Below are 117189 nucleotides of genomic sequence, written 5' to 3' on the forward strand. Positions count from 1 at the left end.
GAAAATTTTCCAATCCGGTAATGTAACGAGACATAATTTTGTATTATTGTATTGCAAAATCTGGCAAATGGATAAAATAGCATTCACGACTACTCGGGAACAACACGAGCAATTCGATCTGACGAACACTTCAAGGATCCGATGTTAATCTGTTGGCCTATTTAGCGGAGTATCGATTTTGTTGGCTATCTTCAGCAAATTTAAGACTAAGAGAAACGAAAGCAATGAAATTGAAAGACGGATAGATATTCTTGAGTGAATCAGTTATATACTCCGAAAGACTACCGACCGACTATGTCCTGCGCATTTTTATCGAAGTCTAGTCAGGAATATGGGCTGAACCCAGCGAAGCAGCAGCAGACCTTGACTCTTATGGAAATTTTTTGTCAAGTGAAAGAACTCGCCGCCTTCAACAACTACGCGAAGCTATCTATAAATTTGAAACGTCGAATTTTCGGAAGTAACGACGCCCTTTATAGAGGACGAACATATCAATGTAAGTAATTTAAATATTCCAAAAACTTCTTCGCATCCCCAACAGAATTCGGTTGAACTTTGTCTATTGCCAAAATTTTAATCGAATGAAAAGCCCAGCGAAAATTAAAGAAATCCATCAAAAAATAATTTCATCCTCTTTTAATATAATTCTTGGAACAGAAACTAGCTGGTATGAAAGCGTAAGAAGCGAATAAATTTTTGGAAATCAATTTAATGTATTCCGGCATGACCGTAATTTGTCTGTTTGTCAGAAAAAGTCTGAAGGAGGTGTCCTCATAGCCATAAATGCATACTTTCCTTCAGAAGCAACAGATACCACGAAACACACAGAATTTGAACATATATGGGCAAAAGCAGTAATATCAGGAGAAGTACACATATTCTCCACTGTGTATTTTCCACCTGAAAATGCTCACAAAAAATCATTTCAGCAATTTTTTCAAACTGTAGAATCTATTATGTCAAACATGGAACCTGAAGTAAAACTGCATATTTATGGCGACTTCAATCAACGTAACACCAACTTCATCGTAGACATTGAAAACGAATCTATCTTACTCCCAGTCGTAGGCGAAAATGAAACACTTCAATACTTATTTGACAAAATATCAGAATTTGGCCTGCACCAAATCAACCATGTAAACAATAAACAAAATTCATATTTAGACCTCTTATTCACGAACTGCACTGAAGACTTCTGTGTCAATGCATCTTTAACTCCATTGTGGAAAAATGAAGTATTTCACACAGCAATCGAATATTCACTTTTTAATCATCAAAACTCTTCCCCGAATGACTTAGAGTATGAGGAAGTGCCGGAATACCATAAAACCGACTTCGAAGAAATCAAACGTAGACTACGTAGAATAAATTGGCAATAGAATAAACTGTATTGAGTATAGAAGGAAATGTCAACGAAGCAGTGACTAAATTCTATTTAACCCATTATATCCTAGCGTATGAAATTTCATACGCAGAACTATCCATCGTTTAACGCGTATTTACTGTAGAATCTTGGCATCTAACTGCTTTATTATTGCACTAACGGGATATTTACACCTCATATTTCATTATGAAACAAGACTGCTGCCATTTTTTGTAATTTTATTTACATTTTTGAACCGTGTATAGTAGGGGCAAATGGCGGCTGAAAAGTAAGCAATACATTTAATTAGATTTTATTGTTGGAATTCGTTCTAATAATTCCATTATGTGACAAAACGTTCCCACAGGTATAAAAGAAGTGTTGTCTATCAGAAAATCCGAAGAAATATGTGAAACAACTTAAAATTTGTTTTTATTTAATCGTACGAAATTTTTTGCACGAGATATTTTCATTCTCAAAACGATTTTAAGCGGCGATTTTATTTTTCCCATAATCTTTGATGGAATTGAAGATATCACTGCATTTGGGTCACTTTTTGAAACCCCTGGGATATAATGGGTTAATTGTAACGAATTTAATCTCTGGAACAGTACCTGTAAAAAGAAGAAGAAGAACTCATGGCGGTCAACAGCCTGTGTGATTCAACCAACATCTGAAAAATCTAAAAAATAGAAAACAAAAGGCACATAAAATTTACAAGAAAGACAATAGCATAGAGAATCGACAAAATTATTTGGACATTTGTTCCCAACTCGACATAGCCATTAACACTGCACATGAAGAATATAATCGTAAAATCGAGAATGAAATCAAGACTTGTCCAAAGGAATTTCTTCAATTACGTGAAAACGAAATTGAAAAGTAGCAACTTTCCATCTCAAATGCATTTTGACGGACATGTAGGAAATAAATGTACTGAAATTTGCAATTTATTTGGAAAATTCTTTCAAGAAGTGTATACTTCACATTCCGAAACAGACCGCGACTACTTCTCATTTATACCTGAATTTTCAAATGACGTTTTCGTCCACGAACTATCTGAACACTAAATTACCACTGCACTAAAAAAACCTAGACGCATCAAAAGGACCTGGACCTGACGGAATTGCCCCAATATTTTTAAAAAATCTAACAGAAGAACTTACTCTACTATTAAACCGTATTTTCAACATGTTACTGAAAAATGGAACATTCCCAGAAATATGGAAATCATCCTTTTTAGTGCCAATTTTTAAATCTGGCACTAAATCTGACATTCGAAACCATCGAAGGATTGCCAGTATCTCATGCATTCCAAAATTATTTGAAAAACTAGTGAATGACAAAATATTCCAGCAAATCAAATAACAAGCAAACAGCATGCCTTTTATAAAGGCCGCTCAACAACATCAAACCTTTTAGAATTTGTAACATTCACTGTAAATGCATTGGACAATGGCAACCATGTGGAAACTCTCTACACAGACTTCAGTAAAGCATTCGACCGTATCGACATACCTTTATTACTCTTCAAACTGCAAAAAATATGGCATGGAAAATAATCTTTTGAAATGGCTCATTTTAAGTCACCTCACGGAAATTGTAAAGTGACTGCAAGGATCACTCAATCACTGCCCCGGATATTTCGAAAGTGCATTGTGTCGATTGATTGATTGGTTGGCATTTTGAAATCCAAGATGGCGCCATTTTGAAATCCAACATGGCGGCTTCCGGTTACCACAAAACACTTAAAACCACCATCAATATGGGTGTCATTTGGAAGGTATTGATTAGTAGAATGCGAAAATTGACGATTGGCGCCATTTTGAAATCCAAGATAGCGGCTTCCGGTTACCATAAAACACTTAAAACCACCATCAATATGGGTGTCATTTGGAAGGTATTGATCAGTTATAAATTTAGAACTAATCCAAGGCACGCTTATATGGACATGATCGAAAGAAAATGTGAAGAATACTTTGCCTACTGCTAAGTAGTAGGGCGTTGCACCCAAGTCTACCGCATGGTCGTTGATAGAACAGAACTCATCATCATGTTTTTCCGCGGACGCCGGTAAAAAAATCTTCACAGATTATCGCCTAGCACGACCATACGATCTTAATTTGGCTGAAAATATTCGCATAATCGAATAGTCATCAAATTTGATATCTCAGCAAAATGAAATTTTTGTCTATAATGAGATTTCAACAAAAACATATTTGCTGAGATCTTAGCAACAAAAAATGTAAAAAAGCTGAGAATCAACAGAAAACATTAAGTGTGCACGGAGTCATTAGAAATGCATTCTACCTTCGCATTTCCCAGAAAATTTTAACATATTTAACTTGGTTTCGGATTCAATTGTCAATACACGACACATACAAAATCAATTTTGTATAAACTGTAACCATTTTATCATGCTGGTATGTGATAACTGTCTGAAATAGTTTATGGTACAATATTATATGAGAAATATTCGGTTCGTTACTATCCACATGGATCAATTGGTCTTGTTTAACAATTGCCCAAAAATATCTGCTTTCGCTAGACACTATAATTTCTCAGTGGCCTTTAACCATTTTTTTGAAGTAGAATACAGCTAACGTATCAATACAGGGGTTCCCATTCATTTTTTTTTTGCTGAAGTCGATTCCCAGCCATTTCACTTACCAAAGATTGTTGTACCACAGAGAACAGACGTCCATCTTCACCATTCAACTTGTGTAAAAATCCCTAATAGTTCACGAGGTAGTTGGGTTATATTCACCAGGTGCGCTACTGTCGTCATGTTTTTAGTGGCTGAGTTCGACTGAATTGACAGCGGTTATACCCCTACCCAGTCAAATTTGACTGGGACTGGTTAACCAGTCCGGAACCGTTTCGGACATCTGAATTCCTGCTCAAATGTATCAACCGATTGAGTCGGAATCGGTTGTTTTCTTTGAGCAAGATTCTATACTGATTCCATTCAGTATTTCGAACTGGTTCCGGAATAGACGAATAGTTGAGATAAGTTGGTTTGGCGGCGCCAGTGTTTTATCGTATATTAATTCAATTGTTTACACACGTATTATTAATATTTCTGTTCGATCATGAATGTCTGTTTCCTGTGGTTGTACTATCTGAAAGGAAATAGGGGCAAATCCGTAAAATAGACTACTTTAAATAACAAAAATAATGCGGGTTTTGTAAAAGCAGTCATGATTGGTCCATAGCATTTCACCGGCGTGCGAACATATCATACCTCGTAAACACCGCCCAGTAGATGACACTATAAACGTTGGTTAATCGTCTGTAAGAAAAATTCTTCGTTTCGTGTTTTGTAGTCGTTGGGTGCAGAAGTACTAGCAGCCGCAAGCAACAGCTAAGGTGTTAAGAAGCCGCATAATCCCAGCAATATCCATTAGGAATGTGGTGCGTGCAACGCATTGATCTAAATTAGGCTGAGTTTATTTTACTGGGTGGACAGCGTAAACGACTTGATCAAATGGGGCCATTATAATGGCATATAATGCTATTTGAAGTGTCAGATGATTGCAGTATTTTATCTGTTGCCATCAAATGCCTTTTTTCGAGAATCTAAAGTATGTTTCAAAAGTATATGATGCTTGACTCTGTTTAAGTCTCTAACATTACCCATTTGAATATCTTTTGCAGATTTTTGTTGAACTTTAGTTATTCGCGCGTTTCGTTTCAAACCTCTATTAATTACAAGATTGTGTGACGCCAATTTCAATTTTCACCAGAATCATTTACATTTACCGCCATCTTGGATTTCAAAATGGCGCCAATCGTCAATTTTCGCATTCTACCAATCAATACCTTTCAAATGACACCCATATTGATGGTGGTTTTGAGTGTTTTATGGTAACCGGAAGCCGCCATCTTGGATTTAAAAATGGCGCCAATCGTCAATTTTCGCATTCTATTAATCAATACCTTTCAAATGACACCCATATTGATGGTGGTTTTGAGTGTTTTATTGTAACCGGAAGCCGCCATCTTGGATTTCAAAATGGCACCAATCGTCAATTTTCGCATTCTACTAATCAATACCTTTCAAATGACACCCATATTGATGGTGGTTTTAAGTGTTTTATGGTAACCGGAAGCCGCCATCTTGGATTTCAAAATGGCGCCAATCGTCAATTTTCGCATTCTACTAATCAATACCTTTCAAATGACACCCATATTGATGGTGGTTTTGAGTGTTTTATGGTAACCGGAAGCCGCCCTCTTGGATTTCAAAATGGCGCCAATCAATTTTCGCCATTCAAAAACTTCCCAGCTGCCATTGGCCAAAAGAAAAAGTTACCCGAAAATTCTAAAAAAAATCTAAAAATAAACGCAACACTTTTTGGTTCTAGTCACCTAAATTTTTTAGGTGAGAATTTAGTCACTTTTTTCCTTCTCACGGTGACCGTCGTCACTCAAAATGACTCTGGGAATCGCTCTGCCAGGTGACTACAGTCACCTTGGGTGACTATAGTCACCTAGGTGACTGCGGTGATCGCTTTTTTCCCTCTCACCTCACCCAACTAGGTGAGGTGACGGTGAGAATAGGGCCCCAAATTTTATGTACCTAGCCGTCAACTAAGAACTCGTAATTTATTCCAAGAACAATCTTTTAGGACAAACTATGTTAAAAATAGCCCCATCAATAGCATAATGCGTCGTTATAATGAAAATTGTGCAATAATCGACATTTTCATGTCCACAAAACAAATTAAAGTTGAACTTAATCGTATAAATAATGTATAGTATATAAGCAAATATTGTAATACCATTCTATGTAGTCTACATGTGCTTGACGAAAATAAATAAATAACTTAGAACGGAAAACTTGGACTAGGCAGGCTCATACGGACATGATCGAAAAGAAACGTGAAGAGTCCTTTGCCTTCTGCTAAGTAGGAGTTGGGCGTTGCACCCAAGTCTACCGCATGGTAGACTTTGATGAAACATAACTCATCATCATGTTTTACCGCTGACGCCGACAAAAGAGACTTCACAAATCCTTGCCTAGAAAGACCATACGATCATTCTTTTCCCTTTCTGCTCTAGCATCAAGCCGTGACGTATGCATTCAATCGACACTAAGCTATCGGTGCCGTGCCGATCCTATTGTAATTGCATTTGTAAAAATTTTATTCATCTAACATATGTCTCAATGAAATTTCCTAAAACTAGTGTGATTCAATTCGTCTTCTAAATACAGATGCGGTGAGGTTGAAATAAAACAATCGGAGAACTCGTTGAACCTCCGAACCATTGCGATGACAGGACTGTTGGTAGCATAGTCAGTTGGTCTCATTTCAGGAACAAGCATCACTCTTTGGCGAAGAGTACGAGATGGCGCATAGAAATGCATTTGCGCTAGTAGGTCCGGTACGTCGTATTCATCTAGCAGTATTTTGGCCACAAAGAATTTTCGAACAACTGACATAAAAAAAAATACAGTGTCAACAATACACTCTAAACTACCTCTATCAAAATTTTCAAAAGAAAATACCCAATGGGTTATTTTCTACAGCGTTTTTTTCCGTGATGCAATTTGATTTGGACCACCCTTTGTGTGGCTCCAAGCCAGCATCAGACTTCCCAAAAATACACCGCACTCATATAAATATTTTATTACCGGAGTGATAATATAGGTAATAGGTCCGACGCACATCGTGTGCGCTCCCTCTTCATCACATCTTTCACTCTCGCCTCTGGTTCGAGAGCTGATAAGAACGGACACCGGTCTGTGCGTTGCGTGATAACAGAAGACCATCAACCGTTCGCCGTCAGCATTTGGAAAAATTGTTACTATTTATTGCGCATCTTTTCCACGTCGTCGTACAAAACAGTTGGTAGCCTGCATCCGATCAATCAGTCGGTACCAGATCGGTGGCGAGCAACAGTCCGACGACCAAGAAGTAGCAGCAACGATGTCCGAGCAGAAAGTAGCCGAACCAGCCTTCCTACAGCTCAGCGAGCTTGCCTCCAACAGTGTAAGCTCATTTACCCTTGCGCGATTAATTCGGCGAACCCTAATAACATTTCTTTTTCGCTTAATACTCAGAGTGGTGGCCGTGTCCTGTTTGCCACGGACGATTGGTTTGCCCCTGCAGAATGGATGCTGATGGACGCAGAACCGGTGTTTATCCCGGACAAGTATACCCCGTACGGTAAGTGGATGGACGGTTGGGAAACCAGGCGCAAGCGAATAGCAGGCCATGATTGGTGTATCATACGGCTGGCGGCACTCAGCAAGATTAAGGGAATCGTAGTAGACACGGCGCATTTCACGGGCAACTTTGCGCCAAGGTTTTCCGTGCAAGGTGCGCAACTTAGCCCGCTGGTAGAGGAATCGATTCCGGAACGAGGGCGAGAGATGATCGGAACGGCTTGCAGTGAGAAAGATCTAGAAAAAGTTGCTAGCTTGAAAAGTGATGAATGGTCGGAGGTGATCGAAATGACCCCACTTAAGCCGGGGTATAGCACAACTAGCAAGCAATACTTTTTCGTCGATTGCAATGATGCATTCACTCATCTGAGAGTTAATATCTATCCGGATGGGGGAATAGCTCGGTTGCGGGTATTTGGAGAAGTACAACCGGATAACAATTTATTATCCAGTGGAAGCCAACTGGATTTGATTGGAATGCTGAATGGAGGCCAATGTCTCAGCTATTCTAACGCACATTACGGCCATCCGCGAAACTTGATCAAACCGAACCGGGGCATCAACATGGGTGATGGGTGGGAAACCGCTCGAAGACTCGATCGGCCACCGATTCTGAACATCGATAAGCACGGTATTCTGCAAGTACCCGGCTGTGAATGGGCCGTTTTCCGACTGTGCTCCAAGGGAATAGTGGAGAGGGTTGTGGTGGATACAAACCACTTCAAGGGTAACTTTCCGGATACCGTTAAGATCGAGGCCACGTGCCTGGAGCCGAACCGTACACTGCAGTCGGCCCAGTGGCAACCGATGCTGGATAGTACCAAGCTTGCCGCCCACCGGGAGCATGTGTTCGAGGATGAGAGCTTACAGTTCAGAGGACCCTGTAGTCACGTAAGAATCACGATAGCACCGGATGGGGGGATATCGCGGGTTCGGTTGTTCGGTAGGGTTCTGTGACGGGGGAATAACTTTAAGCAAGGTCCACAAAAATACGGTGCAATAAATGAAACTGAAGATAATTTTTGAAATAAACAAAAGGTGTTTTTTGAGATAACCTACTAATTAAAGCATTATCTTTCCATTCGGAGAAATAACATAGAAGATATAATTCGTAGTACACGAAATTCCGCTCACTATGTTATCAGACAATTTGTTTACCAAAGTATCGCCGTCATGTAATTGGCATACTGCGATCCGATTGGTGATCGACGCTAATCGAAACTATCGACCGCAATTCAAAAGATTCCTCTCGTGAAAAACATCAAACGATCCCCATTCATGAACTGCTCTTTGGTTCCGTGAATAATTTATGGCCAATTGCCCTGAACGTGAGATAAGTGTGTACTTTATAGAATGCACGAGTACGTTCCATTGTTTGAGGTAAATAACAAAGTAGTTTATTGCGTAAAACCGGCTACCAGTTGCTTATCAGTCGTCTCCGACTGACACTATTTGCGCATCCAATGCAACGCAAAACTAGCATCCTCATCGTACTGAACAGGTTTCCACCGGATCTACTGTGCGGTTTACAAGAACAAACAATCTGATAAGAAACTAACCGTTCCATGGGGTGAGAGTACAGTATGTCTTGTAAAAATGTGAAAGATCTAAAGGATTCATTTTGACTCCATTGGGAAGCTAGGTTTGTTCCACTACCAGCTTTAGTCACTAGGTGACGTGGTGACTGTGAGAATAGGCCCCGTGATTCGCTAGCAGTCCTTGCTCGGGAATACTTTTCTCTACAACGGTGCTGTTTCACCTTCATCTTATAACAGAATTCGGTTCGACTTGAACAGATCATACCGACCCAAAAAGACGCTTAGCATTTCTAAGAGCCGGGACTGTTGGTTCGAGTTAAATAATCATGAAAACAAGTCCTGAATAATGCCAGTCCCGCACTCCTTTCGTGAATTACTCATACTAATGCACAAGGTCAAAAGAGTCGACAACTAGCATGGTCCACATATCCCCCCACTCATCTTTCACCTTGTAAGTAGAAGCACAACCAACTAGCCATGAAGACAACCGAACCAATACGAATGGACCATGCCAGTCGAAGGCCATAGATCCAGTGCCATTCCTTACACTTCCTGCACAGTTTGAGCTGGAATTATAATATATGTGTTAGTGGATTGTATACTATTCCCCCGAAAATCATTCCCCAGAAAGCCATTCCCCAGAATTCCACTCCCCAGAATATCATCCCCCAGAATATACTATTCCCCAGAAAGTCATTTCCCAGAATGTACCATTCCCCAGAATTCCATACCCCAGAATGCACCATCTCCCAGAAAGTCATTCCCCAGAAAAGTTTTTTTTATTGATTTGATCTTTTCAAACGTACTACTCGTTCCCACTTCCATCGAACGACATTCTTCGATTCGGTCACATTTGAAATGATTTGCATTGTGTTGAAACCGGAAGTTAGGATGACATTATTTATTCCGAATTTAAATAAAGAATAGCTGACTTTCCCGAAAAATCATTTCACAGAAGCTAAAATACCGAAGTGTTTTCCCCAGAAAGAACTATTCTCCAGAAAACCATATCCAGGATGATATAACCATTTCCCAGACATTTTTTTTGAAGTGGGAAATTTTTTTTGATGAAAATCAAAACATTTTTTCAGTATGTTGGCCATATTGCTCCTCTCGAAAAGTGCACTGGTAGCAGCATTAGATAATAGCAATATTTTTACTTTTCTTTTAATGATATAAACATACATATAGGACAAATCGCAAAATTCAGCACAGGTGTTTTTCAGTGCCATTTAACAACAACCATAGAAAGCGGTAGCCCCCTTCCTAAGATCCAAAAGAATGTAACAGTGTTATGTAAGTAAGGTTGTGTGGCGAAACAAATACTTTGTATATTACCTAAGTCAAGGAACTGATGCATGATGCACGATGTTAAGCTGGTATGGATAAGCCGTCGAAAGCGGCGGCTCCTCGCAAAATATCGTTGCACCAATTCGGCCAAAACACTAGCTGATCTAACGCTAGATGTCGACCACCAGAGGGCACGGAAGTTCAATGATGATGTTTTTATTTTCATCTGTCAAAACGCATTGGAAAGTAAATTCTGAATTTTTTAAATTCAATCAATATTATAATTAAACGTTATTTCTTCTAATGAAAAGTAATATTGGTGAAGAAAATATGTTTCCTACCTCTGAAAAATATCCAGATGGTAAATTTCTTGTTACTTCACTCACATTTGTTCTTCCGGTTTCAATTTATACTAAAATGAAATTCAGAGATTGAAATTTCGCTAGAAAACGCGAAGGTGGGCAAAAATCACTGGATTGAAGAGTGTAGTTGTTGGTAGTCGAGGTTATCCACTGATAAGTCCAATTTCTAGATAAACATTTTCCATATCTAAAACAACCAACCTAACCTCAACAATACAAAAATAATTCTGGATCTCAATAATTCGTATCAATGCAAGAAAATGTTTTCATCATCATTTGACTAGTACCGAAAATGAAATCCAGTTGGCGCATCGAGCGAAAAAGTTTCACGTTTGAGAGCCAATACGCGGTTCCAACCATTCATTTACAAATTAGTCTAAACCCTCAACTAATAATATATTCAATTCAAAATGATCGCTAACATTGACGAGTAATTGTTGTCGAGTATTATGTATGTAACTCTGTGGTATAAGTACCATTTGGCGTAAGGTATGAAAATGCTTTCAAATGTATTTAGTCTAACCTATTTGAGTAAATCGAGCAATCGGGTGAATCGTACATTTGCGCACGAAACATTCCCAATACAAAAGAAAGATAAATGCTCTAAAAACCCACGAAACCATGTGTCAAAATATGCATTCATTTCGATTTTAATATGGATTAAAATAAAGCTCCAAAGAAGGAATCAACATATATGTTTGAATAAACCGGGCAGACGAAAAAATCACAAGTTTGCGTGCAAGAGTTGCTTGGCGTACAAATTCAAAGAACTGCTCATGTTTGAAAGAAGGAACCAAGTCCTATGTTCGAGTAAACCGGCTATACGAGAGGATAACAGGTTTGCTTGCGAGAAGCCGCCGCTTTCGACGGCACATCCTCAGCAGCTTAACACCGCATAAGTTCTTTTAATTAGGTATGCGGAAACCTTTGGCTTAACCACAAATAATGAATAAAAACTATAACTTTTCTGGGGAATGGGGCATTCTGGGGAATGACTTTCGGGGGAATGGGGCATTCTGGATAATGGTTTTCTAGGGATTGGTACATTCTGGGAAATGTCTTTCTGGGGAATGGTACATTCTGGGGAAGGGAATTCTGGGGAATGGCTTTCTGGGAAATGGCTTTCGGGGGAATGGTATACAACCGTGTTAGTGCTACTTAGGCTGGATTTTCATAAATTTTCTTTTCATGCTCCCAGAATTTTAAAAAGTACTCCTGGGTGTAATGATGTGTCTCGGCTTTTTATAGCACGCTTGATTACATGAACTTATACGATACTTGCTCACCCCTCCGCTATTCATTGCAGCGTAAACAGAACGGACATTCACATTCAGAGGTTCACATTCCTCTGACAGCGATTTTCCACAGAGAATAGACTTCCATCTTCAGCACTCAACTTATGTAAAAATCCCTAACGTTTTCAAAGGTAGTTGGGATATATCCACCAAATTAGTGGCTGAGTTCGACTAAATTGACAGCGGTTATATCTCTACTCAGTCAAACCATTTCGGAGTTCTGCGTGGATTCAGTATGGATTCCGGCTCAAATACATAAACCGATTGAGCCGGAATCGGTTGTTTCCCTTGAAGCAAATTCCATACTAAATCCATTCCGAAATCCCGGTTCCGAAATGTATTTGACGGATAAGTTGGGATAGGTTGGTGTGGCGGTGTCAGTGCTTTAACGTATATATTCATTCAAAAGTTTACAAAAAAATTTATTAACATATTTGTCGATCATAGATGTCTGTTCTCTGTGGATTTTCTTTTTCAGTAGTACAACACTCGCAAAGCACTACATTTGTATACAACTGAGTCAAAAAACGAATACGACATGTGAGAATACATGTGGATCAATTTTTTCTACAAAACATACAGTAACAAATATATAATAAATAATTGCAACACCTCTACTACATTATTATTATTTTTGTTTTATGCGAATCTTCATGTTTCCACATATTACAAATAAAAACAAAGATACAACACGAAAAAAGGTTTGTTCAATCACATTCAAATTTCATCAACTGATTTTAAATTATGGGAACTATAATGAAACGTTCATGGATACGATTTACTTGGCGGCTTCCAAATCGATGTGGTGCTTACAGTACCTTCATGATGAAGCTCAAACGAGATCCAGAATTGTTTCTCAAATAGTTCCGAATGAGCCCAGAACATTATAAGAAGTTATTGAAACTCGCCCGTCCAAAGCTTGCGAAGGAATGTGTGAGGGCTTAAAGTTCAGGAATTCGTTTGGCACTGGCACTGAGGTATCTCGCTACTGGTGACCCACAAGCATCAATAGCTTTCCAATTTCAAATTGCCACAGCATGTAACGGCATTCGTGCCACAGTGCAAGCTATTTGGGAGATCTTATCACCAACGTATTTGCCGGAAACTACCGTTCAAATGTGGAATAAAATTGGCATTGAATATTTCTAAATGTATCAAGCACCACTTTGTCTCGGGATTATAAATGGTAAACACGTAAAATTTACCACATTATGGAACCTGGATACAACTATTGTTTTATTTGCTGTTATGTGACGCTAATTGTAGATTGCAATCTCAACCCACAAAAACACAGTGAAATTTTAATTTTTTATTTTTCTTTCAAAAATCAAATTCCCCGCTCTATTTTTTCATCACCTCTATCACTTCAGCATATTAATTGCTGCGTCACTTGAATTCTGTTAAAAAATAAGGAAATACAAAACAGATTAAAGTGATATTTCCAAAAGCACCACTTGAGATATCTGACCGTTCATTCGCCTTTTTACACTATACTGCCCACCCCTAAGGGGGCGTCTAGTGTAGTGGGTAAAAAAACTCAACTTCTGTTTTATTCGCTTAATTGTTAGTTTTGAACCTCAAGAATAATCTTCCGCAATCTCGGTGGCTACGCTGAACTTCTTTTGTTTTGAACAGCCATGCGTTCTTTGCGCGTATTTGCTGTAACACCGGCAGATTTCAATCTTTGGGCAACTCTCTCTCGTATCCACGAACAACGCACTCAAAATCACCTAAAGTCCAATCCAAAGGCCTTTTGGAATTATATAAATAATCAAAGGAAGGAGTCAGGTTTACCATCGGTCATGATCCGTGATGCAAAAGAAGCTTCATCTACCAAAGATATTTGCGATTTATTTCGTAAGCAATTCAGCAGTGTTTTTACATACGATAAACTGAACTCTTCAGAAATATCTACTGCTGTTCTAAGAGTTCCATGTGGGCTCCCCATCGGTCAACATCCTCGTATCACTTCTGATGCAGTTATTACTGCATGTAGAAAGCTAAAAAAATCATGTAACGTCGGTCCTGATGGGATCCCAGCGATTGTTCTAAAACAATGTTCTACAAGTCTCGCTACACCCTTATCATGCCTTTTCAACGACTCTCTGCGATCAGGGATTTTTCCTGACTGTTGGAAGCGATCCTTCGTTTTCCCGGTTTTTAAAAAGGGATGTAAACGCGACGTGCGCAATTATCGCGGAATTGCAGCCTTGTGCGCTACATCCAAACTATTCGAGTCAATCGTCCTGGATTTTGTCACTCACAACTGCCGTAACATAATAGCTGAAGAACAACATGGATTTATTCCTAAGCGATCTACCAGTACCAACTTGGTTTCATACACATCATACATAACTCATGCGCTCCAACAAAGACATCAAGTTGACGCGATGTATACAGACCTTACTGCAGCTTTCGACAAGATCAACCACCGTATAGCTGTTGGCAAACTCGAACAGCTGGGTTTTAATGGACCTTTTCTTAATTGGTTACGTTCATACCTATTTGGCCGTCAAATGAGCGTTAAAATTGGAGATACTCTTTCCCTACCATTTGCTGCTACCTCCGGAGTTCCACAGGGCAGCCACCTGGGACCCATAATCTTCCTGTTATACATGAACGATGTCCACCTTTTACTAAAATGTGTCAAGCTTTCCTATGCCGATGACTTCAAGCTATTCACCATCGTAAAATGTCTTGATGATGCAAGACTTCTTCAATGCGATCTAGAAATCTTCGCTAATTGGTGCAGCAACAATCAGATGGTCTTGAATGCATCTAAGTGCTCCGTAATATCCTTTACTCGTAAGCATTCATTAATTATTTTCAATTATGAACTTTATGGCAATAATCTTCGGAGAGATACTTCTGTTAAAGATCTAGGTGTAATTCTTGACTCAAAGTTAACATTTAGAGACCATGTTTCATACGTAACATCAAAGGCTTCCAGAACACTTGGATTTATCTTTCGTACAGCCAAAAATTTCAGAAATGTGCACTGTTTAAAGTCACTCTATTGCTCTCTAGTACGCTCGATATTAGAATATGCATCAGTGGTCTGGGCACCATTCTATCAAAACAGCATCAGCCGAATCGAGTCCGTTCAACGCAAGTTCTTACGATTTGCCTTGCGCCATCTTCCCTGGAATGACCCGATAAATTTGCCCGCATACGAAGACAGATGTAAATTGATCGGTCTAGACCTGCTCAGTTGTCGTCGCAATGTCGCAAAGGCTTTGTTTGTCTCCGATATTATTCAAGGTAATATCGACTGCTCCGCATTACTCCAACAGCTGAACTTCAACATCCATCGTCGTGTTTTGCGATCCCATACTTTTTTCCGCCTTCCTGTTGCTAGAACTAATTATGGTCATAACGAACCCATAGCCTGTATGAGTCGTATGTTTAATCAACTCTCTGATGCCTTCGACTTTAATTTGTCCCGAGCCACCATAAAACAAGTTTTTTGAAGTCATATCCACTGTTTAGTTGCTTTCGTTTATAAAATTTTTGTATTATGTTGTAAGTAGTACTTAAGCCAGTTTCACTTTTCGAGTTTGTGTTAGACATAGTTAATAAGTACTGAACTTACTTGTATGTTCTATCATTGTATATTATTTATATTCTGTGTATTATATAGTAAATAGCTTTTTTGTCATTAGGGTTAGCATATTGCCTGTTGACAATGAAAAGATGAGAAGGTTTTATGCCTACTGGAGAAGAGGCGAAAATGAGCTTCACTCCAGCGGGCTTTTCCCTGCTCCACAAATAAACAATAAACTTATATTGCGTTTTTCTCGAAACCAAAGTTTTCAAGTTGGCGGACGCGAAAACTCAAAAGCTATCCAACGGATTAACTTGTTTTTTTTATGAGAGTGCATAACTGCGTTTCTTTGCACGGTGGATTCGAAGCCACATCTGATGTTGCTCCAATGATTTCCTGCTCTCCATTCAACCACTCCACGAATACGATATAAATTAAAATTTGAAAATTGCCTACTGGTAAAACCGCACACTCTTGTTTTACAGGTGAAACGCCATCCTACTGCTAAAGAGGTGACGCACCATTACTCCAAAATAACCCTCACAATGCAACATATTCGTTTTTGGCGTACGTCTCAACTAGCGGAAGTCATAAACAATAACACAAATTTGGATTATCGAATTGTAAACAATAACAGGAATGCAATTGTGTATGCATTGCTGGTTCCACGAATCTCCCACCAAAATCGATATAAATTTAAATTTATAAATTACCTACTGGTAAACCAACCGTAAACACAGGGCTTTCGACACTAAGAAGGACACACGCGGTTCATTTTTTTTTGTTCCAACAAAAGCGTTCGGTCGGATGCTGCGACGATGAGAAAAGCACCTTCTCCCTTCAGATACATCGCAAGCCAAACTATCTTTCCTTTGTATTATTTCCAAGTGTTATATAACTAGATGTTTTCACAATAATTAAACAAAAAGAAATGCTTGCCACCTACTCTCACCGCTTCCGATGTTAGAAATCAGGAGAGGGAGGGGATGGCTTTGCCAATTATTTTTCCAATAGTTTTCGTTTTTCTCTTCGTCTTCAGTTAATAATGAGTGCAACAAGTTGATGTATAATTGTTCTGCATTTTTTTTTTTGCCTTTGGAGTTGCCTTTCTCGAGAACCCCTTCGACCAAATCCGGTTGTTGTTACTGCTTTTGATTAGGAATTTTCCCGTTTATACTTTCCTGTCACTTGGCATGTTTCGGTTTCCATCAGTTTACTCGCTTAGCTCTAGCCTATTGTTTTAGCAATTATTTTTTGTTATTTTTTCCTAATATTTTTATCTTCTTCTTTCCACCCCGACGTCTTTCTGTCTCACTGTCTATAATTGATACGAATTAATTAATAAAAACTATAGATGATGTAGCTTGCTTTTTGCTGCTGCGTCTGATGATGATTTTTACGAAGATGACGGATGCTGGCTGATGGTCAAATTTAAGTCTAAACTATCAAGTAATCGATAATAATCGCAATCGCTTCGGCTGCTGCTTCCACTTGTTATTATTCATGTTTTACCTTTCAAGACTTTCGGCTGTTTCACGCGTACACGCACGCACATACACGCGGCCACACACTTGCTCTTTCTTCTGTTCGTTGAATACCGCGCGCACTCACGCACACGGTTCACATGCCACAAACAAACGCACCCACACCGGCACTGTTGTTCGCTTGTCTGCTGTTATTAATATTATTATTATTATTACTTCGTTAGATAATTAAGGATAATAGTAATAATATTTGTTTTTGTTTGTTTCATACTTTCCTTTTTCTTTTATTCAGCTGTGTGTGTGTGTTTTGTATTCCTGTGTGTTTCTCTCTAGGTATGGTATATTATAAAAGCTTTCACATTGTTTTGTTGTTTTTAATTTCATAATTATTTCCATTCATTTTTATTCTCTTCATCATTCGGTTGCTGCATTTCTTTATTGAAATGTACCACTTGATTCTTGTAGCTATGTTACGGTTTTTGTTTATCATGAATTCAATCTGTTCCCTCCCTATCTCTCTCTCTCTCTCTCTTCCTCCCCCTTGATTCCTTTCATTCGCTCGTGTTTTCAACCTAAACATTTATAATTGATTTTTACTACTACGCTTACTATTAGCTAAAACTTATCCTGAAATATAAATAGATTATTGGTAGCGGCGACGGCAATGATGTTCTCGAGCGGATGCCAGGCGGTGTGCAGGATCTTCTTGTTGAAATCCAAACAGTCCACGCTGATTTCGTCCTTTTTCCGCTTGCCACCGGTGCACACCTTGCGCGGCTTCAGCACCGTTTTCGGCTTGATGATGTCCCGCGAGGCCTCCAGCGTAACGTCCTTCTTGCTGTTGCGGTCGAACACCCGGAAGAAGTTGTTGTAGCTGCCGGTCATGATCGAGCTGTCGTTGCCGTTCCAGCAGCACTCGAACTTGTCGAAGATGCAGTCGTTCTCGTACAGTGAGCACAGCTTGGTGCGCAGATATTCGTGCACCTGGGGGTGAGATTGAAAAGAAAAAGGTACAATAATCGGATTTTAAATTGTGGGCTAACCACTTACCGGATACGTCTCGATCGGCTTCGTCTCCATGTGCAGATCCCACACCTTAATACTCAGATAATCTCGGGAAATCATGTACCGGCCGGTGTTGCTGAGCTTTACATCACTGATCGAGCTGATAATCTCGCGGAAAAAGCTCTTGTTGGTGATGTCAACGTCCTCCGGTTCCTCGAACAACTTCGCGTGCCGATCGCATAGCGCCGACGAGCGCATATCACATAACCTAATTGTACCCTTGCTGCTCGAGTAGACGAACACGTTGCACTCGGTCGGATGGAACTCGGCCGCCGTGATAACCTCCGTCAGTTCCTCCATGTTGGCCGGTTTGATGTCGACAATGTTGAAGCTCTGATCGGTGATCTCCAGGTGCCACAGATTAAGCCGGAGATCATCCGCCGACAGGTACGTCTCCTGATCCGAGTTAACCGATATCGAGTTGATGTGGTAGGTATGAGCATTGGCAAAGATCCGACGGGGTGATGCCTCCACCATCAGATCCATTGGCTTTATCGATGGCACCCGCAGCGAGCTGATCATCGTCGGATCACGTATGCTGCCGTTGTCCTCCCGCGTGTTGTAACCCTCTACCCGTTTGTCCCGCTCCGACACCTTCCACAGCTTTATCGTCTTGTCGTTGGTCGACAGCAGAAAGTGGGACTGGTTCTTGCGCCGCAGCCATCGGATCTTGTTGATCTTTTCCTCTATTTCTAGCGATTTGAGATAGTCAAACTCGGGCTCGTGTGACTGGAAGGTGGAGTAGACGTTGTATTCGCCGCGCCGCGGTGTAGACGATTTTGAGGCAGGATCTCTCTGTGTGGAATAAATGGGGAAGTAAGAAAGGGAAAATTATTAGCAAATTTCTTAAAAACGTTACGCGAGGAGGCTTTGCTGGTGCGGTACGTCACTAACGGGAGTGGGGGTCATTTGGTGTGATAGACGGTTTGGCATAACGGACATTTGGCATGTTTTTTAACTTCTGAAAAACGCGTCATTTAGCATATCGGACATTTGGCTAAACGGACATTTGCCATAATTTTTTTAACTTCTGGAAAACGATCATTTGGCATATCGGACATTTGGCATAATAAACATCCATTTGGCATAATGGACATTTGCCATAATGTTTTTAACTTCTGGAAACGGTCATTTGGCATATCGGCCTTTGGCCTAACGGACATTTGGCATATTTTTTTAATTTCCGGAAAAGGGTCTTTTGGCATATCGGACATTTGGCAGAATGATTCAAATTTTTGGAAAATGGCGTACGGACATTTGGCATAATGAACATTTGGCATAACGGACATTTGGCATAATTTTTTTAACTTCTAGAAAACGGCCATTTGGCATAACGGACATTTGGCATAATAAAAATTTGGCACAATGAATATTTGCCATATTTTTTTTAACTTCTGGAACACGGTCATTTGGCATAATGAACATTTGGCATAACGAATAATTGGCTTTTTTATTTCTGGCAAACGGACATTTGGCATAATCGACATTTGCCGTATTTTTTATAACTTCTGGAAAACGGTTATTTGGCATATCGAATCTTTGGTCTAACGTACATTTGGCATAATTTCTTTTAATTTCTGGAAAACAGTGGCATAATGGACATTTGCCATAATTTTTTAACTTCTGGAAAACGGTCATTTGGCATATCTGACATTTAGCAGAATGTTTCTAATTTTTGGAAAATCACATAACGAACATTTGGCATAAGGGACATTTAGCATAATTTTTTTAAATTCAAAAAAACGGCCATTTGGCATATCGGACATATGGCATAATAAAAATATTTGCCATAATTTTTTTTTTAACTTCTGGGACACGGTAATTTGGCATAATGAACATTTTGCATAACGAATGTTTGGTTTTTTTTAATTTGTGGCCAATTGGCATAATCGACATTTGTCGTAATTTTTATAACTTCTGAAAAACGCGTCATTTAGCATATCGGACATTTGGCTAAACGGACATTTGCCATAATTTTTTTAACTTCTGGAAAACGATCATTTGGCATATCGGACATTTGGCATAATAAACATCCATTTGGCATAATGGACATTTGCCATAATGTTTTTAACTTCTGGAAACGGTCATTTGGCATATCGGCCTTTGGCCTAACGGACATTTGGCATATTTTTTTAATTTCCGGAAAAGGGTCTTTTGGCATATCGGACATTTGGCAGAATGATTCAAATTTTTGGAAAATGGCGTACGGACATTTGGCATAATGAACATTTGGCATAACGGACATTTGGCATAATTTTTTTAACTTCTAGAAAACGGCCATTTGGCATAACGGACATTTGGCATAATAAAAATTTGGCACAATGAATATTTGCCATATTTTTTTAACTTCTGGAACACGGTCATTTGGCATAATGAACATTTGGCATAACGAATAATTGGCTTTTTTATTTCTGGCAAACGGACATTTGGCATAATCGACATTTGCCGTATTTTTTATAACTTCTGGAAAACGGTTATTTGGCATATCGAATCGTTGGTCTAACGTACATTTGGCATAATTTCTTTTAATTTCTGGAAAACAGTGGCATAATGGACATTTTCCATAATTTTTTTTAACTTCTGAAAAACGGTCTTTTGGCATATCTGACATTTAGCAGAATGTTTCTAATTTTTGGAAAATCACATAACGAACATTTGGCATAAGGGACATTTGGCATAATTTTTTTAAATTCTAAAAAACGGCCATTTGGCATATCGGACATATGGCATAATAAAAATATTTGCCATAATTTTTCTAATTTGGTAATTTGGCATAATGTACATTTTGCATAACGAATGTTTGGTTTTTTTTTAATTTGTGGCCAATTGGCATAATCGACATTTGTCGTAATTTTTATAACTTCTGGAAAACGGTCATTTGGCATATCGAACCTTTGGTCTAACGTACATTTGGCATAATTTCTTTTAATTTCTGGAAAACAGTGGCATAATGGACATTTGCCATAATTTTTTAACTTCTGGAAAACGGTCATTTGGCATATCGGACATTTAGCATATTTTTTACTTCTGAAAAGCGGTCTTTTGGCATATCGAACATTTGGCAGAATGTTTCAATTTTTTGGAAAATCACATAACGAACATTTGGCATAACGGACATTTGGCATAATTTTTTAACTTCTTGAAAACGGTCATTTTACATATCAGACCTTTGGCATAATGTCCATTTGGCATATTGAACATTTGGCATAATGGACATTTGACATAAGTTTCATTAACTTCTGGAAAACGGTCATTTGGCATAACGAACATTTGGCATAAGTTTAGCGTAACGGGCATTTGGTATAATTGTGCTGAGTGATCTCACTCTAGGTCATTTGATATAACAGATGAATGTGTAGTTTATCAGTGTATGACCCATAAGGTTAAAGCTATACTAAGCATTAATAATAATGTGTTGTTTTCCATCCTGATCTTCAATATATTTTGCCTTCTTTTAAATATGAACAGTTTTTAAATTTCATTTTTGAAACCCTTGTTTGTTCATTTTTGCGATTGCGGATTACTTACTTTGTGGTATAGTGTGGATTTTACAGGTTTTTGTTGATGCAGGGACGAAGGGAACGAAGCGGCGCAAAGCCGCTGAGATCTGCCGGGCGAGATGGTCGCCGACCCGCCGTCGGAAGCGTCACCCAAATGTCATTCGACCGAAAGTCATTCACCCGAATGTCACAAACCCGAATAGCAGCATCAAAAGAAGTTTGATGCATAGAAAACAGTTTTGACCACATCTTCGTCATAATCATTGATGCATTCCGCATCATTCCCGTCACCAACTCCGGGTATTGACTGGGATTCCCCGTTGCTGTCGGCTGTGAGCAAAAGTTCACTACGCCGGCTCCGTTATGTTTGAAACAGCATTCGTTAACAGCAGTTTGCCAAAAACTTAAGTGTTCCTTCTTTCAAATATGAGCAGTTTTTGAATTGGTATAGGAAATAGCCCTCGCAAGTAAACTGGTGATCCACTCGTTTGCCCGGTTTACTCAAACTTCGGGATCGATTCCTTATTTCAAACATGAGCAGCTCTTTGAATCTGTATGCAAAATAGCCCTGGCAAGTAAACTGTAGATCCACTCGTTTCTTCGGTTTACTCACACTTAGCGGTTGATTTCTTCTTTTCATGAGCAGTTCTTTGAATCTATATACCAAATATCTCTCATAAGCATACTGTTGATTCATTCAATTGCGCGGCTTACTCTAATTTGGGTGGTTGATTCCTTCTTTCAAATATCGTACTGAAATCGAAATGAATGCAATGTGCAGCTGACAAAAGCTTTTTTTTCGTACCATAAACCCATTGACCCTTATTCGAAACGACCTTTATGCCAAATGTTTTTCAAAGCGTGCAATTAGGCCAATGGTTTTATGCCAAATGGCTAGAGTGACCACACGCCCTGGTTTTGAACTGATTATCCTGGTATCCTGGGATGTCGAGGAAAACGCTTGAATTGTCCTGGTTTTATCCTCCGCAACTAGTACTGCAACGTGAACTCGGAGGTAAGCTATATTTAAGAGCAAAGTTCGAGAAACAAAACCTAAAGTACTGAAATATCCCAATCGTGCGGCGGATAGTCTCTGGCAACCGGCAGATATCCATCAAGATTTATTCAGCCGTCAAATTTATAAAAAACGGCACCGTCAAAATTTTACCGCACAGGTTCACCTCGAAATGTTAAATTACAAAATGGACGGCGGGTAAAAACACGAGGAGACAATTGGATTTAGTTTTAACCCTAGAACGTTGCACTGGGGTACAAATGTACCCCACGCGTTTGATCGCAATTTGCGCAGGTAAAAATGCAAACAAAAGATATGTATAATACGTCTTTTTCTTCGTTTTTTAATGGCGAAAACGGCTGTGTAAGTGAAAGTACGAAATTTGTTGAATCAATGATACATAAATTGGTTTGAACAAAATAAAAAGTGAAAAAATTGCGGCTTTGACTTTTTTCACAAAAATTACCATAGCTTTGCGAATTTTCAACCGATTTAAAAAAAATCAAATGATTCCAAAAGTTGAAAGAATGGTCTTGAAATGGCACAAAATGGAATTTCGATATTTTCGACATTTAGAAAATACTACGAAATAGGGTGGAAATTGAAGTGAAAAAATATTTCTGAACAGTAATACATTGGTAACACGCATCGTCACTGTTAGAGCAGCTATTGTGCGCATATTATTCTTGCGAACCATTGCTTTGAAAAACTATAAAAAATAAACAATAAAACAATAAAAATCAGCAAAAATGAGAACGATTTTTTGTTCCGCTTCAAAATTGAATTAATTAAATGATTAAAAACGATTAAATAATACTAATTATTACTTACGTAGTAAAACAACCAATATTTAAACTGGTATTGTCACGACTCACATTTCCACTGACAGCACGAAACCTAACGAAACACTAACGGTAACTGTACACTGGGGTACAAATGTACCCCACGCCAACTTTGACACCTGCTTCCACGAAGGCTATAAGCAAACCTGCACCTTTTTCTACTCTTACTAGGAACTCTAAACTGAATAATGGTTAGGGTTCCAGGTCGGTAAATGTCGAATTCTCGTTTTCACACAGCTCCAAAGAAGGCGTGGGGTACATTTGTACCCCAGTGCGACGTTCTAGGGTTAAATATCTTTCGAACATCTCTTGCATGTGGAATGTTTCAATCTTGCTTGAAATCTACGAACATGTTTCCAGTTCATAAAAAAAGAAATAAGGGAGACAACGACAACTATCATGGAATAACTTCATTGAGTGCTGTCTTGAGCTGGTGATTATGAAAATACTTAAGCGACAAACCTACTATGTCCAACAGCCTACATAACACAGCTAATATGGAACGTCACGTTCAAACTGATATTACTTACACCCACCTATCTGCCGCTTTTGAGAGAGCAAAATCATGGACAATTACTAAACTGGAGATATTTGGAAATAACGGTAGCGTTTGCTCACAGATCGAAAGACAATGGTTCTCATTGGAGATTGCTATACATTTACTTTTACGTCAGGAATAGCCAAGGGAGGTAACTTGGGACCGTTGATGTTTCTTCTTCACTTCAATGACGTGTATTTTGTGCTAAAGACTCCTTGGTGGTCCTTCACAAACAATTTAAAAATATTTCGTCTCATCCGCTCAATTGCGGATTGCAGATTTCGCGAACAAAAGCTTGAAACCTTCGCTGATTGTGGTGTAGCAAGATGCGAATCCGAGTGAATCAGTTTAAGTTCGGCGGAGCGACATCGATGTCGGACAGCACGCGACTTGATACGAAATGGCGTAACTACATTAAGCGGAGGAGGTAAAAAATATGCCAAATATCTGTTATGGCAAATGAACTCCAGCGCGATCATTTTTTTTTCAAAATTATGACAAATAACCGTTATGCCAAATGTCCGTTATGCTCAATCACTTTATGCCCTTATGTCAAATGACTATACCAAATGACCCCGACCCATCACTAACCAATCACAAACTAGCAGCAGCGGCGTTATGGCTTACGTTTATTACGCTGCATTTGGACCAAGGACAAGGATAATCATTTAATAATTGTCGAGTCTTTTGAAACGCTATCTGCCACGCGATGTCATTTTAGAATGCAAATCGAATTTTATACTTCTGGCCCGGGTTGATTTGAAAGAATCATCCAAACATGAGTTTGTTTGAAAAATATGTTACGAGCTTTCAAAGAAGTAATACTGATTTGTTCTACCTGAAATTCGGCGTCGTTATCCTTATTAAAGCGACCGCCTGAAGCACACTCAAAGTGCACTATGCGACTTCCATAGGGTTAAAAATAGTTTATCAAATCTCTAAATGGTAGCAACGCGATTGTATTCATACTATTCAAATCCTGTTCGGTTAGTCGCCTAGCAATGGACAGTCGGACGCGGTGGTGACCCACTTTCAGTTCTTTGCTTCACATTACACACGGTCACAGCAAAACACGCAAAAGATATGACGCTGCTACAATTAATACACGACCGCGGATTCTCGTAGTGCCACCATGTGATACACCTGAAATGCTGATTGACGTTGTTTGTCGGGATTTTGATTTTCGCAGCTCGCCGCCTACAGAGACGCTGTGTCAGCGACTATCAAATCTGTTAATTAGTTCGTCGAGTTAAGGAAAGTGGATGCTCAAAAAAGCAGTTGGAATGAAAAACACACAAGCGTGAGAAAAAAAAAATGGAAAAAAACCATTCAGGTTCCTTTTCCATTAAATGAATGAAAATTCGTCTCGATGTTAATTGGAAAAAATCATATCTCACAGCGACCGCTTCCAGCATTGTCAGTAAAACACGTGATTGACAGTGGCCGCAGCATACGCCACACTGTCTACTGTTTGGTAGACCGTTCAACCGACCGATTCCCACTCAAATTATCTTTTTTTATTGCCGCTTTTCGTACGGAATACTTAATGTAAACCGGGCTCGAACCAATGCGAAATCAATATGATTTGCAAATTAGCTCATCACCCTCGGTACCAAATTGAAGAATACGAATGTAGATTGATCTAATTTTTACAAATTGCATGTCCAATATCTAAGCAAAACAAACAGTGCTCATCTACGGTACAGAACAGAATTGGACCCCGATCAGCATTTGAATATCGATGCGGTTGTGGATAATTGGGGTTAAACAGATCATGGACTGCGTTTTCGAACAGATAACCGTCGGATAGCATAAGTGCTCGTACCGTCGTCGATGAAAACTTGCTGACCATCTTACCCCACGACACCCCCTCCCCCAATTCGTAACTAGCCTCACTGAGTAAATGCTTGCTTCTGCTCTTCTGTATGGAGTCGAATCGTTTCAGATGCCAATATCCGAAGTGTCCCAACACAAATAGTGTGCGGGTGTAGAGTGTGCAGATATTTACATGTTCATTTATCGCTTCAAAATAAGCACATTCGAGCGAAGTCGATACCCTTCCACCTACAGCCGTTCGCGCGTGTTCGAACATTCCGGATGCTTGTTTATGATATCCTAGTAGACCGGTCGGTCGGTGTGTTTTGATGTGGCATGTTCATATGGTCGGTGTTATGTCAGACTGGACTAAGTGACAAAAGATTGATTTCGAGAAAAATGAGTTTAAAGTTTGAATCGCAGCATCCTTTACATTATGATTGGAAATAAATTTTTGCCATAATTCTTGTTTATTGTTACATATTGCAAATCTGGCAAAAGTCGAATGTAGCTGACGATATTCTTTATCCAGTCCTATCGTTATCTCATTTTTTTATGTTTTGCGACTTAGTCCGGTCTGACTTAACGCCGACCATATGTGAGAAAGAAAACCCATACTAACGGGGACAACGCGCTGAACTCCATTGAATAAATTCACAGAAAACTTAATTGACGTATAGAGATATCACATTGTCATACGCTTTTGGAAAGACCAAGTATGGTCGACTATAATTGAGAAATCTCAGCGTTTAGTGGGTAAGCGAAAGACATTGTATGTGAAATTTTTGCGCTTGACAAAGTTGAAGATTTGGAAGTAAGATTATGTTTATTATGATGTTCGGAGAAATTGGAAGCAAATCTCAATTTCGATATCCATATTGATTGAATTTTTAAACATACTGGAATGGAGGATTTTGCTTAAAGAATTTTTTAGTCTCTTTAGTCTTTAGCATCCTTACATTCAATCTCAATAAATTTGGATTATTTAGGCTACATTTATGGTGGCGTTTAATATAAGGATTTCATACGTGACTGACTAATCAGAGGATTTGAAATTTCGGCGGTGCTGCTTTGTTGATCCCCCTGCACTTGCTCTACAGCTCGGAGAGTATACGCGTAAGCTGCGTCCCAGGTATGTTCATCATGGCACATCTCTTCGTACTTGTACGAACCTAGGGCACTCAAAGACCACTTATTCCGGTGTCTATCGCACATTCACACACTTCGGGCAAAAGAAGCCACAAAGTATACCCAAAGCGATGCAGGTACACCTGGAAGCAGCCATGTCTGTACAAAAAGTGCGTCAGATGGTAGTTCACACCTCTCCATGCTTCCTAGGCATCTACGCCGACATATTTGGAATGAGTCGATAGGTTCATCTTCCTTTCTCCGTGTTGTTCCACTTTAGCTGCGACTTAGCCAATGATTGCGCTCTGCATTTCGTGTATTCCTCCCCTGGTAGCATGCCACACCCTCAGCCAAAGTGATGGAGACCGCTTCCGACGATATCGTTCTGTACGCGCTCTCGACAAGAACAGTCATTAGACGAAAGGTGTTCGTCAGCTTCGTCTGTTTTCCTTTTGATTTCAGCAACCCAGGCTGGAACTCCCATGTTCGGCATGATCCTTGCCCATACGTTAGTTATCCTCGCTGCCTTCTCACATACACAGTCGACATGGGTGTTATAATTTAATTGATCGACGACCATCACACCCAGATGCTTCAGCGCACGCGTACGCATCGATGGAATTGAGTGTCCCCCGACACTGATCACGACAGGCTGTCTTTAACCAGCACCAACTTGACATCAGCCATACAGGTTTCAACGATGACTATCGCCTTTGCCGTCAACATTTCCGCTTCCTTCAGAGTCTTGCTGGTTACGGCCAGGACGACGTTATCTGCACAGCCGATGATCTCAACTCCCCTGAACAGTTCCAGCATTAACACTCCGTTGCACATCATGTTCGTCTCATAGACCAACACTCGGCGTTGGAAGCAACCATTCAGAACGTTGCACATGTAGTCCGGTAGCCGAATTCTACACAGCGCAACGGTACGACTATTTTACTTCGATACTTTATCCGCACTCGCGATGACTGTGCCGGTGGCATCCAACTTCGATATCCCTTTCTTGAATTCGGACCACCTCTGCGATAGACTGTTCTCACATTCAGACTATTCAGCAAGCATATAGGCCGACATGACGCTGGATCTGTCGGTGTTTCACTGGTTTTTGACAGTAATACCCTCTATCCGGAAAGTAACCTTGCTCCGGGTATTTCTGTAGCACTGTTCTGAACATGTCAGGATACGCCACGTTGGACATACCGTCCGGAACGGAGGCATTCTGCGTTTTCAGTCTTTCTGCCATTGTAAGGAGCGCGTCGTTGGAGATAAACACTATTTTCACCGTCTGCATCGACGTAAGTCATAAGCGGCCATGCAATTGCGTTCGTCCACGATAGTTTTCAGTTTGTCAGCGTACATTTCAGCTGGCGTCGTTGGACCCTTTGAGCTTGGTCAACATGACACGGCAAGCGTTGCCCCAGGTATTGGCATATACTTCTCTGCACAGCTCATTGTAGGCGGTGGATTTGCTTAGCATTATTTCGCGTTTTAAAGCGGCTATGCGCTCTTCTCTGACTGCTTCAGAGCTTGCTCTCTGAATGCGTCTTCTGATTTTAAACCAGACAGCTCGGAAGGTGCTGAACCTTTCGTTGAACCAATACGCTTGACGCCGGTAGTTCAACAGCTCTAATTTCCTTGGCATTATTGCGTCAAACGCTAGTGTTTCCAACAGCTCGTCGAATTCGGAATTGGAGCGATGCTGTGCTTTTTTCCACTTTCGGTACAATCAGTCGCAAGCTTCAAAAGCCTTACCAGTAGGGTTCGCTCACTGAGTGGGACTCATTTATGCGCCTAACCACAAAACACTCCTTACTCTTCTTATATCCTTTCCCCCTTGTTTGTTGTGCTTTCATAGCGCTTTTTTATCTCGCGTTTTTCGCTGTTAACTCGGAGCCTTGCTTGATCCATGGAATGAGCCACTTTGACTTTCCCCTTGCTTGCCGTCATTTACATAACTTGAGCCATTCAGCTCCCAATTTTTTCGCGATGCACTCGGGATGTTTCCGATGGTGAACTCATTTTACTCCGACTGAGAGTTTTCCGAAGGCAGAATTTCTCCCCGAAACCAATACTTGTTTTCTTGTGCAATTCAGCTCCCAGTTTTGTTGCTATATTCTCGGGGTGCGCAACAATCGGCATAAAGCACATTAGGCTTAATGGAGGTTGGCATAATTTACAAAAAAAATCGAATAGCTTTTGCTATTGTCATTTATCCGACCTTTATCCTGGCAGACTTTCATCCTCCCATCTAGATCCTGTCAAGATGAGGACCTACTAAGCCTAACTGTTCGCATGTGCTAAACCGTATGGCACACCAGTTTCTTCCACAAGCAGGCGCCGACCGCTAACTAGTCTCACAAGATTCAGATACATTCCATAGAGAATAGTCGAAGGTAAAAAATTAAGAGATAGTAGAGGTTTGGTGTGCTGCAACGAGGCAAGAAAGAGCATAATTATGGTGATTAATAAATAAGGTAATAAGTGAACCATTTCTCAGTATGCTGTTTCCTTGTTCGTAGTTTTCTTTTTGAGCTCGTGTTTGAGCTGTTGTTTTTTCGTCGTTGTAGCCGTTACTTCCTCTTACGTCGCCGAGTGGCAAATATTATAACAAATGAGACAAAAGAAAGAAAAGGTGTGATTAGTATTAGTCATATGAACTTGGTTTAGCGGATCTCGGTGACGTCGCGTTCTCTGGTTTGTCTACTCTTTTAAACTGTTCTCCTGCCAGTGTGTCTGAGTCATCGTTATCTATACTAAACAAATTTCGAATCGAAACCGCTTCTGTTATGTTTCTGTTCTCCTCTTGCGTCTCCTGGGTATGAAGCGGATCAATCAACTTAAAAAAACATGATAAAAGATTGATAGTAGTATTGGCGCTTACCCACAAATGCTTTTTTTCACTGCAATTGCGCCATATTTTTTCTTTATAATTCGATAATCGCTGTTCAAGTTGATATTGGTTGTTGTTATGATGTGAACCATGAAAATATGTTAGGATAGTGACAGCCTAACCTCTACTCTCGGTAACGACTAATCCTCCGAACTGCCCGATATGCTCGAACCGAACACCCATTTGAACCAGTGTGCGTTCAACACAAACAAACCACACCGATTCGAGGAAACGATTCGTCACTTCCAACGGCCACTGCTCGTTACGTGACTGGTCGAGTGAAACAATCCACATGCTACCAGGGGCCCATCCTGCACTCCTTTCCTGAACCAGCCCACATTACCTATGGTCAAAAAAACATGGACAACGAGCAGGACCCATCAAAATGCGCACAACAAAAGTATATTTTCTCTCTCTCTCTACGGCATCGTCATACGGCAATTGTCCATTATGTCGAACGCTTACTATGTCTTTATGCCTAATGACCATTATGACTAAGGTACGTATGCCTACTTTGGTCTTCTCGATATAGTCCCCGGCGGTGGACCTAGCCTACTCAATATTGACTGGGCAGATGCCGAGGATTATCGCTAATTTACACTACAAGGAACTTAAAATATTCTCAGAGGATAACTTTCGCAAATGAAACTCTTTTCAATATATTAGCCACATTTTCGTCGAAAATATTCCTCTTTTCAATACATTTCGTTCCCAAAGCTCTCCCTCCGATACTACGCCACTGATGGAAACCAATTCGTACCACGACGTATTGTAGTGACGATTATTGTATTTAGTGAGATCCCAGAAAATCAATTGTGTATTTACCCTTCTTTGAAACATGAGCTGTTCTCATCAATTTTTACAATGCTGTGATTTCTGCTATTATCAGGCTTATTTATAGGTATAATTCAAAGAAACGACCGAATGGATAGTAGAACAAATGAACATTAAGACGAATGCACATTATACCGAAGACTATGAAACCGATATTTAAATAGAGAGAAGGAAAAAGGAGCTCAAGCGCATCCTGCGGAGATTTCTCAGTTTGAGACAGATTGGCGTAGCTCGATTAGTTGTGGCTCTTTTTGTTTTATTACCTAGAGAATACAATTTTTTTCAGTTCTTTCAAAATTATACTGGATGTGGAGTTTTCATAGCAATACGTATGTTATGAAAATTGTCTTTGTCTACAAATACTATCTACTGGTTGAACTTTGATTTGGGCGAACGAGCTTTAAAACGTACAACATAAAAAGCCCAAGAAGTTCTCCTAGCATAACTGGTCCTTGAAAAAGTCCTATACCTCGTAATGAAGCGAATATTTGAAAAAAGCGTCATTAGACTTTCCGTTAGAAATCGTACCCATTGAACTCTGTCGGACCATATGTGACCATCAACGCTATGAATATTTCGAAAGAACTGACTCAAAGATATTTGGCCACAGCCGAGTACTCAAGAGCTTTGGACCAGATAAGCTTGGGGTTATGGATTCTCATCCAAGGCAGGCAAATTACATTGTTCATGGTAAATTTTTTTTTCTCGCAAATATCGTGTTTATGTCTCCTCGCTTAAGGTTGAGACCGACGGTGTTCTTCACGACGAAAGTTGAACGCTTGCATGAGTATAGTTTCCTGTGTTAGGGACTCACGATTCATGTCATAGAAGATACAGATGCCAACCTCTCTACATAATCCTACCAACTGATTGTTGTAATGTATGTTGTAATTATATAACCGGGCACATGACTTCAAAAGTCGCAAAGTTGGACAAACAAGCGAATCTCGAATTTTTTGCTAGTTTTGTTTTCAAAGAAGATAATCGAATAAAGTTTCTTTAATCAGTTTCTCAATCTGGCAACGAGTATAAACGATACCTCAGCTTATATATAATATAATGGCTCTAGAAAGCGCTGATATCCGTTTTCTGTTAGACAACTTATTCCATAAAACCGTTGATAAATTCGAAATGGCGGCTCATATTAACTGCATCGATTTTTTTTGATTATTTCAAAACTTTCTGTGACAACCAAAATGAGTATCTCTTGAAACGAATATGAAATTGAATATGCAAATATGGCCGATGAGCAAAACTAAGTCTAAACAATAACGATGTTAGTACAGCGGATTATATAAAACAAATTTTGCCGCACCCGCTGATTTCTCAGAGTTGCTTCTGTTTGCCAGTTTCCCTTCTCTAATTTTGATACGTGTTTCCAGTTGACAACTAGGTTCCAGCGTAGCACAATATTTTCTTTAGACATGCGGGAAGCTATATACGGTATACCCACTTTAGTTATATAACACAATGTCCCACACAATATCTCACGAAGTGAAATTATTTTTACCAATTTTTGCATATTCAGTGATTAACTTTGGGCGTTTAGTTTCAATCGGTTGTTCATTCATTTCAAGTAGGGGCACATGTCCCACCGATTCCATCGATTTTAACACCCATCGTGGCAGAACACGTTATCAAGAGCTCACAATTTAATTAACGCCATCCCCCCCACTCTAACGGGGTTTTCAATTTCCCTCTCTATGTCCTTGTGTAATGCTACAATCCGTCAATCATTGCACACTCTCTAGCGTTTCTATATGGCTACCGAAGATTGACAACGTGTTTTTTTTTCTCTCGTCAACTGTTTACCTGAAATATGACAACTCGGCCACCTTTGTCGCCAGTGGCCAGCAGCTCGCCATCGTGGTTGAATTCCACACAGGAGATGATGTCCGCGTCCGTTACATCGTCATCGAGGGCACCCTTTATCTGTGAGAAGCACCAGGATGTATCGCCATTGCCTATGAGGGATGGAATCAGAGAGAAAATAAAATGTTATTAACGCTTCGCTGATCATGTCAATATGAATGTGGAGCTACAGAAGTTAAAACGAAACCTAATATGTAGATTAGCTGACGGCGTGTAAGCGAAACTTGTTTGCCATAACCCCAAATTGATATCTTACATGGGGGTTCGGTTCAGTTATCGCGACAGTTTTTTTTCTGTCTGCGGCTCGATTCACGCGGTGCAGCACCAAAAGTCAAAACGCTTCGGGAACTAGGTGCGAACAGACAGGTCTAGTTGGTCGCACGGAGAAAAACAACATTGATACGATTTTCCACCCAACGTTACCTAAATGCGTAAGTGATGCATGTTGCGCCATTGAGCTTCTAGGTACGAACGAACGAACGATCGACCGTACACGCACAACCGGTGTTTTTGTAGCCCCCCCCCCCCCCCGTAGTGTGACCCCGCTTCACCGCTCTCGGCAACGGTCGATCGTGAAAACAAGTATCGGATGCTGCGCCATCGTACGAGTAGACAAGATAGAAAAGGTTGGAAAAGCATCATTATCAGTGTGTTTACATCGGGCAGTGTTTACCCGTGGTCGCTGGGGTGGTTGTGCGAATTTAATTCTTCTATCGGTTGTAGAGTCAAAAATAAATTAGTCTGATCTTTTATATTCTTATCTTTCATATATTTTTTTTTGGTTTAGTTAGTCTTCAAGTACTCGATCACTCATAAAAGAAAAGATCTTGTTTAGTTTTTGAGTTTTTTTTAAGCTCTGGGCAGCCGGCTACCGAGAGTGACCAATGTTTTCTAAACAAAAGCATTTTGAACTCCAAACAGCCGGCTTCACAGTATGAACTTCTGGAAACCAAAACAAACTACTTTGAGTGTTGTTTAGAATCAGTGACACCAAATTGCCAATTGGATATCATTCAGTCCCGTGAAACAAATGTAAAATCAGACGCAATAAAAACTGTCTGTTGGGTAGCCCCCGGGCGGAAATCCAAAATCTACTTTTGTTATCACGTTTGATTAATCGAGGACTACGCGAAAAATATGCAAAGACACTGCACAAATAGCATCCAAGAAAATTTGATAATAAACTTGTCTTTAAGCAGGAGCACACATCCATCAACCAGTTCTGACGAACTGATCAGAATGGATTACACCAGTCGAAGGCCACAGGGCCAGCATTAACCCGCAATTTCAACTATTGGGAACATAGCCATTCTAAAAAAATACCGCTCCGATCCCTAACTCTTCCAAGGCCCCGTTGATTCCCATAAATGCATTGATCAGAGCTGCAAATTTGCAACAGATTGTTTTGAGCTTGAAGGAGGCACAAATCTCAAATCATGCCCTGCTATGTTCAATGAGCAGTTGTTCGTTTGCATCATGCATTCAAACAGCCAAGCTGCTCAATCATTTTCCATTCATTTTCAATTTCATTGACCCTGTGAATATCTCTCTACTGGGGTATTGACTAGGTGTTTCAGGCAAAGTTTTTCGGAACATACTGCTTACTGTGCATGTATGCTTGAAAACGCAAAACATAACCTAAACTGGCAACTTTGGTTGGTAAATGAAAAAGCATTAAACTCCAGCCAACTTGAAAGTGAATGATTAAGGAAGGTTTTGAATTTGAATCCTGGTTGGGATGGATTGAACGCAAAATGAAAATTTGCATCACTGGCATTGATGACCCGATTTGATGAGCCCAATGTTGTATTGTAGTGGGTACACTGACAATTTATTTTTTCTTTCTTTTAAATAACCCAAAACTGCACCTTAGTACCTATACATAGCATGCACACCTATTTCAATAAATCGAGACTCATTGAAACTACGTAAACCTGGTCCAATTCATTAGGTTGATAAAATTGTGTCTACACTGAATAGTTTTTTTTTAATGACGAGATACGTAATAAAGAAATAATTAAAGATCGCCATTTGGTTCAACCCATGGCACATCAACCATCATCCTACTCAGACCAAACAATGCGTATTTTCCATGCATATCAGTTCCTAGCTGATCATATCAATATTAAAAAAAACTATTATTTTTGCTTCTGCGAAGTTGTGCAAAAAATGATTGTTGAAAAAAAAATGCTGCGAAAAAATGCTGATTTTCGACCAATAAAATTGAAACACTGACATTATGTTTCACTGCTGAATATCTAAAAAGAGTCGCCTAGAAAATGGTAAGTTAGAGTTCATACCAATCGACCCATATTAAAACCTCCACAGTATGATATCCACCATTACTGGCTGCTCCCATCTTCATCGAGCATGGAGAAGGATAAAGGATAGTGTAGACACCTACTTAACGGAAGGACAACGACTCATCAGACTGATCCACAGGTGTCGTGGTGTTGGAGATTTAGCAGGTTATAAGGTCTAGTGTTGGTTGCAAGCGATGCAACCTGTAAAGCATATTTTGTTATCTAGTTGTTTAGTTAGTCTTCGAGTACGTGATCGCTCGAAAAAAAAATATTTTGTCAAGTTTTTCAGTTTTTTAAACTCTGGGTAGCCGGCTACTGAGAGTAACCCATGTTGAACTTCAAACAGTCGGCCGTGAAAATATTGTGTAGTAAAGCTAATCCTATCTGTGTAAATAACCGGATGACTAATTATTGCAAACAGTATTTAGACAGATTTTACTATTTCTCCTCTACAATATATATGTGGGTGGGAAGCTGCAGAATGATAGCACGAAGTACGGACAAATAGTTATGAAGCGCAAAATGTTATATAGAGGCAGATCCAGAATACCGTGATCATTGACACTAAGTATGGTATAAGAATAGAGTCGTTTGCACTCTCTCATTCTGCTGCTATCGGCGGAAAGTTGATAGCACTAGTCGTCGTCGGTCTAAGCGCAACACGAAATCAATATACTTGACCTGCGTGGATGTATGAGATAGGATACTTGTGGGAACTATGTTATCTCATTAATTGACGACCTTTTCTCATGATACAAAATGGTGTTAACAAAAGCCAGTGCATACTGGTTTTCTTTGAAAAGAACTACTGTGCAGCTAATTGCATTCTGTGAGATGTTTTGAACATGAACAGTTCTTTGGAAATATGGTTGGAATTCTACTGACTTTAAACACAATTACGCGATGATTTTTCTTAGCAGTATATCGTCAAATATGAAGCTCATGGCTGTTCTTCCATATACGACATGCGGTACTGGTGGCATTATTGAACGAAATGGGACTCTTTGTCGTCCGAAGCAAAATGAAACATTGTGTGCCCAGAAACTAATGCTGTGAAGGTACGACTACACGATCTGTTTCCAAATACACCCGGGTACCGGGATTTGCAAATGTATGTCGCAATGCCGAGATTTCTTTTCCGTTGCGGATGATTATGGCGAATTTTCTTCTAGGCACTCTGAACGGTGTTTGAGTGGTGAAAATGCGATTGCAATTCCCTATTCCTTTCTTTGTGACACTGCAATCTTGCTTGGCCAATTTTCAGACCACGCTGTGTACTTATGCCAATCAGGATCCACGTGCCAGTGCTGTAATCATAATATAATTGGCTCTAATAGCCCGTTCAACGTGTATAATCTGGTATTTGCAACTGATTAGATACTGTAAGCAACCTGCACAATTCAAAAAACATTGCCAAAAAAACAGTTACCCTTTACCAATGACAATTAAAGAAGAGGAGTGAATGAACTTTAGGATTTACCAGGCGCCGCTGGTAAATAACGTGCAAAGAATTAGATGTTTAGAATTTCATTGGATAGCCATTTTATCATTTATTGTGATGAAATTCTAGTGACCACGAATAAGAAATTCACAATTACACTCAAAAGCTTACTTTTAGAAAATTGTATCCAAATATTTCATCGAGGCTAGTTCCCAAATTTTCTATGATGCTTATACATATACAAATACAAAGTCATATACATATACAAATTGGGAAGGTTTCTTTTTTTTCGAGAGTTGTCCTACTGGAGCTGTAGAGCTAGATTCTCGGAAGGGCTCCCCGTCAGAATCACATATTACAATTTGCATACGAGACAGGCAATGTCGCCCAATAAAACACTGCATTAGGCCAATTGTAGCGGGCCGTGATTCTGAATGTGATATTCATTGTACGGTTTAGGTATGTGCGGGCGTAGGGACTCGCGATCACGTGTATCATCGCGAAGAGCTCGAGCATTTGTAGTTAACGTCTTCGATCGCGTGTGCGTTTGTATGTCTCGTGTGCTAACGTGTGTGTAACTTCGCGTGTACAAATTCTATTTTATACAGAGGCGACGCGTGATTTCACCGTTAACCTGTTCAATGTACCACAAAGGCCCTCAAAACGTCACAATCATCTCTAATTCGACTCCATGAGACGTTTTTAGATCAGCTGAGTATTTCTTGTTTATCTCTTCTGACGTTACTCGAGTGGGTTCGACGTCCGACAAAATCGTCGATTCCATCCAACATCTAAAGAATAGGACCAATGAAAGATGTTCGTCGACGGGTTTTCTGTTCGCAAGAGCTGAGCAAAACAAATTTGTTGTCAGAACACACCGGTGAATTCTCAAACAAACGTCTGGTAGAATGTTTAAAAGAGCAAAAAGCACACTGAGACTTTCGAACGCTTATCACGAATCTGTTACATAAGTCAAACGAATTGTTCCATAAAATACACGAATGTCTTTATAATATTTACGAGCATCCTTCGCAATAAGAACAATTTTTTCTGAAGATTCCCCAACATAAATATGAACCAAAAATTCATATCGCGAATTTATTCGCATATCTGCTAAAAATAGATTAGATGCTTTAATTTCGTGAACTAACTGAAAACATGGCGACTTGATAGACGAAAATTTTCGTAATTTTAAATATTTTATGTACATTGCACGAAATTCATGGTATAAAACGAAACTACAATGAATTTCGTGAGTAGTTATAAATCATGGTATGATATGAATTAACTTGAAATGTAGAATCTTGTGTTCTACACACAAAGAAATATTCGTCCTTCTGTATAATAAAGATTGAAATATTTGTCAACCGGTTTAAAGTCTTCCCTCAACTATTTCAAATGGGATATAAATTTGAATGTTCCTCATGCAATTCATTGAATCTAGAAAGAAAATATTTTTCTCGTGAAATATCGAAGGCATAAGATATTTAACATCAACCCGTTCATTATTCCAATAGAACACGAGATCATTCGAACAATCCCTGGTTTGAGTTTATGTCCATTTTCCACTCTCAGTAGACAAGTTTTCAACAAACAATTTATTTGAGCAAAAGTAGACGGTTCGTTATTATTGTTGAACCAACGAAACACATACGCGCCTAAAACCAATATGCCCCAAGTGCAGGAACATTTGTTCAGGCTACTAAGAAAGCGTTCGACCGACTGTTATGAACATACAGCGCCACGCGCTCAAAAATTATAAATCGTTCTCGCTTGCACACAACTCTAACGCCCATATGGACGCTATAGCAATGCACGCTGGTTCAATATTTGACTTGAACCGGTGAACAAGGAAATAGAAAAAGCCGTCGCCCATGGCACTCTCGCTGCTGTTCCGGCAGTCGCTCATGCAGCTGCTCTATCCAGAGCATGCGGTGAGAGTAGGAGATGCGTGCATGGCTGAGATTGAACCGTTCATGGGCAGAAAGAAATTTTTTGAAATGTACTTGCTTGGTATGCTAGGTTGGTTTTGTCGTTTGGATCAAATTGTCGAACTTCAAGGTTGGGAGATTATTACTTTCATTTAAATTAATTTGAGTGCTGCTGCTATTAAGTTTGACTGAAATGGATTTCGGGTCAGTTTTTGTTTATCTGTGCAATGAACAGGTTGAACGTACCGACGCGTCGCCTCTGATTTTATAACCGTATGCCTTTCGCATATTCGCATGTGTTCTTGGATAATCGCGCACGGACCGTGAGTCTAATACTTTATTTTTTGGTGTACTTCTAAGATGCTAAAATAGTGTGAGAAATTCTATATCACTAGAGTGCCCGCTGATGTCGCCATGGAACGTGTTGTCTAGTGGATATGCGCTTTATTTTTTTTTTTTTGGTCCTACTGAATGTATGGACCTAAGTTATTAGGACAAAGAGTAATGGTTTCCGGACGTGACCGATTCATGAGCGCACGGAAACGGACGTTTGTAGGTTTGTGTTTGAGACAGCGTTTGAAACTTTGCGAGCGCTAAAACGTTCTCCTTATTACCAGGGTGTTATTAAGTTTGCACGATCGCGAACGTAGGTGTGCGTTGTTAATCGCGAAGGGCTTAAGCGTTCGTACGTTAACGTGTCTGTCACGTGTGCTCGCGTTCATGTGACTTCGCGTGTACAAGACTGGATTTTGTAACCGTGTGGCATTTTCTATATACGCGTGCGTTCTTGGATGGTCACGCGGACCTTCATTCTGATAGTTAGTTTTTGGTGTACAATTCACATTCTGACAGGGAGTAAGTTACCTCATATCACTAGAGTCCTCGGTCATGTCGCCATGTAACGTGGTGTCCAGTGGATATGAGAGCTTTCTTTTTTTAATTGATCCAATTGAAGGCATGGACATAGTCTGCTGATATCAAGGATAGAAACATCCGGAAGTGACCGATTCATGATCGTGCGAGTGCGGGAGTTTTTAGGTTCACGCTTGAGACCGCGTTTGAAAATTTATAGGAGCTGAGACATTCACTTTATCACTGGGATGCGATCATGTTTACTAGATCGCCGATGTAGATGCCGGGGATGATAGCGAAGGGCTCAAGCATTTGTATATTAACGTGTTTGTCACGTGTATGTGACTTCGCGTGTATAACTTCGATTTTATAATGACGGATTGTGTATTTTTGTTTGATCGCGCGCGGACCGTGAATCTGAAGCTTAATTTTTAGTGTATGATACAGATAGTAGTCCGTTTCCCCATATCACTTGAGTTCTAGGTCATGTCACCATGGAACGTGTTGTTTAGTGAATATGAGTGTCACTTTTTTGATTGGTTCAACTGAAGGCATTAGTCCAGGCTGGTAAAACTTTCGGACGTGACCGTTTCATGATCGCGCGAGTGGTGGGTTAATGTTTGAGACCGCGTATGGAAGTTTAAAGATGCCACGTTTATTTAATTACCGGGGTGTTTTCATGTAGGCGAAATCGCGGGCGTAAGTATATGTGGATTATTGCAATTGCATGGTCGCGTTTGTGGCCAGTTTTGTGTTATCGCGAAGGCCACGAGCGTTTGTACCTATATGAGTATAGATAGCGTATAGCAGGGATATACTAATAAAAGGAATCATAACATACTGAATAAAGAAAAAAAGATGCAAAGAGCTTGACTAGAAGTGTATAAATTGAACAATACTATTTTGGTATACATAAATAATGGAAAAGCAAACTAATAGATGCACAGAAGAAACAGACCAATTAAGTAGAATAGAAAAACACATGTAACATGCAATCAAACTCGTCTAAATGCAGCAAATGTTGTATATTTATCATTACCGGCAATTGCATGCTGTTAGACTTTCATCATGCTATGCTGGCCGGGAATGGATGACTCACGTGCGTCGGTAAATTTATTTTACCCTAATTTATTCAGCCCGACTTTCCCCAATGAATAGAACTAAATGCTCAGATTGATCACCAGAAGTATTAGCCACTATTCTATCATATACGTCAGTTCTGCATCCATTCCCTGACCCAACTGTCACAAATACTCAGACGAATACATACATAGATACACATACGACTAGCACATAATAGTTGTACACTAGTACGAAAAACAACGATTATCACAAAGCTACAACTAATAGGTTTCTACTTTATTAAATTAATTTAATTATTAAATTAATTTAATTGGTATATGCACGATGACGAAGTCGACCGATAAATGAACACACAATGACTCCCTTCGTGAGCCCCGTCCACGAATACCACCAATAGAACAATATTTGCAAACATGGCACACAGCAAAAGTCAATCTACGTCGATCCGCCAGTCGGCCACGCCACCGCCCATAGACCAGTGGTTTAGCGTTGGTATGCGCTGGTGCGGAGTATGAAAAGACATATAACATAAAAAAGGCGCATAAGCCCTCTCGGTCTCCTCGATGCACCACTATCGAGGCGTGATGCAGTACCCATCTTAAAGCAATTGATGCTTGATGATGTTTGCAATACCGTCAAACCCCTAAACCTTGGGGAGGGATATGCAAATTGGGAAGGTTTCGTGAAAAAAATGCAATATTGATCTCCCTTGAAAATCTTGGTCAGGTCTGCCTAACATTAATGTTTAAATTCAGTCTATCTTTCAGAATGGTCCAACTGACCTCTAAGATAGTGCTTCCGGCAAATTGCAGTTGGCCCGTGATTTGGATTAAAATGATGAGTGTACCCGTTCGGATGTGCGGACTTTGAGATTTCAAGATCGAGCGAGGACGAGCGTGTATATGCATCGGGGAGTTTCATGCTTGTAAGATCTGCGTGGATGATCGCAAAGGGTTCGAGCGTTTCAATGTTAATGTGTTTGATGGGATGAACTTTTGTATGTCCCACCTACACCAAACTAGGCGTATTTATCCAGTATATGCATGTTCACAAATATCAGTTAATTGTAGTTGATATCGACACAAAGCAGATACAGACCCGTTTCCATCAACCCCTTGGTTTATTTTAGGCCGACAAAATGGGAACATCGACAAAATCGGGATATATTTGTTTCTTTGTTTTAAAGAAACCGAAGCTCTTAAAGTATTTTTCTTTAGTTCCTAGACGTAGTCTCAGAACCCTTTGAATGTTTAGGGTTAAATTTTTTCTTAACCTAACGTAAAATTTAAAATAAAGATTGATTTTTTATTTTTGCCAATTTTTTATCTCCAAGATAAGAAAAATATGCCCAAGAAAGGATTTACTCCAGTTTAACTTGATTCGTCTGCTACAGCCCATCAAACATAAAAATCCAAGTGCTGGAAAAATGGGGGGGTACACAAAATTGAATCTATATAAATATATAGAATAATTGATAGGTTGCTTTTTTGGTATTATTATAGATTATTCGGTAGCTTGCTATTTTATATAGATACAAAGAGTAGTCGGTAGCTTCCCAGTTTAGCACCATTAATGGTAACTTAGCCTTATACCCACTGCCTTATCATGGATATGATGTGTCAATTGTTATGGAATATTGCAGTGTGACGTTATGTTATATGTTTAAATGTGTTGAAGACTGCTGTTTTATTCTCACAAAATATATCTAGAACTAAGTAACTATAACACTTGAATGCTTGGTGAAAAATACCCTCGATACAAATTAGTTATAGAATTTGCATTCCGGCTTCGTTTCATCAGAATTCAACATGAACTTAGTGACAAGACTAAGCTAGCGCTGGGTTGACGCCAGGGCCAAAACGGAGGGATTGTGCTCCTTAGCAAAGTGTGATGTTCCGCAAGACATGAGACTGCTGAGACTTAGTAGAAACGCAAATTCCATAACTAATTTAGTGAATGCGGTTTTTAAGCAAATATTCTCATACGCACGGTTTTTTTTGAGAAAATTTTCCAAGTCCTTTTGAATGCAAAAGACTATTTAGGTATGGTTTCGATGAGTGAGTATCCAAGGTCAATGTTTAACACCATTTTGAAATCCAAGATGGCGATTTACGATTTAGCGAAAATCTCTCAAATCTAAAATAATAGGTCGTCACGACTAGGTGCCAAAAGTCGATGTCAGACGCCAATTTGAAATCATAGATAGCGACTTAACTTCCCTCTATACCAGCAATCGTGCTACTTGTCTATCTATTGTTGTATTACCGTGTTTGAACAGCCTTCCGATGTCAGCACTAGGCACTGCTCGTGATTCTTGCGTCTGAACTGTTCTCAATTATGACGCCTAGTATTCGCGTAAAAGCTAAAAGCAGTTCCATTTTTGCAGCCTTTCACAAACGGTTTTTACGGTATCGGTATCATCCGTCAGGCCAATAAGCATGTGAGGAAAATCCATTCCTTTGAACACCGGATCGTATCGTATCGTATCGCACCTTCGTGTGCTATGTTGAGCGAACCAAAAAGTGCTGCTTCAACCCATCTAACGTCACAAACCAGTCAGACTTCTCTCCGGCTTTTTTGATTGGTTCGGTTTGACCCTTTCAATGTCATACGAATTAACTTAAACAGTAATGCCGGAAAGCCGAATATTAGCATTATCTGCCACAGTTCGTATCGTTTCACTTAAACTTACGCTACATTGAAATCCACAACAAATGGTTCACAAGTTGCATTTCAGGAATTTATCGCAAGAAAAACAACTGGTATTGGTATTCGTATGGTGGCCATGCCCACAAATAGTAAATATTTACACCGCTAAGCAATCCGAGCAAAGAAAGGTACCGCGTGCTATTCTTTTTTTTATAATTAATTTATTTAGGCCCAAATGCGGTAGCTCGACGAGGCCGATTGTTTGTTTTTTTACAATAAATATAAAAAAAAAAATTTTTGGTCTCGTTCAGGCGCAGCTTTCTGCTGCGTGTTGAGATCCTTTTACTAGGGGGCGAAATATTGCCAGTGTTGTCCACTGCAAGTTGAGGTTCATTTCGTTTGTCTTTCGCGTTATCGTTCACGTCCATGTCCTCATCCGTACTACTTTCCTGCTGCTCGCAGTCGAATGTTCCAGTTTGTGTTTTACTCTTAAGGGTCGTTTTAGTATGTTCGTTATCGGCATTCGTTTCGTTGTTGTTGCTGCTGGTTGTTGGTGCTTGATCCATAGATGTTGGTTTTGCAGCTGTTAGTGGTTTAGCGTAAGATGGTTGTGTGCTGATTTCAGTTGGATTTGGGTTTTCCTTAACAGTTTCTACGCAAGGTTTTCCGAGGTGCAGCTTCTTCGTGCAGAACTGGCACGTAGGAATTTGCCCTGGGTACGTGACTAGTGATGTTTGATGAATGAGAACATCGTCACTTCCTAACGCTGTGACGGTTATGTATGAGGGAATTGGCTTGGTCACACGCATTCTCACCACACGAACACCGTTAGGGATGCCCGGGAAAAATTCCTCCAAGTCTCATGTGTAACGGAGTCTACTTCTCCGTATTTTTGCAAGCATTTTTTAATCGCGCCGTCAGGGGTACGCGTAGCCAAATCATGGATACGAACTTCTACAGCGCCGTTCTCGATGTATACGGCAATGCTATATTTAACATTGCCGCATTCGGCGGTGTGCTGCATGTTGTTTCGCGAGGCAAATGACTCAGCTTGGTTAATGTTGTTGAACGAAATCAGCACGCAATGTTTGATATGATGCATTTGTAGGGTTTTCACTTCAGCCAGATTGAGTTTCATCTGCACTTTTAATAACTGTTCCACTTCCCGAATGGCTGGTCTTACGGGGCATTTCGAAAAATCAACAGCAACACAGTTCGGCCGTATCTGGGTTGCTTTTTGCTGGGCACCGTCACTCATCACTAAATCGCACAGTAGGTATAGGCTATTGTTATATGGACTGCTTGTGTGATAGGCACCGATTGATTTTTAGGCAGAATTGACTGTTTCACTTGCGCGGGACGATTTTTTGCTTCTGCTCAGGGCGAGATGTGAAGACAAACTGGGTTCTTTTTTTTCTTCATCTGCTTCCTTTTCGTTCGAAAAAATATGACGACCGTCATCACACACACAAAAATGTGTCCCCGGTGTGACCATCCCACCAGACCAAAGGCATTTCTTCTTCCTTCTAGATCACCCCAGATCACGCAGTGGATTGCTTCGTACAGTCCATCACTTCCGACTTTTAGATGTTCGACGAGGATTTCGTCCATTCCAATGTCCTTAAAAATGTTCATCTCCTGAAAAGTCTTTAGTACTTCGTCTAGTGATCTATAACTTGCCCATCATCCCCAATATTTATTATATTTTTTCCCTACAGGTTTGTCTGCTCAATAACAACTCAAATGTGCAGAGACACCACTCAAAGAAAGACTATGATGAATGTTTTCAGATTTGGTTTTAATATAAAAATTTAAGTTATTATGTTGTGAATGGAAGCCTTCATTTACATAGACAACTGACCTTGCTTGCAATTGTAAGTTTGGCTCATTTAAAATAAATAGGATTAGCCGTTCAATGCACGCACGGGACAGACTCGCGACCAGGCAAAGGCCAGCAGTTAGAACCCACTTTCAGCAACAGTTACCTACCGAGCGCAGGCCGGCAAATTGGCGTCAGATTCAACGATAACGATGGTGGTGATAGAGTGTATTAATAGTCGTCGGGTGATTGTTTTTTTTTCGTGTTCATGTTTGTTCAAAAACATCAACTTTTATTGCCAGCAGACCACTTTGCTTCCTTTCCGTTGCTGTCTATGATGCGGCGATTGCGGGGCCAGACAGCGGACGCCGGCCCATTATGACCTCTCTGTCTCTGTCCGTTTTGAGCAGAAGAGAGCAAAGATGATGCAATCGGATGAACGGAAGTCCTGGCTAATTTCGAAAACCCAGTGGACCGGCCCATATCGATGGATCGATGTCGGTGCGGGAACAGAAAAGCGTACGCAGTATCTACATCAATAAACTTTTCAGTTTACTATCAAATATTCACGAGCAATCACTGATTCCATAAATATTGAAACTGAAGTTGAAACCAAAAAAAAAAAATGTGACGAGATCTGCAGTTTTTGGAGACGACACTTTGAGCCTGTATCATAAATTCCTCAAGGTTCGTTCTCTGCATCAACCGACCTGATAAGATACGCTCAACAACGTTGATATTGTATCGCAAAATAATCTCGGGACTCCCATCATGATAAAACGAGAGAGAGAGAGAGAGAGAGAGAGAGAGAGAGGCCACCTTCTGAGGTTTACTTGTTACGCCTTTCAATTGCACACGCTTTCCATTGAAGCCAGCCCCGGACTAGGCTACAAATCAGCCGTGTCAGTGTATCTCAGTTGTAGTAGAAGTAGTAGTAGTAGTATTAATAATGTCTTGCAGATAGTAACTGATAGCGCATGAAGGTGAAGTAGACCTTGTTTCTTATTTTTTTTTGTGTTGAAGCTCGTGCGAAGTAGTTCAACAGCTCAGTTTAAACAAGGGGTGCGCTAGGGTGGTCCATATATGATATGTCGTAGTTTTTCGCTTCGTAACACAGTTTGGTAAAACATTCAAAAACCTTCGTCCCCCATTACATTCCAATCCATCCAATCCATATATTTACGATCAAAACCGTCGAGCAATTCGATCTGTTTTGCCTGAGCAAAACCTTCTGCACCAAGCACTAGTTGTATGGTTAAACAGCAGTGCTGGAACGCGAGACGAAAGGCAATAAAACAACTCAATTATCTATGGAATCGAACCCCCATATACCACTGCTACGAATTCGAAACTATCAACAATAACAAAATTCCTACAACAGTCTTTGGGGTCGCCGAAGAAGGACAGTAGGAGCGGGGGCATGCCATGTCAGTAAGTGAATCTGTTTTCTTCCTCCCACGCCACCTCTGCAAGACCGTAGCTGAATCCAATTCGAACCGCACAGTTCTGACGATTTCATTTAAGGGCCTCGTTTTAAATTTTCTGCACAAAACAGGAGTGAAAGATTTTGCACGGTAATAACTTTCGTTGCGCGAATTGAATTAAAACTCAATATTTACACTAGGTTGGAAAAATAGTCAATAATTTAGTATTCAATTTCAATATATGGTCGGTGTTAGGTCAGACCGGACTAAGTGACAGTGCATCGATTTCGAGAAAAACGCGTTTAAAGTTTGAATCTCAGCATCCTTTACATTATAATTGGAAAATAATTTTTACCTTAATTCTTGTTTATTGTTTCATATTTCAAATCTGGTAAAAGTGGAATGCAGATGAAGAAATTCTTTATCCAGTGCTATCATTAACTCATTTTTTGATGTTTTGCTACTTATTCCGGTCTGACTTACCACCAGGGCTTGGAAATCGAAGCACTGAATAGAAGTAGGCATAGTTCATTCTCTCAAACACTCACGAGTGTATGCATGCTTACCACTGCTCTCAAAACCATCCATCGTGTGTAGTCTGTATTCGGCTATTTTTTACCTTCATGAATGTGTATATATGATGAATATATATTCCTTTGAAGCCATCTGCTGTGCAATGCTTCGCAGGCGCTATTGAGCCATGAAGCAACATCATTCAGAGAATTTTTTTGCCGATAAGAGAGGCCTACTATACAGCTCAGTTCTCTCCCATTTTCATGAGATTACGATGGTCTAGCAGAAAACATCCATCAGATTGTTATTCGCAAGGGGTACATTTCGCAAGCGATTTTATCCCTGATTTTGAACCTGTATGTATAACTTTACTTGGGTAATATCGGGTAATTTTAGGTCGCTGATTACAATTGAAGTCTCAATTGTTATAGTTGTAGTACGGGGAGGAATGAGATAGGACTTAAAGTATGCTTTTTCTGGCGATTCAGAGTGCTAAGATGTTCAGTCAATTTACATATTTTAATGCAACATTTATGCAATATGTTCATTAATTTTCATTGCAAATTATTTCAAATTGAGCAAGTGACCGTGGATCTCCGAGAGCGTTTTAAAAACAAAATTGTTTCATGGTGTACATTATAACGGAGCAATATCTATTGAACCAATCGGACGGTTGTCGGTGATATTGAAAATGTAACTTTTTTCAAGAGCGTACAATTCGCCAATGAATTTTAATCTATCAAATCCCGAATTTTCCACTTTGACTAATAAGCTTTGGTAAGCAATCTTTAGGTTAGATATATCTTATTCGATTAATAACCAAAATCATTTAATAAATTTCAGTGGGTGCTGGATCATTAGGCCGAAAGCCGGTAGGCCGAAAGTCGTTCGGCCGAATGCCATTAGGCTGAAGTGGTCACTAGGCCGAAAGGTACCATTCATAAATTACGTAACGCAAAAATTGCCCAGAATTGACTCCCCCCATGTAACAAATTGTCATTTTCTCCATCCCCCTTCCCATATTATGCAACAAATATCCAGAAAAAAAAATTTTTTTTTTCTTCGGTGAGCACATGTTACGTAACGATCTAGCTACGTAATTTATGAATGGCCCCAAAGCCATTTGGCCGAACTATTCATTAGGCCGAATGGACCATTAGGCCGAATGGGCAATTACGCCGAATGGTTCATTAGGCCGAATTAGGTCATTATACCGAACTGGAAACATTCTATGAAAGGTGATTAATTTAGGAATCATATCCTGCCGGAAAATACTTTAATTAGAGGTCTGCCCTTCCTTGACCATGAAGTACAATATATGCTCGTTTTGTGTAATATACATGTTCATGGCAGAAATAAGAAATAGTACCCTTTTCTTATGAAAATAATATTTTTCTTATTGATTTCATTTTTCATACTTGTTTTATGATATTACGTAAGAAAGGACAAACCCTCCCTCCCCCTTAGATAAGAATTCGTAAGATATTTTGAAACTCCCCCTCCCTCCATATTCCCTTACGTAATTAGTGTATGGCCCCTTGTTTGCAATTTCTAGACAAAATGACAAACCTTCATTAAGGACGTGGCCGGCGTCGGTATTGATCAGCATGCAGGGATCAATATAGATTGTACAATGTGGCTCATCATGTTATTCCCAAGCATGTTGTTCCAATGAACATTTTGCAACCAAATTTGGTTCTGGCCAATAACGGAGTAGCAACTACGGGTGATCTCTTATGCTTATGCTTAAAATGACAAACCTTTCATTATGCCAGATTTTAAAAATTGAGTTAGATTTTCCCAAATTTAACAAAAAACGATTGATGCATGTTCTATGAAGACTAAAATGTATGTCAAATTATTTACTTTTGGCTTTACTACCAAGAATCTTTATAGATTAGCTTCGCAACTTTTGGAAAACAAATCAAAACTGAAACTGCTCTAACATAACTCAATCTCTCCGAGCACCAAATCTAAAAAAGCTGAATCCCTCTGGTACAAAGATTCGCCATCTCTAACGTTTGTTTACCATTTATCTGACAGTGTAATTTCAATCGACAATTCAACTATCTAGGATTGAATCGTATAGCCATTAAAACCTTTCTAGATTCTCAAGCTCTTTGCACGAACTCTCTCAACGTACAAAATAATTCATTTATTCAACTTTAAAATAAATTAAATAATTTTTTTTTGAAAAGAATCCTATGAATTTGTTTGTTCGTGGATATAAAGCATAATTTAAGCTATATTTTACATATTTTTTTCTGCGCATCTGGTTCAAATGCTAGAACAGATTATGTTACACAATGAATGTTTACAGTGACCCGTTTTTATCAGCCAGCCCCCTGGTGTACGTTATGGGGAAATTGACAAAATCGGTACATATTTTTTCTTCCTTTTTAATAGCCCAAAGCTGTTAAAATATTTTTTCTTTAGTCCCTAAACATGGTCTCATTATCCTTTCTTATTATTTAGTAGGAATTTCCTAAAGGGAGTTTCCCTGCGCAAAATTTAAAAAAAAATGTTTTTGTTTTTGCCTATTTTGTATATTTATGATAAAAAAAAGTGCTCGAAAGGATTTACTCGGATTTGACTTGGTTCGTTTGCTAAAGTCCATCAAATGCCTTTTCATTAGGCTGACAAAGTCGGGAGTAAATTGGGGTTTGGTAAAATTGGGTTTTCATTGTATTGGTAATTCAAATAACGCATTACATATTTTCTCTAAATAATATAAACTCATTATTTGAAAAAAATCTCGCCGATCCGTAGGGGAACCCGGGGCTATTCGGACTTACCTAATCAAATCGTCCTTTCAGGTGGATTAGTTTGAAACCTCAGCTACATTTCGGAGCCAAAAAATTGATTTGTACCACTCCATGGCAGCGCTAGGCGACGATTTGCAAAACTGTACGTTTTTTCCATCCTTTTACGATGTAGGATTAATTCGGACCTCCCTAGGAGGCAATGCAGACCATCATTTTTTAATTTTGTTTGTAATGGAATCATGTTGACTTATATATCTTTATTGGAGAAACTCCTTAAAAAGCAAAAAAAAAAATGTGTTAAAAAGTTGCTGCCGATTTGAGCATTGTGCATTATCTTTGCTGTGGCGTGCAATCGAGTGCGCCGATGCGAGCCATTGAAGCTTCGTACGCTCATCTAGCATAAAAGTGGTAAGCGTTTTGAAAATATCTGCGTTTTCACCCAAAACAAAAATCATTTCATAAAATAGGAACTTTGAGCTTTCCATAACACATGTTATTTTTTCACTTTTATTTGATACTTTAATCACGATTTTGCCATTAATTTTTGTTTTGAGCATAGCAAAAAAATTAAACATGTATCTCCTTACTAAAAAAAACTGTAGAATGTAAAAATTAATGTTTCAAAATGGCGCTTCCACGAATATCTACGACAGTCAAAAAATCTTACCATTTTTCTGAGAAATCGAGAGGGACTCAACAACCCCCACGTTCTTAATGGCACCGGCACCAGGTTCCTTTATTCATTATATTTTCTACAAATGCCCTATGCAAGATTTCGGATCGAAAGCGTGATGGCGAGCGCACGATGGCCTTTGCACTTAGCGGGGAGGCAGGTGTAAATGTGGCATCTGAGTTCGTAAACGGTTTGTCTATGCGCGGGTAATGCCACCAATGCCGAAGGTCCAATGCTTCTACCGCTTCGTGTAACGCCCGGACGCGACAAAATACTGCTCTTGTACGTAAATGATAAGTACCTATATGACGAACGCTTTTCATTCCCGTATTTTCACCAGTCAAAGTGGTACAAAAATGTTTGCTTCATCCCGTGTAGTAAGGCGTGAAGCAGCATGCCTCATTCTCATTATAAACTAACGATAATGAAGCATTCGTCGTATACCAGTTCAACGTGCAAGTGTATTCATGAAGAGTGTCATCGGACAGCGCAGATTCGATGCAAGAGAGACGCAACTTTTCAGTTTTGAGAACGCTTATTTCGTCATGCATCTGTTTTGGGGAAGGCATGGGTTTCCTCTCGCCGGGAGGGTAAGTTCATTCAAGTACTCAGCTTTCTCACGTTTAGCTGTTTGCGTCAGGCATAGGTTCTCATTTACGCATGAGAATGAGTGTTCTCGTGCAAGAGGGAAATCGCTATATTCATTCATTTGAAGCTTCACAATCCAAGCCCTGCTTACCACCGACCATATGTGCGTACGACTTGCATAAATAGAAAAAAAAAATGAGGCGGGCATAGCGTAGTTGGTAAATTTGCTACCTTGAACGCAGTTCACATGGGTCCAACTCCCAACTCTGCTCATATGGTTAGATTTTTCTGATGATTTTTTTTCATCCCGCAAAAAGAGACGAATGTGTTAAATTAAAATTGAAAATAAAAACCTGTTTTAATCCACCTAGAGGTGCAATTGTGCCTTTCTCATTTCTCCAAACTATGATTTAGTAGCTGGTTCGTACAATATAACATTATGGAAATGTCTTTCATTCTTATTACACTTGGTAAGTATATATAAGAGCACCTTTTTGCATTCATCGCGGTATCGGTTTGAATCGGAGTTTTCTATGTGATCGCACTCCACAACCCGTAACTCCGGAACCGGAAGTCGGATGGAGATGGAATTTAATATCGGTTTCCGGGGACGCAACACCTTTCATTTGAGACTAAGTTGATCAAATCGGTCTAGCCATTTTCGAGAAACCAATATAACCGTTATTCTGAATTTGGATGCTTCCGGATCCGTCGATAGTGGCCAGTGTGGCCAAAGAGACTTTGAATGACTGTTGATGGCTTAGATCTACAAATTTCACCTTTTTACATTCATCGCAGAATTCGTTAGAATCGGGATTTGCGGCGTGATCGTACGTATCACCCTGTAATTCAGGAACCAGAACTCGGATCCACACAAAATTCAACAGCAGCTGATGGACCTTTCATTTAAAATCAAGTTTGTCAAAATCAGTTCAGAAAATTCCGAGAAACCGATGTGGACAAATCAACAAATTTTGTTTTGTAACCATACTCTTCGGGAGGGTCGTAGCGTAGTATATTGGAACTAAGCTATCGATGCCTCATGGCGTGGCAGAGGAGTGAAAGGGTGAGCATCCAAGTCAGTCTCACACTGCATGTTAAGGGTGAGCATAAAAGTCAGCCTCACAGGTTGGTAGAGGCTAGCACAAAAGTCGGCCTAGCAAGGAATGAAAAAGGTGAGCACAAAAGTCAGCCTCGCATGGTATGTCAGAAGTGGGGCCTAAGAAAAATGTCCCACATGGGATGCCAGAGGGAGTGACAAAGGTACAATAGAGTGGCACGATTGAGAGTGAATCAGGTGATAGGGTGAGCACCCAAGTCAGCCTCACATGGTATGGGTAGGGCGAGCACAAAAGTAAGCCTAGCAAGGAATAAGTAAGGTGAGCACACAAGTCAGCCTCGCATGGAACGTAAAAGGTGAGCACAAAAGTCAGCCTCATGTGGGAGTGTTTGAGAGTGAATCAAAGTGTGATTGAGAGAGCACCCAAGTAAGCCTCATACAGGATGTATGATCGCGTGAGTGAGAGTGAATGAGTACAATTAGTACAGCCATCCCCCCAGAAGTAATACCGAGAGGTAGTTCCTGGGAGGAATGATGGCGGAGCCCAATGGAGTTTAGTCGGTATTAATGGCTGGTCACCATTCGAGTCCGACACGCCCCCAGTGCACCCCGTGTGGTAGATTGGACCCTACCGTTAGCACGTGTACTGGGCTAGGACATAAAGGTCTTCTCCATTGTAAAAAAAAAAAAAAAACACACATACATACACACAGATATTTTGCGATCTCGGCGAACTGAGTCGAATGTTATGAGTCGGTTAGAAAGTCGGTTTTTGGAGCAATTGCATAACCTTTCTATATGAGAAAGGCAAAAGAATAATATTTAGCTTAATCAGCATGAGTTCAATAGTATTTTCATGTGATTATATTTTGAAATGATGGTGGAATGGGTTTGAAAGTGGAGGGAATGGGGGGTTAGTAGAGTGGGAGTGGAGGATGCGTCAGAAATCCTTCATCTTATTTCGGTATACGGGATGGATGCAGGAAATGCGGGCGTGAGGGTGGTCCAAGGGGAGGGGAGTGATGAAGGATGGAGGTGTAAGGGCAAGACGGAGGGGGGGAGGGGGGCGGCGACGCAATACTCAACTGCATATTTTGTCTTCCATTTGAGACTTGGTTTGAGAAAATCGGTTCAGTCATCACCGAAGAACCGATTTGACTTTAATTGTGGAATATGCCCGGAATTCCGGACTTCCGGAATCGTCGATAGTAGGCAATATATTCAAAGAATGTTTGATTGGCAATCAGTGATCTAGATCTGCGATTAGAAGTTATTTGGTGACCATTTCAATAGTTTTTAGCCTCTGAGGTATTACGATTGTACCGATTTATATGGGAAATTCCAGTGTATCCTTACTAACACCCCTGTAACTCCGGAAGCAAGAGTCAGAACCGAATGAAATTCAGCAGCAGTCAATGGCATTACTGTATCTTTCATTTGAAATCAAGTTTGTAAAAATCGGTAGAGAATTCGTTGGGGAATGGGTGTGATATTAGCTTAGGAACTTGGCGAGTTCCCCGGGGGCGTCATGACCTGTCATAGGTGGCCAATTTGGTCAAAGCTGCTTTGATTGATCATTAGTGATCCAGACCCGCAAACTAGAGTAATGTTACATCAATTTTAATATGTTTTACATCATTTGAACATTATGGTGGTACCAGTTTATATGGGAATTTGCTGTGTGACCGCACTCTTCAACCCGTAACTCCGGAACCGGAAGTCGGATCAACTAAAAATTCAATAGCAGCTTATGGGAGCGTTATACCTTTCAGATGAAACTAAGTTTGCGAAAATCGGTTCAGCCATCTCTGAGAAAATTGTGAGTTTAAATGACACACGCACACATACACACACACACACACACACACACACACATACATACACACACACAGACATTTGCCGATCTCGACGAACTGAATCGAATGGTGTATGACACTCGGCCCTCCGGGCCTCGGTTAAAAAGTCGATTTTTACAGTGATTGCATAGCCTTTCTTTATATGAGAAAGGCAAAAAGATTAAAATATATTTACTGAGAACAGAACCTTTTCATTACTGTCTCAAAACATCTACCGAAGACCGATAACGTTACTGGTGATAGTAGAAATGAATAAAAACTGATTTTTGGATCCACGGATTTTTTGGTTTAGAACTATAGCTCTCAAATGATAAAAATATATTTGAATCTTTTGATTTTTGTTTGTGTTCGGACGCCAGTACCACGGTCCAGAGCACAGAAAAAAATCCGTTCATAAACTCATGAACAAAAGGTTACGATCTCGTGAACTGAAAGATTAACGAAAACCGTGACCAAGTTCCCGAAATTATGAATAATAAAGGGCGAACACGAAATTATTGCGACACCGAAAATGTCATGCCAATTTTCTTATAATGTTTAAAATCAAATTAAAATTTTAGGGTAGTTTTATACATATATTTACTTCAAAATTCAAAAGAAAAGATAATCGAGTCTTGAGTGTAAAATTGAACGCATTTTCGCTTGACGCCCTCCATCAAAGTCTTTACAGTGGCATCCGGTACCAGTTTCTCAGTTTTTTCCATTTTCTTAACATGTCCTTCTCGTCTTTGACTGTCTTCTTGCTCTTCCGAAGTTCCCGCTTCATCATTGCCCAGTACTGCTCCACCGGGCGCAGTTTCGGACAGTTTGGCGGATTCATGTCCTGTGGAACAAAATGGACAGAATTGGTCTCATACCACTCCAGGACACTTTTAGAATAGTGGCATGATGCCAAATCTGGCCAAAATAGCGGAGCTTCGTCGTGCTGCTGCAAGAACGGCAAAAGGCGCTTCTCGAGGCACTCAGATTTGTAGATCTCGCCATTTACTGTGCCCTTTGTCACGAAAGGCTCACTCCTCAGTCCGCAAGAGCAGATGGCCTGCCAAATGAGATATTTGGAGGACAACTTCGACATTTTCTTCTTCTTAAATTTGTCGTCCACATAGAACTTGCTCTTGCCGGTGAAAAACTCCAACCCCGGTATTTGCTTAAAATCGGCTTTTATATACGTTTCGTCGTCCATCACACAGCAGCCATATTTTGTCAGCATCTTCTCGTAGAGCTTCCGTGCCCGAGTTTTAGTCGTCGATTGTTGCCGCTCATCGCGGTTTGGGAATTTCTGTACCTTGTATGTATGTAATCCAGCTCTCTTCTTTGCATTCTGGACGTAGCTCTGCGACATGCCGATCTTTTTAGCCAAATCACGGCTTTGCTTTAATCAAGCCGTGTGGTGTCCGGCGGGCTGAAATCTTTTTGCACTATTTCAACCAAGAATAGAACCTCTGGGAACTGCTCCCATGTCGTAAGAGGCGACTAACAACATGCTAGGAGTTCCTAGGCCGAGGTTTTGTTCCGTACCGAAGACTTAATCTGGACGGACCTTAAGGTTTTCCATATTACCCTCTTTCCAGTCTGTATTTAGTGAATCACTGACATATACCTTTTCTGATTCGCCTTTCTTGATTGTGTACCAACGTTTTAAGTTTCTTCTGGCGGTTGTATATTAGCCGTAAATGACGAAATCTAATTCTACACTAAGTAACAGAATATATTAATATACCGGCACTTCCACGCCAAGGTTTAACTTCCAAAGCTTTGGCTTAAAAACCGTTTTTAAAAAATGGAAACTTTCATGCAGGAAATTTATTGAATTGGCCTAAGATGGAGCTGTCGAATTTCACAAAAAGCTTTTTATGTTGCAAGTGATCTGTAGTTGTGTTAAATTAGGTATTTTTCTATTATATTTGGAACCGTCTACCGACAAATCTACATTTACGAATACCTCCAAAAGTGACTTCTTGAGGTTTCATGAAGGCCTGACACTAGCTTTATGATACTTTTGCTTTTCTAAACAGTAATAAAAATCTCAACATTCAAGAACTTCACTTTGTCAGAAAATGTAGGGCCATCGGAAGCTAAAACTTCGTAAAATCGCACTCCTGGTCCTTTTTTCAGTGCAGTACTCTACGTCACTCGTTCAAATTTGCACCGCTCTTATGGTAGTCGGTATTTGCTAGTATTACTGTTCTCCCATCCATTCTGGTAGTCAAACGGTGGGATAGCAAAATTCTTACAAGTTTCCTATCTCATGCCTCCACGCGATTCTAAGTCTATTGATGACATTTGGTCCTTAGACCGCAGAATGAGAGGGTGCGAACAGAATGAGAGGGTGCGAACAGATCTAGTCGAGAAAACATTGCCGTAAAAATGAATAGTTGATCGGAAATTAGCCCCAATACGACTAATCTGACTAGTATCTATGAACACGGCTCAATACGTATTGAAAATTCGCCGCGTCTGTTTTTATGAACCTAATTTAAAGCTCCGTTATTGCTAACAAGCCCGTGCATCAGATTAACAATCCTTTATATTTCCCTTCAGTGTTCGGTATTATCGCTCGTATACTTGTATTCCACAAACAATCCGATATGGAAAATAAGAAATACTTTCCTTGATTTATAACATCTCGCGCTATTTTTGCCAGTATAATATGCTGTCACTTGGTAGTTTTCAAGCCAATAAATATATCGTAGAGAAGAAGTAGCGAGTTCTGTCCAAATACTGTTGCAATAAATAGTGATCCGGCCCATTACGCAGATAAGATTAGCTTTTCCAGGCAATACTCCCACGATCGGCTGTGTGGAGTTCAAATTGTTTTTGTTTAGGGAACATAGTATACTCTCGGTAGCCGGCTGCCCAGAGTTTAAAAATAACCAAAAACTAAACAAGATCATCTCTTTTTCGAGTGATCGTGCACTCGAAGACTAACTAAACAACTACCTAATAAAATATGCTTTACAGGTCGCATCGTTTGCTTGGAGCGAATCCTAGACCTGATACCCTTCCAAACCACCAACTCCGCGACACCTATGGAAGAGTCTGATGAATCGTCGTCCTTCCGTTAAGTAGGTGGAGCATCAACACTTCCTGTCTACCTTATCCTTTATCCTTCCCCGTGAACGATGGAGATGGGGGCGGCCGGCAATGATGGCTATCATGCTGTTGAGGTTTTAATATGGGTCGGATTGGTATGAATTCCTACTTACCACTTCCTAAGCAACTCTTATTAGATAATCAGCAGTCAAACATGATGAAGTCAGTGTGCAATCCGCCAAAATCATCGTCACAACGCAACGCAACGCAACGCAACGCAAATCACGGCTTTGCTTTAATCATCCGCTTCACCTTTCCCTCCGTCTTTTTGTTCTCCGGTCCCGGTTTTCTTCCAGCTCCTTTGCCGTGGTCCAACGTCAACCGCTCCTACAACCGCCTCAACACTCTGGAGACGGTTGAATGGTGAATGTTCAACATTTTTCCCAACTGCCGGTGCGACAGGTCAGGAAATTCCAGGTGTTTGGAAAGAATTTGTTCTCTCGACTCGCGTTGGTTCACCTCCATTTTCGTTGAATCGAAAAACACGACTTCGAGTTGGGAGCATGTAAACAATACACATCAATGAGAAAGTGTGCAAAATTTGGTTGATTTTTACCCAATGGTAAAAAAAGTTATGCCCTGTTGAATGTGTCGCAATAATTTCGTGTTCGCCCTTTAAACCTCGTATTCATGAAACTCTGAGTTTTCAAAAAGCTAGTTCATTCCGAATATATTAGAATGTTTGGTTGGGTTACCGTTGTTGTTCCCTGCGCATTTTTGGTTTTTGTTGTCATTCTTGTTCATGATTTGGGAATACACAGCCGACAGTCAAACGTTGTTCATAATTTCAAAAGCTTAATCGCGATTCTTGTGATTTCCCTTCACGTTACCCTGCTATTTTATTCATGAGTTTTCTATCGGATTTTTCTGTCAGACTAGCGGGATTTAAGTTAATGATTTCAGGATCTTAGCCGCAATTCTAGTAATTTTTGTTCACGTTATCGTGATATTTTAATCATGAGTAGAGTGAATCCGTTCATGATTTCAGGATCTTAGTTACGATTTTCGTAATTTCTGTTCATGTTATCGTTATATTTTATTTGTTTTGATATTTTATTTTAGAGCTTACTTTCAAAGAGTAATGTAACTAATGTTCATGATATCAGCAACTTAATCACGGTATTCATAAATTCTCTTCGCCTTATCGTGATCTATTATTTTTTGGTTACTATCGGTTTTTTTACTCAGAATAACGTGACAATATGAACTGGATCATAAAAATGTGACTGATTCTCAATATCTTGCGCTGTGAACTATAGCACGCACACTATTTGGGGTTTTCTGTCCAGACGTCACAATGAACCTCATTAAATGAATAACGATGTTCGACTCGAGCAAACTCTCATGGGTTCAAACACCATACAATCCCATAAAAATACTATGAACATAGTCCGCGCCAAATTTTACAACCATCAAAATACCATGAAATGGTCTCATAAACCCATAAATACATCAGAATATGGTTTTTAAAATGGATCCCTCGGGACCATGGTGATGATGTTTTAACGGGTTAAACCCATTCCAAACACTATTAAAACACCATGCAGTGAGGATGAGTTTGGACCATGATAATGGGGATATTATGGGCTTTTCGTTTGCTCGGGGAGGTCCTAATAGTCTTTTTTTTTTTTTTTTTTTTCGAGAGTTGTCCTACTGGAGCTGTAGAGCTAGGTTCTCGGAAGGGCTCCCCGTCAGAATCACATACTACAATTTGCAGACGAGACAGGCAATGTCGCCCAATAAAACACTGCAATAGGCCAATTGTAGCGGGCCGTGATTCTGAATGTGATATTCATTGTACGGTTCAGGCATGTGCGGGCGTAGGGACTCGGAATCGCGTGTATCATCGCGAAGGGCTCGAACATTTGTACGTTAATGTGCTCGATCGCGTGTGCGTTTGTATGTCGCGTGTGCTAACGTGTAACTTCGCGTGCATAAATTCTATTTCATAACCGTGTGCCTTTCGCATATTCGCGTGTGTTCTAGAATGATCGCGCGCGGACCGTGAATCTGATACTTAATTTTTTGTGTACGGTTCAGATTCCAGAAGGAAGTGGGTTCTTCCATATCATTAGAGATCCCAATCATGTCGTCGTAGAACGCGTGGTCTAGTGGATATGAGCTTTATTTTTTTTTTGATTGGTCCAACTGAATGTATGGACCTAAATTGCTAGAATATAGGTTAAAGATTTCCGGACGTGATCGATTCATGATCGCGCATTTGCGGGTTGGCGTTTGAGATCGCGTTTGTAACTTCGTAAGTACTAAAACGTTCACACAATTGCCGCAGTGTTATCAAGTTTACGCGATCGCGGGCATAGGTGTGCGTAGATGATCGCGAAGGGCTTAAGCGTTCGTATGTTGACGTGTTTGTCCCGTGTGCTCGCGTGTATGTGCCTTCGCGTGTATAAATTCGATTTTGAAACCCTGCGGCGATTTATATATTCGCGGACCGTCATTCTGATCTTTAGTTTTCGGTGTACGGATCACTTTCTGACAGGGAGAGAGTTACCCCATATCACTAGAGTTTCCGGTCATGTCGTCATGGAACGTTTTGTCTAGTGGATATGGTAGTTATTTTTCAATTTTATTATTTTTTTAATAATTAACAAGGACCTAGATTGTTTGTACCGAGGATAGATACTTCCGAACGATCCCGATTCATGATGGCGCGAGCGCGGGAGTTTGTAGGTTGACACTTGAGATCGTGTTGGTAAGTTTATGAGTGCTGAGATTTTCACCTTATCACCGGGGTGTAATCATGTTTGCGAGTTCGTAGGTTGCTTGGAAAATCGCGAGGGGCTCTAACGTTTGTGCGCTGACGTGATTTTGTAACGTGTGTTCTTGAATGGTTGCGCGAACCGTGAGTCTGATATTAAATTTTCAGTGCGCGGTTTGAATTCTGGCAGAGAGTGGGATCGTTTATATCGATAGGGTTCCCGGTCATGTCGCCATGAGACGTGTTGTCTAATAGGTATGGGCGTATTTTCTTAATTGGTCCAGCTGAAGGCATGGACCTAGGCTTCTAGGATCAAGGATAGACTTTCGGACGTGACCGATTCGTAATCGCGTGCACGATGGCATTTTTGTAGGTTCCCGCTGAGACCGCATTTGAGAATGTGTGAGTGTTAAGACGTTCACTATCACCATCGTTGTTGATTCAGCTGAAGGCGGGTGTAGAATGGCAGTATAGGACTCGAAAAGAAGAAATAAAAGACAATATATGAGAGACGTAATAGATTAGATAGGTACAAGATACAGCTGAAGTTATGATCATCACATGAGACATACATTAGTACTTCAAACACTACTAATACTTGAATAGCCAATCACCACACATAGCACATCCTTTCTCAATTATCTATTTGTTACTGGTTGATTGTTGGTTATGAGCTGGTGAATAGAGGAAAGGTATAGAACAGACAAAAGGCTCATATCAGCCCTCCCGGCCTCCCCGACACACCACTATCGAGGCGTATTGTAATCAACATCTTGAAGCGGGCTTCTTATATAAATCAAATCCTCAGTAGTCATAATGTTTGGTGGAATATTAACATGAGAACTAATTAACCTCTAGTAGTAGAACTTGGTGCAAAAAAAAATATAAAGAGCGAAGGTCCTTATATTTAGATAACTCTATTGAATATATTGTGGCTTGATGATGTTTACAATACCGTCAATCCCATCAACCTGCGAGAGGGTAGTTTGGCGGATTCATGTCCTTTGTAACAAAATGGACAGAATTGGTCTCATACCACTCCAGGACATTTTTAGAATAGTGGCATGATGCCAAATCTGGCCAAAATAGCGGAGCTTCGTCGTGCTGCTGCAAGAACGGCAGAAGGCGCTTCTCGAGGCACTCAGATTTGTAGATCTCGCCATTTACTGTGCCCTTTGTCACGAAAGGCTCACTCCTCAGTCCGCTATAGCAGATGGCCTGCCAAATGAGATGTTTGGAGGCGAACTTCGACATTTTCTTCTTCTTAAATTTGTCGTCCACATGGAACTAGCTCTTGCCGGTGAAAAACTCCAACCCCGGTATTTGCTTAAAATCGGCTTTTATATACGTTTCGTCGTCCATCACACAGCAGCCATATTTTGTCAGCATCTTCTCGTAGAGCTTCCGTGCCCGAGTTTTAGCCGTCGATTGTTGCCGCTCATCGCGGTTTGGGAAGTTCTGTACCTTGTATATATGTAGTCCAGCTCTCTTCTTTGCATTCTGGACGTAGCTCTGCGACATGCCGATCCTTTTAGCCAAATCACGGCTTGAGACGTTGGGATTTGCTTGAATCATCCGCTTCACCTTTCCTTCCGTCTTTTTGTTCTCCGGTCCCGGTTTTCTTCCAGCTCCTTTGCCGTGGTCCAACGTCAACCGCTCCTGGAACCGCTTAAACACTCTGGAGACGGTTGAATGGTGAATGTTCAACATTTTTCCCAACTGCCGGTGCGACAGGTCAGGAAATTCCAGGTGTTTGGAAAGAATTTGTTCTCTCGACTCGCGTTGGTTCACCTCCATTTTCGTTGAATCGAAAAACACGACTTCGAGTTTGAGAGCATGTAAACAATACACATCAATGAGAAAGTGTGCAAAATTTGGTTGATTTTTACCCAATGGTAAAAAAGTTATGCCCTGTTGAATGTGTCGCAATAATTTCGTGTTCGCCCTTTAAACCTCGTATTCATGAAACTCTGAGTTTTCAAAAAGCTAGTTCATTCCGAATATATTAGAATGTTTGGTTGGGTTACCGTTGTTGTTCCCTGGGCATCTTTAGTTTTTGTTGTCATTCTTGTTCATGATTTGGGAATACACAGCCGACAGTCAAACGTTGTTCATAATTTCAAAAGCTTAATCGCGATTCTTGTGTTTTTCCATCACGTTACCCTGCTATTTTATTCATGAGTTTTCTATCGGATTTTTCTGTCAGACTAGCGGGATTTAAGTTAATGATTTCAGGATCTTAGCCGCAATTCTAGTAATTTTTGTTCACGTTATCGTGATATTTTAATCATGAGTAGAGTGAATCCGTTCATGATTTCAGGATCTTAGTTACGATTTTAGATATTTTTGTCAGTAGTTGCGTGATTTGTGATCATGATTTCAGGATCTTAGTTACGATTTTCGTAATTTCTGTTCATGTTATCGTTATATTTTATTCGTTTTGATATTTTATTTTAGAGCTTACTTTCAAAGAGTAATGTAACTAATGTTCATGATATCAGCAACTTTATCACGGTATTCATGAATTCTCTTCGCCTTATCGTGATCTATTATTTTTTGGTTACTATCGGTTTTTTTACTCAGAATAACGTGACAATATGAACTGGATCATAAAAATGTGATTCTCAATATCTTGTGCTGTGAACTATAGCACGCACACTATTTGGGGTTTTCTGTCCAGACGTCACAATGAACCTCATTAAATGAATAACGATGTTCGACTCGAGCAAATTCTCATGGGTTCAAACACCATACAATCCCATAAAAATACTATGAACATAGTCCGCGCCAAATTTTACAACCATCAAAATACCATGAAATGGTCTCATAAACCCATAAATACATCAGAATATGGTTTTTAAAATGGATCCCTCGGGACCATGGTGATGATGTTTTAACGGGTTAAACCCATTCCAAACACTATTAAAACACCATGCAGTGAGGATGAGTTTGGACCATGATAATGGGGATATTATGGGCTTTTCGTTTGCTCGGGGAGGTCCTAATAGTCTTTTTTATAACAAAAATGATAACACGAATAATACTCCAAATTTGGTGAGAGTTCACGTAAAAGTTTCATTACCATGTTGCATGAAATTGTAAATGATTAGGGATATCTTCTAAATATCACCAACACGTCAAATAGATTGCAAATCATGTACTAGGAAGTTCACCAGTTCACCAAAACATGAAGATTTTATGGTTTCGTGAGCTTTTTCACGAAAACAAATGAGCACGGATAATTGTGATTAATTTGTTAGGAATCATAAACCAGTTCACGGATACATGAATATTTTATGATCTCATGAACTTTTTCACGAAAACGAATGGTAAGTTGTGACTATTATACTAGGTATCATGAATTAGTTCACAAATACATGAATAATATTGTCATTAATTGACCTATTTTACGAGCACGGATATTGGATCGCGTCTAAAATTTTAGAGATCATGAATTAGTTCACGGGGATTGAATGGATTCATTGATAAAATTCTTAAGTTCGTGAAATAGTTCACGAGAACGCAACCAGAATGTTTTGATTTTGTGAATTAATGTTCCTATATCTGTGAAAAACATCATGAGTCAACCTGTGATTTTATGAATAATGTTCATGAAGTTGTGAACTAGCTCGCGTACTAAAAATCGAATTAGAAATAGGTTAGCGGAAACCGTGACTGAAGTTTACAAAACAAAAACAAACATTTTCACTAATAAAAGCGTTAAGCGGGCGTTACTGAAGGGAATTGAACATAATTATAAAACACATGATTTTTGTTCATGGTTCAGTTTTCATAATTTTCATGGCACTTTATTCGCGATTTTGAGGACTATTTTTTCCATGTAGTGCCATCAGGTTTTTCTTTTTTCAAATAAACTAGAATATTTGTTTTAAAAAAGCTGGCAAAACTGAATTTTTAAACATAAAAATAAAAATCCTTTACGTTATGAAAAATGTATTAATAGTTAAAAGGATAATGCGTCCTATTCCGTCACCTCACCTCACTTGCCATTGCAACACTCACGAAAATGTATTCCGAGAACAACTTTAGGTAATGTGGCTGTTGGGTGACCGTCATCACCCAGTCAACACTCAGAATCGCTGGTCATATAACAGATAATGTAAAGCAACAGCCAGAATCATTCCTAAAGTGTAATTGTGATTTTTCTGATTCAAAACGGCGACTGCCGGTTGTGTGTGTATACATTCCACTGACCGGCAGCGCTTTTACAGAAGAAATTTCTTTGCAGCTTTTCACTGACCTATTTGGTTTATCTAAAGATGTTGGCATTTTTGGCCCTGGCGATGAAAGGTGATAGTTCTATTATGCATCCAACGACCCATTTCAAGAATGCCTGATTTTACACGTACTTTCTGATATCGCCTTAATTTATAATAAAGCCCGCACGAATAGTCACGTGAGAATTGGATGCGTGCAGTATTGTTTGTTTCTGGCTTACATTTGGTTCAAGTAAAATATTGCGTATCGTCGCGAAGGACTCGAACGTTTGTACGTTAACGTGTTCGATCGCGTGTGCTATCGTGTCGTAACTTCGCATGCATAAATTTTATTTTATAACCGCGTGTCTTCCGCATATTCGCGCGTGTGTTCTTCGACAATCGCGCGCGGACCGTGAATCTGATATTTCATTTTCGGTTAACAGAGTTCCCGGTCATGTCTCCATGGAGCGTGCTGTCTAGTGTATATTAGCTTAAATTTTTGATTGGTCCAACGAAATGTATGGACCTAGGTTGCTAGGACGGAGGGTAATGAATTTCGGACGTGACCGATTCATGATCGCGCGAACATGGACGTTTGGAGGTTCGCGTTTGAAACTTCGTAATTGTTGCAGTATTTTGATGCCCACCTTCATTCCGATCAAATTCTCATGAGCTCAGATACCGTAAACCAAATTTCACAACCCTCAAAATACGATAAAATGCGATGTTAGCAGTACTATTATAACGAGCTATGATGTGATAAACAAAACCTTTTTCTCACATTACGGTGTTTGAGCTCGCGGACAATCGCCTTTTGTGATTTTCCAGCTAAATATAAAGCAATCACACTATTTCTTTTGAATTCCATCGCTGATCACTTTTTCTTTCTTTCACTTTTGGTAAAATGTTTTTGTACGCTTGCTAACAATACTTCGAACTATCATTGAGTCAATATGGCTAGCTGATGCCAGTGTGACAACTGTGCGAATGGTCTGAAGTTGGTTACACTTCGAGTGTCGAACCCTGTATATTGCATTTGATGTTTTTATTTAAAAAAAATGGTTAAAACTCAAAAATAGCTTAAAATGGCCATTATTGGAACTTTTGCACCGTTGTGCTGATTATTACAAACGAAGTTTGCGTGAAAAAAGCTTAAATAACTACAATTTAATGTAATGAACAACAGATAAAACTTTTTTGATATAGTTTATCGAAATAAAGAATTGTTAATTCAAAGGAACTGTGACGGTTGCAGAACAAATGCCCGTGTTCGCACGATCATCTCTCGCTCACACCGTGAAGTATCTACTCTAGATCCTAGATCTAATAAAAAAATAATGTTAATGTCCGCTAGACAACACGCTCCATGTCGACATGACCTTGAACTCTGGTGATATGGGGTAGCTCGCTCTCTTCTAGAATCTGAACCGCACACCGAAAATTAAGTATGCTATTCACGGTCCGCACGATCATTCAAGAGCACACGCCAATATGCAAATAGTCACCCATCTACAATATTTAATTGAAATTAAAATCGAATACGTTTACATACAAATGCACGAGCCTTTTGCGATGATACACGTGATCGGGAAGTCCCTACGCCGGCACATCTTAATCGTACACTCAATGTCACGTTCAGAATCACAGCCCGCTGCACAGTGGCTCGACTTAGAGCAAAAGGTGGACTAAAGTCAAAACGTTGTCCTATCAGTTGAAGTAGGACGGTTTTATGTAATTTTGGCACGTACAATTCGTTTTTGATATCAAAACACATTAAAAATAAACATTTACTGTTTATTAGGGTGACTCAATTTTTTTTTTTGTCGAGGCGATTCATAAATTATTTTAAAAGAAACTGTTGTGCACTAAATTCGTTTTTGATATTTAAACACGTCAATAAGAAATTCTCACTCGTTAGGGTGGCTCAAAAATAAATATTTTGATGTAATCGTTCATAAAACTGTTGAATGGTAATGATCATGTGCTGAATTTGTTTCTAATATTAAAACCTATTAAAAAATCCCATCTCATTGGGATGGCTCAGAATAATTATTTTGTCGTAGCATTTAATATTTGTTACTAGTTATGTTTGTACATTGCATTTCTTTTTGATATTAAACTATATTAGAAAACAGGGAGGCTAAAAATAACTATTTTGTCGTTAGGGTTCTTAATTTTTTGTTAATATTGGTACGCCGCATTTATGTTTTATATTCAAGAGTTAATTTCCATTTCATTAGGGTGCTTTAAAATGATTGTTATATCTTTATGTTTCAAATAAGATGATTTTGAATAACTTTGGAACGTTGAATTTATTTTTGACTTAAACTAATTTTTTAGAAAACTTCACTAATCAGTAGTTTCATTCACGCATTATTTTGTTTTCGTCATGGTTCGATTTTTTTTTCAACGTGAAAGCTTCAAATAGATTTTTTGGCTGCAGGAATTGAGTAAATATTTTATGATAAAGTATTTCGGGGCTACCGTAAGTCTTCTCGCATCCACTAGAAAAGTATTGAAATGATTATGGCTTAATATCACATCACATCACATGTGTTTTATCAAACAGTGTTTTTCACTTGGGTTATTTTGAGATACTTAGCCGATTTATCTACAAAAGGTTGGGCAAACGAGAATTTATACATTTACAATTTTGTTTAGTAATACATTTATTCATATATTTAAAAATTTATTTTCAGCTTCATGAAATGGATACTATCGACATCTAAGTAACTAATCTTTCCACTCGGCTCCCCATTTGTGCTCCTGTAAAAACTTCATGGATCATCCTCTCAATATTATTTGAAAGCTGTGCATGTCTTTATATCATTATTCTAGCTTAAAAATAATTATTTAAATCAATAAGTACCACGCGTCTCCATCTGCAGTTTTTTTAAATTTTGATTGCTTATCGCAAGTTTTCGCAAAATTACCATGGGCTCATATGAAAGAGAAAATTAAAAGCTTTCGAATGAGTATAGTGCGATAGCGGGCATTCGCGGGCGTCGTAGTTGTTATAGCATGGGAAGTTCGTACTTTGTTAATTATCACGACAAACAGCCTTTTGCATAATGAATAAACAAGCTAGTAACTCATTTGTGGTAATTTTACGATGTAATTTAATCAAACGAATAATTTTGCTGAAGCAACCTATGCCATACGAACAACTGTTTCTTCAAAAAAGTAAAATAATCAGATAAAATCCCTGTGAGCAAATTATGCCAAAAGCCTTGGAGTAAAGCCCTTCTACTGGCTGTGAAAAATACATTTTTTATCCAAATAGCCTAAATTCTTGCCAAAATGTCTCCGACACATAAGCCTATATAAGAAAAATATTAATGAACATATCGCGTGACCTTCATATCTGGACTTAAGTCCGGGCTCGTCCCACTGTGCGCTGCACAGTGGGACGAGCCCGGACTTAAGTCCAGATATGAAGGTCACGCGATATGTTCATTAATATTTTTCTTATATAGGCTTATGTGTCGGAGACATTTTGGCAAGAATTTAGGCTATTTGGATAAAAAATGTATTTTTCACAGCCAGTAGAAGGGCTTTACTCCAAGGCTTTTGGCATAATTTGCTCACAGGGATTTTATCTGATTATTTTACTTTTTTGAAGAAACAGTTGTTCGTATGGCATAGGTTGCTTCAGCAAAATTATTCGTTTGATTAAATTACATCGTAAAATTACCACAAATGAGTTACTAGCTTGTTTATTCATTATGCAAAAGGCTGTTTGTCGTGATAATTAACAAAGTACGAACTTCCCATGCTATAACAACTACGACGCCCGCGAATGCCCGCTATCGCACTATACTCATTCGAAAGCTTTTAATTTTCTCTTTCATATGAGCCCATGGTAATTTTGCGAAAACTTGCGATAAGCAATCAAAATTTAAAAAAACTGCAGATGGAGACGCGTGGTACTTATTGATTTAAATAATTATTTTTAAGCTAGAATAATGATATAAAGACATGCACAGCTTTCAAATAATATTGAGAGGATGATCCATGAAGTTTTTACAGGAGCACAAATGGGGAGCCGAGTGGAAAGATTAGTTACTTAGATGTCGATAGTATCCATTTCATGAAGCTGAAAATAAATTTTTAAATATATGAATAAATGTATTACTAAACAAAATTGTAAATGTATAAATTCTCGTTTGCCCAACCTTTTGTAGATAAATCGGCTAAGTATCTCAAAATAACCCAAGTGAAAAACACTGTTTGATAAAACACATGTGATGTGATGTGATATTAAGCCATAATCATTTCAATACTTTTCTAGTGGATGCGAGAAGACTTACGGTAGCCCCGAAATACTTTATCATAAAATATTTACTCAATTCCTGCAGCCAAAAAATCTATTTGAAGCTTTCACGTTGAAAAAAAAATCGAACCATGACGAAAACAAAATAATGCGTGAATGAAACTACTGATTAGTGAAGTTTTCTAAAAAATTAGTTTAAGTCAAAAATAAATTCAACGTTCCAAAGTTATTCAAAATCATCTTATTTGAAACATAAAGATATAACAATCATTTTAAAGCACCCTAATGAAATGGAAATTAACTCTTGAATATAAAACATAAATGCGGCGTACCAATATTAACAAAAAATTAAGAACCCTAACGACAAAATAGTTATTTTTAGCCTCCCTGTTTTCTAATATAGTTTAATATCAAAAAGAAATGCAATGTACAAACATAACTAGTAACAAATATTAAATGCTACGACAAAATAATTATTCTGAGCCATCCCAATGAGATGGGATTTTTTAATAGGTTTTAATATTAGAAACAAATTCAGCACATGATCATTACCATTCAACAGTTTTATGAACGATTACATCAAAATATTTATTTTTGAGCCACCCTAACGAGTGAGAATTTCTTATTGACGTGTTTAAATATCAAAAACGAATTTAGTGCACAACAGTTTCTTTTAAAATAATTTATGAATCGCCTCGACAAAAAAAAAATTGAGTCACCCTAATAAACAGTAAATGTTTATTTTTAATGTGTTTTGATATCAAAAACGAATTGTACGTGCCAAAATTACATAAAACCGTCCTACTTCAACTGATAGGACAACGTTTTGACTTTAGTCCACCTTTTGCTCTAAGTCGAGCCACTGTGCGCTGCAGCACTCTAAGTCAATTTATCAAAGAAATTGTGTGGCATCCTGACTAATGAGATAAATAAGGGCTCGTCTACCCTATAAGCATTATTTTCACTTAAATCAATTACTTTTAATCCTTTAAGCTCAAGACCTTCAGCAATTTTTTTCATTACCGACTTTTCTAAAACATTTGTGAAGACACCAATTTTCTATCTCGTAAATATAAATGTCTTTTAGTTCGTTTGTAGTAAGCCATGCCTGATTCTAATTTCCATCAAATTGTGGAAAATATTCATACGAACAGCTACTCCAAATGTATTCCATGGTGTGGCTTCTAGCAAAATAAGTTCACGTTTTTGGACTTTCTAACCACTATGCAGCGGTGCCACAAGTGTTTCTCAAATGAACTAGAATATTAATTTTCTTAGATACCTGGAAAAAACTCAATTTTCAAACATGACAATAAAAACTTTTCTTCGTTTGAAAATGTGTAGATATTCAAAACGGATAAGGGGCCTTAAATTTACCGTCAACTCACCTCACATGCCAGCCCAACTCTCACGAAAAGTTATTCCGAGCACTACTTTACGTGAGGTGACGATTGGGAAACCCAGGTGACTCCTCATTGATGAGAGATGATAAGTTTCGGTTACCACACCACACTGAAAACCTTCGTCGTATGAGAGGTTTTCTGGGCCAGCATGGTCAGTAGATAACGGAAATTGATGATTGACACCATTTTGAAATCCGAAATCCCAACTATCATTAATGTGAGTGTCGTACATTCACACATTTTGTAACGAATAACATTCTAGCGACCTTATTGGCTTGGATTTAAAACTCAGTATTAAGGCTCATTTTCGGTTAATTCTAAATGTTCTTTTGTTGCTTCTGTGGGCAACTAGGGCAAATGATGGCGGCTAATGAGTTTCATACATCCATAAACTGACGGACAAGACTATGATGTCTTGAACACAGGACGCAGTACCAAGACCATCATTAAAATGATGAGTTCTGCGTTTAAAATATGCTTTCTCCGGTTGCCAGACGAATACCTGTAATTATTGCGCGTGACCATAATTGTCTAATTGTTTTAATGTGGTTGTGTGTACGTTAGAGGTATGTATTTTAGCGTTTAGTGACCGTGATTCTGAATATGATATTGGGTGTACGGTTCAGATGCGCGAGCGAAGGGCATAGCGGAAGCGCGTATCATCGCAAAGAGCACGAGTGTTTGTATGTTAACATTTTCGATCCCTTATGCTTTGTATGTCGCGTGAGTGTTTTAATGTCGCAGGTGCTAGTGTGTATGTAATTTCTCGAAGATAAATTCGATTTTATAACCGTGTGGCCATGCACGTATTCGTGTGTATTCTTGAATGATCGCGCGGATTGTGAACCTGATACTTGATTTTAAGAGTGCGGTCCAGATACTAAGATAGTGAGTTCCCCCATATAACTAGAGCTCCCGGACATGTCATCATGGAACGTGTTGTGTAGTAGATTGAGCGAACTTTTTTTGTTGATCCAACTAAAGGAATGAATCTAGTATGCTGCTAGAATCGAGGGTAGGGAATTTTGAACGTGACCGATTTATGATTGCGCAAACACGGACGATTGTGGGTGCATGCTTGAGTCCGCGTTTGTAAATTTATAAGTGCTAAGTCGTTCACGTGGTTACCGAAATGTTGGCGAGATCGCCGTTGATGATCGCAGTTACAATGTTGACGTTTGTGACCAGGTTGGTATTATCGCGAAGGCCACGAGCGTTTGTACGTTTGGAATGAATGTTTGTTAGTGTATATTGTACGCAATTGACTGTGTTAGTGAGTGTTGGTATGAATCTAATTTACGGTTTATCAAAATAAGAAAAATAACATGATGATAAAAAAGATGCAAAGATATGAGCTCGCCTAGGATATTGGAATCCAAACTTCCCGAATGAATCGATCCGAATGCTTGAATTCAATTGAATACAGGAAAAAAAGTAACCAACGAACCCTCGGAAAGATAAAATTGCATGCAAGACAATAAATTACCCGCTGTTTCATCATATATGCCATTTCTAGATCCATTTCCTGACTCAGCGGTTACAATATAATGACTTCGACAAATCAAACACACCGTCCCGCACCAGCTCGCATCTTGCATATACAGATAAACATTGTACTTGCGTATAACAATTGTACATTAACATGATCTTGAGCTTGTGCGACCACCATTATCGATCTGGACTAGCTGAATTTGCACAGAGAATCGGTAGAAAATTATGCTTGGGAGTAACGAAGCATCCTTCAATGTGCAACTCCTGGTAATCCCAAAATGTTTATTGTTCAATATTGCTTTTAGATGTTTGAAATCTCTAGGCTTCTGGCCACCTGGATACGGTCCAAATAGAATTTCGCCCAAATTGCAGTACCTTCTCTAGCTCATCATATCAACATTGAACAAGCAATTTAAAAAATAAGGTTTGTTCAGTTGCTTATCAGATTTGCACCACTAGGACGAACTTGGCCCTATACCCACTGCTCTATCATTGATGCGATGTTATATGACATAGAAGTGATTCAGCCAGGCATTTGCAGTTACGTGCAGACGACGAATGTCAACGTTCTCTCAAAACAAAAATTTATCACGATTTTTATTCGATTATTTTACGGGCGACAGCTAATCAGAAAGTCATATTGAAAGCCAAAAAATTCACGGAAAACGGATACCAAAACAAAACAAAACAAAAACAACAAAATGTACACAAAAGGCAAGGTAAAGATTTATGTCTTGAGCGATGAAAAATTTCGCTTTCATTATAAGCGAACAAATTAACGAACAGTTTTGTGTTAGATGTAGATCACTAATTGAACAAGAAATTTTCCTCATCTTTTATCATTCCAAGATCTGTGCCCGTAGTAGATGGCCATACAAAAAAAAAGTTGCAACAACGCGTTGAGCACACGTGTGTTGCTGTATGAAACCCCCAATGGCGAAAGAGGAAATTACTAGTTTCACATACCATTCCTACGTTGGCAGTTCCTTTTCTAGCGACTGGACGACTACCAAGTTAAAAAGTGAGATTCCGGATCAAGTAGGAATATGTGGTATTGACATGGTTTATTATCATCTGGTAAATCCACTCAGCGCTGTTTCGGACCGAGGCGACTTTTGTGTGCTGTTAGCCAAACGTATTAACATTTACACATAATCCAGCTGACCTTAGTACAAACAGTACCTTGCTTAGGCAACATCCTACTCTCGTGGCTATCGACCAATTCAGAACCTATCCAGAGATCTAATTGCCGTAATCCTAATTTTCAGCATCATCACACATCGCTTTTTGGCAAAGCCAATTTCGTTCATATTTTATTGTCCACTGCCAACCAGCTGCTATTATATGCTCTGTCGTCCTGCTTCTGTCACGACTCGGTGCTTATGCGTTATTTTTAAATCCGACCAGGCAGGCTTTTGCATACCGTTCCCCATAGCACCGGCCGGTCACTGAAGAGAGAAAGGGGCAAAAGTGTAAGTGTACAATAATAAACGGTCATAATCCTTGCTTTACCCATTCCGGACTTTTGCCCAAAAGACTCATCAAGAGACTAGCACTGCGGTTGGCACCCTATCAATTGTCGCTTTACGGGCTAAAGTTTCGTCAGGATTACGCAGCGAAGATAACTATTTATGGGAGATTGAGGTTTGTTTAAGAACGATTGTGTCCGATTGTTCGGCTTTTCGAAAATTGCTTCTGTACGGCAAAGTGTAATTTTCTCTTCCCTTTGGCCCACATCCATTCTACTGTAATTAAGAAAAGTTATATATGGTTTTCGATTGATTGACACCGATGTAGTGGAGTGCACTGGTTTTGTACTTTCTAGCAGAAATGCCAATGGAACATACCCAGTTTTCTGCACTTCTGCTAGAAAGAGCACAAACGGTGCAGTTTCAGTGCACTCCACTACACCGGTGTCAATCAATGGAAAATCCTAATAGTTATGGCATTGCCACAGTAGATATCGTAGATTTAAGGACCACTTTCGCGTTGATTGCTCCGCGACTAAACCCCAATTCAATTTCGTTGTCTTTCTATCGAATCAAATTAGACTTGTTCCCTGTAGGGAACCATGTCAATCGATATAGAAACCGGCTGAACGAAATCTGTCAAAACCTAACCAAGTACACATCAGTCAAACGGACCAATTTTTCTCGCCCCTCTACCAGTAGGATAATAAAATTTATGTTCCTTTGCGATTACTCACCGGCCATGTCAAATCGCGTCGCAACCACTACCAGAGCGTTCCTTCATACAAGAACAACAAAAACAAAACTCCTAAACGGTAGCGAGACCGGTCGGTGTGATAGGAGGCGGCGACAATTCTGCGTTACCGACTTCCCGAATATTTTTCACGCTGCTTCACCGATCGTTTTGTTTGGTTTTTTTATTCAACTGCCTTTCCTTCAGCTGCTTCCGACCGACACTTGAGCAAAATTTCCTTTGTTGATGTTATTAGAATGCTTATCTAACGCACCAACACCACTCCGCTGCTCTGACGGGAGCGGGTGAAAAACGCACTAACCCCAGGGGCAAAATCTGCAAACGATTCGCGATTCTTCACTACTACACACTTCCGTTCTTCACGTACGAAAGACCAGACTCTTTTTCTTTGTTTTTGTTTTCTTTTTCTGGATGGGAAACGAAACGTCACACGATAGCGTTATTTTATGCTGCTGCTGCTAATGTTGTCGCATTCGTACGCACACCTGCGCAAGATCGATCAGTGCAATCTCGCGCGAAGGGGATTGCGTTTCTCGCTCTTGCACAGATCTCGGTTCCGATGCCGTTTCTTTCTCTAAAAAATTGATGGTGGTGGTTCGCAATGTGTGTGTACTATTATTCAGCAAAACAGAACGGAAAAAGTGGTTGATTCAGCGGTAGCAGGGCTGCCAGATTTATTGTTAAAAATGAAAACTAAGGCCGAATGTTAAATATCCTAATTTTTTTATATCGAATTAAAAATTTGCTACACTTAGTTATTACAGTTTAACAAGTTTGATGATGACTACTGTTTAAATTTAAATGGACACTAATAGCATTTTCATTTTTTCCTCGTGCTACACCGGTGTAGTGCAAAAAGATAGATTACACCCACGTTTGAATGAGCACCAATTACGAATTTGTAATGCAGAATCAAAAATGAAAATGCCATGAGGTAAAGTTCACAAATCAGTCAAATAAAATTATTTAAATGTTCGCTTTTATAAAAAAAAACAAAAATTTATACCACAGCTAGGAATAACATATTTTAAATTTGATGACGAAACTAATATTTAAATGCCAAATTAGTTTTAAGAAACATGCACTTTTCAATTTATTTCATTTCGCCATTTCAAGGCCATTAAAAACGCGCATCTGATAGCACGGTCCACTACTACGAACCCACACCACCACCGGATTGCCATTTCATTTCCCCGCCTCAATCTATCTCCTTTACACAACAGAGTGAGAAGAGGAGTAACAAGAAAAAGCAACACCACCACCGAAATTCGCACTTTTCATGGACCGAAATGAGGAAAGCGATGTTTTCCTCGCTTCTCGGAACAACACCGGTTCGACGCCGAAACCAAAAACGGTTCACTTAGAACTCCCGTATACTGTTCGGCATCGAATTAAAACTAATAAAAAATCGAACAAATTTGCCAGCCTTCAACCACACGGCGCTTACTCTTCTTCCTGCACTTCTTAGCACTCGCACGATTCTGCCTCGGTGAGGAGCGCTTCAGCTGCAGCACATTTTTTTTTTCCTTGGAACTTCAAAACGAGAAAAACGCGTTATTCCCTGCGACCAGTGAGGATAGTTTAACTAACCGAACTATCAAGCCAGTCAAACACACGCGACCAGCAAACACTATTCGCGTATTTTTCGCCTGGTATCACTTAATTCATGCCCAATCAAAATCGGAGAAGAAAAAAACGAAAAGACGACGACCGACGGCGACGACGATTACCGCAATTTTTGCCTACTAATGACTGCTGCTGGATGGAGGACGACGATTCATGCTGCTGCTGTTTCTCGCACCACACTCTGCTCACAAACACTACACCAGCTGCCACCATCAGCGACGACGTCGGTCGCTTTTCGGTGCGAAAATGCGCGACGCGGGATGACAGACGCTCGCGACTGCAGCGCCGCCACGGGATTCACAGCGGATGGTGAGAGAACTATGTAGCCCGCAGCTCGCTTTCGACGAATCGCAGTGACAGCGCATGTTTTTTGTTACGGTGTCTAATTTAGACGTGTTTTGAATGGTCAGGTAATGGCGAGGGGTGCATTGATATCAAATTAGACGTCAGAACGAGAAGAAACGGGGCCATTAAACCTAATACAAACGTAAGCATCAAACTATAATTATCACTAAAACAGAACCATTTAAAAAAAGATTTATAATTTACCAAGGTATTTGTGCAACGTATCCATAAAATTGAATCAATAGAGAAAATTTTAAGACAGAATTCGCCAACTGTTTTTTTCTTCTCAGTAGAAAATTTCATCTTCTTTCGAACCCTGTAGAAAGTAACACAACACTGTAGCATTATGTTGGTTTTATCCAGCACTTAATTTGTTTAGATGGAACCAAGTTCACAATTACTCGAATTAAATTGCCTCAGGCTATATAAAAGAGTTTAAACTATTTTTTATGTGGTTTTCGAAATATTTTGAAACGAAACCTTGAGAAAACGCCAAACAAGGACTGTTAACATGTTACGAAAAGGCTAACGTTGTGGCAGGGATACCAGGTATTTCAAACTTCACATTTCATAAAAAAATATTTTCATTTGTCTTCAACGGCCAGGATTCTGAATCGGTTATTGATTTTGAGCCAGAATTTTACCAGATATCAGTCAGACATCTGAACAAATTTGTCTTTAGAATGAAAAACACCAAAGAGAATAGGGAAAGAGACGAATAGTGTGAAGCCAAAAATACCTTATTGAGCAGACCAATCGTGCAATGTAAATAAACATTACTCATGCCTGAGTTGGAGGAGATAAGTATTGAACTTCTATCAAAAAAGAAATTTGAATTTTCGTCAGAATTTAGTTCAATCGTGATTGTAAGGTGCATTCTAGAGTATATGTATGAGTAAAAATAAGCTTTAAAATTATTTCATCTCTTTGTTTCGAAATGCACATCGTTTGATAAACAAATCCATCGATCGACATACGGTTTGTTTTCAAAATATAATAGGAGTCATTTAAAGTGCTGCCTGTAGAAGCGGTTGCCAAAATTCTAGTGTTGAAATCATCATAAAGGGAGTGTTGCCGTTTTGACTGATTTTCACTCTTCGTCTCTTTCACTATTCTCTTTGAAAAACACGTCTTCACATTTCAAATGTCTTCAAAATGAAGACAAATCTTCAAATCTGGCATCTCGGCGTTCCCTCTCAGAACGGTTGGTTTCAAAATCGTCCAATGAAGGACTTCGTTGGATCCGTGTTGAACGATTTTGAAACAATTTTTTGGACGTCTCAGTGGGTTGTGGTATCCTACAACGATTAAATCGTTTGGTTACATTTTCGAAGGAAATAAATTTGAAATCGTTCTGAAATCAACCAAAATACGCTGTGTTACAAGCGTTACTTTCCGAGCCCCAGCTCGACCGGAATGACATTTGGTGCGTAAACAGCCAAGTAAACAAAGGGCTGATCAACAGTTATTGTTCTTTAGAAAACCTATGAACAGCTGATCAGCCAGGTAAACAAAGAGCGCACCAAATGTCATTCCGGTCGAGCACGGGCTCGGAAAGTACCGCTGTGTAACGCAGCGTGTACTGGTTCATTTTAAGAGTTGGAAAATTGATGTATGTAATAAAGAAAATTTTGTTCTTCATTACACGACTATTCACGGTCTGTTTATTCCTTTAGCATAAGCAGACCGTGAATAGTCTTTAGGTCGGACACTGAGCAACATTTCAACTAAATACTAGACTATCCCGAACCTCACAATAATAGCGGAGAAAAAAACATCTATAACCAAAAAACTAGTTACTCACCCGCATTACTGCTACTGATAAACTGCTTCTTGGTCCCATTGACCGCCGTGTTGATCATGTAGCCAATCTTGGTAAAACTGGACTGGCGCAATACGGGCCGTGGTGGAATTGGTGGCGGTGAGTTCGGACCGTACGGTGGGCTTGATCCCCCGCTGAAGTATTCGGGACTGCCACCGCCTCCTCCTGGTATACTTATTGGATTGGAGGGAACCGTCGTCGAACGACCCCATCGTCCCAGCGAGGGAGCGTTTTGTCTTATGCTAGTTTGAACTTTGGCTGTGGGTCGAAAGGAAAGAGATTGAATTTACTTGTCTTTTAACGCATGCTTATGACCAACTTTGAATAGATAATAGAATTAGGTCAATACTGCCTATAGAATTATTAAACCCAATATGTAAACTACCGATTTTGTGCAATGCAGTCGACTAGCGTTGATTGCCACCAGTTTCTAAACTGATCGCAATGATAAGAAACGTACTTCAAGTGTAGTGTTTTGCCATGCTTTTTTATTAAATCAGGCCACATTATTTGATGTGATGTATATAAAACACATGGAAAATACACCCTATTCGTTGCATGAATTAACCACAGAGAGCATACGTCCATCTTAAACGTTTAAGTCGTGCCAAAATTGTCTATTGAAAGATAATAGGGAATGGGATTTCCAGGAGTATTCGAGATAATGTATTTTCTGGTGCTGACTTAATATCTCATTGGGAAATCACTGTTGAGTTTGGCTAAATTGACAGTTAGTCACACAGATTGAAAAATGGCCGACATTGTTATATCTATATACACATTTGAAAAGGTAAAGGACAACCTTATTAGCCCTCGAGCAATTGCGCTGCTGTACTTTGTACAACCCTTTTGGGATTTTTCATTACCATTTAGTTGCAAAGACATTTATCAATGCCAAATTCCAATGTATTCCTCAGAAATCATGTTTTGGACAAGATACATTGATTTTGGTGCACTGATATACCTCAAGTGGAACAATACAATCTGAAATTGTTTGATAAAACCAGACCAATAGAACGCGCGATGTGGGAAGTTCGACCAGACAATATTCTGTTCAAAATATCTCGTGATCTCGATCATCCTTCGGCAAACTTGTTCAGAAGATCAAGAGCTATTCAATGGAAGATAAAATAGTTTGGAATAAAATTTTGCCACTAGATGACGCCTGTGAGCATGTTATTTTTTCAGTTTACTGAATCTCAAGATCTAGATTTTTTAGAAAGTCAGTATCTTTGACGAAGTTGCTAAGCAAATCGAAATCTATGAGGTGGTATAACGGCTGCATCAGAAAACTAACGTTAGCCGGCGCTAGTGAGCATGTCAGTTGTTCAACCTAATGAATCTTAATTTCCTGATTTTTGGCGAGTCAGTGCATTCGGCAAAGTTGCTCACCAGATCAAAACCTTCGAGGTGGTATATCTAATAATATGGGATTCTTCCAATAGGAGGCGCTAGTAAACTTGAGCATCTAATTTTTTCTACTGTATCTCAGTTTTCTGACTCTTTGCAATGGTGAATGTCACCAAGGGAAAGAATAAATTGATGATTATCCGAAAATAAGTTCACTAAACTGTCAGATGACTTTCCTCTTACTCAACTAAACCAATATTTTCATTTATGATTTTGGAATATGTACGCAAAGAAATTAACCCTTAAATGCGCAATGTTGTTTTAAAACAACATTGTGAAAACCATCTCAAAATTATCATAGTGACGTATTAAAACTGTAGGACAATTTTCAGAAAATTTGACAAAAATTGCTTTGCGCCTTTAAGGGTTAAGATTTGGAAGTAGTAAAACTCCTGTGTACTATTTCTGTAACACCAATCAACCACTCACGATGGTAATCGGTAAAAGAGGCTTCTTATAGCACGCACACAAATAATGATACAACCTTCCTAAATACAGAAAAATGCTAAACAAAAACAATTCTTCATCAATTTGTTCAACTTACTGATTTGATTCGAAAATCCTATAGCTCACTTATGATATGAATTATACTGGCATACTGTGGTAAAGACACTTCACGTCTAAATAGTTGCAATCTTGAGATTCAAAAATCATGAAAATGCATGCCTACTAGCGCTACCTAGTGGCAGAATCCTAAACTATTCAGTGTATCGCTTCGGTAGGTAGAATTCGTCATGTTCATTCACCCATCCGAAAGGCCATTATATATTGCCCAAGTATGCAGAAGAAAGTAGTGCTCCAAATGATCGGATCACGAAGTATTCTAAAGACTATCTGTGTTGTACAAAGTACAACGCGCGAGAGCTCGTGCTATAAAATTTGGGGCGAGTACCGGAGGGTTAAGCGGGCCTAACACGTTCAACATTTTTGTCAATACCAGTATTGACGATATTGTTACAATATTTCAGTCCCGTTTGAAATCCACATCGTGAATACAACTTTTTTCCATTACACGTACAATACTTTTGTCAATACGCTCTCTAGTATTGACAAAAATATTGAACGTGTAGAGAAATAATCTGCTAATCTTTATCTTGAACCGTTTTTAGCAGAGTGTATGTAAGGAGAGTGAAGACAACTGTCATGATTATTTGTCAGTGATATTCCAAACTAACAAACGAGTGTCATTCCAATCCATGAGACGTTTCTGATCAGCTGATTATTTCTTGTTTACTTATTCTGACGTTACTCCGAGGGGTGCGACGTCCGACAATATCGTTGATTCGATCCAACATCAAACGCATCGGACTAACAAAAGTTGGTTGTCGGACTAGTTTTTCTGTTCGCAGGAGTAGACTTGTTGACAGAACCCACCGCTGAATTGTCAAACAAACGTCTAATGGATTGCCTAATAGTTTTGGCCACATTTTTGACAGTTAACCCAACAAAAGGATAGGGTTTAGGGAGGTTGAATGGAAGGTGTGGTCTTATTACTTCAATCAAATAAAATAATATTCATTTATAATATCACGCACAAAAATAAAAACAAAAAAGCTAGACTACGTGTCGTTAACGTTAGCTGCACCGGAAATGATCAAACACGCACTTGGCTAAATGTCCTAAATATCAAAAAACACTCGGGGGAAATCCGGACCCAATTTTGTGTACGACTGAATATGTATTTTTCCATGTGCGTTTGCATATGCAACAAACCGAAAATGTGCACGCGAAAACTAGGTGCCGCATGCGTCGATTTTGAGATCAGAACTAAGTCAAAGCGGGCAAAGTGTTTTATGATTAATTAACTCAGCATTTCGCATTGGGGGCAGAGCCAAGTCGTATAATTAAGATAAATGATAATTATCACTCAATGCCCACAGAGTTGAGCACCTGTACTGCCGCTCGTCTAGCCGCTAGCAGCTAGGTTCTGACGCGAGCGCACGCACTATAAGTGGCAGTAATTTTGCGATTACTTCCGAAGGGGCAACCCTGCCATGTTCTAATGTTAGCATATACAATTTAGAAGCGTTTCCAGATATGCGCTTGATCAGTTCAAGTGCTGCTGTAAATTATTTCTGACAACAAAGGTTTGCGACGAGATAATATTTTGTCTGAGGACGCGAAACGGATGCATCTAGCAGGCGTGTGTTATTTACAAATACTGCAACTGCTGCACACTGGATCGGTCCGATAATAATCCAGTTCAAACCCGGAGAAATTGGAAGGATTCCCGATTGTTTTTATACTTTTTGCCAGTTGTTCCAAAGCTATCGATACACCTGCAAAAGACCTAATCATTGAGTCGAATCGACGCTAAAATTTGAAGGTAAATAAACCATTTGTTCGGGGTATTTCGAGGTTTTAGAGGAGCGCTACTGTGTACGAATGCATAGATTTCTCTTATATCAACAACGTTATTAATAAAAGGTAACATTGTTTCAAAAATTTACATTTTTTTCGTGAAAAACTTTCACTGAGATGATAACATCTGTGGCTAAAACTATTGTCAAGTAAGACCGATAGCGTCAAACAAGGATTTGTTTACCTTTCCGTAGAACATCAATTAAAAATTGCTTTAAAGTTTCTGAGATCGGAACCATATATTGCTAAATTTAGAAAGTTGAGTTGAAATTTTACTCTGCATTTAATCACCCAATCGTGTCTAAAATGATTATCAACATGAAAGCATAAAGGAAATATTATCTAGAGACCCCACAGTTTTCATTTCACAAAGAAATATCGGTGACACCATAAGCGCTATCTATCGGTAAATGGGTGTGCAAATGAGCCCGTAAGGCGAACGAAGTCTCTGTTCTTTTCAGAAATGTGTAGTTTCAAAATGTGTAGCGTCGGCATGGTTACCTTTTCGGTTTGTTATTTTTCATTTCGGCATCGTAAACACATGTTATGTTTTGAACTTTCAATATCGCTTGATAAGAGAAGTGGAATTTTTACCGCGGTGTCTCGATACTCATCATTTGTGTAAAGTACATATTCTCCATTGCTCACGTGAACGAGAAAACGTAGTCCAATTCTAGCTGTACATATATCAGTTTAATTATCCAAAATTGCTTACCATCAACGGGCTTGCTCATGCTAAGGTAATGTAAAACGTCCAAAACGCCGATCTTACGTACTGTTTGCTTAAGAAATGCTGATTTAATATCAGGATATTATTTTCAGGTAGTTTAAAGCAATTGTACAGGACATTGAAAAGGCTGGTGCGGCGGTTTTACTGATAGTAATTCTTCGAGTCATTTCGGTACCATTCGACAAGGTTTCGAATAGTTGAAAAAATCAATTTTAGTTATATTCAAATACTTTAATAAGTTGAACATGGAGATGGTGACGCATTTATATGATAAATCGCAGTAGAGTGAATTTATAAACCAACCAACATTACAATTTATCTTAATGTAAACCCTGGTCTGATGATATCGAGAAAAGGCGATCAGAAATATTTTTGATGTCCATAGAATCATTGAACTGGTCTTGTAATTGTGCTGTATGTACGAGTATCAAGACTATGATGTGTCTTCACAACCAATTCAGCGCTCGACTCGTATCTACCAAAGATGACAGTAAATTAATGTATTTGCAAATGATTTCAAATATCTTGGAATTTATTAAAGTTATTTATTTATTTGTCTTCAAATGATTTTGTTATTGTACGAACATTTAATACGACATTCGAACTTCAAGGAAAAGGCCTGCAACAAATTTTGAAATAAATGAAACCAATGGAAATGCTAGAGACTGCGACCGTACGTTCTCCTTTAAAAGCTCTATTTTTATCAGGCTGTAGTTCCTGATTATTATTGAAATGTTTAGCTTTTTAGATTTTTCATTTTTCTTAGATTTTTTCTTTGTGTCACTACTAGCTTGGAAACCGCTGTTAATTTGTCCGAGTTTGCAGGAAATGAGCATGTTTAAATACTTATCAGTTATAAGTATTGCACACGGGACACAGAGAACATCCATGATTAGTATATTGTCTGCTTCAATTTCATCCGCTTCATGACACACTGAATCTGTGGATACTTCCACATTTGGATATTTGAAAAGGGCTTGAATGATATCAATGAGTTCTTCTTTGACTCCGACAGTATCTAGTGCAAGTAATTCTTCGAAATTGTGTTCAAATATTTTGCACACGGCTTGAAAATATTTGAAAATTTCTTTGTTTTTATTCGTACTCGATCGTTATAACGTTTAAAATCAGCCAAAGCGGAATGGGAAGAGGAAATGTTTTCGTTGCTGCTGGTTACCCTTTGAAGACAAACGCTGTGTTTTAATTTGCTGCAAGCCCATCCGGTTGTCCAGTGTATGCTTGATAACTGATTTGTATCAAATATATCTTCTTCTACGTTGACCATTTCCTTGTCAGATTGCACGAGTAAATATTTTTTCCCGCACAATCTTTAACTTGCGAATATCGTCATTTGCCAGAATATATTTGCTTATATCTGGCTCTACATTTCCGATTCTTTTAGGTGCAAGAAGTTGGTTAATCACTATCGATTTATAGGCTGACGCGAATTCCGAGCAATCGGGGTGATTATTGTTCCCGTTTCACCAACGAATGATTGAAAAAAACCTGTTTAAATCCACCTAGAGGTGCAATTGTGCCTTTCTCATTTCTCCAAACTATGATTTAATAGCTGGTTCGTACAATATAACTTTATGGAAATGTCTTTCATTCTTATTACACTTGGTAAGTATATATAAGAGCACCTTTTTGCATTCATCGCGGTATCGGTTTGAATCGGAGTTTTCTATGTGATCGACCTCCACAACCCGTAACTCCGGTGCTGGAAGTCGGATGGAGATGGAATTTAATATCAGTTTCTGGGGACGCAACACCTTTCATTTGAGACTAAGTTGAGCAAATCTAGCCATTTTCGAGAAACCAATATAACCGTTATTCTGACTTTGGATGCTTCCGGATCCGTCGATGGTGGCCAGTGTGGCTAAAGAGACTTTGAATGACTGTTGGGGACCTAGATCTACAAATTCAACAGTTGTGTTTACATTTTGGAAAAAAAATCATCTTTTTACATTCATCGCAGAATTCGTTAGAATCGGGATTTGCTGCGTGATCGTACGTATCACCCTGTAATTCAGGAACCAGAACTCGGATCCACACAAAATTCAACAGCAGCTGATGGACCTTTCATTGAAAATTAAGTTTGTCAAAATCGGTTCAGAAAATTCCGAGAAACCGATTTGGAAAAATCAACAAATTTTGTTTTGTAACCATACTCTTCAACTCGTAATTCGGAACAAGATGTCGGTTGAAGATGAAATTCAATGGCAACCTATGGGAATATTATACCTTTCATTTGAATCTTAGTTTGTAAAAATCGGTTCAGCCATCTCCAAGAAACCGATGTGGACATTTTGTTAACAAATCCGCACATACACACACATACATACACACATACACATACACACATACATACATACACACATACATACACACAGATATTTTGCGATCTCGGCGAACTAAGTCGAATGTTATATGAGACTCGGCCCTCCGGGCCTCGGTTAGAAAGTCGGGTTTTGGAGCAATTGCATAACCTTTCTATATAAGAAAGGCAAAAGAATAATATTTAATTAGCTTAATAAGCATGAGTTCAATGTTATCTTCATGTGATTATAATTTGCAAAGGTTGGTGGAATGCGTTTGAACGTGTAGGGAATGGGGGTTTAGTAGAGTGGGTGTGGAGGATGCGTCAGAAATCCTTCATCTTATTTCGGTATACGGGGTGGATGAAGGAAATCCGGGCGTGAGGGTGATCCAAGAAGAGGGGAGTAATGAAGGAGGGAGGTGTAAGGGCAAGGTGGGGAGGGGGGGGGGAAGGGGTGGCTACGCAATACTCAACTGCATATTTTGCCTTCCATTTGAGACTTGGTTTGAGAAAATCGGTTCAGTCATCACCGATGAACCGATGTGACTTTAATTGTGTAATATGCCCGGAATTCCAGACTTCCGGAATCGTCGATAGTGGACAATATATTCAAAGAATGTTTGATTGGCAATCAGTGATCTAGATCTACGATTAGAAGTAATTTGGTGACCATTTCAATAGTTTTTAGCCTCTGAGGTATTACGATTGTACCGATTTATATGGGAAATTCCAGTGTATCCTTACAAACACCCCTGTAACTCCGGAAGCAAGAGTCAGAACCGAATGAAATTCAGCAGCAGTCAATGGCATTACTGTATCTTTCATTTGAAAATTAAGTTCGTAAAAATCGGTAGAGAATTCGTTGTGGAATGGGTGTGATATTAGCTTAGGAACTTGGCGGGTTCCCCGAGGGCGTCATGAACCGTCATAGGTGGCCAATGTGGTCAAAGCTGCTTTGATTGATCATTAGTGATCCAGACCCGCAAACTAGAGTAATGTTACATCAATTTTAATATGTTTTACATCATTTGAACATTATGGTGGTACCAGTTTATATGGGAATTTGCTGTGTGACCGCACTCTTCAACCCGTAACTCCGGAACCGGAAGTCGGATCAACTAAAAATTCAATAGCAGCTTATGGGAGCGTTATACCTTTCAGATGAAACTAAGTTTGCAAAAATCGGTTCAGCCATCTCTGAGAAAATTGTGTGAGTTTAAATGACACACACACATACACACACACACATACACACACACACACACACATACATACACACACACAGACATTTGCCGATCTCGACGAACTGAATCGAATGGTGTATGATACTCGGCCCTCCGGGCCTCGGTTAAAAAGTCGATTTTTACAGTGATTGCATAGCCTTTCTTTATATGAGAAAGGCAAAAATGTTCGAGACAATCTTGAGAAAGATTTCTGATTCTTAAAAATTTGAACTTATGGATTGTACTAAGCTCAACCCACAGTTCTCTTAATGCTGATATATACATGAGCCAGCCTTGAACAAAATAGGGTTGTCTTGAATGTTTAATCAATCTCTTGAATTCACTTTCCTGTTAAAAAATTAATTGTTAATTTAAAAAAAAAAAAACTCATATTTACAAAATATTATGTTTGGGCATATCAACTGCGGTATTTTAATCAGCTACTGTAGATACTTGTGCTGGATTTGTACGAACCCTATTGAAAACCTATAGTTCGGGCTATCAATTTAGCTCTAAACTCGTTTTTGACTATATTGATTCAGACCTAAAGTAGCAGATTAATCAGTAGACACAAAACATGCAGGTTGAGACATTTGGCACATATCGCGCAATTTGAAGCGATATTACAACATAAAATTTAACAAAAAAAAAAGATTTTAATGTGCAAACATATATATTCAAAAGTTTGTGTTCAAGATTTGAAGTTGAAGCTCGAAGAAATACGAAAGTTGCAGAACTTTAAACGATGTTTGCGATAACTAATTAGGACTCTCTCTTCATAAACTATAGGGAAATTGCTTTTGAGTATTAGCGACGTTTTATATAGAAAGCTAAAAACGCTACTGACGGATTGTGTATGAGAGAATGCAGTTTTTGTGAAAAGTGAAGCCGATTGTAGAATGTAATTTAAATGTATTTTTTGATTAGTGTGTAAATTTTTATAGAGTATATAACGCCGTTTAAAGTTCACTCAATATATCTTACTTGCGTGATGTTTGTACATTCTTGATGGACAAAGTAAAGTGCTTGCAATTTTTGTTCGATTTTGTTTAAGAAATTCCACTGAGCAGAGTTTGATGTAATTGCACGTTTGAATTCCTACAAAATAATTGAACATATTTGAACATAAATTATGGCAATTCCATCCATTACCTTTTTCTCGTACAAACTCAATGAATTTGCTAAATCGAATAGTTGGTCAAAATCCTCACAAAATTCGGCCGTATTCAAAGCCTCTTCTGGTAATTTACCAGTACGAACATAATCCTTCAGCCCAGCTGTCACGGAGTGACTGAGCGTTTGGGCTGCTAATCCTACGTTCATTTCAGTAAATTGGGCTAGTCTAATATGTTCGTATTTCAATCCTGGGACTGCTCGTGGAACATTTTTCACGTCTTCCCAATACAGATCCACGATATGTTTAACAGAGCAGTTTTCCATTCCATACTGCGTTGTGCTTCAGTAGATTATTTCTACATGATTTGTGAAGATGAAGTGCGTCATACATGCAATAAATTTTATTCGTTCTATGATCGCTATTCTCAAGGACCTGTGAAATGATCAAATCAAAATATGGTTTCTTCTCTGTAATGCCAAACTCTTTCGTGAAAAGCGCTCTATTAGTCGAATTTTGATCACATGTTATAACTTTTGGGATAAATCCAGTTTTGAAAATCAGTGAAATAGCCTCATCAACGATTCTTTTCAATTCGGCTGATGTGAGATTGTTGCAGAAAAAATATCCTATAGCCTGCTTAAAACCACTTTTAAGTGTCTTTATCATCAATGTTAAAGACGATTTCGCTCTAGTTTTGACATTTAGCGTCTTCTGACCAGGTATTTTGGTTGGAAACCCGGTGAAATAATCTGGCTTAGCATTGGGAATATAGCCAACTCGTTCGGTTATAGCCATCTCATCCAAGAATAGCGTTACCAATTTTTCGTCTTCTGGTAGGACAGATGATTTGATTTTAAGAAGCTCTAATACCGTCAAAGAAAATCCTTGCCTAATATCAATTTTTGATAGCCATCTTTGGATTGTGCTTAGTCCTGGGAAAGCAAAAAATTTCCGCATGTGCCTGTAAGCTTTAGTTGAACAGTACTGAAGAACTAGCGCCATATTCTTCATTGCTTCCGAGTATCTCGCCCCACGACACTATCTGTTTTTATTCCGCTGTAATTCAACTAATATTAAGTCGTTCAATGAACTCATCATATTCCCTGTTACTTTTTTCAAAACTGTCAGTTCTTCGCGAAGCTTTCTCATAGCTATTTTCTTCCTGCTCATATTTTGTTTTTGCTTTCGTAGTTCCGCCTTCATTTTCACATTTTCCTCGGTTAGCTCAAGGAGTTTCCCCGCCATGTACACATACCGCGCAGGATTAAAGGGGTAGTCGTGTTCGTTCTTTATCTGCTGTGTTGCTGAACTAGTTCCTTGTCTTTTAGCGTGGATTTCCAGTACAGCATCAGCCTGCACTGCTGAATCATCGATCGTTATTTCACCTGCAACTTCCATCTCGTCCCCATTGAACATAATGGGCTCAGTTTCCATCGGTGTGTCTCGAACACAGGTATTCACCACAGAATAATCTATATGAATGGAAGGAACTGCCGATTCTTTCAATCTATCACAAAGTTTAGGATATATTAATATAGTCATAGTGTAAATTGCATTTTGTGTTCAAACTCTTGGTTTCTATTCATCGAATTTTTGTAATCTTTCTCTGTGAAATGAGCAGAGCACACGTAGTCCTCCGGGGTGAAATGTGTTACACCACACAACGTTTTCCATAACGCGATATTCCGTGTTCTGCAGAACCAAATCCTTGTAAATCGGGAAAACAATAAATACAAATTATACCTATTTTTCAGCAACACTATGGAAAGATATCGATGAGGGGCCGGATGTAACGCTACTACAATTACGCACTGCGCATCGTCTGTAAACCATTGTGGAAACAACAACCGAAAATATTTTCGTTTTGATTTCAGATTGTCAACTTCTTCAACAGACACGAAAATAATTGTAGTAGGCGCGTGTTTTGTTGGACGTTGGAAACGTTTATTGTGAAATGCGCACGGTATGTCATGCGTAGTACACCCAAACGCCGCAGTCACAAAAGGATTGCGCTGATATAATGTAATTACCAATTCCCCACAGTGGGGTCTCTAGATAATATTTACTTTATGATGAAAGATATCAGTCACTGTTCTATAAATACATGTGCGCATTATTAAAGACAACAGCACATGTGACGGTGACCTAAACTGATTTGTTTACTGATTTGTGCCACGTCCGAAATCCGCACAAATGGCGGCCAATTTGCGCAAACGGTGCATTCGCGTCCGCTCGGAACTTGTTTATTTCAACCAAACTGGTCTCCTGTTTCGCACCGAACACCAATCGACGCTAGACGTTTGATTGACTTGACAATATTGGCAGATATAGATACAGTTTGTTGGATGCGATCAGTGAGCAAATTTGTCTGGCGAGTGATTGGTTTCCTTCACCTCAGCACAGCCTTTCCGATTCAAAGCCGCTCAAGTAAAATAAACTATTTATAAAGTTAATATCTTATACTTACACTTCATCGAACGCTCCGACACTGATGGCGGTTTGTTTGTACCATAAATTATTAATCATCTACTCCTAATATGACCCCAGTCAGCCGCCGTGAAAACAGATTCACGCGCGCATCAACATTCAGACCGAGATCGCGCGAATCGTTTACATGCTGTCCGCCGTCGCTGTGGTGCAGTACTCGGAGATATATGGAAATGTGCAATGTTTCTAGGTTATGTACAACTTTACAGCAAACCGTTGATCGCAGAGGATGACAGTCACGGTGCCGTCGCCGCCACCGCCGTCACGCTGTTTCGAAACGTGTTGTCCTACTGCAACGGCCGGTTGTACTACAGGGCTGGCCGTTGGCCTTATTTTTGCAATTTCTCCTCGAGTGCAACGCTGATGGCCGCCGTGCACACGGTTGTACTTGTTGTCGGTACCGTGCAATGAATGCATGCGATGTAGTTGTCAATCGAGGCGCTCGGTGCGAGTTGTCCCTTGTGATGATTGCTGCTGTTGGTTGACCGGGGAGGGGCCTGAGGATTAGAACGGGTGCGGGAATAGAGTTAATATGTTTTGAGACTTACATAGTTAGCACACAGATCAGGGTGAATTGTTTGACTAACTAATTCGATACGCTATTATGAGAAATCTTTGATATAAATACACGTGGCCTTCTATTTTGGCAGACTTTACAGTCTCTTTTTGGTAAGTTTGACAATAATAACGTTTTCATGCTTGAAAGGACCTCTAGAAAATGTCAAGAGAGTGGAATGTTTTAGCTTTTTTGGATTCTTTTATTGGCGGAAATATAATAGCTTTGAAAATTGGGTCATTGTTTTTTTTATCTTTTTCGATACAGCTGACCTTAACGATACGCAGTTGAATTCTTTCTCACTTTTTTTTAGCGTAATATGATAAACAAAAATTATTTTATCAAACAGAATTATTTGGGTCACACCTTCCGTACAACAACCTTGACTAATATGCTTTTGCTGAGTTAACCGTCAAAAATGCTAACCCATGTGGCTAAATCCATCGTCAAGGAATATTGTCAAACAAGGACTTGTCTATATTTTCGCAGAAAACCAATTAAAATTAAAGTGGCTGAATATTTCAATTAATGTAGAAATAAAATAAATTTTCTTCATTCAGAAACCCAATCAAAGTTGATTCCAGCAAGTATGCAGTATAAAATCCAGTACGAGCTGCGGGGACACCTTGTCAGATCTTTCGGATTCGGGTTTAACTGTCATAAATGAATCCAATCAAACTGTGATTTTGGCACTCTGTGCGTTGGACAATTAACTAATCCATGTGCAGTTGCGTTAGTGCGAGATTTAGGTTAAATCGGGTGGAATTTTTTGCCAAATGAGATTAAATCAGATGGCGAATTGTAAACATCGCGTTATATGTACGTTGTCTATACACATTGCAACTGTGTTGGTGTCCTAGACGTCAAATAAGTGAATGGTCCCAATAGCAGAAATTCAATTAAAATCAGTTCAGTTAGATAGTTTCCAGCCAGCGAATCGAGACTGTATTGCATTTGAGCAGATATGCTGACGGAAATCAGCGAGAATTCCGATCCAAACGCTGAATGAACAATAAACGCAATACGATGCGAATGAAACGCAATTCCAGAAATGATAGCATCTCCGTCGACGTTAAACTCAGATAGGCAATAAAATTAATTAATTCAGCTCATCATACCGCTAAGCGGAGATCGCCACTGAAATGAGTAGAGTGTAGGGTGTAATTAACCTGAACTAATAGATGTTATCTGAACCTAATCACTATCAGTACAGGGTAACCTTTAACCAAACACAAATTTGTATTTGTTTAACATTGGCTAGCTTTTAAATTCTTTCGATAGTTTAAGCACAGAGAACAGACATTTATCATCGAACAAATATGTTAATAAAACTTGTATAAAAATTGAATGAATATTCTGTTCTAGCGCTGCCGCATCTGCTTATCCATAGTACCCGATAAACTCATTCCGGAACCAGTTTGGAATCCTGAATGGATTCCCCCTAAGAACGGTAGGTTTCACAATCTTCTAATCCAATGAAGGACGTACGTTGGACCGACATTGGATGACGTCCAACTAAACGTTCAATAGACGTCCATCATTGGACCCGAGTCGAACAATTGAGTACACGGAAACGAAAAACTACCTAAAATTGAGTTCCTTTGACTCAATCTCGTGGTATGGTGGGGGAACTTAAAATTAGGTAAACCGTGTTGAAGGTAGTTTCCATTTAACCACGGCAAAAATTACAACTCATTGATAGGTTTTTTATACTCAAATTTAAGTTGAATTTACCTAATTTTGAGTTCAACCCAAACAACTCAAAAGTACCTTCCTCCACGGAAGACCTCGACTGAGTCGAATCTCTCTTTTTGTTTTTGACAACACTAATAAGTGCGAAAGCGACGCACAACTCAAAAGTAAGTTAAAACAACTTTTCTGCAGGTTGTTTTATTTAACCGTGTAGTTTATGTCGTTTCTGCTTACGTTATATGATAGGGTGCGCTTTTCCATATTTTAAACATCTTGCGGCAATATACATGAAACTAGAACTTCTTTATGACGACACATAGATGTCCGTACCATAAAATATCCGCATCCCAGTAAATTACATTCGGAATGAGATTTGGAATATGGGCTGATTTATGATGGAATTCCAACCGAAGGCAACAACCCATCCTGAATGAATCGGTTTTCGAATCGGTTGTTACATTTGCGCTTAAATTCTAAAAGAAAACATTCCGATTGCGATGAGCAGGGAATCTGCTGTCAAAACGAGTGAAACAGAGAGTTGTGAGAGAAAGAGTTTCAACTTTTCTTGGTGGAAACCAATGAGTAAAATGTATGGGCGCAAACAGTTTTTTTAGATTTTATATGAACATTTTCAAGTAAGTATCTAAATAAACTTCTACAAACTGTTCCCATATTTTTTCTGCATCAAATGTGTATTCATTTTACAACCACATTATTATAGTTTCTCCAAAATCCCAAGTTTTAATATCTTTCCCATACATTTAAATTCACTATAACCACCACTGAAGCAGTGCCATCTCTTAAATATTTCCATGAAAGTATTACCTAATTTTGAAGCAATTTTTTGGGCTTCTCAGTGGGATCAGTATCCCAGTTAAGCTCAGCCGGAAATGAACCGGAATTCTGGCTGGTTCCAGTTCATATTCCGGTCCAGTGACACAACCGATTCTAGTTAGAATCAGTTGTGTCACTGGAGCCGGAATGCGAACTTGAACCAGCCAGAATTCCAGTTCATTTCCTGCTGAACTTTACTGGGATGGATTCCAGCTCAAAGGAAACAACCTCCCAGTCACCGTGGCAAGCAGAAAGTTAGCAAAAGTTGAGCAAAGCGAAATTAATTCTGGCAGAGTTTCTGCGATTTGTGCGAGAATTCTGGCAAAGAATTAGCTCAAATCCCACAACCTTTTCTAACAGAAGCGATTAAACTAACCGATGCTGCATACTTTTAGCTAGAATCCAGCCAGGAATGTACGGCCAGGATTTATGCACGCTTCCTGCCACAACTTTGTCAGATGTTTTACCCGATTCGTGCTAAAATTCTACCAGGTAGGAACTGCCAGGATCTTTGCACGGTTTATTTCCGAGTTGTGCCAGAGTTTTACTCGGTTCCTGTCACAATTTGCCAGAAAACGCGAGCGAAACCAAGACTGGTAGAAATCTAGCAGAACGGTCTCAGCTAGAAAATTTGGTGACTGGGATTCCGACTCAATCGGTTGATTCATTTGAGCTGGAATCCATCCCACCCACTGAGACGTCCAAAAAATTGTAGCAGAATCGTTCAACACGGGTCCAACGATGAACGTTTGTTGAACGGTTATTTGGACGTTGTCCAGATTGGTCCAACGAACGTCCTTCATTGGACGATTTTGAAACCAACCGTTCTAAGAGGGTAGTAGAAATCGTCTGGAAACGAACCATAATTCTGCCTGGTTCTAGCTAGAAATGCGGCTATAGTGACACAACCGATTCTAAAACTCCACTCAGAATCTCGAACCGGTTCGGGAATGGTTTTCGCTGATCACCGTTGGTTTTAAAATCGTCCAATAAAGGGAGTTCATTGGACCAACGTTGAACGACGTTCAAATAATCGTTCTACAAACGTCCGTGTTGAACGGTTTTGAAACATTTTTTTAGGCTTCTCAGTGGGTGGGTTGGAATATAATTATTTCGGTCATTTTGAAATGTCTGTGTAAGCCGCTGTCAATTCACTCGAGCTCACCCACCAATCGAAATGATGACAGTAGCGCACTTGGTGATGATATCCCAACTATATTCGAATGTTTTCAATTTTTACATAACTGTAACGCTGGATTTGGACGTCTGTTCTCTGTGGTTTAAGTTTACCTTCATGGTCAAACCATTCCGTTCCGGTTCCGGAATGGGTTTAAGGACATGCTGAATAGAGTCACAAGGTGGCAGCTAAAATGGCTGCCGTCGTTTCTGCTTCTTCTTTTTATTTCATCGTCAAATCAAAACATTGAATTGGCGCGCAAGACAAAATCGTTTGTAACTTAAATGTCATATCTAAGATTGCTTATGTGGTTTTTGTTTGAGGCGAAACTGAGTCAGTTCCTAACCCCAACTGCTGTCAAAATATATGAACTGACAGCGATTGGGGTTAGAACCTGACTCAGTTTCAGGTTCAAGCGAAATCGCCATTAGAAATTGTATCACTGTATGTAAGCATGTTAGCACAGGCAGATGAATAGGTTCTCTTCGCGGAATTTTGATTGGTTTGGGAAATTCGTACCTTTTTATTTTTCAAAACAAATGAAACACGTGATACAAAAATCAGTTTGCTGATTGCTGAACGATACGGTTGTATGCGTGCCATCTCCTATCGGTATAGTCAGCCCCGTGAAAACTTTTTGTTGCCTGAAGCTGCCACCAAATGCCAGTAGCGCTAGCTACGTTTCAAATGTTCAAGGTCTGTTCACATGAACTGTATAACATTGTTTAAAAGTTGGAATCAAAACAAGTAATTAATAACAATATATGAGAATTCACGCTTTCTCTTGCATCGCTTCTTCTCCGAACGCTTTTATATACTGAGTACCAATTAAGCATATCGAAATGAAGTTTGTTTGCATTCGGAAAGTTTCAGGTCGAGTTAACATTGGCTCGTAGCAATGTGAACGTTGCTTAAAGCGCGTTCGCTGTCATTTTTGACAACTAGCCGAGCCAGAAAGCCAGTTTATGTTAGCTTCACTCATTTTTCAAAGAAACGTCAAAACATTCACCCTCTTGGGTATAGTACATTCTAGCCGCACACAGATGCTGGACGTAACCCGAACATACCCGAAATTAACCGAACCTTTGTTGTGATTTTGGCATCGCTTCACCTTAACTGGGTTTACTTACTATTTTATTGTTATTTTATTTCGATCGCCCAGTCGAACCCATTCCGGAAACGGTTCGGAATCATGAATGCAGTCTGTATGGATTTTAGGTCAAATGCAACAATTCCGATATCGGTTGAGGCGGAATCGGTTAGTGCATTTGAGCTGGAATCCATTTTGAATTCCGAACAGGTTCCGGAATTGGTTTAACTGCCCTCTAAGAACGGTTGGTTTGAAAATCGTCCAATGAAGCAGGTTTGTTAGACCAACGTCTACATAACTTCAACAAACGCCCATATGTCGACCTGTGTTGGACGATTTTGAAACAATTTTTTGGACTTTTCAGTGGGTGGGCGATTCTGGCTGAACCGGTTTCGGAATAGGTTGTTGAATTCGAGCTGGAATCCATTTAGAATAGATTCGAGTTCGATCGTTAGTTGGAAAGTCCATCGAGCGAATCCCAGCTGTGCGAGTTTTGCTGCTGGGCGATTTTTTTGCAATATTCATTATCACTTTGATTCTCACCGTTTCACTAATTAATTTTCAATCTATACTCCTTTGAATATTGCCGAAATACTAAGAATAAATAATTGACAGTCAAAAAAGATAATTTTTAATACGTTTATATTTTAAAAAGCGATTTCTTTTCCAATCATACAGGTCTAAAAATAACTTTCAGGCAAAATTGTGCTTTGATCTTAGAGACTTCAACAAATCTACGAACATGTTCCGCCGGGAAAGGTCAATTACAAGTGATCAGTTCCAAAACGAGTCTTTTTCTCGTAATTAATTCCGAACTGGAGGTTATCTACATAATTACAATTAGCTATACATTTTTCAACGGCGTAGGTTACTATTTCCATGAGTATAGATTATTTAACACTCTCAGATCGAACGAAGACAGACGGACGAAGCCGCGCGCACTGTAGCAGCAACAAACAGCCAGCCTGCTGCGATCTCTGTCTAGTGTGTGATGTTACACGCGTGATCACTACTCGCAATCGCTGCTCTTGATGTGTGGCGGTGCGGCCTTCGCAGTGACCAATAAGGTTTGATTTAATTAATGTTTAAGTAAGTTCGCGCGAAATGCGTGTTTATGCTAATCTTTCAGCACGTAATAAACTGATCGGGTAATAGAACTATGATCTCGGAAGTAAATTGGTGTATGTCGATAAACGAGATCTTTTGTGCGGGATAATGAAATGTTGGTTATGTTGACTAAAGCAAATTTACTTTGCATCCAAAGGACGATGAGCCTTGAAGTTTTGCAACGAATTGTAGCTAGCCACGCAAATCTGCATCGATAAAGCACAGACTAACAGACATAATACTATGAGGTATTAGATACACCGTCCCCAATACTTATTCGCTAGTGGGTTATCCTTCAGGCCTGGGTACAATTTTTCACTGGTGGTCTATCCCCCGCATACTTTTGCATATGTTAGTGGGCCAACAGTTTCAACTAAATATATATCTAAAATTTGATTGTTAAAGCGGACGAAGAATTTTTTCGTGTGTTATGTCTTTTAGTTTGTGGTCAAAGTTAGAGAATGATCATTTCTTATCACATACCGATTAAACTGAAAATCTGTAAAGGATAAATTTTCTCAATAATCAAGTCTTCGGTTAACTAACTGGAATTGATTAGCTGGTAAGAGTCTTGAAAGACAATTTCGTTATCCTCCTCGGTTGAACCCTTTTGAACCCGACCGTCAATGATCGACAACAAAAATATGCCATGTTTTAAACAGTTTTGTAAAACCTCATAGCCGACGATTGTTCTATTTATAGAGGATCAGTCCGGCAAATATTGTTCGCGCAAAAGGAGAAGAAGAAAAAATGTTTCACACTTTTGCTTGCTATCCAGTGAACCGAAGTCCACCTCGGATGGATGGATATGAATATGGAAATTTCCACTTCACACTCGGCGCGAATCCGAGACCAAGTGAACTTGAAGTCATGAATCATTGAACAAACATTTTGCATATATCTATATACATTGACATTGAGCGCCGGCTTTTGTACCCCAACTTAGCAGGATAATCCTAATAGCTAACCATGATGCATCATGTATACATTACGGCATCAGGAAAATAAAATGTTTGGTGTATCTGTGCCGCGTCCTGATCTCCCTCTCTGACAATTTCAAATTGTCTGTTGTGCTTATAGATTTAAATTTATCGACGGAGCAAATGTGTAGCCACTTGTGTAAAAATAAGAGATTATAAGTTATAACTACTAGAGGTCGCATGTCGCTGTTAACACTAAAAATTTATCATCTCGCTCTTACATATGCTAGGCCCATTAGTTTGACACATATTTCCCCGGGTATACACCTGTCAAAGTAATGGGATACAATATGCTAGAGCGAGACCCCATGTTTCAGTCCGTGAATGCATGGAGACAGTAGCGCTTTGCTCGCTCTAGTAGTTATAATCTCTTTTGTAAAAATCCCTAACGTTTTAAGGTAGTTGGGATATCTTCACCAGGTGCGCTACTGTCGTCATGTTTTTTCAGTGGCTGAGTTCGACTGAATTGACAGCGGTTATACCGGCTGGATGTTGTTGGCTCGAATCAAAACTTGTCGAAAGTAAACAAAGTTCATTTCATATCGTCAACCTGGCGCCCAGGTGGTGAAATCGTTAGAATTCAACGGGGTGCTGGAGCGTTGCCAGAAAACCCTAATTTCCAGATTAAATTTTACTAAACTTCCCAGTTAAGCTCAGCCGGAAAGCTGGCTGGTTCTAATTCGTATTCCAGCTCCGGTGACACAACCGATTCTAGTTAGAATGTTTAAGGGGTACCATTTCGATGCGGCTTAGCCGCATAACCGAGGCCTAGGAACCGAAGCGGCGCAAATCCGCTGAGGATCCGCCGGTCGAGGTGGCCACCGACCCGCCGCACAGTGGCGGGTCTTCAAACAAAAGTCGGACAAAACCTCAAATGTTACCTAATTTGGCTGAATATCACAATTTAAGCTAATTTTGAGGTGCTGAGCTCATTTTTGATGTCAAAAGTCGTAAAATATTAAATGCATTTTTCCATACAGTGTCATTGAACCTTTCTTATAACTATGATCCCGTTTTCATGATAGATTTTCCGTTACTGTTCACCATTGTCAGCAATATCATAAAAAATGAAGAACACTACTTTAAATCCAATGTATAACATATTGGTTTACTGTAGATTGTCTAACTATTTTAAACAAAACACCATGCGCCTCCATATCAGCAACAAAGCTTCAAAATCTCCTTAAAACTTTTTGCGCACCTAGGCGCAGAACGAGACCATGATATTCGAAAAGTAGAGCTTATTTCCCATAGAATGTATACTATGTGACCGTTCCGAAATGATTCCGAAATTTGTACAGAATACATTAGTGAAAAAAGTATTTTTGATCTGACCACCTCAAACATATTTAAACTAAAAAGTCATAGTTCCAAGCAAATTTACCAAATGTATTTTATTCACTAACCAAGTTCTTTCGTTTCTCTACACAATGAAACTAGTTGTGCTAAAATCGGACCAAAATCAAAAGAGCAACATGCATTTGAAGTGAACAGAGCAATGGTGGTTTCGGAAATGAAAATCAATAAAAAGTCCGGACTTTGCTACGTTTAAACTCATGTTAAAAATCGTGTTCTTATCCAATGATCATAACATTTTGAATATACATCATTCAATATATGAGAAATTTAGAAAAAATATAAAATATCAATATTTCAAAAATAAATTTTTGAGGTTTTGGCCAGCCTCCAGCCACTGTGCGCCGTCAGAAGCAAGCGAACCTGTGATCCACTCGTTTGCCTGGCTTACTCAAACATAGGGGCTATCCCCAGGTTAAGTCCGACTGAGCGGTAGCGAAGTCAAGCAGCACGCGCAAAAGCGATGTGGCGTAGCCACATTGGGTGGTGGACACAAAATAAAATTGGCAACGCTAGCAAAATGTAAACACAAATGAACACTCCGGATGAACCTATCAATTGACATTTCGACGAGTTTTGATTCGAGCCAATAATATGGGCCCGGTTTCTACCCAGTCAAATCATTCTGGAACCGGTTCGGAATTCTGAGTGGATTCAGTATGGATTTCAGCTCAAATGCATCAACCGATTGAGTCGGAATCGGTTGTTTCCTTTGAGCTGGAATCCTTACTGAATCACCTCTAAGAACGGTTGGTTTCAAAATCGTCCAATGAAGGACGTTCGTTGGACCAATATTTGTGCGAGAATTCTAGCAACGATTTCGCTCAAATGCAACAACCGTTTCTGACAGAATCGGTTAAACCAACCGATGCTGCTCACTTTTATACAGAATCGAGCCAGAAATGTACGGTCAAGATCTCTGCACGCTTCCTGCCACATCTTTGTTAGATGTTTTGCTCGATTCGTGCTAAATTCTACCAGGTAGGAATCGCCAGGATCTTTGCACAGTTTATGTCCGAGTTATGCCAGGGTTTAGCTCGGTTCTTGTCAAAATTTGCCAGAAAACGCGAGCGAAACCGAGTTCGCCCTAGCTCAACTAACCCGACAGGATACGCGCAGAAATCTGACAGGGCTGGCAAACCAAGACTTACAGAAATCTAGCAGAGCCGTCTCTGCCAGAAAATTTGCTCACAGGGCGTCCATCGTTGGACCCGTGTTGAACGATTTTGAAACAATTTTTTGGATGTCTCAGTGGGGTCCATTCAGGATTCCGAACCGGGTCTGGAATAGGTTTAACTAGAAAAACTCTAGTAAGAGAACTGCGGAGAGAAAAACAGCATTTTTGGCAACGTATGCCCCAGCATTGTATGGCAACACGTCCAATGTTATAAGGATAGGCAATGTTCGATTGGATTCGTTTTTTGATAGCTAAACGCGAATCCAATCGATCCGAAATGGAGTCTCCGCAGTTCTCTTTCTAGAGTTTTTCTAGGTTTGACGGTTGGTTAGGATAGCAGATGTGGTGGCGCTAGTGTTTTAACGTATATTAATTCAAATGTTTACACAAGTTATTTTTAACATATTTGTTCGATCATGGGTGTCTGTTCTGTATTAATAATTTCAGTTCATTTTTCATCTTTGAAACTGGTTTGAATGGGGCCATCTTGGAAAGTTGTTGGTTTGATAGATGGCTAACGTTGCCAATGTTCCAGATTTATCTGGAATCTTCCAGATTTTTCGCAACTGAACAGACATTCGTTCAAGCCAGACATTTCGCCAGATTTTTAAAATTTTGCCAGATTTTTCCAGATATTCTGAATTTTACGTTACATTCCAGCGAGGTTACCATTATTCCAGATTTATCTGGCACAACCAAAGTTTTTTTGAGCTTCCAGCCAACAGTGAAATCTCTTATTATATCAGATTTTTAAATTATAGAAGTTGTAACAAACAAATTTTGGAAATCCTGGTCGCATTCCATTAATACACGTTCTATGACGAGCAAAATGGATGCAAAATTTCCATGACTTTGAAGTCGCTGTCAAGTGACAGATTTTGCGGTCCATTTCTTGTTTTGATGACATTCTCGTAAAAATGCCACATCTGTTCGCCTCGCATTAGTTTTAAAAACCATACAAACATGCTAACGCCCATTGGCACATCAGCATTTGAACCCACCGCTAGATGACCTTACCTTAATCACGACTAGGTGATTGGATGCGCTAAGAGGCTTTTTTTATACCGTCAGGGATTTTCTCGTTATGTTCGACACTGTATAGGGATTAATAATAGTAGTCGATTTATCAAAGTCCCCGTGTTCAAGAGTCGGACTAAAAACGCAACCTCACGCAACAGACCAGACGGTAAGGCCAGATCGCAATCGTTCCATATACGTGCAGGGAGAAGGCCACCGATGACCTATTCTTGAGCCTCGTTCAGTGGTCAGGGTTAGCTGTAGCATTCATGCATTGTTGTCCTGCTGCTCGCCAACACGCACAAGTGATGGAGGAGGGGAGAGATCGAAAACACGTTTTACTATAGGTGATCGCGATTCGGTGTTCACAGACAAATGGGTAATAAAATAAAAGTATGTTGTCTGTCGACAAGTGTATTAAAGCCAACTGTCAAAAACCACTTTGAAGAGCAATATGTTCATTGAATGAAGAACTAGTCTTCTTTTATTATACAACTATAGAATTTTATTTCGATTTGTAGCAAAATACATACATTTAAATTCATTTAAAATATCAGACGGATTTTTAAATGAATTTCTACCTTAATGTAAACACGTCCTTGACACTATCAGTCTTACTTGACAATGGTTTTAGTCACATAAATTAGCATCTTTAAAAATTCACCCAGTCAAAGGATAGGAGTCAAGGTTATGAAATTTTACATTTTTCATTTCACGTACAAAAAAGCGAGAAATAGTTCGATAACGAATCTTTAACGACAGCTGCCTCGGAAAAGATCAAAAACACTATAAGGCTTAATGACTCAATTCTGGACAAACCACCATTGGCCAAGCACAAATCACAACAGTAAACAAAGTTTTGTCAACAACTGTTAAGGTAGTCGAGAACTCCAATATCTGTTTGTCAGTTTTGGCTTTCACGTGACGGAACTAACCAGCCGTCGGATCACCATAATTCATGTGAGAAGCATTGATCAAGTGAAGGTGAGAAGTAAACTTTGTCGTATGGAAACGATTCCGCGCGGTGGCACGTGTCATGGCGGAAGGGGTGCTTCTTAACCTACTTTGCTTGTTTAATTTCATAGACGATGTGCTTACCTTTTTAATGCAAAACCACGCCGCCACCACAAAAGAAAAGAAAAGCGATGTAAAAATAATTCCACTTGCGCGATGACTGGCGCTTGTGTTTCCGAGGATTTTCCCGCTTTCGTTTCGTACTTTGTGTTTACAGTGAATGAAAACCACAGCAGGCGCTAATAGATACTTCACGATGATACTTGCACAGATAGCCCGGATTGAAAAACAGCAAGATGTTTTTGTGTACTTTCAAAATTTTCTCATTGCCCACGTGGACTTTTCGCTGGTGGTTCTCGATACGGATACCTAGCACTAGAAGGCGCTGTGATGAATATGACACTGCTATTATTGTTGTAACAGTCAATATGACTGAAAACGGAACACTGAGTCACGATTTGCAAAATTGTTTTCACTTCGATCTGTTTGCACAGCGATCAACTTGTGTGATATTCTACTAAATCAATGAATCAACAAAATAACCACCATTTTTCCACTTCACCTACGCATCAACGAACGCACGCTGCCATCCAGCAGACTTAGCGTATCTTCTTTTTCTGCTGACCTTAGCGCACTTTATGTGTTATCAGCGAGTACCTTTTCCGCCGACTTCATTCAGACGACTAAAGACTAGTAGGTACAGGGCCCGTAGATTGATGACAGCTCAGCAGCAATTATGACGGCAAACGTAATTTAAAACAAATATAATTAACACTATCTTCCTAAAAAGCTTCGGTTCGGCGCTTCCATCACTCTTCCTCTTCTCAGTAGGCTTCGACGGTGAAACATAACATCATGCTATAAAAAAAAACGCAGCAACCTTCAACAGTTGTAACAATGTATCGCGATATAGAAATGGCACTAATAATCTAAGGTTCAGTCCAACACTCTTGTTGTCGTCAATTTTCTGTGTGTAGCAGCTAGCAGAACATGTGAAATAAACACTTAAAACCTTTAATCCAATTATGACTACACTAACGGCACGGTAATCCAACGACGCATCGTCACCGCTGTCACTTGTACGAAACCTATACTAAATTATCCGTGATGGGATGATTTTTCCGCCTCCCAATAACTGCTGCGTGCCACCGTGACGCATGTTATTAATAGAACACCACTGTTGTGTACCACTCTCCTGACGCAGCTGTCCTCCAAAACTATGTGTATGTATTCCGTTCTCGTTTATAATCACATTCTTGCTTACTGTACACAGACTCCGATTGTTATTTCGCCTGTCTCTCGGGTAAACATAATCTTCATTCACGACAACCGCAATTGTCCGGTCATCAATCAAAGCAAGCGCAAGTGTGCGGATTATTTGATATCTCCTCTCTCTCTTTCTTGCTTCGTGTGTCTCTTTATTGCTGTAATCAGATTAAACAATATCCGATAAATATGACACTATTCGGCTAAAACACTGCATATTAAATATTTTCTAGTACGAGAAATTTCCCATAGATTTAAATTCACTATCCACCGAGCGTGATAAAATAGCAGGAACACCGCTGTTGTGTGTACTATCGACTGCCACTGGGCTCACATCATCGCCAGCATGGTGCTTCTTGCGTATGACCAGGAGAGTTGGGGAGAGTACGAATGCACGCTGCTTTTCGCGAACGATTGTCGAATATGTACGTAAACGTAAACGAGTGAGAAAGAGCGAATGAGAGTCGACCGGAATCGTTTCCGCGAGAGTCCTTACCTATTTACTCATGTTTATGCTTTCATCGTCTCGTCTGCTTGTGTGTGGGCGAAATCATATGGACTTGCATATGGTGGAGACGCATAGTCGATTAAAGTTGTTCTTAATTATGCTATCGAGTAAGGATAGCCTCCGAAGATCGAAACAGTAGCCGGGAAAATATAGGGAGAGCATACCGTAGTGCAAATTTTTCGTTGTCCAATATCAGGAAAATGCAATATAACACTCAGGCAAAAAATACATCGAATTTCATAGGAATATCGTATAATTTTTAGCCACAAGTAGCACGTGCGGAAATCATAAGATTATCTTATGAAACGGCATTTATTTTGTCAAATCGGTTTGCTATGATTTCATGTTCCATAAGGCATCTTTGATTTATCATAAGACAATATCATACATTTCTCTTTTGTTTATGAGAATCATAAGATACTCATGAAATTCAAACAACTGGCATATGCAATACCGTATAGAATGTTGAGCTAATCATAAAAGTCGTACGTTTTTCATATCATTCTTATGAAAACATAGTTTTGTTACTTTTCTATGCATCATAAGATAAATCTTATGAATTTCGCTATACGTTTTGCGTGAGTGAACAAGACGCTACCACGGTTGACTCTAAAAGTACAACAATTTTCACGAGCGAACAATACCATCAGAGAATGAATTTTAGCTCATAAAATACACTAGTAATGTGTAAAGTCAAGGACATAATATAAGCACACTCATATTAGTTATAAACCGGGGGAAGGGCATAGCGTAGTTGGTAAATCGATTGCCTTGTACGCAGCTCACCTGGGTTCGATTCCAAACCCCGCACATAGGGTTAGATTTTTCCAAAAGAAATTTCTTTAGTCCGAAGAGGCGAATGACCCTAAGGTTAAAACCTCTATAATCAAAATCAAAAAATAGTTATAAACCTCGGGCACTCTTTCAATTGTAAATTTTAAAAAATAAATTCAGCTTACAAACTGACAAGTGGTTTACTAAATGCGTTTCTATTAAAGGCGACCGTACACCCTTTGCAAAAATCCGTAGCGGAAAAAGTCTACAGAAAAAATCTAATTTGTCGAACTTAGAACGTGAGAAATCAGGAAACAAATCATCATGATCTAATTCCGACGGGAAAATTTATTTCTATTAATTTAAAAAAATATGTTGTATTTTGAAAGAACTGGAATTATTTTGGCACGGGACGTTGTGTTGGATTTTGATGATGTAAGACTTTCCATCGTAATCTCTCCAAACTGTCAGAATAATGAAATATTTTTTTTCGTTGACAGGCGAAATTTGCTAACAATTTTTTTTTCTTTGTTGGAACCTTGGGGGAAACTCTGCCAGACACGTTCTAGTGAGGTTTAGCTGGCTAAACTTCCAAAACACCCGTTTCTGACAGAAAATTTTGCCTTGCGGTTTTGAATGGGTTTCTATTTGCTGGAAACGTGGTGGATTACTGCCATCCAGTTAAACCCATTCCGGAACCCGTTCAGAATTGCAACAAAAATGCAACAACCAAACTCATCCGTATCGCAGGCGAACATGGAAGCAGATATAGGAACTAACTGTATACTATATACAGCAGTTAAAACAAAATACTTATTGCCTCATTGTTTTCCACACTAATTTTTTATCTTGTTAGTCGACCCTATTCCGACAATAGTGATAGTCGGCCTAGTTAGAAATGTTTGGAGTTTGTTGATCAAATCTAGGACAGAGAACGCCAACTGGGTTCTTTTTCGAAACCAAAAAACCTCTTATTTTATTGACCACTGTTGAAAGTAACAACGACATTGTTGCCAATATGTTGATTTTTGTGCTGCACATAACTTGTTCGGATCAAAAAATCTTCTAACTGAAGCAATTTCTAGAGAATGGTCTTGAATACTCAAACTAGATTAGATTAGATTTTATAGAAGAGTCGAAACTACAGACACTTTATGCACAGACCTGCGGAGACGAAAACAGTAAAACTAGCAACCATGAATATTTGCTAGCATCACGGAAGTTCCCATAAGCTTTGTATGGGCTTCCCTCTTTACTTCCCCTCACAATACCCTGATGCTCGTTTGGCTACAGTTGTTAACAGTCCGTTTTGCTGCATTTTTGACACCTCTCTAGTCTGTGTATAAAGTGTCTGTACACGGAGAAACAAAAATATGCATAGTTAGCATACTTTCCTTCCCGTCTCTTTTCTTCTTCTGTGATTTTTAAGGCTGGATGTTGTTGGCTCGAATCAAAACTTGTCGAAAGTAAACAAAGTTCATTTCATATCGTCAACCTGGCGCCCAGGTGGTGAAATCAACGGAGTGCTGGAGCGTTGTCAAAAAAAATTATTTCCAGATTAAATTTTACTAAACTTCCCAGTTTAACTCAGCCGGAATGCTGGCTGGTTCTAATTCGTATTCCGGCTCCGGTGACCGATTCAAGTTAGAATGTTCAAGGGGTACCATTTCAATGCGGCTTAGCCGCATAACCGAGGCCTAGGAACCGAAGCGGCGCAAAGCCGCTGTGGATCCGCCGGACGAGGTGGCCACCGACCCGCCGTCGGAAGCAAGCGAACCTGTGACCCACTGGTTTGCCCGGCTTACTCAAACATAGGGGCTATCCCTAGTTTAAGTCCGACTGAGCGGTAGCGAACACTCCGGATGAACCTATCGTCAATTAACATTTCGACGAGTTTTGATTCGAGCCAATAATATGGGCCCGATTTTTAATAGCAATAATGGTTCGAATAAAAAATATTCTGACAAGCGCGCGATTTAAGATGTTCAAAATTTCTGGGCGCCTGACCACCATGAGACTCAATGAGTGTCCGAATACACCATGGAAAAATATTGAAGTTTAGACATAATTGCTCTGGAAAGCCGGCTGCCGTGAATTTAGGAGATCTATCGTTTGAGTATTCATACGAAAATTACCGTGTTGCTTAACCTGTATTTATTCGACTATTGATCCAACTGCAAGCAAAAAATATTACCCCGTTCCTGAATTTCGTTGAAACACGACAGTGAGTGAGCAATAAAATAGAATGCTCATGTATTATTAATTCATTATTTCATAACTTCATCGTAATAGATTAGATGATATCCAGCTTAATATTTCTTAGTAAAATAAACATATACCATCCTTAAAACGCAATAATAATATAGGCAATAAAAACGGCGCCTATGTATTATTTTTATTCCTGACGAACGTTTGAATATAAAGACGCATGTGATTTGCTTGTTGTTATTTTGAAATACGGCACGTGACAGGTTTCTTTTACTCGAAAACTACTTCGCTCGATCTGGACATGTCAATACTGTAGGGGTTTTTCCCACTACTTCCCTCTAAGAACAGTTGATTTCAAAATCGTCCAATGAAGGACGTTCGTCGGACCATCGTAGGACGAGTTCCAAATAACCGTTCAACAGAGGTCCATCGTAGGACCCGTGTTGAACGATTTCGAAACCATTTTTTGGGCTCCTCAGTGGGTTCCTAGTTAAGTTCACCCGGAAAATGAACCGGAATGCTGGCTGGTTCTAGTTCGTATTCCGGCTCCACTGACATAACCAATTCTAGTTAGAATCAGTTGTGTTACTGCAGCCGGAATACTAACTAGAGCTAAACAGAATTCCGGCTAAACTATACTGGGTTCCAGCTCATCTTCCAGCTGATCTTACTGGGAAACGGTTGTTGCCTTTTTTGCCGTTGCGAGACGTCCAAAAAATTGTTTCAAAATTGTTTAACACGGGTCCAACGAAGGACGTCTGTTGAACGGTTATTTGGACGTCGTCCAACATTGGTCCAACGTACGTCCTTTATCGGACGGTTTTGAAACCAAACGTTCTTAGAGAGTAGTAGTAGTGTGAAAAAGCCCTAGGCCAACTGAGACGTCCAAAAAATTAACAGTTTACTTCCTATGATGCACGTCTGTTGAACGGTTCTTGGACGTCGTCCAACGTTGGTCCAACGAACGTCCTTCTTTGGACAATTTTGAAACCAATCATTCTTGGAGGGCGTAAAGTATTGTCATGTGAAGTAGTTTTAGAGCAAAACAAACTGATCTCCTACATGAAGCTGCTCAGAGATAAAACAAGACATAAAGCAGAAATTGTTAAATACTCAGCATAAAAGCTGTCTGCCGAGACACGATGCCGAGGGTAAGAAAATTAACAAAGGGCAACAGCAGGAGCTCGAGAAAATTTCAACAGTAGCTAAAGAATCAAGAATCAGAATATATTGGCTCAAATGGCACGTACCCCATATGCAGTCGGTGCATGCGCTACCGCTAATATCAGGAATCATGAAACGATTGGATCAAAGTATCCAAAAACTCCAGCAGTAGATTGGTAATGAACATACTTTTTACACAGAGAACAGACATCCATGATCAAACAAAAATATTTAAAAAAAACGTGTGTAAACATTTGAATTAATATACGATAAACACTAGCGCCGCCACACCAACCTATCCCAACTATCCGTCAAATCCATTCCGGAACCGGTTCAATATCCTGAATGGATCCAGTTGGATTCTTGCTCAAAGAAAACAACCGATTCCGACTCTATCGGTTGATGCATTTGAGCTGGAATTCATGCTGGAAGTCGGAACCGGTTCCGGACCAGTTTGACTGGGTAGAGGAATAACCGCTGTCAATTCTGTCGAAGTCAGCCACAAAAAAAACATGACGACAGTAGCGCACCTGGTTTGGATATCCCTACTACCTTCGAAACCGTTAGAGATTTTACGCAAGTTGAATGCTGAAGATGGACGTCTGTTCTCTGTGCTTTTTATTTAACCTTCCGGAAGTCGCGCTAGTGCACTGAGTGCACGTTGCTCTGAAAATCTAGCGAAATCGTCTTAGGGCACCAGCGGCTGCTCGTTCAATGGGCCATCAGCGCGACTTCGGAGGGTTAAAAGAATAAACATTTGAACCAGAATAATATTCAGTCTAGTGATCAAAATTGCTCGCAAAAATTTTATCGTTATTTATCAAGATCACAATACTTCGTTCCCGTAGTTCCAAAATAAGAAGCTCTGCTCGTTTGGATAGATAAAATTTACGCTCGTTTGGAAACGTTAAATTCTTTTTGTCCCCACTCTACTTATAGTGCTCTAAGAATTAGGAAACAAACAAACAACTTTAAATTCTTCGTTGGCGAGAAGCTTATAAAAAATGTGCTAGAGATTTTTTTCTCACGATGTCGATTGATGTATTATCTGTTTTATGTTCTCTAAAGCGTAGGAGGGTGCCATTCTCTGCTCAGCCAGCCGTAACGCCCGCCCTTTCATAATAAATCACGTTCGAGCCATTTTTTCCCACCGTCCGCTCACCACCGCACGCATCATCAGCCCAGTCTGTGCCCGCCGGCATGCAGACGTCGGTCGCCGATCGATGGAATGTGGCAACAGCTTTTCGCATGGCTTCCGGTATTTATTATTACATCATCGCATCAATATAAACCGACGTCAAGTATGTAATGATAGAAGCAAAAAAAAAACAGAAATTTCGAACGAAACGCTTTTGCCGGACCGTAACATTCCGGCATCCTAGGAGGCTGTTTCTGGTTGGTTGCTCTTTTGTCGGCACTGGCACGTGCCAACCGAACACGGATGATACGATATATAGAATGTTCTACTTTAAGAGTGATTCTGGATTATGCGAAAACTGCTTGGATAATTTCACTATATTCGATCGCCAATTGACTCATCTTTTATTTTTGTCAATCTCTTTTTATTTATTTACAGCTTTTTTTCCTCTTCTTTTTTTTAATTTTTTTTCCATAATTTTATTGAAATTCAATTGCCTTGATCCCTATTATTTTGCCGGGATAACTGTTATTGATGCATCAAATTAGAAAAAATGCATTTGATTTCCATTTTTGCATCAACTTTGCACTCCCTCGCAGAAAAGTTTGTTCAACAAACGTCCTACCACAGAGAACAGACGTCCATCTTCAGCATTCAACTTGTGTAAAGTCTCTAACGGTTTCGAAGGTAGTTGGGATATCCAAAACAGGTGCGCTACTGTCGTCATGTGTTTTGTGGCTGAGTTCGACAGAATTGACAGCGGTTATTCCTCTACCCAGTCAAACTAGTCCGGAACCGGTTCGGACTTCCAGCATGAATTCCAGCTCAAATGCATCAACCGATAGAGTCGGAATCGGTTGTATTCTTTGAGCAAGATTCCATACTGCATCCATTCAGGATTTCGAAACGGTTCCGGAATGGATTTGACGGATAGTTGGGATAGGTTGGTGTGGCAGCGCTAGTGTTTATCGTATATTAATTCAAATGTTTACACACGTTTTTTAAATATTTTTGTTCGATCATGGATGTCTGTTCTCTGTGCTTGAATGCATTCTCTGGTGAAGAACTGTTTACATTTTTTGCTCCAATGTAAACCCATGTGGCAAAAACCACTCAAGTAATATCGTTTTCCTTAAATTTAAATTTACTCAAAATTCAAATAAAAATGATGTTTCAATGTTTGCACTATTTATTGCTACAATTGAGCATTTGACAATCGAGGAAATTAAATAAAAAATACACTTCATTTAATGACCCAATTGATAGCTGATCAGATAAATAATACGAATCTAGTTTGAAATATACTGGCGAATTAACGCTTACAAAAATATTTTATACTAATTTATTCAATCATAGAAGACGTCCATTAATGGTAGCTGGTTCCCACGGCTAGATTGTGCGAGATAGGGCACATTCCGAAGTCCATCTCCAGCTCATAGTTTGGGTGTTCTTCTGCAGTTTGTCCTTGAAAGCGCTCTTCTGATCCACTTTCATTTCTAGCTGACATTCCATGATGTCTTCATTGCTCCTCGCTTGGAAAATCTAAAGTGGCGATGTTGTATGTACTAAGCATTCGCCGGCAAAAATATGGAATGACTTTCATGGAGATGGGGGATGAGAACAGCTTACCACACACAGTGCTAGGATGTGTCCTTGGGAATCGTCTTTGAAACGAAGTAGCAGAAAAAAAGTCTGTTTCGTCTTCCTCATTCCGTCCGACGAGTGTTCGTACAAAGAATGGGAGAGATTGTAATCAGCTTGTTTCCAACTTTCACAATGTCATATCTTAGACATTCCATATTTCAGCCCTATTTTGGGGGTTAGGTTATTTGCTTGACCCAAGCGAAGAATTAGACTCGTCGTCTATCTAAAATTGACCTTTATTGTGATTTTTACCTTTCATTATATTTTATCTCATTTTTATTTGAAAGGTTTCTATTACGAAAGGACGTGTCCGGATTTTACAGTATTCTATATCTTATAATTGGGTATTTAAATCATGTGCTGTTTTGCTGTTTTCCGATGCAGTTATTATTATAGATTTGTTGACGAACTGGGTTTCCTTTTATTTTACATAAAATGTTCAATAAAGCTTGTTTTATAAAAAAAATTAGCAGGTTTTGCATCTTCTAGGTTAACTGTCAAAGATGCTAACCTTTGCTGGCAGGGATCTTCCAGATTAATCTAGATTCTTCCAGATTTTTAAACGTCGTCCAGACATTCATATTTATTTTTGTCTGATCCAGATTTCAGAGATTTTGTCCAGACTTATCCAGACAATATGAAAAATAACAAAATAAAATGCAAGAAGGCTTCGTTAATTTTTAAACCACTATTTGACAATAGCTAGAAACGCCACATATCAAAGTTTATTCGCTGTAAGTCAACTAAATTTTTCGAGTTTTCACCAGCTGGAATTTCCGGCAATCCAAAATGCTGAAACCTCAGAAATTAAAATTCAATCTATTTCACGGATTCTCTATGCTGACAATTAGGCATTTGAATTACGAATGGGTGCAACTACAGAATTTTCAGTAAATCGAGACATATTTGTTTGACAACCAACAAAAATGTTCAAATACAGCTGGATGGAACTTCCTCGAATGATGGAACTTCCTCAAAAAATTGGCCATCCAGATAATTCCAATTTTTTCAAAAAATATTACAGATCTTCTGGAAAAACACTTGGCATCCCTGTTTGCTATGTTAATTGTTCAATATACTAACCCATATGGCTAAATCCATAGTCCAGTAAGACCGATAGTATTAAACAAGAGCCAGTTTTAAATTCTAAGCGAAAGTCAAAAAGCAAACGATTAACAAATTGAAGCCATCGACCTCAGTGGCTCAATGAAATATGCATAAGACATTGATTCGTTTTCAAGTGACAGACAGTCTGCCAGCGAAGAGCAAAACAATGGACAAAATGGTATATTTTCCCCGATAGTATTGTGGGGGGTGGGAATTGAATGGAAAGTTACTACCATTTCACAAAGCAAATAAATCTAAAAATAGTTCCACTGAAAAGGGAAACGCCATGCCTGATGTACTGTTTTGTTGTGTAGTGTGCACAGACGAGGGATAACGTGCGTATCCTGTTGCATGCAGGCTAACGCAAGCGGACAAACATGTCGCGAGAAATACACAAAATACAACGTACATCTATGACAGGGATCAGTCATGGGCGTACCCTATGAATTGTAGCCGTTATTTACCTTCTGGCAACGGTTGTCTGTTGCTCTGATGTGAGCTGCTGTTGAATATGAGTGTTTTGTTTCTTGTATCTCGAGTAAGCTTTAAGCGATATGACTCTTCGACATATTCACAGAAGCGAGCTGCCACTTGAGACTTGAATACAAAGGTCTTTTGAGACAATTCCAAGAATGTTGATACCCATATGGCAAGGATTTTATTGAAATTCACTAATTGTATCCCAGTACTGCAATAAACTCCCGGAACTCTGGATTCTCCGGAAACCAGACAATCTTATTCGGTTTCTCTTAGAAGGATCTGCAAATTAGACAAGTTTCTGAATTCAAAACGGCTCCTATCTGAATATTTAAGTTTAAGGACATGTCCTCTGTAATAATAATTGCAGTGCTGAATTCACTAGCTGTCGATTGTTACTAGACTGTACTTTCAAACGAAACTACTTGTTCCCGCTAGCCAAATGGCTCCAAAGCTTCCTATGGGGTTCCGATTAATTGAACTGAATAAATAATATCAACCGCCAGATTCGATGGCGCATTACCATATACGCACGACGAAACCAGATGCATACACCAGATAATGAAACTAACGAACGGTCCTACCGAAGATTCTGTATTCCTGGAAGGAGTTATCCAAAAATAGACCTCATCTTCCGTCTCGTTATAATTTTCAGCATTAATTCACTAATTGCTTGCAAGCTTTTCACCTCAGGGTACGTGTCCAGCATCCACCCAACGAACGTTTCTTTCGCCCTAGCATATCAACATTTGCCTTTGATTTTTTTTTTCATACCGTAAACACTCGCAACACGCCTGCCTCGATGTCAAAATAACGTAGTCGAAACGTCTATTGACTCACTAACAGGTTGACGCTAACGCGAGCGATAATCGACACACGTTCCTCATGATTAATCTGATCCGATTCCGACTTCGAGCATCGAATGAAACTGATGCAAATTCAGCGGAAAACATCTTTATCAAAACACATCCTTCGGAATCGGCAAACTATCTGTTAAAAAAGCTCTCCCACTTTTTATCTCTCTCTCTCGTGCTCTTACAGTCGATTGAGAAGTAAATAGAACTGTGCACATTACACCGTCAGCTGAAGATGTACATATGTAACAATTTTCTAACGCCTAAATATTCGTGGGTGCAAAACGGATGTTTTATGCTTTAATGGTAGACACTGTTTACCAAAGTATAAGAGTGGAAAAAGCTTGAATTAGTATACTGATTATGACTGTATTTTACGCGAATCAAAAGTGGTGGAATGGATGAAAAGCAAGCCTTAGTTCTTGCATCTATAAAATTTTATCCGTAGCAATTTGGATTTCGTTGGTCAAGCATTTAAACCCCAGAACTTTATAGATTAGAGACCATTCATAAATTATGCAACGCTGTCAGGGGGTAGGGGTATGACAAAATGTGGCATTTCATGATATTAGAGGGGGCCCAGTGAGCAAATTTTCTGGCAGAGACCGCTCTGCTAGATTTCTGTAAGTCTTGGTTTGGCAACCCTGTCAGATTTCTGCACGTATCCTGTCGGGTTAGTTGAGCTAGGGCGAACTCGGTTTCGCTCGCGTTTTCTGGTAAATTTTGACAGGAACCGAGCAAAACCCTGGCATAACTCAGACATAGACCAGACATCCATGATCGAACAAAAATATTTAAAAACGTGTGTAAACATTTGAATTAATAAACGATAAACACTAGCGCCGCCACACCAACCTAACCCAACTATCCGTCAAATCCATTCTGGAACCGGTTGGAAATACTGTATTCATTCCGTATGGAATCCTGCTCAAAGAAAACAACCGATTCCGACTCTATCGGTTGATGCATTTGAGCTGGAATTCATGCTGGAAGTCCGAACCGGTTCCGGACTAGTTTGACTGGGTAGAGAAATCCATACTAAATTTGCAAAAGGGCGAATAAGATTTGTAAACAAACTTTTATTTTGATGATTTCTCTTAATTTACTATAATTTCAAAGCAGAAAACAATTTAAATTGCTTCTGTGAAGGGTAAAAATTTACATTAACGCATATTTTTCATGAAATTCCACTCTGCAGCAGACTAATGAGCGAAACAAGTTTGTTTACAAAAAACACTTTCGCCCTTTTGATGAATTAATATTGAAATAACCGCTGTCAATTCTGTCGAACTCAGCCACAAAAAAACATGACGACAGTAGCGCACCTGGTTTGATATCCCTACTACCTTCGAAACCGTTAGAAATTTTACACAAGTTGAATGCTGAAGATGGACGTCTGTTCTCTGTGGTGCAAAGATCCTGGGAATTCCTACCTGGTAGAACTTAGCACGAATCGAGCAAAACATCTGACAAAGATGTGGCAGGAAGCGTGCAGAGATCTTGGCCGTACATTTCTGGCTGGATTCATGATAAAAGCACAGAAAACAGACGTCCATCTTCAGCATTCAACTTGTGTAAAATCTCTAACGGTTTCGAAAGTAGTAGGGATATTCAAACCAGGTGCGCAATTGTCATGTTTTTTGTGGCTGAGTTCGACAGAATTGACAGCGGTTATTCCTCTACCCAAACTATTCTGGAACCGGTTCGGACTTCCAGCATGAATTCCAGCTCAAATGCATCAACCGATAGAGTCGGAATCGGTTGATAATTATTATTGCCGGACGTCCGGTACCCCTGAGTAACGTTAGACAAAATAAGCAACAATCAGCTGATCAACTGACCGGGGCGTAGCAAGCAGAAAGTTAGCAAAAGTTGAGCAAAGCGAAATTGATGCTGGCAGATTTTCTGCGAGCATTATGCGCGATTTGTGCGAGAATTCTGGCAACGAATTCGCTCAAATGCAACAACCGTTTCTGACAGAAGCGGTTAAACCAACCGATGCTGCTCACTTTTATCCATAATCCAGCCAGAAATGTACGGCCAAGATCTCTGCACGCTTCCTGCCACATCTTTGTCAGATGTTTGGCTCGTTTCGTGCTAAATTCTACCAGGTAGGCATTGCCAGGATCTTTGCACAGTTTATGTCCGAGTTATGCCAGGGTTTTGCTCGGTTCCTGTCAAAATTTGCCAGAAAACACGAGCGAAACCGAGTTCGCCCTAGCTCAACTAACCCGACAGGAGACGCGCAGAAATCTGACAGGACTGCCAAACCCAAATTTACAGAAATCTAGCAGAGCGGTCTCTGCCAGAAAATTTGCTGACTGGGGCTGACCGGGAAAGCACAGAGAACAGACGTCCATCTTCAGCATTCAACTTGTGTAAAATCTCTAACGGTTTCGAAGGTAGTTTGGATATCTAAACCAGGTGCGCTACTGTCGTCATGTTTTTGCCTTTCTCATATAAAGAAAGGCTATGCAATCACTGTAAAAATCGACTTTTTAACCGAGGCCCGGAGGGCCGAGTGTCATACACCATTCGATTCAGTTCGTCGAGATCGGCAAATGTCTGTGTGTGTGTATGTATGTGTGTGTGTGTGTGTGTGTGTGTGTGTGTGTGTATGTGTGTGTGTCATTTAAACTCACACAATTTTCTCAGAGATGGCTGAACCGATTTTCGCAAACTTAGTTTCATCTGAAAGGTATAACGCTCCCATAAGCTGCTATTGAATTTTTAGTTGATCCGACTTCCGGTTCCGGAGTTACGGGTTGAAGAGTGCGGTCACACAGCAAATTCCCATATAAACTGGTACCACCATAATGTTCAAATGATGTAAAACATATTAAAATTGATGTAACATTACTCTAGTTTGCGGGTCTGGATCACTAATGATCAATCAAAGCAGCTTTGACCACATTGGCCACCTATGACGGTTCATGACGCCCTCGGGGAACCCGCCAAGTTCCTAAGCTAATATCACACCCATTCCACAACGAATTCTCTACCGATTTTTACGAACTTAATTTTCAAATGAAAGATACAGTAATGCCATTGACTGCTGCTGAATTTCATTCGGTTCTGACTCTTGCTTCCGGAGTTACAGGGGTGTTTGTAAGGATACACTGGAATTTCCCATATAAATCGGTACAATCGTAATACCTCAGAGGCTAAAAACTATTGAAATGGTCACCAAATTACTTCTAATCGTAGATCTAGATCACTGATTGCCAATCAAACATTCTTTGAATATATTGTCCACTATCGACGATTCCGGAAGTCTGGAATTCCGGGCATATTACACAATTAAAGTCACATCGGTTCATCGGTGATGACTGAACCGATTTTCTCAAACCAAGTCTCAAATGGAAGGCAAAATATGCAGTTGAGTATTGCGTAGCCACCCCTTCCCCCCCCCCCTCCCCACCTTGCCCTTACACCTCCCTCCTTCATTACTCCCCTCTTCTTGGATCACCCTCACGCCCGGATTTCCTTCATCCACCCCGTATACCGAAATAAGATGAAGGATTTCTGACGCATCCTCCACACCCACTCTACTAAACCCCCATTCCCTACACGTTCAAACGCATTCCACCAACCTTTGCAAATTATAATCACATGAAGATAACATTGAACTCATGCTTATTAAGCTAATTAAATATTATTCTTTTGCCTTTCTTATATAGAAAGGTTATGCAATTGCTCCAAAACCCGACTTTCTAACCGAGGCCCGGAGGGCCGAGTCTCATATAACATTCGACTTAGTTCGCCGAGATCGCAAAATATCTGTGTGTATGTATGTGTGTATGTATGTATGTGTGTATGTGTATGTGTGTATGTATGTGTGTGTATGTGCGGATTTGTTAACAAAATGTCCACATCGGTTTCTTGGAGATGGCTGAACCGATTTTTACAAACTAAGATTCAAATGAAAGGTATAATATTCCCATAGGTTGCCATTGAATTTCATCTTCAACCGACATCTTGTTCCGAATTACGAGTTGAAGAGTATGGTTACAAAACAAAATTTGTTGATTTTTCCAAATCGGTTTCTCGGAATTTTCTGAACCGATTTTGACAAACTTAATTTTAAATGAAAGGTCCATCAGCTGCTGTTGAATTTTGTGTGGATCTGAGTTCTGGTTCCTGAATTACAGGGTGATACGTACGATCACGCAGCAAATCCCGATTCTAACGAATTCTGCGATGAATGTAAAAAGGTGATTTTTTTCCAAAATGTAAACACAACTGTTGAATTTGTAGATCTAGGTCCCCAACAGTCATTCAAAGTCTCTTTGGCCACACTGGCCACCATCGACGGATCCGGAAGCATCCAAAGTCAGAATAACGGTTATATTGGTTTCTCGAAAATGGCTAGATTTGCTCAACTTAGTCTCAAATGAAAGGTGTTGCGTCCCCAGAAACTGATATTAAATTCCATCTCCATCCGACTTCCAGCACCGGAGTTACGGGTTGTGGAGGTCGATCACATAGAAAACTCCGATTCAAACCGATACCGCGATGAATGCAAAAAGGTGCTCTTATATATACTTACCAAGTGTAATAAGAATGAAAGACATTTCCATAAAGTTATATTGTACGAACCAGCTATTAAATCATAGTTTGGAGAAATGAGAAAGGCACAATTGCACCTCTAGGTGGATTAAAACAGGTTTTTGTAGCTGAGTTCGACAGAATTGACAGCGGTTATTCCTCTACCCAGTCAAACTAGTCCGGAACCGATTCGGACTTCCAGCATGAATTCCAGCTCAAATGTGTCAACCGATAGATTCGGAATCGGTTGTTTTCTTTGAGCTAGATTCCATGCTGAATCCATTCAGGATTTCGAACCGGTTCCGGAATCGATTTGACGGGTAGTTGGGATAGGTTGGTGTGGCGGCGCTAGTATTTTTCGTATATTAATCCAAATGTTTACACACGTTTTTTAAATATTTTTGTTCGATCATGGATGTCTGTTCTCTGTGATCGCAGCCAAACGTTCTCGACGGGTGAATTGTTTTGAGACGGTTGCGGACGAGTTAGTATCCTTGTGTTGTACTGTTGATGACTTCAATTTCTAGTTATTTTCCGTCGGCACATTTCCGCCACAAGGCCAAAGCCGACGCCAGAGAGATGACGGACTCCACTATCGGGACTAGACCTATCATCAACTCATGAACCAAGGACCAACGGAACTTCCCTTTCGAAGGAAGGCCGTAAACCGAGCTTTTTTCGCCTCAGAAAAATCTTAACGATTTCGGCTGGGATTGAACCAAGACCCAGTGGGGTGAGTGGCGCTTACGCTCACCACTCAACCACCGGCGCGTTACGTGGATGACTTCCCACGCTTTCCCCACAGAGAACAGACATCCATGATCGAACAAAAATATTTAAAAAACGTGTGTAAACATTTGAATTAATATACGAAAAATACTAGCGCCGCCACACCAACCTATCCCAACTACCCGTCAAATCGATTCCGGAACCGGTTCGAAATCCTGGATGGATTCAGCATGGAATCTAGCTCAAAGAAAACAACCGATTCCGACTATCGGTTGACACATTTGAGCTGGAATTCATGCTGGAAGTCCGAATCGGTTTCGGACTAGTTTGACTGGGTAGAGGAATAACCGCTGTCAATTCTGTCGAGCTCAGCTACAAAAAACATGACGACAGTAGCGCACC

The 117189-nt window shown here is 39.5% G+C and overlaps 2 protein-coding genes across 11 annotated transcripts; one reads left to right on the forward strand and one right to left on the reverse strand.

Annotated features, from left to right (window-relative positions):
* The first annotated feature begins 7226 nt into the window (after nucleotides 1-7226).
* On the forward strand, nucleotides 7227-8593 carry LOC131676885 (allantoicase-like). Its single transcript, XM_058956262.1, has 2 exons — nucleotides 7227-7359; nucleotides 7431-8593. The coding sequence occupies exons 1-2, from the start codon at nucleotides 7297-7299 to the stop codon at nucleotides 8490-8492; spliced, it is 1125 nt and encodes a 374-aa protein (XP_058812245.1). The 5' UTR covers nucleotides 7227-7296; the 3' UTR covers nucleotides 8493-8593.
* A 7991-nt stretch (nucleotides 8594-16584) lies between these two features.
* On the reverse strand, nucleotides 16585-111568 carry LOC131676886 (protein phosphatase PP2A 55 kDa regulatory subunit). 10 transcript variants are annotated; one of them, XM_058956265.1, is made up of 7 exons: nucleotides 111431-111558; nucleotides 100455-101228; nucleotides 88351-88867; nucleotides 76705-76980; nucleotides 32491-32642; nucleotides 18099-18908; nucleotides 16585-18032 (listed from the first exon to the last, which is right to left on the reverse strand). In XM_058956265.1, exons 3-7 carry the CDS (start codon nucleotides 88355-88357, stop codon nucleotides 17664-17666), a joined length of 1614 nt encoding a protein of 537 aa, XP_058812248.1. In that variant the 5' UTR covers nucleotides 88358-88867; nucleotides 100455-101228; nucleotides 111431-111558; the 3' UTR covers nucleotides 16585-17663. The 10 variants fall into 10 exon arrangements, with proteins under 10 accessions (XP_058812248.1, XP_058812246.1, XP_058812247.1 ...); XM_058956263.1 differs by having other exon boundaries at nucleotides 100455-101794; nucleotides 111431-111550; XM_058956264.1 differs by lacking the exon at nucleotides 111431-111558 and adding an exon at nucleotides 101873-101980.
* Between the last annotated feature and the right edge of the window lie 5621 nt (nucleotides 111569-117189).

This window comes from Topomyia yanbarensis, chromosome 1, assembly GCF_030247195.1.
Source record: "Topomyia yanbarensis strain Yona2022 chromosome 1, ASM3024719v1, whole genome shotgun sequence".
In the NCBI taxonomy this organism is placed as follows: Eukaryota; Metazoa; Arthropoda; class Insecta; order Diptera; family Culicidae; genus Topomyia; species Topomyia yanbarensis.

Bases quoted from the DNA above. Each gene is read 5' to 3' on its own strand.
- LOC131676885 (XM_058956262.1), top strand. From the start codon at position 7,297: ATGTCCGAGCAGAAAGTAGCCGAACCAGCCTTCCTACAGCTCAGCGAG. The intron at 7,360-7,430 runs GTAAGCTCATTT...CTTAATACTCAG, and splicing joins GCGAGCTTGCCTCCAACAGT to AGTGGTGGCCGTGTCCTGTT.
- LOC131676886 (XM_058956266.1), bottom strand. The intron at 32,643-76,704 runs GTGAGTAACTAG...CATCCCTCATAG, and splicing joins TATCAGTAGCAGTAATGCGG to GCAATGGCGATACATCCTGG. The intron at 18,909-32,490 runs GTAAACAGTTGA...TATTCCACACAG, and splicing joins GCCGAGTTGTCATATTTCAG to AGAGATCCTGCCTCAAAATC.